Source organism: Cyprinodon tularosa, unplaced genomic scaffold (genome assembly GCF_016077235.1).
Source record: "Cyprinodon tularosa strain WSP-4 unplaced genomic scaffold, ASM1607723v1 ctg233, whole genome shotgun sequence".
NCBI classification, from domain to species: Eukaryota; Metazoa; Chordata; class Actinopteri; order Cyprinodontiformes; family Cyprinodontidae; genus Cyprinodon; species Cyprinodon tularosa.
In genome coordinates this window covers 359,941-478,386 of record NW_024038871.1, presented here as the reverse complement: position 1 = coordinate 478,386, position 118,446 = coordinate 359,941, and the positions used below count along the sequence as shown (strand labels likewise).

General features: G+C 38.6%; 3 protein-coding genes across 9 annotated transcripts; 2 read left to right on the top strand and 1 right to left on the bottom strand.

Annotated features, from left to right (window-relative positions):
• Window positions 1-4,186: 4,186 nt before the first annotated feature.
• On the top strand, window positions 4,187-17,262 carry kmt5aa (lysine methyltransferase 5Aa). The gene is made up of 7 exons (XM_038286989.1): window positions 4,187-4,460; window positions 9,346-9,496; window positions 9,713-9,992; window positions 11,637-11,724; window positions 14,332-14,391; window positions 14,563-14,753; window positions 16,377-17,262. Exons 1-7 carry the CDS (start codon window positions 4,206-4,208, stop codon window positions 16,585-16,587), a joined length of 1,236 nt encoding a protein of 411 aa, XP_038142917.1. The 5' UTR covers window positions 4,187-4,205; the 3' UTR covers window positions 16,588-17,262.
• A 12,992-nt stretch (window positions 17,263-30,254) lies between these two features.
• Window positions 30,255-69,105, bottom strand: rilpl1 (Rab interacting lysosomal protein-like 1). 6 transcript variants are annotated; one of them, XM_038287021.1, is made up of 10 exons: window positions 68,035-69,105; window positions 60,755-60,902; window positions 56,815-56,933; window positions 53,130-53,378; window positions 51,740-51,910; window positions 45,197-45,247; window positions 44,956-45,110; window positions 41,966-42,070; window positions 34,200-34,287; window positions 30,930-31,066 (listed from the first exon to the last, which is right to left on the bottom strand). In XM_038287021.1, the coding sequence occupies exons 1-10, from the start codon at window positions 68,446-68,448 to the stop codon at window positions 31,061-31,063; spliced, it is 1,506 nt and encodes a 501-aa protein (XP_038142949.1). In that variant the 5' UTR covers window positions 68,449-69,105; the 3' UTR covers window positions 30,930-31,060. The 6 variants fall into 6 exon arrangements, with proteins under 6 accessions (XP_038142948.1, XP_038142951.1, XP_038142949.1 ...); XM_038287020.1 differs by lacking the exon at window positions 34,200-34,287 and having other exon boundaries at window positions 30,255-31,066; window positions 68,035-68,645; XM_038287022.1 differs by lacking the exon at window positions 30,930-31,066 and having other exon boundaries at window positions 34,194-34,287; window positions 68,035-69,104.
• A 6,070-nt stretch (window positions 69,106-75,175) lies between these two features.
• On the top strand, window positions 75,176-113,001 carry LOC119784756. 2 transcript variants are annotated; one of them, XM_038286964.1, is made up of 9 exons: window positions 75,176-75,326; window positions 96,382-96,573; window positions 96,759-96,797; window positions 99,895-100,076; window positions 100,266-100,304; window positions 101,848-101,886; window positions 107,704-107,775; window positions 112,596-112,668; window positions 112,762-113,001. In XM_038286964.1, exons 1-8 carry the CDS (start codon window positions 75,245-75,247, stop codon window positions 112,638-112,640), a joined length of 690 nt encoding a protein of 229 aa, XP_038142892.1. In that variant the 5' UTR covers window positions 75,176-75,244; the 3' UTR covers window positions 112,641-112,668; window positions 112,762-113,001. The 2 variants fall into 2 exon arrangements, with proteins under 2 accessions (XP_038142892.1, XP_038142891.1); XM_038286963.1 differs by having other exon boundaries at window positions 99,895-100,086.
• Window positions 113,002-118,446: the final 5,445 nt, after the last annotated feature.

Below are 118,446 nucleotides of genomic sequence, written 5' to 3'. Positions count from 1 at the left end.
TTTGTTTTAAGTATTTTAAGATCATTTTTTTCCAAACTTCATTGTTTCACAAAAAGAACTATGTCTTTCTTATCACAATACTGTGTAAATGAACATAAACCTGTTCTTGTTTACTGATTTTTATTACTTTATTAATTCTTTATTTATTTTTTACTATATTCTGCTTTCAAATAATCTGATTTGTCATCATGTTTGTAGGTTTATTTCAGTATCTTCTTGCCTGACTGTAACTCCAGTTGTTATTTTCAATTAAAAAACGTTTGTTGTCTTTTAGGATATCTTTGCCTTGTACCTTTGTATTTCCCCGAGTAACTAAGATTAGAATTACTGAATGCAAACTATTTGAGAATGGAAAAAAATATATATATATCTATAGATAGATAGATAGATAGATAGATAGATATATATTAAGCCTTCTACTACTTTTGCAACAATAATATTTTATTATCTTCCCATAAAACATATATATTAATAGTAATAATTATTATTACTATTATTTTAACCGTGCATATATTATCCCAGGTGGATATTAACTGAGTCTGACTGCAGACAGAATAGAATAGAATAGAATAGAATAGAAATTGTCTTTACTGTTCATTTTGGAAATGTTTCCCAATAGCAAGTGAAAAGCAAACAAGTCAAGTCAGCTTTTATTGTCATTTTCTACATATGTACAAGACATACAAGGGAAATGAAATTACGTTTACTCTCTGCAATATACAAATATACAAGAAATATACAAGATTAACATTTAAAAACTGACATAAAGTGCGGGACATGACAGGTAAGAGTGGTAAGTTCCAGGCTGAGGTAGTGCAGGTAAGGTGCAGTCTCTGGTACAGTGTGTGTGTGGGTGTGTGTGAGAGAGAGAGAGAGAGAGAGAGAGACAGAGAGAGAGAGAGAGGGGGGAGGCAGTCTTAGTTTCCTGTCTGCCTGGTGGCTGGAGCAGACCGTGTGGGGAGGGGGTGGAGGGAGTTCAGCATTCTGATGGCCTGGTGGATGAAGGTGTTCGCCAGCCGGGTGGTTCTGGACCGTAGTCTTCTGTACCTCTTTCCGGAGGGCAGGAGACGGATCAGGTTGTGTGCTGGGTGGGTGTCATCCTTCAATATTGTGAGGGCTTTGCGGGTGAGGCGGCTGGAGTAGATGTCTTGCAGGGAGGGGAGAGGTGCCTTGATGATCCTCCCAGCTGTGTTCACTATACGTTGCAGGGCTTTCCTGTTGTAGTCAGTGCAGCTCCCGCCCCATACAGTGATACAGCTGGTGATGATGCTTTCAATGGCTCCTCTGTAGAAGGAGGTCATGATGGCTGGTGGGGCACTGGCCTGATTCAGCTTCCGCAGGAAGTAGAGGCGTTGTTGGGCTTTCTTGACCAGTGATGCAGTGTTGGCGGTCCAGGAGAGGTCGTCGCTGATGTGCACTCCTAGGAATTTAGTGCTAATCACCCTCTCCACAGCAGCGCCATCGATGGTCAGTGGCAGGAGTCGGCGGGGACCTTTCTGGAAGTTGACAACAATCTCCTTTGTCTTGCTGACATTCAGTAGGAGGTTGTTGTCACTGCACCACTTGGCTAGGTGGTCCACCTCTGTCCTGTAGTGTGTCTCGTCACCGTTGGAGATGAGTCCCACCAGGGTTGTGTCGTCTGCAAACTTCACCAGGTGGTTAGTGCTGTGGGTTGTTTTGCAGTCGTGTGTGAGTAGGGTGAAGAGCAGAGGGCTTAGCACGCACCCTTGTGGAGCTCCTGTGCTCAGCGTGATAGTGTCCGAGGTGTTGTTACCGACGCGCACAACTTGCGGTCTCTGGCACAGGAAGTCCAGCAGCCAGTTACAGAGGGAGGTGCTGAGGCCCAGTTTGTCCAGTTTGCATATCAGCTGTTGGGGTATAATTGTATTGAATGCTGAGCTGAAGTCGGAGGATATCCAAAGCATATCCTGCAAGGGAAACAAATGTTAAAACAAATATAAATACAGCAGATTTTGGAGCAAATTTGCCATGTAAGAAGAAATACTGACAGTTATTGGATGTTAGAAAACTAAGACACCTGCACTTCAGCAGTGTGACCTCAATATATGTGCAACATGTGGATTTGAATGTATCTATAAAACACAAAGACACTATTGACAAGAATTTAACAGGAGGAAAAACTGCAGACAGATAAACACTGAGTTTGTTAGGAGCAACAATGATGATAAAGTCCAAAAGTTGCTGGGCTAGGACATGAAAACAAAAAGTAGGATAATTGACCGAATTAAAATAAAGAAAATCTAAATAGTATTATTGCAATTCAACTGTTTAATTTTATCATAAATGGAAAAATGAGAGGAAGACGTTTATGCTGAAAATGTTGAATGAGAGGAAGAGTTCAAAGCCTGTCAATTTTTTATATACTTTTCTAAGTTTTCACTTCTGCTATAACCTTTTGCTGCTGTAACACCACAATTTCCCCATTGTTGGACCGTAAAGGGATTTTCTATTCTATTCTATTCTATTCTATTCTATTCTATTCTATTCTATTCTATTCTATTCTATTCTATTCTATTGTGTGGTTAACTTTGAGGTGGAAATCTGACTTAATACAAGATATCAGTGATGTCTTGATTTGTCTATTATTAACCTTACCTCAAACTAAGTCCTTGTTTCGTTGACATTTAATTTATTATCATTTATTATATATATGTTATTATTTATCTGATTAGAGTAGCTATAGATGCTGTAATTCAATTGTCCACTAGATGGTGCTAAAAAGTAGCTACTTGTGAATGACCTTGTACTATATCTAACATTTACTTGCTATTTACTTTCTACGTTCTAACTCCATACCTTTTTCATATTACAGATATAAAAAAACAATACACGTGGTATAAATCTAAGGTTAAATTAATTTAGTTGCTTCTTTAAACATAGTATAAAAACTGAACTTTTTGGGTATACAAAAACGTATTTTGTAAGTTAACTTTCTGAAGTTATCCTAGGTATTAATGCTTTATATAATGTTTTGTATTCCAATTTTAGTTTATTAATACTCTGCTATTTTATTATTACAGTATTAGTTTATTTATGGTCTATGAAAAAGTTTACGAGTTATGTATTTCTATTCTAAGATATAATTTTCTGCTTGTTTATTTTTCTAAATAATGTTTTGCAAAAAAATCTATTGCTTTGTTATATACATATATACGGAAGAGGATTAGGGCCACTGAAAAACTAAAAAAAGTAAACTGATTTTTAAATTTTATTTCAGTATAATAATGGAAAAAAGTCAGAATTCTGACTTTAATCTCAGAATTGTGGATCTTAATGTAGATGGGCACCATGAAGGAAGAGATGTGGAGCACTCAGCTTCACTGACAAAGATGTGAGTTGTTTGGGAGGGCCAGTAACACATTGGTGGAAAAGGATGGAATTAGGTGACTTTTAACGTGCCAGAGGGGATTAAAAGAAGAGAGCTAGTTTAGTTTCTAAAACAGATATCGCTATGGCTTGATGCTAACATGTTTGTTAGCTGTCTGAATTCAGTAGGAATTCTGAGATTAACGTCAGAATTCTGAGTTAAAGTCAAAATTCAAAGAAAAAGGTCAGAATTCTGAGATTTAAACCAGAATTCTGAGTTTGAAGTCAGAATTTTGAGATTTAAGTCAGAATTTTGAGATTGAGTCAGAATTCTGAGATTGAAGACAGAATTTTGAGATTGAATCAGAATTCTGAGATTGAAGACAGAATTTTGAGATTGAGTCAGAATTCTGAGAAAAAGGTCAGAATTCTGAGTTAAAGTCAGAATTCAAAGAAAAAGGTCAGAATTCTGAGATTTAAACCAGAATTCTGAGATTTAAACCAGAATTTTGAGATTGAAGACAGAATTTTGAGATCGAGTCAGAATTCTGAGAAAAAGGTCCGAATTCTGAGATAAGTTCAGAATCGCTATGGCTTGATGCTAACATGTTTGTTAGCTGTCTGAATTCAGTGGGAATTCTGAGATAAGTTCAGAATTCTGAGTGAAAGTCAGAATTCAAAGAAAAAGGTCAGAATTCTGAGAGTGAATTCAGAATTCTGACTTTTTCTCATGCTGAAATTGAATTTAAGAATCAGTTAACCTTTTTGTTTTTCCGGTGGCCCTAATCCCCTTCCGTACACATGGTAGTAGTTATATATGTACACAAGGCGTTTCTAAAAACAGAACCCTTCTCACTGCGGACCGACAGGGGGCGCTGATGTTCCGCCAGCCCTCATTCATTTCCAAGCACAGGCGGACATGGCGGAGTGGGGCTGTGGAGGCTGCATCGGTTGAGCCGCTGGCGATTCCCCGTGCAACTGAAGTGCACCAGGACATCGTGGACCCGTGTGACTGTGTCAGGAGAACACGGCCCGTGGGAGTGGGCCTAGACCAGCTTCTTAGTGGGTATCCGGTGCCCTCAAACCAGCAGCCGAAAGACAAGTCACAGAAAAACAAGTCGGACATGAACGGGGTAAGTTTACCTGTTTGAACATCAAATAAAAGGTTACACTAAGCTAGCCTAAGTGGGCGAAATGTCGATGAAAAAATATACATCCGTTGTCTGAGTTGTACGAATTTGTCCATAGAAGCTTTAGAAAAGCTAATTATTCAGTTTGACGGTATTTTTCTGTAGTTCCAGCAGCTAAGGAGAGCTTTTTGTTAGAGTGCTAACGGCTAGTTAGCTGCTAGAAGCTACATGCTTCCCAGCTACTGATATAACTGCTGCTTGTGGCGCTAAGAAGCACAATTAAAACCCCTAATTTCTCAATTTTAAAGTGATTCCTTAACGAACGATTAAAGACGCTGATAGAAAGGTCGGACGGGGACCTGCAGGCCCGTTAGTTCCTCTGCTGGGGGTTTAAAGGGACTGGTTGGCTGATGGGGAGCATGTGGGGGTGGATCCAGCCTGGGCTCCTCTCTGGGGCCCCTCCCACACACAAATAGGCTGTTTATCGCTTCATATTATTCACTATTTGGGATTAAAAAAAAATATATATATATAGATATTTAGAAATTGTATTTGCTGTTCATGGTTTTGATTAAAGATTTTACACATTTTGATGTCTCAGCTAAGGATGTATGGAGGACCAGCTGTACCATATTTAAAAAGAAATGCAGTAATAAATAAATACTCAACAAATAAAAAAGCATACAATTAATTGCCCCCCCAAAATGCAATAAAAAATAAATGTAGGTAAAAAAAATGTAATTATACAGCGAGACATATATAGTAGCAGCTCAACAACAACAACTGATTGGGTGAAGCCCAGGCAGCAGGCCCCTAATGCTCCAGCATCAGATCCTCTTCCACCAGGGTCAAAATCCCATTTAAGATCAGATCCGTCTGACATCACTGCTGCCAAGCAAACATCAACGATGCGCATTCCATAGCTAGATATAGTGACTTAATATCACTATATATATATCTACTTTTTTTTTTTTATCAAGGCTGTACTTTAAAAATTGAAATTGTCTAGAGAGCTGTTCTTAACGAAATTACTTTTTGTTTACACTTGTGTATACAAAATGACAAAATAAATCTAAGTCTAATATATCTCTTTTAATTAGCGTCTTTATTTATTCACCTTATATAATAATTACCTTATTTATTTATTGTCTGTTATAATCTTGTTTTGACGCCTTAATTCACACTGGAAGCACTGTCTGGTGTATTTAAACAACTGATGGTTTTATGGTGGAATATGAAGCTCACTAGAGTAAAACGTGCTGACTTGGCAATTTTGCAATTTTGTGCTTAAGGCCCTAAAAGAAAATGCGACATGGCTGAGCAAACGTAGCTACTACGGCTTCTGCAGAAAGAACTCCATTTCACTCATTTCACCCCTGCCATGCTTCTGTGTTTTCATCTGAGAGGAATAAGAAGAATCCTTGTTTGCCCACTGAGTGATTTCCCCACGACGGTCGATTGAAAATCAAATGTTTGAATTTCTCCTGACCTCATGATTCCTGATCGGGAGGTGGCCGTGAGTGGCTGATCAACCCTCGTTACCTCCTGTGCACAACGCACGATCAGGCTGAACGTTGGCTCGATCGAAAAATTCCCCCATGACTTGAAAGTCAGCCCAAAATAGAAGAGTGTAAGCCCGACTTAACATGCTCTACATCTCAAGAGGTAGAAGAGTCCTCTATGCTTTGTGTTTACCACGTAGAAGAATTAAATCGCTGATCTTATTGGCTGCCCTGAGTCACTTTGTTTTCCGCTGAGGATGGTGCGTTTCAAGTAAAGAGGTCGTTGATGTGTTTGATGTTTAGCGAAAGAAACTGGGTGTTTCTGATGAGTAACGATTGTGATTCACAAGCTAGATTAAACACTGCCTTTGTTTTTTATTGTTTTTTGGTCATGCAAGTTCAAAGCTACGGTAGGTTGTTTCCTTTGCACCAGCTCACCGTTTGTACTACTTTTTTAGTATTTTTTTCTGATGTATTTGGAAATATCGGTGTCATCAGCAAATATAATGATAGTGAGATAAAAAATGAGCATAACGAAGCCTAGATGATATGTAAACAAACTGCCTCTGGTTCAGGAGTGGCTCGATTTAAATAATACATCCATGTTTACCTCATATGTTGAATTCGTCTCGCTTGGAAACGGCAATTAGCCTAAAAATGCTTTGCTAATGTTTCTAGCTACAAGTAGGAAGAAAACAGTTCTGTATTAAGGAGAAGGGTTTGATGAAATGTAGAAACTTAAAGACATTTTACCCCCCCCCCCCCCCCCCCCTCCTTAGGCCAAGGCCACTCTTTAAAAAAACAAAAACTCCTGAATTGCTGTGATTTACACTTTAAATCAAATGATTAGTGGTCGGCCAGAGACCCCATCAGGAAGATGTACGTCAATAAATCAAAGGGATTAAAGAAGCGTTTATTTATTTAATTTAGTTTGTGTTAGATTTAAGATTACCATTATTGTTAATTAGATTTGTGTGTTTTAGTCTGTAAAAGAAAAGAATAAAAAAAAATAAAAAAGATAATCGAATCCACCCAAAATAAAAGCAACAATTTGCCAGCAAATGTATCTTTGGTGCGTTTTCTTGTTTTTGTTGGTAGTTTATCATCAGAAAAAATGTCCTCGTTCTGGCAAATGTAAAATTTGTTCCTACTACACACCCATTGTAAACAGGGTTTCATTTTCACTTCAGGTCGTCTGTCAAAACAGAAGGAATCAGAATCATCGTCTGACTGTGAAGGGATGATCTAAACTGCTGAGCCTCACACTCTGCAGTAAACAGAGAAGTGGGAATGACCCGTTGCAGACAGCGAGTGACAGGAACCTGGAGCTTTTCCATATATCGCTGGCTTCACGGATGGCGGTCTGATTGGATCTGTCCGTCACCCAGTGCGCCGCAGTCCAACCAGGTTGTGATGCAGAGCAGCCGGGTCATACAGCCGCTTCCTTTCATGTTTGCAGCGGGACGCTGATCCTGCTGCTCTTAACTGCTCGTCGCGGTTACTGCTGCCGCATGTTTATGTTGTTTTTATTTAGCCCCTCAGTTTCTTATCATGATCTGATTATTTGACGTCCAGTTGTTTAATTTTTGGATGGATTAGAGATCATAAATAGGGCTGGGTATTTTCGCCAAAGTCCTGAATCGATTTGATTTTGTTTCATACAGTTAATCGATCAGTTTCTATTCGATCTGTTTTTACAATAATGAAAGTGGTTCGACTGGGTTTCAAAAATACTCATGTATTTTATTTTTTTCCTGTCATATCAAACACAGTGCAAACTTGTAATCAGTTTAAACTTTAGATGTGAACAAAACGGTCTCAAAAGTGCAAACTTGTTTGTGAAAAGTGAAAAAGCCTCACACGAGCAAGCAGACGTCACACAGCGCAGACACAGCAGACATGAGCTGCATTATCTCCACTACACAAACCATATTTGCAGCGTTGTCTGTAACAACTACAGGTTTTTTCTGTTCAGCCCCCATTTGTTAATGTCTTCAGTCAACCTATCGGCTATATTTGCAGCTGTCTGGCTTGAAGTTATCTTGGTGGTCTGTAGCACGAGATGCGAGGCGCCACTCATCATCAATGTAGTGGGAAGTCACCTTAATGTCACATATCCAGCACATTATCTTTAGCTGTTTTAAATCCAAAATGGTTCCATTGCACACGCCTGCTCATTTGAATGTGAACGTCACTATAAAACTAATTGATCTCATTTCTTACACATCCAATTTGCAAAAAATGTAAAGGAATCGATTCAAAATCCATTAAATAAATTGTTTTTTACCCAGCCCTAATAATGAAAAAAAGCCTTTCCTTTTTTTACCCATAGACAGGATATCATTGCTGTTGCCTTCACTGCTCTCAGTTTTTGCCTTTTAATGGATTGATAACTTCTGGATTTATGTGGCATACATTCAATGTTCTTTAGGCCGAGCAGAGGCGTAACTTGCTGGATAATTTCAATAAATAGACTCTGACTATATGTGGGACAAATTTCTAAATTGAATTTTGCTGCTTTTGAAGGAGGATATTCAATAATGTAGCTGAGAAGGAAAACATCCATCAATCATCCACATTTGTCTGGATGGATTGATTGAATGAAACTGAAATTGTGTGAATACTATGGAGGCATGATATATTGCTGTTGGCATCAGAATTGGCTTTTATTCATCCTTTTTTTATACATTGATGTCTAACTACCTATAAATATAAATATCAGTGTATTTTGGATCTTTTAGGTTCTCAACAAAAGGAAAGCATTCAATAAATAAATGTTTGAGCTCATTTTTGGAAAAATCAAACCCTATTGAAAGCGTTTGTGTCGAGTAACTGAAGGTCCATCTGCCCCCCACCGTAAGAGTGTCCTCATCAACATTCATCACAAAGTTACACCTTTTAGGTCGAGATACGTCAATAATCCATAACTAACAGGAAGCCATTTATCTGTTTTGATCAGTTAGGGGCCTTTATTTACAGGAAGCTGACTGGAAAGTGTGTGTGTGTGTGTGCGTGTGTACCTGTCTAGCCCTCAGAGTGAGGGCCATTTTTCCAATTTCACCATCAAAGTGAGGAAATGTTGCCGGCCCTCACATGCTATTTTGCTAATGGTTAGGTTTAGGGCTAAGGTGTCAATTGGTTTAGGGTTAGGTTTGCATTGGTAGTGGTTAGTTTTAGGGTTGGGGCATAGAAATGGTTGAAAACGACTTAAAATCGATGGTCATGGTCCTCACTGTATTTAGCAGAATGAGTTTGTGTGTCTGTTTAGGGGAGACACACCAGATTTCTCCATAAAAGCTGCTCAATAAAGGTCAAAGGAACCTTTAAGTTAATGGGATAATATTCCTGCTTTTGGTGTGAAGCTCTAACTGACTCTGCTTTCACAGGACGTTGTCTGCAGCCCCTCCTCGGTGACGGTGCTGACCTGCAGGTCCAGACCTGCAGCCCACGACGAGAAGACGAGCATCAGGTTGACGCAGGAGGGGAGGGGCTCCCCGGTCTGCTTCCCGCCGCACGACGCTCCGGGTCCGGCAGAGGGTTGGTGTCTTTATCTCTGCAGTCCTGCAGCTGGTGACGATGTTACGTGTTTAAACTTTACAGATACAGATCCCAGAATGTATCTGTAAATGACAGCACTGATGCAATATAAAATATCTAGAGGGGAACTTAGATTAAGCTGATAAACACTGGAATCGGAAAATAAGTCTGAAGCTAAGCAGCAGCAACATGTTTGTTTTCGTTGGCTCCTCCCAGGCAGCACGATGGATCCCACCGGCGCCACGGTCAGAGACCCCAAACCGACGGTCAGCGCTCACAGCCAGCGTCTGCCCTGCCGCTTCAGCGAGCAGCCCACCCTTCCACAGCTACTCAGCGCTCAGACCTGCCTCCGCTCGCCTCATGAGCCCCCCATGCCCCTCGGTAACAGCTTATCTCACGCCTCCCTCCACGGCAACAACAATGGCGGCACGCTCCACGGGAAACAGAGGAGGGGGACCCGGACCAAAGGGATGGGGAGGAAAGCCACCAGGCGAACGTACGCATGTCCCACTAATGATGTCACAGGATGATTAGACTAATGAAACACTGTACTACCAATGAAGCGGGTGGGTCTTTGGGAAGATTATAGGTAAAACATTTTTAGCTTGGAAATGTAAAAATTATTTATTTAAAGAATGTGTTTCCCTAATTTAATAACAGTAAACATTTTTAATAACTAAAAACATGAAGAAATTAATCACTGCTTTATTTCCTTATCAAATACAATCATATATAATATATATGATCATTATTAGATTAGTTAACACGGCAGCTTTGGACCAAAACAGTTAGAATAAAAAATTATTAAAATCAAATTTATTGTTACTATAAATATATCATTTCACATGATAAGAGCCTCACTGAATCAAATACTGGCTGAAAGTTTCAGTTTTCCTCAATTCAAGCAAATAAATTGTTTGAATTATATAAAAGTAGGGCCCACTGCCCAGGGCGTTATTATGTTAGGGGCGGAAAGTTGAAATGGGAGAAATAAAACTTCCAGAAAAAGTTTGTTTTTTGCTATACTTGTAAAATTCATAAGATGTGTTTTATTTATCTAAACTATTTATTTGCCATATAAGTACAGACAGATTTAGCATCCCTGATATTCTGGATGAAATGACAAGTATTAGTTTAAATCCGTCAGACTGAGGTTTTTTTTTTTTAAACTGATCTATTAAGACAGTAAGTGGAGATCATGAATCCTCCTCTTTAATAATAAGTACCGGTAATACATTTTTTTTTTAGCTGTATTTAATTAATAGTCTCTTAATTTACCTAAAAGGCGTGAGGCTCTCAAACAAAATGTAACAGTTTTAAATGTGTGAAATTTGGATCATTGAGCTTTAGATTTCTTTTTAAAAAGAGAAACTGACTGCTCGACACTGTTGGGAAAATATTAGAACTTGTATTCTAATAATAAACCCTGATTTTATGTTAATGAGAAGAAGAAAGTATGTTTTCACCATGACGGCTGACAGAAAGCTTTTAAATCCATATAAATGTCTTTTAAAGGATTTATTAAAGGAACAAACTTAATTTAGCAGATAATGGCAGATTAGCCTTAGCTTATTATTTTCTTAAAAAAACAAAACAAACAAAAAACTGTTTAACAAAGTGAGGGATTCCATTTTAAGTTATCACTATTTTGCTTATTTTGATAATTGAAATAACTAAAGATTTTAAGTAATTCAAAACTATAAAACTTTAACCAAATGTAATAAATACATTTTTTTCTAAATGAAGAAAGTTCTCTTATTTATTTATCTTTGGAAAGCTAAACAAAGCACCAATCATCCATCCATCATGTGTTAAAAGTCAGTGCGTTACCTTAATCCATCCCTAGATTAATTGCTGCAGCTCTGATTAACAAACCCATTAATCAGCCAAAGCTCCTTTATCCAATCAGAGTTCAGTTCTTGACTTCTGCAGTAGATGGAAGATCTAGGAAAACCTTAAATCTACGAACTCTGTGGTTGAGCTTTTATTTTGATACGGAGTTCAGTGTTTAACTGTGTCAGGAGGAATGAGCTCTGAGCAAAGGTAACGTCTTTTCTGGGGATAATTTTATGTCTATAAGATGTAAACAATTTGATGCAAGTCAATGGCAAATTTTTATTTTTTGCATTTCTCTTTAAAGGGAAGGAGGGAAAAACTCCCAGAACCGAAAAGTTACCGACTTCTATCCAATAAGACGAAGTTCAAGAAAAAGTAAAACAGAACTGAAGGTAAGAAGATGATGGTTTGACTCCTCGCTGCTGCTCTACTCTCTTTGTTCGCTGTTCTTCTGCTCTGAAAGGAATTGTTCCAGGTTCTCTAATTGTTTGTATGTTAGAAAAAAAACTTTTTTTTTTGTTTGTTTTGTTTTTTTGTTTCCCAGCAGTGAGGTTTTGTAAGTATTCATCACTCCGATAGTATTTAGCTGATTGGAACACAGGTCTCAGTGGAGTCCCTCAAGGATCCATTCTGGGGCCATAGTTTTTTTTTTTCCTTTCTTTTATTCAAACTTTATTCGTTATTTTTTTTATATATATATATATATATATATATATATATATATATAAAAAACATACATCTAAAATATCGACATTTGTTGCAGTTCTCACGAATTACTCTATTGATTTCATTTTGTGCTAATATAATTTCAATATTTTTATCTAAAAAAAAAAGCTATAAGAATTATTAGCCATAAACCTTATCGTGAACCCACTAATCAATTATGATTGGGGAGGAACTTTTATTATTTCATAAACCAAAGACTAAAAATACAATAAAATGTCACTTAATTTCTGCTAAAGGTTTAAATAGTTGGGTTAGTGAAAATAAAAAGCAGCGTAGAGTTCTATTGATGTTTTAAGACCTTTTATAAAAATAATATAATTTCTCGTTACAATATTGAAAACTGTGCAGTATTGTATAAAGTACTGAAATGTCGGAGTCAAGTAAAAGTATAAGTACCTCTCCTAAATATGACTTTGGTAAAAGTCCAAGTCACTGACTGGAATGTTACTTGAGTAAAAGTCTTAAAGTATCTGAAATGGCTTGTACTTAAGTATAAGAATTACTGTAAAAATAGATGTAGTCAAGTAATGTAGTGAAAAGTAAAAGTAAAAAGTAAGTGCAGTTTGAATGACATTTTTTTACATTTTGGTAAACTTTGAAGGTTAAATTTGCTTAAAATAATATAGACAACCAAGTGTAGGATAAATTTAGACTGGCTTTCCGAAACAGGCATATCCTATTGGTGTTGATGAACAAGCCCAGGCAAGACCCGAATCTGTAGTCAGTAGGTGGGTTAAAAACAGTGACGTGCGGTGAGGTTCATAGCTGGTGAGGCACTGACGTCATCAGAATCAGATTTGCAAATAGATGCATAGATTGACAGCAGTTTACAGGTTATGTTTCACTTCTGCATCCTTACACATACAAACTGTAGCTCACAAAACACACATTTCCTTAAAAAACAAAACAAAATAAACGTTATTACTGTCTTACCTTTACTTATAAATGAATAGAAGTCCTCCTTATCTTCCTTCAGTTTTAAAAGTCTCTCTGTCTCAATGGAGATCACTGCCAGGGAAGAAAGCCTTCCTTGATCCGTCCTGTTCCTGCCTTATGTTTTCAGTCTCTTGAGCACCCCCTGCCATGAGGCAAGAGAACTGCCTGCCTCACCTCGAACTTGTTCTCTGCCGTTTATAATCGCTCATTACACGAAACACGTTACACAAACACAGTTGGTGACAAAAAGCTCTGTACATTATATACATAAGCCAAATTATTAGAAATAAGTTCACATATTACATTTGTTTAAACCATTTTATTGACGCCGTACAGCAACATGCTCTCTCCGCTTTGCAGCCAGCGCAGAGCCAGGGGTTGCGCAATCCAAGGTGAGGCAGAGCTCGCTGCTGCCTCACCGGCATCGCTTCCAAGCATTTGAATGGGAAAATAAGAAAATTCAGCGATTTTGAACAAATAAAAATCGAAATTGGTGAAGCTACATGAAAAATGAATATTTTTTAGTACAAACCACCGGATGAATATAACAATTTAAATTACTTTATGATTATATATTTTCTTTCTTTCCATGATGGCTGGTGAGGCACTGCCTCACCTGCCTCCCCTGACCGCACGTCACTGGTTAAAAACACTTGCGGATTAGTTTGACACGTCTGGTTTAACTTTATATTTTAAGCTTCTGCTTCAGCCTACGTTTAATCGGTTACAGAAGTCAACTGAGAAATCAGTTTGTGATTTTGAACCAAAATAAAACTCTTTTATTCATATTTTTTTTTATGTTTTCCCTCCATACATACATCCATCCCATCCTTATATAATATCCTATACAGAATAAATAAGAGCAGCTCCAGATGAGTTAGCTTCTTCTACATCTTGGGCCATTTCTATTTAATATCACATGATGTAAATACATTTCTTTCATTCTATGCTGACGACTTTCAGCTTTATTTTTCACTCACCTCTTGACTATAATCCACTACAGCCACTGAGCTATTAGGTCCAACAATATCCTAGAAAAGATGGGTCTAATTTAACGGAAAATAGTTGCTCATTTTGTCTCCAAAACGTAAGGTTAGAAGTCAGAACTGAAATAAAAAGGTTAGAAAAGCCTAGATTACTGTGGTTGTTGAGGTTGATAACGTTTTCGTCCTTTAAGGTCTTTTTCAGTTCTAAGCTGTGCTGCTGTTATTGTTAGTTAGGTGTGAATTGGTTTGAAACTGACTGTCAATACTTCCTTCAAACATATCGTCACCATAGAAGGTCCTCTAAAGAAATGTATCTCTTTATCTAATAAACTTGTCTTACCTTGCCTTCAGTGGGAGCAAAAGAAACTCATCGATGATCTGATTACCAATGGAATCGAGGAGGGAATGGAGGTAATGTTGAATATTCTGTTAATGTCTCTAGAAATGCTTCCAGTTACGTTCAAAATGACTGACAACAGAATCTTTGGAGTATTTACTGCTGACGGCATCATTTTTAGGCGTTATTCTGTGATTTAAACGTTTGCATAGCGTTTGTCACCATAGAGAACCTCTTGTTCGTAGGTTCAGCACATAGAAGGAAAGGGCAGGGCGGTGTTTGCCACCCGCTGTTTCCAGAAAGGTGATTTCATCGTGGAGTACCACGGCGACCTGCTGCAGATCACGGACGCCAAGAAAAGGGAGGCTGAATATGCTCAAAATCCCGCCACCGGCTGCTACATGTACTACTTCCAGTACCTCTGCAAAACATACTGGTAGGATTAATGTTTCTACTATCGTCTTGTTAAACCTCACAGCATGAGATGTTAACGGGCCAAACACCATAAATAGGCACACTTGCTTGAAAGAGATTGCTTGCTGTGGTTTAAAAAATAAAAAAAAATCACGCTTTATGATGCTTTTAGTCAGATTACTTTGAGCAGGCATTATTAAAAAAATATTTTATGAGAATTCTTAGTACAGATTTTTAAAAAAAAAAAAGCTTTTTAGAGATTGAGATATGTTCATGGAAACAGAACAAACTAGTCAGATTAATCAGTTTTACCCACATTTGACATTTTAAATGTGCCTGTAGTAAAAAAAAAGACCATTTGATTATAATAAAATGATGTTATATACACCATCATGATTGTACTTTTTGAGCCTAAATAGAATTCCAGCTCTAGGTGTGATGAGCAAATGTGGCGCCATCTGCTGACAAACTTGCAGAACTGTCAGAAAACTTAGTTACTGCCCTATTAAAACATAATATAACGTGACTATTAGGTTTGTTCATCGTTCGAATTTCAATAAATCAGATTCCTTGTTTCGATTCCAGTCCTTATTGATTCTCCGTTCTGATTCTTTTAAGAAGAATCATAACAGTCTGCGTGTTATAAATCAGTTTGTTAACCGTCTGTCTGGATTAGGGCTGAACGATGAATTGCATTTGCAATAATATCACAATATGGTAAAACGAGATTTTCTGACCGCAAAGGGTCACGTGATCAGGGGTGACTTGCTAGCAAAGTAGCACGGAGGGAGAGTCGATACTTGTATGCGAGTAAACTGCTGAACAATGGCCTCAGACTGGACAAAAACTGACACAACTGAAGGTCTGCTACCAAAGAGGAACAGAACGTCACTTATGTGGAATTATTTTGGGTTTAAAAAAGAAGACGCTGCACAGCGTCAGGTGTTGTGCAGGATATGCCTTGCTATTGTTGCTACCTCACAAGGTAACACGACAAACCTTTATCAACACTTAGAATATTATGTTCGTATCTTATTTTATTTATTCATACACTGTCCTGTTAAAAACTGGCAGTGCTTAACTGGAGTCCATATGTTTATGTATCATGTTTCGTGAAAGATAAAAATATGTTAATACGATTTGTTTCCTTTATTTTTATAATCTGTGCTTTAAATAAATGGGATTATTATGAAACAGATTTGTTTGTGTATGTTTAACCCTTTATAGGGCACTCAGTCAAATACTGATATTCCCAATTGGTAAAATTGGTAAAACACTAAAAAAAAAAATCATTAGAAATCTTGAAAAACAACTTAGCCAGACCTGTATCCTCTGGTCTCCATTAGAGAAATCTGAGGCCACAAAGCTCAGGAAAGCAGTATCTAATATAATACATGGAAGCATTGCTATATAGAATAGAAACAAAGTTAACTAATAGAAATAAAATTGAGAAACTAATGAAGATTGTAAATAAAATGTAATTCAGCTTGTTTTTTTTGTTTGTTTTTTAAGCAATTCTTGTTTACTTGCTGTTTGTGAAGCAAATAAAACAATGAATGGCATTAAACTCCAGACTTAAATGTAACCACATCATCCTCCAGAGTGTAGCTTCTAGTAACCGTTTGTCCCGTTTCTCGCCTGGCAGTGTGGACGCCACCAAAGAGACGGGGCGGATGGGCAGGCTGATCAACCACAGCAAGAACGGGAACTGCCAAACCAAACTCCACGACATCAACGGAGTCCCTCACCTCATCCTCGTCGCCTCCCGAGACATCGACAAAGGCGAGGAGTTTCTTTACGACTACGGGGACCGCAGCAAAGCCTCCATCGCTGCTCACCCCTGGCTCAAATACTGACGGCGAGGCGGTCAGCTGTTTGTTACAGCCGGCGGACATGTTGCCTTAGAATGAGCGGGCGGTGGGGTTGACCGGGTACCTATTACATTTCGATTGAGGTCCGTCTGCTTGGTCAGAAAGGCCTGCAAACTTTTATTTATACAGTATGTGTCTCTGGAACATTCTGGTTGTTTTGCAACACGTTTGTTTTGTACATTTTGTACCCTCTGAAGACCAACGCCTCTGCAGCATTCAGCTGGAAGTTAATGCTCTGCATTTTTACTCTGCCTTTTTCTTTTTTAATCATTTCTCTGTAGATACTTAGCAATACTTCCCTGACTGGCTTCTTACGCCCCCTTTGGATCAACAAGCACCGGGAGATCCAGGTTAAAATGTGTTTTTAGGAAATCTATTCTGCTTCAAGTGGACTTCAATTACGGAAGCCGTTTGTCGAACGATAGCGGCCATCTTGGAGGATGGAAATATCCATTCTGAACGTGTAGGGTTTTTCCTGTCTCCTTTTGTTGTTTTTAAGATTATGTATTTTTAATAACAAGGCTTGAATTGAAAATGTAAAGTAATCCAAAGTTCCTGGTCGATTAGTCTGCTGTGACGCACATTTAGCTGGAAGGCAAGTGTTTGATGAAATAACCGCAGGCCTTTAGCCGACACCCAGAGGGTTATTTTCAAATGATGGAAAAAAAATAAAGGTGTTTGCACATTTTCCCATCAAAACAACCTACTTTAATGTATTTGATGGGAATTTATGTGATTAAAAATACAGTTTTTATCAGTAGGAATCTGAAAAGTGTGGTGCACATCTGTCATTTGTCCTTCTGATTCACGTTTCGGCAGCAAGTAAGAGGTCAAGTTCAGCAGAGTGTCTCTAAATAGCAGCTTTCTGAAGTCTTCCCTTAGATTCTCCGTTAAAACGGCTTCTAAACGTTGACCGCCATTTAGTCTAAACTATCCATTAGCTGTAGGTTTTAGCCACTGAAGTTCCAAACCAACATCCTGTCATCTCTAACCAGCTTCTGACTCAGCGGCCCCACAGCATGATGCTACCACCACCATGTTTCACCCTGTATGTTAAGGGTGTTATCTTGTGCCTTTTAGGCAGAAATGTTCTTATTTGGTCTAATGCGATAGTCACAAATGTCATCAGATTCCCATTAGAGAGAGCGTTTAGCCTCGCAGCTCCATAGTTACATGTATGACTATGTGATGGATGGACGGCCATGTTTGGACGTGTTCTCTTCATTTTAATTTAATTGTGAAGAGCTCTGTGAGCTTAGTGGTATCGGAGTTAAGGGGGCTAAAGACTTTTTAAACTTTTATTTATAAACAATTTTTTTATTTTCCTCATTTATTCCCTACCACAAGCCATGGTGTTAGAAGTAACGCCTAATGCGTTTTATCTAAAATGCAGATAAAATACGTTAAAAGTTTGCGGTTGATGAGATGTGGAGGGGAAATGAAAAACCATGAAATGGTCCATATGGGTTCATCCTTTGCTCGGCTAAGTTTGCTATGACATTTAAAGACTGAGACATTAAATGGAAACAAGTTTCTGCAGAAAGTATGAACATCAATTTCCTATCTGGGCTACAGAGTTTTACAGAGACTTTAGGTTTTAATTTCCGAAAGTATTAAAAGGTACTGAAACCGAAGCTTTGAGTCATTTTATGTTTGAAGAGAGAACTGCCATCAGCGGAGCATCTAAACAATTAAATGAACAGTGACCCCATGTTTGTTTTGTCTTTTTCTTTCTCCTAAGTAAGTTAAAAGTTTACAGAGGACTAAAGGAGGCAGCTGGTTAGAAACCTCCAAGTCAAGCAGCAATAGAAAAACCTATTCATAGTTTTGACTTAAGTTGAATTTAATACAAATATAACCATATTTTACTGCATTACAAAAAAAATCAGTATGAGATAAAAGCTCTATAAGTTTATATAACTGGAATTTCTGAGCTGAAGAATTTCATCTGACCTTTTTATTCTGTATGTAGATTAAACTGATATTTAGTTAGAAACTAAGATGAGCTCCAGTTTCAGGCTCAATGTCAAGGCGAGATTTACCAGCAGCTATGAAATTACAGCTGATCATTATTTGATGTGTGGTGTTAAAACTGTTGGCTGCTTTGTTTTTCTAACTTTAGAAATTGAAAATATGGTACATTATTTTCTGTAGGTGTTTCTGTCCTATATACGTTTTCAGAAAACAGAGATTTAACAACAACAGTATTTGTATGAATGACTGAAATCATGAGGAAGATCTTAATTTTTAATTGTAGGACAGGCTATAGTGTAAATTATTGCTACAAACTCAAGAGGCCAAGATTTGACTGATTGTTAAACTAAACCACTTTAATCTTAAGCTAATACAGAGGAAAATGTGACAGTTTTAGGCATTCAGTCTTTTTAACAAATTAACTGATTTGATAGAAAAAAATACAGCAGATTTATATGTTAAATGTGGGTTCTGTTGCATAAGTTATTTGATCAATAAAGCCATTATGATTATGGTTTGAGAAGTTGATTAAACTTATCTCACTGAGGAATTAAAACAATATTTTATTTTTAGCTCTACCTCCTCCTAACCTGTCTGAAAATGTTCTTATGACACTGCTTTTATGTTGTGGAGACTCTTATGGTAAAATATGGTGAAAAAATTAAGTTTTTAATTATTTCTTCCAAAAAAGATCAGTTATTTCTGTCTCAAGCTACAGCTGCAAACGTCTAGCCTAGCTTAGCCTAGCCAAACCTAGCCTAGCCTCTCTAAAAAAGAGGGAAACTGACAGCCTGTTTTTCTTTGCCAAATTATCAAAGAAGTTGAATTTATCATTTAAGAATTAGTGAAATGTAGCAAAAATAATATTTTACAAAAAATAAAACGGTTTAATAAACTATATGGGAATTTAATCTTGTAAGGATTTTACCGTTAGCTTAAAAAGCTATGCCGTCCTTGTATTCCATTTATTTATTTGTACAAATAGAACTAATATAAGGAAATATTTGTTTTAAAGAGTCTCTCTCTGACCTCACCACTTAAAACAAGATTTACTTTACTTATTCAACTTATTAGCAATTCAGGTTTGGTAGCTGTATCTTCAACACAAAGAAATCCGACATTTACTGTTTAATTTTAGCTAAATAGTCCTAAAAGTTTGGCATTTATCTATTTATCCAGGGTAGTTTGATGGCTTATACAGTGAATAAGTCTTAGGTATAACTTTATATAAAGTTTTCACTTGCCAAGACACTGTTAGAAAATGAAATTAGCAATATAAATAATTGCTTTTATTCACCCATGTTTTAAATGTTCTTCAAAAACTCAGTTGTTTTCCATTAATCCAATGTTTCTGTTTCCATTTCATTTGTTTTCATAGAAACAATGTCCATACTAACAGGCCAGGCAATAAAATGCTTGACATTTCATGTCAAACATTATTACAGGTCACAATATTTATGTAAAATGTTTAAAAATGAATATTTCTAAGTTGTGTTTTTGTTATGGAACAGATGCAATAATTATTCAAGGGAGAAAACTGACCTTTTCAGTTTAAAATAAAATGTTGTGGTGCTGAAGAATTCTTAATGTTTGGGTTTAGGTGTCAAGATTAAAGGATTTTGTATGAAAATAAAGGAATTGGTGGATATGGTTTGTCTGGTTTGACAAATGGCAGCAAAGAAAAAACAAAACAGAAAGCCAGGAAATAATTTTGCTGCAGAGGGAAAACTTTATGAACCTGCAGCCACAATTCAGGAAGATCTTTTATTTTCCAGTTTGATGGACAGCTTCTCTGGGACATTTCCTAAATATCAAAAAAGAAAATTTGTGATCTATGAACAAGAAATTCACCAGATCTTCAGCCACAGAGAACCTCAATGTCACTTTTAAAAAAGAGCTGACAGCTCTGCCTTTAAGTGGGCCAAACAAACTAATCCTAATTTTGTAAGGTAAATATTTGTGAAAGTGCAGTCAGAAAATAAAGACCAATAGTTATGATGCAGAAAGAAAAACACAAACGTCTTTAAAATTTGCAGTCTTGTGGACAAAAAAATAAAAAATCAGCTCATACAATAAGTATAGCACATTTTTACATGTTAATGACTTTTATTACTGTAGAAACAGGGTTTGAATCGGAGCCATGGTCACTTCTACAGATTAAATAGAGAAATATTGAGCTGCTTTGTCTGAATTTCCCTTTAATTCTGCTTTAAATATATGCCTGATCTCTGCAGATCCCTTTTCCTGTTCGTACACCTTCCACTCAAAGAGGATAAAACTACTCAATCACACACATCATCCTCACATCCTTGTTCTTCCACTATAATTTAGCCCAGCAGTGTAAAAGAGTGTAAATGAAGATAAAGTGCTCACACTGTTAAAACACACACAGCTTCTCACTGCAACTGATGAAGCAGAGAGAGAAAAAAAAAAAAAAGCTAAGCCAAACTCCACCAAAGCGCCTTAGAAGCCCTTTCCTGAGCAATACCTCTTATTTTAGGAGAAACTGGAGTTTTTGACCTCATAACAACAAACCTGACCTCCTGGATGACTTTGATGCTTTTATAATGGATGTCCTGCAGAAAATGATGCATAAGGAGTACAGTGATGCGTTTAAAATCGCTTCTGTAACAAACTTTGCTTAGGAGATGGAACCATCTAATAAGCAGCCCTTTGCAAGTTGGAAACATATCTGTCATTATTAGAATGAAAAAAATTTTTATGGATTCAGATTGATGGAGGAAAAATAATTTCATGCTTAGTAAAAACATTTTATTATGTACTCCCATTTCTGCAAAGAAAATCTGAAATTATTAATTTGTTTTCAAGTTTATTGATCCCAAATCAGAATTAATCATTGTTATGTCTTAAAGAGCAAGATGCAACAAAGACAACTAGTCTGGTTTTGTTTAGTCTGCAGCTAACCTCACAGCAGGTTAAAGTCTCACTTATTGAATAGCTGCGTTAAGTTCTCCTATCGCTTCATTGATGTAGAACTTGGTTTTTATTTGTTTTTTCCATAAAACCTGCTGAGAAAAGTTCAGACTAGGACTCCCAGTTCTGACTTAACGTAGAAACAAGATGTAGAGCAACGATTAGTAGGTTTCACCAAAAGGAAGCCTCTCTTAATGCCACCAATTTAAGACAGAATAAACTAATCAGAGTTAAACACATGGGCGGTTCTAGACAGGGGCCAACGGGGGCCAGGGCCCCTGTAGATCAGGTCTTTGCTCCTGAACTGAAGACATAATACTCAAAGATATGCGCTGGAACAGACATGTTTAATGACAGGTTGTTTGGATCTATTTCATTTTTTTATTATTTACAAATTCTGTTTTACTAATTATTTAAAAACAATTAGCCAATATATTCAGCAGGGTTGAGATAGGATCTCAGTATTCATCTGCTTAATGTTTTTTTTTTTAAATCAAATAAAAGAAAATGCTCTAATTTTTTACAGCTGAATTTATCAGTTTTTCTTGAGTTCTAATTCAGATTTTATAGAAAATGGTGATTTTAACTTAAATTAAGTCAAAAATATGTAAAATTCCTAAATTATGAATGTATATTGACCTTATAAGATATAGAAGTTTAATTAAACCTAATTGAATAGAAATTTTACTTCATGCAGCAATATTAATATATCTGAATATCTTGCCCTGTTTATTTCCTGCTTATCTGGCCCCCATGAAAACACGCTGGGCCCCTCTTGGCCCCCTGCTACATTTGGTCTAGAACCGCCACTGCATAGACAGACAGGGTAGTCAATCGTAGAGTTTACTAAGTCATCATGGTGAAATCTGCACTGCACTTCAATGGTATTAAATGACAAATAAAACTGGTACCATCAGGGAAGAGGAGGTCAATTACTGAGAGATTAAATGCAGAAAATATCCACTTTTTCATCATATAGATGCAATTATAAGATTTGGCCTACAGTCTAATAACCAGACTTTTTATAATTTTAGGGAAAATAAGTCAAATATTTCTTTCACATTTAAGTCAGTTTTAGTCCTTTGATCTGATTTATTCATTGATTTAAGTCTGCAGGGATCTTGCTTAGACAAAACAAAAAGGACATTTAAATGGCAGCTCTGATTACACTTTATCTCAACAAGGCAACTAAAAGATTTAGGCACAAGTAATCTGGATCATATATCCACAATAAAACAACTGGATTCATATTAACCGAATTTCTGTAAAAAGTTAGAAGAAAAAAAAAAGATGTAGCTCTGCGTAGAAACTAGCGGGCCATGCAGAGTCCAGAGAACAGTTAGGCCATAAATTCAGCTGTTCTGAAGGAGAACAGAGTTCCAGTTCATGCAGATAAGTTTCAAAGGTCAAAAGGTCATTTTGATCCCTGAAGAAACAGGATGATGTGTTATGAAACCAAAATCACGAAAATAAAAAAATAAGCCAGACTTAACCAGCTAAGCCTGACTTAACTAAGCCAGTTTTATCCCTCTGATGTTTTTCACTGTTAATGATGAGGTTGATGTTTTAAGAAAGATCATATTGGCTGCTGCAGCTCCCAATTTGTCTGCATCATGTGACCGACCCCTACAGCTGATGGGGTAAAGGTTACCTAATCCATAAACTACTGAACTTTTTCTTTTAAACCTTTATCTCCACGTGAATATCGTATTTTCCAAAATATAAAGTTAAACTGATTATAACCTGCACCCGCAGATTTTTGTTTAAAAAAAGTTTGAAACATACATATATAACCCCAAGCCGCTAATATCTACAGAAATGTCCAGCACCAAACCTGTAGGGGGAGCTCTACATAATCTCCACTAGACTGAGAAGAATGCTAGCTCCCATTAGCAGCAGTAAGAGCGTCTAATGAAAGACGGGGCTCCATCAGATCTTTATTTCAGCTCTGCTGGAGTCACAAAGAGTCTCTTAATTGGTTCATCAGATTTAATGCAAGAAATAAATATCAAAATTTTTGCATTTGGGACATCTTTTCTCTGTCATGCATTTATTTCATTATCAACTTTGACCTCTGACCCCTTGGGATTAAGGAAAAATCTACAGGCAAAGCCATACCTTCTTATAAGCTGCATGGTTCAAAAAAAGCAGCGACTTATTTTCTAGAGAATATGGTAACTGGAACGATATTTCATCAACTATGGATGGACTGATCCACTTTTCTTTTCACTTCTGATCCGATTACGATATTGAATATGCATTTTCTGAAGATTCTGATAATTTCATCAGATCCTGAACATTTTTTAAAATTTAACATCATTATTACTTTAGATTATAAGACTGCCATAAGCTCCTCTCTACAAGCCTTTATATGTACCAATGTACCAGGGCCAGGATAGAGATTTTTTTTCCTTCTATTTCGAGATTAAAGTCGTAACATTACAGAATACAGTCATAAAGTTACGAGAATAAAATGATTGAAAATTATGAGAATAAAGTCATAAAATTACAAGAATAAAGTTGTAAAATTATGAGAATAAAGTATAATAATAATTTTAAGAATTTATTTTTGTAATTTCACAACTTTATTATCATGTTACTTTTTTCTCTCAATATTATGACTATTCTCGTTGCGACTTTATTCTCGTAATTTTACGACTTTGTTATAATGTTATGACTTTATTCTCATAATTTTATGACTTTGTTATCATAACGTTATGACTTTATTCTCATAATTTTACGACTTTATCATAAGGTTATAACTTTATTCTCGTAAATTGACGACTTTGTTATCATGACGTTATGACTTTATCATAATATTCTGACTTTATTCTTGTAACTTTACAACTTTTTTCTCGTAATTTTATGGCTTTATTCTTGTAATTTTACGACTTTATTCTCGTAATTTTACAACATTATCATAATATTCAGACTTTATTCTCGTAAATCTACGACTTTTTTTATCATGACGTCATAACTTTATTCTCATAATTTTACGACTTTATCATAAGGTTATGACTTTATTCTCGTAAATTGACGACTTTGTTATCATGACGTTATGACTTTATCATAATATTCTGACTTTATTCTTTTAACTTTACGACTTTGTTCTTGCAATTTTAAGACTTTATTCTCCTAATTTCACAACATTATCATAATATTCAGACTTTATTCTCGTAAATTGACGACTTTGTTATCATGACGTTACGACTTTATCATAATATTCTGACTTTATTCTTGTAACTTTACGACTATTTTCTCATAATTTTATGACTATATTCTTGTAAATTTACGACTTTATTCTCGTAATTTTAAGACTTTATTCTCCTAATTTTACAACATTAGCATAATATTCAGACTTTATTCTCGTAAATTTACGACTTTGTTATGACGTTTTGACTTTATCATAATATTCTGACTTTATTCTTGTAACTTTACGACTTTTTCTCATAATTTTATGACTTTATTCTTGTAATTTTAGGACTTTATTCTCGTAATTTTAAGACTTTATTCTCCTAATTTTACAACATTAGCATAATATTCAGACTTTATTCTCGTAAATTTACGACTTTGTTATCATGACGTTTTGACTTTATCATAATATTCTGACTTTATTCTTGTAACTTTACGACTTTTTCTCATAATTTTATGACTTTATTCTTGTAATTTTAGGACTTTATTCTTGTAATTTTAAGACTTTATTCTCCTAATTTTACATTATCATAATATTCAGACTTTATTCTCGTAACTTTACGACTTTTTTCTCGGATTTTTCCAACTTTATTATCATAATGTTACATCTTTATTGTTGTAATATGACTATTCTCGTTGCGACTTTATTCTCGTAGTTTTACGACTTTATTCGCGAAATAGAAAGGAAATATATCTAGCCTGGCCCTAATACTCCGTCTTACAAAGGCAATTTGAGATTAAGGTCAGAAAAAGAAAAAAAAAAACTCAGAAAAAAGAAATTCATCCAAAAATCAAATACTCATCTGTAAGAGTTTAAACTGAGAGTCATCATTTAATCAAAAACAGACGCCCACAAAGGGGGAAGCTTCCTGCTTTTGAAGAGCTTTTTAAACCAACTCGAGTTTAATATAGAAATACATTGAATAGATTTGGCCTTATGAATGGGGCCCATTTTCTCTGATAGCTCATTTAATATTTTGCAATGCAGGAATGAACTAAATAACTAATAACATCAGGTCACTGCATCTCTATCATCAACCAGTCCTATAAAAACTATTTCACATAAAACATTCTATAGAATATTTCTAACCCAAAGAACTCCTATATATTTATATAAACTCTAAATCAAAGTTGAAGAAGAAATATTGGGTCTCCTGAAATGGTAAGGAGAGAACTTAACCATCCAAATGAAGCAGAGATTCAACCTTAAAAAATACAAATTTGTTTGAGACTTTTTCAACATTTGTTATCAGGGTGTCATTTTTATCATGTTAAGTGAGAAAGAAGAAAAATATTGTTTATTTTTATGTCAAAATGATGATATTCGCCCTAAAAATTTATCAGTCCCACTCTACTTGTAAGGGAGGGATAAAATCATGCAAACCCAGAGCTGGGAGAGATTACTCTACACCAGGGGGGAACTCGGTCCGAATAATGAAAATCATCAACCAGTAAAGGTCCGGAGACATTTTTTATTATAATCTGTTACTTTAAAAATAGTTTTTTATGCATCCATGTTATACACCGAATTTAAATATATATATAAATCCATTTTAAAAACTAAAGTGTTTTCTGAAGTAAAGAAAAACAAGCCTTCAGTTTGGTTCAGTCTATAAACACCTGAACTGACCGTTTGTTGCTCTTTTTTTTTCTTTTTTCTGTCTTAATGTTCGCAGTGGGCTTTATGCTGCCCTCTTTGAGCACCATTTCACTTTTCTTTCACCAGTTCACCACAGTTCTTCCAGCAGTCCACACTTTCTCTGCTCTCTTTTTCTCATCATCTTCTCCTTCTCTCCCATCGCCCGGCTTGCCACAGGTTTGCCTGCTGTGTCTAAAAGCAGCAGCAGCAGCAACCCAGACTGACAGCAGCTCATTGGATCATTTGGATCACGTGAAGCCTGGTGCCGGACGCTCTGAATCGCTTTACCGTATTACAGGATAAGTGGTGCAAGTGAAATTAGACACTGTCGTCGGACAAAATGCTGTACGGTAATTTCTAAATGTTTTAAATAATGTTGGGTTGGATTCAGACCTGTAAAACAACTGAATTTAAAGGGATAGTGTGTAAGATTAACCTCCATCTAGTGGTGCAATAAAATAATTACAAGCAGACCTACTGTAGGCCAACTATTGAAGCCATGGGCTGACATTTTCCTCTTTCTAATAGAGATAACACATCAACCTCTACCACTTTTGTCAAATCAGCTTAAATTAATTTAGAAACACTTCTCTAAGAACCGCAGTGAAAGAAGCCTACGCTCTTTAGCGGGTATGACTGCTGCGAAGAATAACAGCAGCTGATATCTGCTGATCCAGTTTAGGCTAACAAACACCATCTCTAGTCAGAGCTGCAATTATCCCCCTTAATATATGAGCTAAAATAAATGATGAACCAGGTGGAAATAGTGGTGAAGATTCTCAGTGTTCCAGGTCATAGTCATTCCAAAAAAGTTAAAAAACAATCCACTGGACTTTGAGGTGTTTGGAAGACATTTTGCTTCCCATCCTGGAAGCTTTTTCAACAAAAAAAAGGTGGAAAATCTCTATGAAAACAGAACTGATAGAAGCTTATGGTCGCCTGTTTGTATCACTTTAATAAAGAATAACAGCAGCTGATTTCTGCTGCATCAGAGCTCATCCAGTCTAGAGGATAATAATCAAACTAGCCGTCTCAGACTAGTTGCTGGACTACACTGCTCTGTTTCTAAACTCCACTTTTATATTGAACTAACCAGAAACCAGTTTGAAGCCCCGCCTCCTCATAAAATGTCTCCACCTGTTAAAAGCTGCACTGATGTGGTTTTCAATGTTATTACTTCTGTTTTTGGTTTTTTTCTCTCGACTCTCACTGGACATAGAGTACAGATGGTCCTCCATTGCATCAAAAAGTTGAAAGTAGAATGATCTATGGTTGTTTTCTGTTCTCTCCCATCCAGAGCATGTGAACAGAGTGCCGTGCAAGGAGGATGTTTGCTTTTTTGCTCAAAGTTTTGACAGGAAGCTGCCTTCAAAATCGCTCCACGCTCGCTCAGATTTCTGACCTTTGTCCTTCATGTAATGATGCCAGAGCCCTGGGACACACTGCGTTTGATTTAACGATGTGACCGATACATGTTTATTGTCTTATCAAACTGGCTGTTAAATGATCGCACTGTTTCCCAGCTGTGAGCGTAAAGCCGGGCATACATTGTGCAATTTTTTTTCAGACGTGGCACACAGCTACAGCTGACTCTGTATGACAAAACCGCAGGGTTTCCTCGTACACTGTGAGTTCACAGCTCAAGATGCATGTTCTAACACTGTGCAGCACGACGCTGATGCTCTCTACCTGCTCACACTGTACGTCTAAAACCCACGTCGGACTCAGCTCCACAGTGAGATGGCGCTACTCGGACTCGTCTACCTAGAAGCCAAATGAGTAGAAGAGGAATGTGAAGCTCACTAGAAAGAAACGCGCTGCCTTGGCAATTTGTGCCATTTTGTGCTTAAAGCCCTAAAAAGAAAAAAACAACATTTTTGGACAAAGACATGGCTGAGCAAACGTGGCTACTACTGTCTGTCAATGTTACAGAAACAACTCTATTTCACTCACTGCACCCCCGCCATGCTGCTGTGTTTACATCTGAGGAAGAAGTAGTATCCTTGATTGAGCACTCAGCGATTTGTCCACGACGGTCGACTGAAAATCAAACATGATTCTCCCTTGACCTCACGATTCCTGATCAGGAGGTGGTCGTGAGAGTCTGATCGCCCCTCATAACCGCTGTACACTATACGACGCACGATCAGGCTGAAAGTCGGCCCGATCGGAAAATTCTCGCACGACTGGAAAGTCGGCCTGAAAAGGGCAGAAATATCTCACAGTGTAAGCCCGGCTTAACACCTCGCTCCATTCATGTTGCAACGCATTTCCTATTTATTAATTGTCGCAAAGAATAAAAAAATTAAACAAAATCACACTTAAATCAAATAAATGTTATTTTAAAAATTTTACAGTCCAACATTTTTTAATCTATGTTGTGAGCGCATCGGAGCTAAATCTTCGCGCCAGCCTTTGAATTGAAAACCGCTCTGCGCTCCACCATATTACTGCCGCTCTCTCAATGCTCCTCCCACATGCTAAAACGCATAAGGCTGACACATTTTTCCCCTTTCAGCTACTCCGATTAAAAATGGTGACACAACATGGCGTCTCCCATTGGGTTCAACGCCCCGATATGCATTTATAAGCTACTATTTCAAAATCGTGAAAATGTTTTTACTTTTTAGCGTTATTAAACTGTTAAAGAATATATATATATAAAAAGAATAGTGGTTGGTAGACAGTGTCCCTTTAAAGCCTGGAATCAAATTTATGATCAGGAGGCCCTTTAACTATGAAGGAGGCTGTATGAAGTCAAGTGTCGATGGATTCAAAAAGACAAACATCACCAAGTTTAGTTTCATGAAACTAATTCAACCTAAAGAAATAAATTCATGCTAAAACACTTGATTAAATCAGGAGCCTTTTAATTCAAGCCCATCAAGTTACTGTGATAAAATAATCCTATAAGCCGATGTTTCTAATCTGGATTTCAAAACACTAAAGGCATGAAAGAGGCAGTTTAGAATAAGGTTTGCTTAAAGACGTAATACTGCTGCTTCTAAACTAAATGATAGCATTTAAAGGTAATTTGTTCACTTTAGGATATGAAACTTATTCAGGCTTTTTAGGCAGATGATGAAAAAAGACGACTATTTGACTCCATGAAATAAATGTTGTTTATTTTCTATTTAAGTTTTAAAATATATGGAAAATACATTTTAAAAATAATTATAAATAATTTTCATTATTTTCCCTTTGGTATTAATTAAGTATTTCTGAATTGGATTTGAAAAGAAAACTATGAAGAAATTTATGATTTCTTTAAGGTAAAAATATGAAAGTATAAAGTAAAACGCTGGTGAAGATTCTCAGTCATCCAAGTCGTAGTCATTCTGAAAAAATAAAATTAAAAACAATCCACTTGATTTTGTTTCCAAGTTTGAAGACGTTTTGCTTCCCAGCCAGGAAGCTTTTTCAGTTCAAAATGTCAGGAATAGCGTTAAATTCAAAGGGGTGGATCCCTTCGTCTGTTTCTATTTACATGTTTTCAAAACAAAAAACAAGGCATTGTTGGGCTAATGTATAAAACCTTGAACTCAACGCTATTCCTGAAATTTTTGATTGAAAAAGCTTCCTGACTTGCAAAAAATCTTAATCTAAAAAAGTCATTTTTTCTTAAAACAAGTGCATTTTTTGTTGAATTGAAGTGAGACACTGCCAATGGAACAAGATAATTTACATTTAAAATAAGAGAAAATAATTGCATTGTGCATATTATCTAATTATTTTGAGAGTAAAAATACTCATTCTATTGGCAAATCATCCCATTTACACACTAAAATTAATGGTAAATACACTTGATTAAAGACATTTTTGCTTATTTCTAGATCATTTTTGCAGTGTGGATGGGAAGCGAAACGTCTTTTTAAACTTGGAAACAAAGTCCAGTGGGTAGTTTTTCATTTTCTTTTTTTTTAAATATAAAGTAAAATATATTCCGTGTGTTAAATCTAATCCCATAATCTGAATGGGAAGGTGGACAGGGTGTAAATAAACCCAAAATGTGCTGTTTTAGTATTTTAGTTTGTCGTTTTGAGGCCGGCTCACCTTAGTCCCCATGTGCTTCTCTTTGCAGAAATGGGCTTCAGTTTATCCTGCTGTGCTAAGGTGCTTTAGCTCATTTATCTGCTGCTGGTTTCAATCAGGATTCAACGGCACGTTTCCTCCTCAGGCTTCGATCTGATTGGTGGAGCTGCTGAGCAGTGATCCCATGTTTGGGGCCAACATGACAGCAAAAAGTTAAATAAAGAATAAAAATAAAAAAAATACTGCCCTAACTGTAAACTACATAAAGAGTCGGGTTTTCATTCATGCTTCAACCTTCTACTACATAGAATAAAAAAATAAAGCCAACAGTCATCTGGAAAACCTTCTTCAGTCTAAAGAAATCCCTTTCTCTCTCTCCATCTATGTGGGCTAACCAGCTCCTGTGCAACCGAAGCATTTTAGAGCCGCTCCGTCTCTACGCCTCTTTAAATAATCTTTTTTCATTCTTTCTTTCAGTCCGTCTCACTTTGAAGCAAAGTTTGCTTTTTTTCCGCTTGCAGGATGAGTCAGTTTAATGTGCAGGGGGAGCGATTTGGGGCGGAGCTTCTCTAGAGGTGCTGCAGGGCCTCCTGGGCTTGTTCCGTGTACACGTCGTCTCTCTGCATCCACGAGCCGAAGCCGCCGGCGTCCCGCTGCGAGCCGCGCTGCTTGTCACGTGAAAAGAAACTAAACCTGAAAGAGATGAGAGGAGACAGACGGAGGATCACATCAACGTTTACCATGTTTGTAAGTCTGGGATGAAATCAAAGCTACATGTAGAGCAGAATTAGAAGCTAAAGCAACATTTATGGTGAGAAGACGTTTAAAACGGTGCTGTTAATGTTCCTGCTGTGGTTTTTGCAGCCCTATGCAGGGTCTTTTAGGTATTTAATGTATAATTTAAACTTTATAATAAATAATCTTTTGATTGGAGCATTCTTATATAATGACTTTGTTCCCATATTGTTGCAAACAGAGAAAAAGTTTCATAAAAGGAAATTTGAGGGGGGAAATAAATGCAATCCAGGTTTTGAGAGTAATTTTGCTGTTTTTTCAGATTTTTGTCATTTCAAATAATATTTTTTAATCAAATGTTTTTCATATTTTAGCTTTTCAAAGTTAAATTATATTTTTGTAGATTTTAGAGACTTTCTATTTCCAATTCTTTTTTACCGTATTTATTTTTTCACCTACTGAAATATTCAGGGATTAAAGCAAAAAAAAAAATCCTTAGTCTGAACTTTTATGACACAGGCAAGAAAACTTACAAGAAATTAGACTTTTGTAAATCCAATACCAAAAACTTACACAGGAAAAGCTTTGTACAAAAGCATAAAAGCTTCCTATACTGAACTATTTCCAATTCTTTAAAACTAAATTCTTTTAAAGAATGTATATTTTCAAATTTTATTTTTCTTATTTATAATAGATTCAATTTCTTTTTTATTTCTCTTTTTCAGATTGAGTTGTATGAATTGCAATCTTTTTAAATTGCTTCTCAAATTCTTTTCCAAGGTCACATCCCCCAATAAAAATGTTGCCAACATCAATGGAGGAAGTCCCGCCCCCAGATGTGAAGAGAACGTGATCTTCACTGGAAAAAAATAGAAATCTAGATAAGTTGTCTTTTCTTAAAATAAGTATATTTGGTCTCAAGGAGGTAAGTGAGATACTTTGCCGGCAGAATAAAACAATTTAAATTTAAAATAAGAAAATATTATTATATTATTTCAAGTGCATATTATCTAATTATCTTATTTTAAGAGTAAAAAATCTAATTCCATAAGAAAATCCTCTCTTACCAACTCAAATTAAGGGTAAATACCCTTAACTTAAATGTTGACAAATTTTTAGATTGTGTTTAAACGCTGCAAAAACAATCTGAAAAATAGAAACTTAAAAAAAAAATAAATAAATCCATTATTAAAAATATGGAGCAAAGTTCCCTCTATACTCCTCTCTTGCGATGCATCCTAATATTTCTAATATAATGACTGTTATATTGTACTCGTCAATTAGACTTGTTTGGGGGCTCGTCTGCCTGGCTGTGTGTTTCCTGGACGGAGCCGCCTTTTATATCTCTGCTTCTGTCTCCTTGAACCCCAGCCGGCCTCAGCAGATGGCCGCTCACACTGAGCCTGGTTCTGCTGGAGGTTTCTTCCTGTTAAAAGGGAGTTTTTCCTCTCCACTGTCGCTGCAAGCATGCTTGATGTGAGGGATTGCCTTTGAGTCAATGAGTCGATGCAATCAACTGGTTTTCTTTAGATAGAAAACTTTGAATCAATCTGACTGGATGATCTGGTTGAACTGTAAAGTGACTTGAGATGACATGTGTTGTGAATTGGTGCTATATAAATAAACTGAATTGAACTGAATTGAATTTGTTTCTGCAACTTGTGAACCTGTATTGTCACAGATGAACCATCTGAGTTCACATGTAATGTTTCAGTTGACAAATAAGAATAAATATTTTTTTTTGTTTTTAAGGCACTAGTGGATTGTTTTTCTGACAGTAGGCTGACAGGAAACTGGGGGTGGGAGAGTGGGGGGGGGGAGACATGTGGCAAAGGACCAAAGGCCAAATTCAAACCCGGGTCGGCCGCGTCGCGGACTAAGGCCTTCATACATGGGTCGTGCCCACTAACCACTGCACCACCTACATGCCCATAAATACAAATTGTAAATGTATTCATGTTTATTGAGTTGCATTTACAAATTAAGTCGTCAACCCCATGTCCGATTTTATTTTGGTAAGTTAGTTGCAGATTATTTCAATAATCGATTAATCACAATTAACTGTTTCATCCCTACTGCAGACCCCACACATCCTGGACAAAAAACTAAACTGCTAAGAGTTTAACCTTCAGGTTGTTGTAACATTACAACAGAGAAAGCTTATCCACACACACACGCCGTCTGTCTGATGAATGCAATGAACACCTGATAGCCTAAAGGCTTCTAAACATTAGGGTTTCGATTCTGCTGCAAGAGAATGATCTAACAGTCCTTCCATGGGATGAATCAAAGCAGCTTTTTAAAAGCTTCCTACAAATCTCTAATGAGTATTCCTTCCTGCATCCTTTGCTAATATTATCTTTTCTATCTTCTATTTAGATTGAAAGAAGCTTCGTCTCTCCACTGCGCTCCTTCACAGCCAGATCCAGCCTTGTGGTTCGATTTGCATGTTTTCTAAGCAAAACAAGGCTTTGTTTGGGCCGCTCTATAAAGCTTGGAACTCAACGCTAATCCAGACATCTTGAATTGAGGAAGCCTCATGGATTGAAGCGAAACGTCTTCAAAGTTGGAAAACAAAGCCCGGTGTTTTTGTTTTTTTTTTTACTTTTTTGGAACGATATACAATTAAATGGTAAAATGCACAACTTAATATGGAAATGTCCCATTAAACATTAAAAATACATTTAAAGTTCTATATTAATGAAAATGTTATTTTAAAAGCCCCTTAATAAAAAAAATTATGTTGAATGTTTGGGAAGTTTTTACAGGTTTTAATGATTTGCATGTTTTAAAAAATTGTTTGAACTGAATGTCACTGAATATCTTAATTCTGTCAATTAAATCATGAATTTCTGTAAACCGATCAGTGCAAATGTTAGAAAAGATTAAATCAACAACATGAAGGTGAAAAGTTTGCAAATTCCACTTGATTATTCAGACTACAGCTATTCTGACTGGCTGATTCCCTATGATCCAAGAGGGCCCCACAATCAGCCAATCAGAATACTACAAAGCACAAGCAGGGGGGTGGGGGGTGGAGGCTGTTAGCACTGACTGTGATGAGCTGAAGCCAATGAAATAAAAGTCATACAAGCGACACGAGGCGTCTGATTGGCTGTAAAGTGGGGTCATCTGGGATCAAACCAGCCGCCACCATCGGCATAATGGCTGTGAAGATCCTGTTACACACAGAGAGGAGGAGGGGCTGATGTGACAACAGTCAGGTCAAAGTTCATTCACAGCAGAAAGACGCAGTGAAAAACTTTTCAAAATTGACGATTCTAGATTAAAGTTGTCTTAACATGCAACGGCTCAAACTGTTCTTTTTGCTCTGAATTTTCTGTTCTGAATTGTTCTTTTATGGAAGATTTCTGAAGTAAAGGCAGAAACTGTAAGTAACCAACAAAAAAGAGGAGAAGAAGAATCGGAGTCTAATTTTTTTACTAGTTATTTGCCTTATCAAAGCCGACAGATTTTTTTTTATACCCAATCTGAAAGCTATCAGGGCAAGTGATGACTAAAGGCCTATTTATGCTTCTGACACATAGCCTCTGCAACCATCAAATCTGTCTATGTGCACGACCACGCCCCCTGCACAGAGGTTCTCCGACCATCGCGCATCTCAAACAAATCCTGACTACACGTTGGATGGTCACGTCAACCATGGAAAACTACGACAAAACGTTAATCGAGGAGGTTCGCTCCATTAACAGAACCTGTTCCTCTTCGAAGTCCATTAACTCAACATCCATCTTCATGACCCTGATATCTTGCAGATGCGAAATAGTTGTTTTGGAAGATAAACACTTCCGCCGGCGCCGCCGAAGTGCTCATGACGATCTGCCCAAGTTCTCGCGAGTTCCCGAATAGGCTCCCCCTTGCGCTTTGGCGAGAAACTGCTGTGCGTCTCTAGAAATTCTAGACTGATGGTGCAGAAGCATACCAGCAAAACTGGTTGGTGACCAGACCCAAGCGACTTTTGATGTGTGCGGTTGCAGAAGTATAATCTGCCTTTAAAGGGCTGGTTATCGTCCTGCAGCAGTGTGCCGCAGTGAGCTTGTCGCAGACATTTTTGGTTTATGCCCAATATTCAAGCGTTGTCTGCGCTGTTATTCCACGCCGCAACGCAAGAGGGACAATCAGGAACTAGCTGTGGGTCTAGATACGGCCGAGGCGGTGAGGAATTCGGGACAAATTTGTATGACAAAGGAGGGACATGATGGTGAAAAATAGCGGGGATTGAGGTGGAGAAAGGGTCCCAGCGTTCTCGCGCACCTCGCTCTTCTAGCTGGTCCATCTTCACGAGTCGTTTTCCACAATGGCGGTCATACAAACAAAACAAGCCGGTAAGGAACCAAACAGGAAATACACATGGTGTACAGCAGATGTAGATTTGACCAATCAGAGCCCTCCTGTCTGCGGTCACCTACAATTTTGGAGAGGTGTATCAGAGTGTCTGCGGAAGGTGCGGGGGCATATCTGCGTTTACGGCGACACACGTAGACGACCTGGTTTCTGAGCATAAATCAGCCTTAACTGTGCATCATTTATTGCTTTTAAATAAATTACCGTACATATAAAAAAGAAGTTCATTTTAATAGGGCTGAATCTTTTAATAAAGATTGATTGATAACTAAAATTAGAGACACTTTTCTGGGCAGGCCAATTTTATATACAATATATATAAAATTTGAACTTTTTTGTGAAGAATCAACAGCAAGGGGGACACAATAATGACCTGTAACAAAAAAAAAATCTGAAGAGTGGGGCGAGCAAAAAAAATTAGCAGCTTTACTTTGAGTACAGTGAAATCTCTCCAGAGGTTCAGTGAGGATCTCTGAATGATCCAATGTTAACCTGAATGACTGAGTGACTGAGGATGGTCAATAGAATCCACCTGTGTGGAATCAATTCTCAATATAAGGGCAACTGCTCCTGATCGACTCAGAGGTCTGTTTAAAGCACAGAGAGCATCATGAACAACACGCCAGGCAGGTCTGAGATACTGTGTGGAGATGTTTTAAGCTGGATTTAGATACAAAAAGCTTTCCAAAGCTTTCTAGACATCCCAAGGAGCGCTGTGCAAGCAATAATATTGAAATGGAAGTAGTATCAGACCAATGCGAATCTACAAAGCCCCAGCAAGAGGCCCAGGATTGCTCTGTATGAACTGCAGAGATCTACAGCGGAGGTGAGAGACTGTCCATAGGACAACAATCAGTCATATACCGCACAAATCTGGCCTTTATAGAAGAGTGGCAAAAAGATAGCCATTGCTTAAAGATATCCATAAAAAGTCTTGCTTAAAGTTTGCCACAAACCACTTGGGGGACACAGCAAACGTGCAGAAAAAGATGCTCTGGTCGGCTTAAACCAAAATAGAACTTTGTGGCTACAATCCCACTGCAGGCTTAAAGGTACACTATGCAACCGGTGTTGATTTTCCAGCGAGGCTCCCCCCAGAGGGCGAAAGTAAAAGTGCACTGTCGTAAATATGCACAGCTGTTCTCCTGGTTTCTCCGTCAAGCCAGGCGCGGTTGTTTTGAGCTTAGCAGACAGGCGAACGCAACGAATGACTAATGCTGCGTTCATACTGGACGCAGCTGGCGCGACAGAAGCAGCGAGTTTACATGCAAAGTCAATGGTTGACGCGCGTCAAGGCGCAGCAAAAGGTCCTGCGGCGCGTTTTGAGCAGCAGGCGCAGCGCGTCTGAGCAGCTGACGCGCGTGACGCGCCGCTGCTCGAGATGGAAAATTTTAATTTTTACTGCTCGACGCACCGCGTCAACCAATCAGAGAAGCTGATCTGGGAGCTGGCAGGGAGAGAGACACAGCGCTGATGATCAGAGCGCTATGATCACTTCTCTTAAACAGTTTATTGACGCCTAAATGAACTTAAAATTCAGAAATCTGCCGGCAGAATATGTTGGCTTTTATTATCCTGCTGCCTGCAGTTTGGATTATTTAGATGAAAAACACCTACCAGCTGCCGCGGTGAACCGCGAGGAGGCGACCCGGCCAGAGGCTGCTGATGAAGGGATTCCTACTGTCGGCGCACCGCTGGTATGTGGGGGTCTGAGCGGCTCCAACAGAAAAAATATTGGAAGGCAGGATGATAACCTGAATGAACTGACTGCACTGATTACGTTTTCAGGTGTATTTTCTCACTTAAAAACATATTAAAACTACTTTATTCCCACTGATCACAGCAAATATAGCTGCAAGGCAGAGAAAGGATAGTGAAGCTCCGCCCAACGCGCGTCAGACACACTTTTGCACCGCGCAGCCAGAGCAGCAAAGCTGCTTCAGCCGCGCGTCAGAACTAACTGGTACAAGCAGCAAAAATGAAGCAGCAGACGCGATTTTGCTGCGTCCGGTGTGAAAGCAGCACTGCACAAAGATCGCCACTGTGCTAGCAACGAGCATGCTTTTAACTGGGGGCGTGTAGCAGTTCTCGCCGTAAAGCAAGACTGACTCTCACGAGACTTCTGAGCCTGTGGGTGCGGGTCGGTGCTCCTGCAATTGCAAGTGCGGTATTTTCCCCACAGACCACCAGGGCGGCCGAGAATACCTTTGTTCAACCTGAAATGACTCATTTAATCATCCAAAACGTTATGGAACACATTAATTACCTGAAAAATGTTGCATAGTGTGCCTTTAAATGCTCAATTCCTATTTTTTTTTTGTGGAATCTGATTTTTTTTTTTTTTTTTTTGCATTGCCGTTAACAGACATCCAAAGTTCCAAAAACTAATTTCAGGGAGATGCTCGTCCGCTGCTAGAACTCTGTGTGGCATTGACCTGCTCTCTAATCTGAGCTGCTGCTAACCTGAGATTTCTGGGGCTGGGGATTCGGATGAACTTCTCCTCCGCAGTAGAGGTGACTCTTGGTATTCGTTTCCTAGGGCGGTCCTCATGTGAGCCTGTTGCTTTGTAGCGCTTGATGGTTTTAGTGACTGCACTTTGGGACACTTTCAAAGTTTTGCCAGTTTTTCGGACTGACTGACCTTTATTTCTTAAAGTAATGATGGCCAATCATTTTTCTTAACTGTTTTTTTCGCCATAATACAAATTCTAACAGTCTATTCAGCAGGACTATCAGCTGTGTATACACCTGACATCTGCAAAACACAACTGATGGTCCCAACCCCATTTATAAAGCAATAAATCCCATTTATTAAATCTGACAGGGGACACCTGGCTGTGAGGTGAAAACCATTTCAGGTGACGGCCTCTGGAAGCTCATCAAGATAATGCCAAGAATGAGTGAAGCAGTAATCAAAGCAAAAGGAGGCTAATTTGAAGAACCTAGAATATAAGACATATACTTTTTTGTTAAGTATATATTTTCACATGTGTTAATTCATAGTTTTGATGCCTTCAGTGTGAATCTACAATTTACATAGTCATGAAAATAAAGAAAACTCTTTGAATGAGAAGGTGTGTCCAAAAGTTTTGGTCTGTACTGTACTTTACTTTGATTCAACCTAAGAGAGTAAACCGAAACTTATCGGCTTATTTTTCTGACTAATCCAATCAACATTCTGACAACCAGTCACCTGTTGAACAGAGCATCGCTTTGGACAGAAACGCAGAGGTTTCACAAGCAACCTGCTCCACACTTTGTTGTGGCTGCTAATTCAAAGTAGATCTAATCTGCACACGGTGCACAAATTATTGTATTGCCTGCTCGCTTTCACTCACATAAAAAAAAAAACACCATCTAAAATCCGGTCTAAAATCCGGGATAATTTATCCGACTCGCGGGCATCTGTGAACAACTATCGATATCCGGGAGACTCCCGGAACCTCCGAGAGACTTGGGATGTCTGTGTTCACATTTCCAAATATATATGCGACTTGTATGTGATCCTATGTGAACTGCATTCCTTCAACTTAAGTGTCCCGCATGCGCAGTAGAGGACGCATTGACGTCACAGGCCAGCGTGCTCTGTGTTTATGGAAGTAAACATGGATGGTTGTGTTGGAGCGCATCTAGCGGTCTTTCCCAACCTTAAAAAAACTCTCTTTTCAATATAATTAAATATAAATACTACTCTCTGCATTATTCTCCGGCATGGTTTGGTGTTTTTGTTCCTGCTTCGCGTAGCAAGACGCAGAATAGTGACCTGACGGGTATTAATGACGTTCAGGTCGGATGAATGCGACCCGGCCGTTCCCACACAGGTCACATTTGAAAAGATCCGATTTGTATCAGAGTCAGAACCACAGAGCCAAGTGGCCTGGGTCGCATTGGAAAAAAATCAGATCTCTGTTGTTCAGACTTCATGAAAATATCAGATCCATGTCGCATAGGGGCAAAAAAAATCGGATTTGGGTCACTTCAGGCTGCTGTGTGAACGTAGCCTTTGTAAACAATGCAAAACGTTATGTTTGGAATAAACCAACACAGTTTATCACCCTAAACACACCATCCCTACTGTCAAAAATGGTGGTGGCCAGAGCATGTGAGCGGAGCGTGGAGCAGAGTGGATGAAATATGGTGGATTGCAGAGCGGTTTTCAACTCAAAGGCCAGAGCGAGGATTTCGCTTCGCTCCAGTTCGCTCCGATGCGCTCACAACAATCAAGGTCAATGGAATAGACTTTATTTAAATTCATTATTGCCTTAAAACCTATGGGTCAATGTCTATGCTGTAGTCTGTGCCTATAATCTGTTATAGTCTATGTCAGGGGTCACCAACCTTTTTAAGGCTGAGGGCCACTTCAAGGGTACTGAGACGTAGGAAGGGCGACCATTACTGACCCATGAGCTGCAAGGGTTAGCGTTAGCCTAAACTTTGTTCATTATCAACATATTTCTATTGTTTCTGTTAATTTTTAAGTTTATTTAGACATTGTCATTTTGAAATCTCTATAAATGATTAAAAAGAAGAGCAACAGAATAAAATAAAATTTCAAACTTAGCCCACTGGTGGGTTGTTCTTTATTTAGAAGACTCTGAGGGCCCCCCATGTGGTCCTTGAAGGCACCTTGGTGTCCACGGGCACCGCGTTGGTGACCCCTGGTCTATGTCATATTATTAGTCATATTATGTGATTTAAAAATGGGATAAAATATCATAAAAAAAACACATCAACTCTACAAATCAATACAGAGCGGGTTTATATATAGTGATCGTTTTGGTAAAAGCTAGAGAATGGATCGGAAACATGCCTTATACGCTATTATCTCATTTGCAATGGGATGCGAAGTGACCTTTTTTAATGTAGTCTAGTAAAATAAATTAATAATTAAATAGGAAACGCGGGGCAACATGAATGGAGCGAGGTGTTACGTTCACAGCTGGGTAACAGAGCGATAATTTAACAGCCAGGTAATTAAAACAATACACATGTATCGGGGACATCATTAAATCAAACGCAGTGTGTCTCAGGGCCCTGGCAGAATTACATGACAAACTGCAGAAAACACGTTCTCCTGAAAATGTGAGCGAGTTTGGAGCGATTTCGCTGGAGCAGCAGGAAACTTAAGGTTAACGCAGAGTGGATTTTGAGCGGAGCGTCCTGGCGTAACTTTGACCTGTGGAGCGAATGAGCAAACTTCTTGAGCTGGAAGCGGGAGTTGGCGCTCCGCTCTGTTTACATGCTCTGCTGGTGACAGCATCAGGGTTTGGGCCTGCTTGTCTTCAGCAGGGAAGATGGTTGAGACTGATGGGAAGGTGGATGGAGTCACATACAGAACCACTCTGAAGGAAAACCCGTTGGAGTCTGCAAAAGACCTGAGACTAGGATGGAGATTTATCTTCCAACAAGACCATGATCCAAAACATGAAGCAAAATCCACAATGATTCACAAATAAACCTATCCAGGTGTTAGAATGGCCTAGTCAAAGTTTATCCCTGAATCTAATGGAGAATCTGTGGAAAGACCTGAAAACTGCTGTTCACGAACACCCTCCAGTAGTTTTGTACACCCAAATGTTCAGTTTTTTATTTGTTAAAGTTTTAAATGTGTAATAAATTTGATTCCACTCCATGATCGTGTCCCACTTGTTGTTGATTCTTCACAATAAAATCTTATATCTTTATGTTTGAAGCCTAAAATGTGGCAAAAGTTCAAAAAAGTTCAAGGTGGCAAATACTTTCGCAAAGCATAGGTGTTTAAAAAACAAACAAACTTCAGAATAACTGAGTCAAAGTCTTGTTGTTTCAGATTTAAGCCTGTTTCGTAGTAACAATGACTCAGGTAATTTGCAGCAGCATAATTCGGAAATGGAACCGTTACCCAGAATAATGGTAGACAAGACTCTACTAAAAAGATAAAAAATTTTCCATCTAGGATTAAAAACCTTCTTTGTTCTAAATTCCAAACATTTACAGTATTTAGGAATGTTAGTTTACCAAAAGCATCTAATCTAAAAAATAAATCAATAGATTAATCGATAACTGCAGCCCTAATCTAATTAATTTAAGGAATTAATCAAACCTGACTTGCGATTTCATTGAACTGGGATGTTTTTCTAGCCGTCCTCATTTTGTACAGTGGATATGACAAACAGGTTCTGTATTAGATCCCATTTATTCCAGGGTGTGAGCAGATGTCATAATTACTAATTAAACTTTTCTATAGATGTTACCTAACTTAAAATAAAAGCTAAACAACAATGTCAGATTTATTCGATAGGAATGGTTAGAGGTTAGAATATTGCTTCTCCTCTCTACTGCAAGGAAAAATTCATTAATTCAAATGAAACTTTGAATTTTAAAAATTTGCATGTAATTTGGTGCAAACCAATCATTTGCTTTAAAGGGAGGGGCACAGTAACAGAAGACTGCCACTATGAGGAGGTGTCACCAGAAGCAATGTTTGTTCAGAGAGAAAGAGAGAAGACTTACAGGCGTTTGATTCCTGATTCAGGCTGGGCTGCTGATCTGGAGCGGGACCCCAGTTCAGGAGACGGGGATGGAGACGGAGTTGTAGCATCATCCTCTATTTCATCACTGTAAAAAGACGCAATTATTACCGTCCAAGAAACACAAAATGTGTAAAATGCAGGAGAACATTTATTATTTTACTTAATGCAACAATAAAGTGTGTAAAACTGGCTCCAGTATTTTTTTTTTCTTTTCCCAAGGGGACACAGAACAAAATCATAAAAAAAACTGGAAACTTAGTTTAGTGTTTATATCAAAACACCCAAAAAGTCTGATCCAACAGATAAAACTGCAATCCTATCAGAATTAGGGCTGAAACAATTAATCGGATTAATCATGATTAATAGATTATTGGAATCACTGTCAACTAATTTAATAATCGATTGATCGTTAAATGGGAGAATAGAGACTCTTAAACATCCCTTTAGCTGGCAGAGCGACACATTTAGACCAGATTGCAGAAAAATATATACAAATTAAGCATTTAAGATAAAAAAAAATGTTTTTCATCTGTCAATATGCTCTATCCTGAATTCCTCAAATGGAAAGGTTTTAGTTACACCTTGTTTAAATTAAAATTGTTTTAAAGAAACCTTTTTCTATCTAATTATTAATCGAAAAAACAATCTACAGATTAATTGATTTGCAAAATAATCGTTAATTGCAGCCCTGATCTTAATACTATGGAACCCAAAAACTGACGTGGGGGAAGAAAAAAATAATACTAGAACGTGTTCAGGAAATACTTATCTGTGTGCAAACTTGTTCTCACGATGTACTCAAGTATATGGTGCACAAAATACTAAAGCCTAATCCTCCTAAAGCGCACCTTCTATAACAGAGGAACAAACCAACATGACAAGGATGTCTGATGGAGTTTTATTTTAGCCATCGGACAAACTCTAGAGATTCTGATCAGCCTGGCTTTGCAAGGATTTCTCATTAGTGAGGAATTTAAATAGAATATTGATGGCCAGGCATGAATGATGACCAAATGTACTGATGTTTGAAGGACTGTGCTGCTGCTGTCCGGTTAGTGTTTGTCTCGAACTCTTCAAGTTTCAGCACTGCAAAAACGATCTGGAAATAAGTAAAGATTTCTTAAATTAAGTTTATTTCCCCTCAATTTGAGCAGGTAAATAAGATTATTAGCCAACAGAATGAGTAGTTTTGCTCTTAAAATAAGATAATTAGATAATATTCACTTGAAATAAGACAATGTGATTGTTTTTTTTTTCTTATTTTAAATGTAAACTGTCTTATTCTACAGCAAAGTGTCTCACTTACCACATAAATTCAAGAAAAAATGCACTTATTTTAACTAAAAGAAAAAACGACTTATTTAGATTTAGATTTTTTGCAGTGAGCTCAAGGTCCGATTGAAGGAGGAAATAATGCAAACATGTGGATGTGATCAGTGAAGAGTGATCCAATTAAGCAGTAAATAAGTGTTTTAATTACTTGTCTCATAGTACTATGCGCATCTGAAAGGCAGCTGTAAATTATAACAGTGTGGCAGATATGATCTATATGTGGAGAAGATGGCGCTGCAGGTACCAGATCTGCTCGGTGCTCCGCCCCTTCTTCATGACGTCATCGTATGGCAACTCCACTCAGACAAACTGTATTGCACCCGTTTCTTAAGGATCAAATTTTTTGGAGTTTCAACATAGTATGACCTATATTTGCTATTATTTTATATTTCATTGGCGATCTAAAGAAGCCAAAAGTAGAAAACAATCAGTCAGTCTTGAAAGAAAGTTCTGCGTTCTAAGACTAAGCTCAGCCATTTAACAAGGTGACACAAAAAGTCTCAGTTTATTTTTATTAAGATCTGAGGGGAGAGGAGGACAAATGGACCCTCAAAAAAACCCCAGTTATATTAAAATGAATGGTTGTTGTTGCTACAAATTAAAAAGTAGTGTAGCTTAATATGGCTAACTGACCGAGCTAAAGAAAGCTAACCTGTTTGCTACCAAACCAAAGCGCTACCCATCTCTCCCCCTTTATATCATGGTCTAACAGCTACTTTGTTCACCATAAAGATTTTTTTAGTTTTGTTATCGATCAGGTAGAAACTGCATCGGTCATTAGACGCGCTAACGGACGCTGCGTGATGTTTTTATCATTGTCTGAGCAACCGCTGTGTTTTATATGATGTGGCAACGTTCAGCCAATCATGTAGCATAACGCCCCTGGCATATGCAGGACCCGAGCAGATCAGTACCTACACCGGAAGAGGAGAAGAAAAGAGAAAGGACTCTTTAATGTAAAGGTTTAAAATGACAGAGGAAAAGAAGGAATCTGTGCACACAAGTATTTCCTGTACCATCTTATTCCATTTGCATATTGTCCTACCTGTTAAAATCAAGGGAAAACACACTTAAGATTAAACTAGATTTCTAATTTTGCTGTGTATGTTTTCAGTAAAGGGGCTAGGGGCCCCCTGTTGGCCCCTGTATAGAAGCACTCACGTTGAAGACCTTCATGAATTGAGGATTCATTTGTTTTTGTTACATTTTCAACACTTTATGGAGAAAATAATCTTGTAAACTCTTAATGCGTGACTCCCTCTCATATCGTCCTTTTTTTTTGGATCATAGCATTATTTTACCCTCTTTCAAGTATTTGGAGTTTAAAATCCTGGACGAGCCCCCAAATGTTTCAACCATGAGTGTTTATGTCCAAACAGAAGCAATGAGGGTGAGTTAAAGGTCGGCTGTAAAACAAATTTAAAAAACTCACAAAATGATATGAACTAAACCGAAGTCTTGAAGAAAGGTGCCTGTTCAAACCAATCTATGCAACGCAAGATGGCCGTGATTCTCAAGTAGCTGCTTAAAATTAACCAGTATGAAGGCCAGAGGAGCTGTTAAAAGGGAGCGGCTGCTTTAAATCTAAGGGGTTAACCAGGAAAGACGGTCTGAAATTCTCTAGAACTCACTATCTACCTCTTGTAGTATGCCAGCTCCTCCTGTAGCAGGAACACTTTGGCCTTCAGCTCATTCCTCTCATGCAGGACGTCCCTTAGCTCCTGCAGTGTGAAGCGGGGCCTGTTGGGATCCTTCGGGTCCAGAACGCCCGGCTCCTCCTCGCACATCGCCTCCTGCCGAGACAACAGCGCATCAAACCAGAGTGAACTGAACCGGGACAGGACGAAAGAAAAAGAGAGCGGGTAAGAGGCGAGGATACCTTGGTGAAATATTGGAACACACCAGGCATGTCCTCATCACACATCGCCTCCTGGTGGCATATGTTGAACTTCAAGTCAGAAATGAACCCTTTTTTTTTTTCTTCCCTAAACATGTAATTAGTTTACCTGGTTCTCCTTTATCTAAAACTTATTATGAGTTTTACTTTTCAGTCAGCAAACCAGAAACAACCCGGGTTAAAGAACAACAATCCAAACTCATGCAGCTCACAAAAGGCTATGTTATGCTCGCCATGTTTCAGCTGGAACACAGCGTTTGAGGTATTTATGCAGCTTTTCCCCCAGTATTCTGATAAAATCTAGGGGGATGTAAGCGACATATCACAAGCTTATGGTTGGAAAACGCAGCCGTTTCCAACATTTCAAAGCCTCTTTGCTTTAGTCATTTATTTCCAAGCGCTGTTTCACCTGCTGTCGATCGTAGTTTATATTTATGGTCCAAACCCTTTCTATAGAGGTTTACCTTGCAAACACTAGACCAGTAGGAGGCGTCACTCATCCAAAATGTTTTCTTCAAGGAACTATTCACGTAGGTACAATCTTTACTTGGAAAAATCAGGCCTAGCGGACGCATTGAGGATAAACCAGGCTTTAGCTGCTCCTTCAAATAAGTTTGAAAACAAAAGCATCCGAGACGAATAGGCCTGAAACAATTCATCAGATTAATCATGATTAATCGATTATTGACATAATCGTCAAATAATTTAGTAATCGATTCATCGTTAACTGGAGTATAGAGACTCTAAATCGTATCTTTAACTGACAGAGCAACCCACTTAGAGCAGTAATTATACCAAAACTGTTACAAAATATACAAACAGTTTGCATTTAAAATAAAAAACTTTTTCATCCGTCACTATGCTCTATCCAGAACTCCTCAAGTGGAAAAGTTTTATTTTCACCAGGATTGATTTTGAAATAAGTCTTCTTTAAGGAACCTTTAGCTATCTGAATATTAACCGATTAATCACAAGAATAATCAACAGATTAAATCGATTTGCAAAATTATGGTTAGTTGCAGGTCTAGAAACCAACAAAATCACACTTTTTAAATGATCGATATTTAAACTATTTTCAGTGATAAGTTTTTGATTTTAAAATAATATCTTCTGTTGACCAATGTATGATCAAATAAACAGGTCAATACTCAAACCATAAAACAAAAGACTTCTGAATTTGGTCTAGATTGATTGGTCTAAATTACTATTTTAAATATAATAAGTCAATTTGATCGTTTTTTAAGGTTCTTTTTAAGCAAATGTTTTTCAGTGTTCCTGATAAATGGTCATTAAGGGAAAACAGAGCCAATGTCACTTTGATTTTAAAGCTGTTAAGGTACAGCACCCTGTACCAAACTGGTGGATGCAGGTTTTGTTCATTTAGCTGTTTGTTTCATTGAGTTTTTGCCAAAATGAAATGATGCATGAGTGAATCCTCTCCTCTACTTGGTGCAGCACGCTTACTATCCTGTTTCTTACAACTTGTAACAACAACGGCACATTCGTTAGCCGAGCTAGACAGAGGAAGCGCCGCCATGGTCCAGTTTGACTAACCGAACCCGCCCTAATCCGTTAGGAGGTCCACCGACTCAGTGATATTTAACCCACGACCAGAGCCGTTAACACATGGAGGTCAGCTGCACCCTGACCCTTCATCCGTTTGAGCTTCTTTCTCCTTTTTCTCTATATTCACGTTTAGTCATAGTTTTAGTTTACAAAAAAGACTAACATCAAAGATTACTTATTATCATTTCATCTTAATTATTAAATATGGCCTAATATTATTTATGAATTAAGAAGTTCATCACATATGTCCGCCCATACCTGTTAATTTTCATCTAATTAATTTTCTCTCACAAAAGAGCATTTTCCGTGTTTACTCATCGTATAAATTTGATTCATTTATTTATGAATTTATTATCCAGGCGATCTGACCAAAAGAGGTTTAGTTTCTGTGATGAGCAGGAGTGAAATGAAAGGGGAGCCATTTCTGTTAAACGCTGCTATTAAAACTCAGAAGGTGTCACTTTAGATGTAAACTTTTGTTTTTTTTCTCCATTAGTTTTTGACACTTCTCAATGAAAATACAAAAAAAAATAAAAAATACAGCAGCAGGATTTAATTAAGATGCATTTTCTTTATCTAGGAGTTCTCTTTCTCATTCAAACAATATGCCAAAAAACAAACAAAAAAACTTTAGTAAAGTTGTCAATAAAACACAAGATGTTTAATATTTGAGGGTTTTTTCCCCACATACACTAGTGTCCGGGAGGAAAACTGAACCATAAATTGAGTACACACCACATCTAACCCTATTTTTCAATAATGCCATATTATTAAAACGAAGAGTCGGGTAAATCAGGCCTCCTGGTGCAGGAGAAACTTCACTCTCCACCTCTGGTGGTGTTGTGCAGCCAGATGCTCCGTTTGGGCGGTTGCTCTTAGATTTGCCATGCAAACACACCGATGGCAGAGTTGAGCTCTTTCAGAGTAATTAAAGAGGTGTGTAATGTCGGCAGACGTCCAAAACGTCTGAGCTCATTACTTAACCAAAGGTGTTGTCTCACATTGCATAATCGTGTTATGACTGGGAGCCAGCTACGCTGCTTCCCACTGTAGCGCCGTTTAATGCAGATCTTTTTTTAGAGTTTCTTAGTGATGTTTGTTGTTACTGAAATCCCAGTTTGTATATGATTTTTGGCTCCTTTAAGGACTGTTTTAAACAGGCATTTCACTTATTCACATGCAGAATTAGACATGAGTCGGGTGTAAACTTCAGTGCAGTGTTTTCCAGCTGGAACAACAGTTAAGGAGCTTTTAACCGCTAAACGTTTGCTCACCGATAGATTTATGCTTTTTAACTGGTAATTGGTGCTTTCTTGCTATGTTTGAACTGTATTCTTGGTGTTTCCTTTGCTTCTTTAAAAAGAACAAGTCAATAATACCAACTGGATATAAATGAGGAGATCAAAGATCAAACTTTAGATATAATTTAACACTAAAGATCTATTTTTTTTATCTGTTGCCACCTTTGAAAAAGCTTTGATATCTTGAACTACTGTCAACCAAACTTTTTTGTTTTATTTCCATTTTAGACAGAAGTGTTTATCAGCATTGGGAAAGAACAGTGATCATGAAGAAATCCCTAATTGTTTATTATAACTTCACCATCTAATGCTTTCTCTGCTATTATATCAACCTTATAATGCAGGATTAATGATTAATCTCTTGAAATAGATTTTACAATCTGTTTGGGGGGTGGGACTGTACATAAAGAATAAGAACAGATCATTTTTAGTCTTATTAGGGAAGCACAGATGTGAAAATCTGAGCAGGTAATGATTACAGATTGAGCTGATGCTGATACCAATTATATGGACATCATTCTAACCGATCATTGATAAATGCTGTCCATATTTTTGGGCAGGTTCCTAAGGCTGATATTGCTTCTCTTCCTCCATTTACAAAACGGCAGAATGATTACCATGTGTTGGCATCAGACGATACCAACACAATAAAAAAAAGAAAAAAAAGAAGCTAATATCGTCCAAAAATATTGGCCCAATTTTACTAATCTGCTCATAAGTGACCAACACTGGCTGATACTGATACTAATGCAGAATTTTAGGACTGGGCTGTTATTCTATTGTTTATTAACATTTTCCTGTCAGGAGAAGATTTTTTATTTATCGTCACAACAATTTAAACAGCCCAAAAAAATGGCTAATTCGTCCAAACAGTTTTTACTTTCTTGTCCACTATTTTTCCAGACAGTATAATTATAAAATGTCAAAAAATATGAGCGAATGCATTTACTGTGTAGAGTTTAATGATAAAAATCACAGTTCCATATCTATTTCCATTATGTTAGATAGCTATGTATTTAAAGAGCAGCTGTTTTTTACTGTGGGGCTGATATTGCTCAACCTGACTCCGCCAGATGGATTTGCTCCGTATATCCATCTGGAAACCTTCCGTTGAAGTAATTTTGGGAAGGGGCGAAAATACTGGTTAGCTGATTGACCTATGTTGGTGATAGACGGGCCGAATAAACCAATCAGATCAACGAAAGCATATGACGTACTAACAGAGCGACGACGAAGAGGAGCCAATTGATAGATCAAACTCTTGCCGAAACCAGTCGTGAGAAGAGCAAAAACATCTTTTCCTCTGAGAAAAGCCTCCAGAGCAGTGTTTTGCTCTTCTTTCAGTGAAGAAATACTCTGTAATCCCGATAAAACTTGCTCGATAGCCACGCTAACGCTAGTTTCATCGGCTGAAGCCGCAATGTTCTTTAGACTGAACTGTCGCGCTTCTCGTTGCGTCACACCTCAACCCGCCTCAAAGCCAACGCTGATTGGACGTTCGTTTGGTGAACGGCTCCAAATTTTCTTTAACGGAGAGTCTCCAGACTGATTAGTGAGTGAAACCTTGAAAGCTCGCGAGATCAGGATGGTCTCACGAGGCTATATATTGCTGTGTTTCACAGTCACAGCCAAGATTTACTTAAAAAGAAACAACAACAAAAAAACAAAGAAGGTTCTTCTATTATCATCACAGTATTATTACGAAATTATATTTTTATATAAATTTTTTAAACACTATTCCACATCCAAACTTTCCTGATATAAATGAGTTTTCTTTACAAATCAAGTCATAGTTTAGATGTCCCACTGTATCTATATAACTGATGTCATTTCTATCCAGACACAGATTTACTGCCTGCTGGGAGTTTCTCAGGTTGCTGCATAAACAACTATGATATTTTACTGCACTGGACGTTCATACAAAAAAATAAATACTTGTTTTCTTAAGTTAATTAGTGCCTTTTAATTACTTTTAAGAATATAAATTTATCAATTTTGGCTATTTTGTCTTGTTCTTTAAAAATTATTTAAAAAAAAGAACAACCTAAAAGCAATTTCAGATAAAAAAGTTGTCCAAATGTTTAAGTTTGTAAGAAAGAAAAACAAACAGAGGCTATACTATCAAATATTTCTTGTTTGTTCGGGTTTTTTAAGAGTCTTAAGTCTGTTTGAGTATAATTTCAAATAAACTATTTCATATATGGAGGGAATTCTGCTCCATTACTGGAAGCAGAGAATGTTTTGAAAATGGAAATTTAATGGAAATGGACATTTTATTTAAAAGAATTAATTCAGAAATGACATGCCTTTTTCTTAATTAAAGAAAAGGTTTGGAGAGTCATTGTCATTTTCACTGATTTTACATTTTCTACACCCTAAGGGGGTATAAATAAATTTCTGCCTGACAAAAACACACAAAAGTAAATAACTTATAGCCTCAAAGCTATTAGATTTAAGAAGAAACTTTTGGTACGTCTGTAAAGGTAAGATGTCATAGAATGGTTTTCTGGTGTCAGCACCATTGTAGCTTTGACCCTGCCTGAAATATAAGGGACAAAATACAAAATATTTTGCATTTTTTGAACCTCGCCAAAATTTTCTTTGAAATAAACATTGCAAAACACTACCAAAATATTATTTATAGCACAAAAAAGTAGAACAGACTTTTAAATCTAAATGTTGTGTAAAAAACATACCAAATTTGGACTCAATCAGATGAATCATATTTATTTTAGAATGGTATTAGTGAGAAATTTCTTAGGCGGAGAGGCCATTTTGGCACATTTATCCATAAATGTCACCAAACTGTGCCAAATATGTTTTTTACATCAATACTGGGGGTTTGGTAAAATTACGAGGTCATGTAGCAGCTGGACCCGCCGGTGGGTCCGTAGGGTTCAAGGGGTTAACTAATTTTTCTTTTTTTCTTCGATTTACATATTTAATATTTCCCCATGTTATTCTTCCAAATTTCTTTTTTTCAGATTGAGTTTTATGAATCGCGTTCTTTTTAAACGGTGTCTCAAACTTCACATTCTCTTCCCTTCATGTCCGATACAAACGTCCACTCATGACCAATAAAAATGTTGTTGCTAATATCCAGCAGACCAATAGAAATACGTCTTTGCTCGATCACAGGAGAGCCCGCCCACAGAAGTTAAGATAATGCGATCTATAAAAAAACTATTTGAAAGAATGAAGATCTTTTCAACTTAATCTAAAAGAGAGAAATAAAGAAATCAGTTTGAATATATACAATCTGTAAAATAAAGTTTGAACAAAAATTTAATGATCATAATTAGAAAAAAGGATATTTCTAAAATCCCATCCCTTCCTAAACTCCTGCCTTTATGAACTTGTTCCTGTTGGGCCTACGAAGCAGTTTTCTGGGGTTTGATGATCACGATGCTCTGAGAGAACAACTTAAAGAGGCTAAGCTCTGACGCTGATCTATATTTAGAGGTATCATCAGTGCTGTCATCTAAAAAAGTCTCACCCAGTTGGCAGGAGAGGAGGGAAAAACAACTTCCCTCTGATGCTTGTTAGTTTTCCAAACTGCCATGCAGAGACACTCAGTGCCACACCGTTAGTCCAGCTGCTGTTCAGCTTCGGGCCAAAAAGCCGAACAGACAGATTTGTTCAAACCACCCCGCATTACCCAAAGCAACGCAGCTTCGTCCTCAGCCTCCTCATCTTCACGTCCTTCTGAAGCGAGGGAGCTAGCGAGATGCTGCTGAGGTGGATCAAACCCACCCAGCACCAGCTGGTAGGCGTCCCGTCCGTCTGACCCACCCTCAGCACTCAAATCCACTCTGGCTCTTTTATCAGGCTGGTGGAGTAAAGGACACTTTATTATTTCCTTACTGAGTTCTCTCAATCAGCCTCTGGGCTGATTTCTGTGCTTCGCTCCCAGTGTAGTGTGGAACGCTTCAGCAGAACATTTCCGCCTTTTATTAAATGTTATCCTTTATAACGATTACTGCTGTTTCACAAATGTATTGGGTCAACATGAAGAGAGATTAAAAACGATATATTTCTCAGAGGCTCCACTGGAAAAATGATCTAGAAATAAGTAAAAAAAAATTCTTAAATTAAGGGTATTTTCCTTTGCAAATGGAATGAGTAGTTTTACTTTTAAAATAAGATAATTAGATATCATCTGTTGAAATAAGACAATGCAATTATGTTTTCTTATCTTAAATGTAAATTGTCTCATTCCATGGGAAAAATTGTCTTTTACCTCCTCAATCCAAGCATAAATCCACCTATTTTAAGAAAAAAATGACTTATCCCAGATTTAGATTTTTTCAAGAGTATAAAAGGTTTTAATTTCAAGCTTTTGCAGGTAAAATATGTGATAGAGAATATGTTTAAGGAAAAAAATTAGATTTCTTAGGTTATATTCGTCTAGCCTGGGTGCCAGTCCGAACTTAGTCCCGCCCACAAGGTTTGAGGTCGGGGAAGTTCGGTCTGGCTCTGCTCCATAGTAGCGCGAGTATTAAAGCCCACTGTCAGGCGATCCAATCAAATTGTCAGGGCGGGCTTTATACGATGATGGACAGATGATCAAGAGTAACGTTATCAACCACGTGACCAATGCGCGCTTGGGTGACAACAATAATGGCTGCCGCTGGAGAGTTTGGGTGAGTAGATTCTGCTATTAGGTCTGTTCTAGAAGATATCGACAGCAAATTAATTTTAAAAGAGGAACAGAGAAACGCCATCAAGTCTCATCTTCTTATTCTAGGCGTGAAACTGCACGCTTGGATTTTTGTGGACAACAACTATGCCTCGCTTAAGATACGTCACGCACTCCGTTGCTCTTATTGGTTGTAGGTCTATCCAATTGAGTGCAGAGGCATTTTTTTCCTGGTTCGTTCAAAACACGCCCCATAATCACAGCTCTATGGAGCAGTATCAGACTCATATTCTGACTAGAATTGAGTCGGACTACGTCAGGCTAATATTCGTCCATATTAAAATGGTAAATTTAAAGGAGATCATTTCCTAAAAAATTATTCTGTGCATCGTTCACTGAGCTGCCTCACCTCTGCTGGTGACGGGGGGTGAGGCACCAGGAGTTCCTCTGGGTTCTGCGCGGTCCGCTCTCCTTGAAGCCGCTCCCGCAGGCGGGACACCTCCTGCCGCAGGGCTCCCACCTCCTGCGCCTGCGTCTGGGCGCCGGCCTCCAGCTCCACCTTCTGCCCGATCAGAGCCTTCCCCTGAGCCTCCACCACCGAGATCTTATGGCGCAGGTCATGGTTGATTTTCATGAGGCGGGACTGCTGCTGCTGGAGCTGCACAACGAGAAAAAAAAAAGGGAAAAAGTGAGTGGCAGGTCCTTCACAGAGTCCTTCTGCTAGAAGTTGGACAAAAAAATTTCAAGCCAAAGCGACAATGAGACACTTTCCTGATGTCATCTTGAACCCATTTGTCCTACAACCCATAAAAAAGAGATCTATCTATCCATCTATTCTGTCGCTTGAATTTCCCCATCGTTCATACACCAGAACTATGATCCAGGACTTTAAAAGCCACACCATCTTCCTTAGTCCCGTCTTTACGTATATTAAATACAATAAAATCATAGCATGAAGGCAGCATATGTTGCTCTACAACCAATTAAGAATCCGCGGGGTCCAAATAAAGAAAATCAACAACCAGTAAAGGTCCGGAGACATTTCTTTAATATAATCTTTAGAAAGAAGTTACTTTAAACAGAATTTAACACTGAAATAAAAGGTTTTTATGCATTGAATTTTTAAATACAAATATAAAAAATAGAATGTTTTTCCATTTTAAAATCTAAATTCTTCTTGAAGTAGAGAACTACGATTGTTCAGTTTGGTATACAGACAATTTCCTGATTCACATATTTTCTAAAACACCTGAACTGAACGGTTTTTTTATGGCTTAATGAGAGCAATGGGCTTTAGGCTGCCCTGCAAACTGGAAAAATGATCTAGAAATAAGTAAACATTTCTTAAATGAGGTGTATTAACTCTTACTTTGAGTAGGTAAATAAGGTAGTTTGCCAATGGAATGAGTATTTTTACTCTTAAAATAAGATAAATAAATAACATGCACTTGAAATGAGACAATGTAATCGTGTTTTCTTATTTTAAATGTAAATTGTCTTGTTCCATTAGCAATGTGTCCCTTTTACCTCCTCAATCCAAGAACAAATTTGCTTATTGTAAGAAAAAATGACTTATCTAGATTTCAATTTTTTTCCTGTGTTTAACCTGGGTGAGACTAAGCCATTCTAAAGCACATATCAAGGAGCTCATTTTGAGCCTTGATCAATATCTATTTCTGATTATGTTCATGGTGGAGAATCCTGCTTCACAGCAGATTAAAAGCATCTGGGGAACTTCGTTGGTGCAGACTGAGCATTTGCATAATCTAACAAAAGCTAAGGCAGATTTATACTCAGGAATTAGGTCGTCTGCGTGTGCGTCGCAGTTAACGCAGATATGGCCCCACCCCTTCCGCAGACACTCTGCTGCACCTCTCTGAAACTGTAGGTGATTGGTACTTGGTACTTTTTCTGCAATGAATATGCAATATGGGGCGTTTACACGCAAAAGTGCGTCTTGTGGGAGGAGAACATGTAAATATATTAATTTAGCACTCGCAAAGTGATTTTTTCAAACCTGAAAGCAATTTTGCTAACGGTATCTGACTCTATATTTAACACGTTTCAAAAGAAGGTGCAAATGGTCTGTATGCGTAATTGCGCACACATGGCAGCGGTTATTGTTGCAAGAAGGAGACATCGAAATGAAGCAAGGAGACGAAGAGAACACATTTTTTCACTCCGTGTGAATATTTTTGGAATGAACGAGGAAACGATCATCAAAACATATCGTTTATCCAGCATTGCCATTTTGGAGCTGTTGGGGGAACTCCGAATGGATTTGGAGCCAGCCACAAGGAGGACCCACGCAATACCAGATATCACAAAACTCCTTGCAACATTGCACTTTTTTGCATCTGGGATCTCCCAATCTCGTTTTTCAGAAGTGCTGTCGGACGTTCTAAATGCCATGTCGCCCTGACGCCCTACCGGAGAACCCCGACCTCCTCCTTGCGCCTGTGGAGCAACATGCCAATGCTGCAGGGATGCGTAGGCACAGTCATCTTATCCACAGTCACTTCTTGTGAGCCATTTGGTATGTGCATTTTTCTACAGGCCAAAACAAAAAACCTGTTTTTTTGTTTTGTTTTGTTTTTTACTGCAGTGAAGTAGAAATTCAGCCACATACCACCATAGGGAATAAAGGTTGCCAAAGTTTATATATATATATATATATATATATATATTTTTTTTTTTTTTTTTTTTTTTTTTTTTTTTTTTTTTTGGAGGGGGTGTCACTGTAAGATTTAAATTTCTTAATGCACTAGTTTGCACAAACTACAAACTACTTTGCTGCAAACCACAAAACGCGCAAAACCATCATTTAAATAGGGCGTCAGTTTTGCACCTGCCACCAGTTACGCAATCACTCTTGTTAAATCACCCGCAAACCATGGTTCAGCCCCTCGCGCAAAATTCCAGTTTGCGAGCGCAAATTACTGCACGCAAAATTGGATCTTGATAAATCCGGCCCTAAGTGTATTTCCTGTTTGGTACCTTACCAACTTGTTTGGTTTGTGTGACCGCCATTGTGGAAAATGACTCGTGAAGATGGGCCCGCTAGAAGAGCGAGGTGCGTGAGAACGGTGGGACCCTTTTCCCACCTAGATTCCCGCTCTATTTCGCCCTCATGTCCCTCCGTTGTCGCACAAAGTTGTCCCCACTTCCTCCCCGCCTCGGCGCCATATCTAGACCCACAACTACTTTCTGATTGTCCGTCTTGCGTTTTGGCGTGGAGTAATATAACGCAGACCACACTTCAAAATTGGGCATAAATCAAAAATGTCTGCGACAAGCTCACTGCGACACACTGCTGCGGGACGATAACCAGCCCTTTAGTCATGCCATGGTACATATGTGTTGTTAGAAGGTGCATGAAAGCTGCAACAGACAATCTACAGCATTTTTTGTTTTTTATTTCAGAACAAACCAGCTGGAGCCAGTTATGAATGACAAAGTTAAATGTGTACTTGGTTGATGTCAGAAAGCTATTGCACATGTAAGTGTCGCTAAAAGCATGCTTGGTGTGAGGGATTACCCTCAAGTCAATGAGTTGATGCAATCAACTGGTTTTTATTTGATAGAACACTTTGAACCAATCTGACTGGATGATCTGATTGAATTATCTCTTTAAAGTGCTTTGAGATAATATGTGTTGTGAATTGGTGCTATATAAATAAACTGAATTGAATATTAACCAATCAAATGCAAGGTAGAATTAGAACAAGCAACTTTTTTCTATTATTTTTTCTTTCAATGTCCAAAAAATTTCTTTTTACTAAAATCAGTGCTAGCAACATTAGCATTTCCTCATTACAAACAAAGATTACAGTGTGCGAGTTCAGGTTCATCGTTTTCTTAGTAAATTAGTTTTTTATGCGATGCTTATATTTCTAATACAGTTCCTGCATTTTTGTATTTATAAAGCATCTTTTCTGTGCATTTGATGTTTGCTGCACAAACTTGCACTGCTTGGAGATCAGATCTGTTGGCTTTACATTAGAATCTTGATTATTGAATGAAATGATTCACTTTCACCCACTTTTATGCAGCAAACTGCTCCTCCTGCTGAACAAGACAGGATGAGGCCTTACTGCTTCTATGTCCTCGTTTTTCAGCGTCAGCTCCCGATCCTTGGCTCGGATCTCGTCCCTCTGTTTGTCCACCACTTCCTTCAACTTCATCATCACCTGCTTCTCTCTCTCCGTCATACCTGGACACCACAATCAGAGCAGCAGTGTTGGATTGCATGCACAAAAATGATCTCATTTATTTTTACACTTTGTTTTAATGCTGAGTGTCTGCTGGCAGAGAGAGGCTGTGATGTGGAGGCTGAATGTGTGTGAGAGCCCAGCAGGTGTTCCTTTGGACTGAGGCTGGTCTGTCCAGCCGTGCGCTGGGATCACTGCGGCCTCTGTGTGGAACAGCGAAGAGGCGAGAGAAGACGGCCTCGCTGTCGGAGACAGAGAAGGCCTTCTTTGTGTGTCTGTGCGTTGTGAAACAAGCTGATGAGTAAAAACTGAGGGATGTGAAAACTAGGAAACGCTTTTTGACTTTTTCGTAAATCAAACATATGGTGTAAAATTTTACATCAAACTCCTACTAACAGGCAAAGGTTTATGGAATTTTTTTTTATTTTTTTTAAATTATGGTCGGTTTTCCTGCTGAGATGTAAATTTAACTGACACCCTGTAAATTTTCTAACAGGTTTAAGGTCGGCCATTTAGCAAAAGTCCTTCTGTTAAACTTCCAGGAGCAGTTTTGACTTTTATTTGGGAACTTCGTATAGTAGAAACACCAGAATACGTCCAAATTTGAACCTTCTGAGCCAAACTACCACCCAGAAAGAACCACAGCTCAACCCCATCATTAACTGGAATTGCATTCCGAAATAGGGATGTACGATATTGGGATTTTGGCCGATATCCGATATGCCGATATTTTAAAACTCATGTAGCCGATACCCGATACCGATATTAAAGCTGGACAAAATTAATTAGTCATTGAAAATAGCAGTTTTGTTATCCATTTCTGAAACTTTGAAAAATAATATACTCAAATATATTTTCATATGCTGATATCAAATAGATTTTTAAAAACGCGGTATCGACCTATTTTACTTTAATAATCTTGTGAAATTTCATCTTTCTGTTACAAACTCTCGTGATATTTTGCAAATTCTGGTGAGATTTTGTTAGTAAAATAGATCGATACCACGTCAATATATCAACACATCAAAATCTGGCTAAATTTTGTGAATTTTCGGGGGATTTCGTAGCATAACGATGACATATAGCAATATTTCATTAGTAAAAGAGATTGATATGGTGTTTTTAAATGGCAATATATCAGCATATGAAGATATTGTGATATTTTAATGTATCAATATTTTTTCCCTCGTCTTTAGAAGTTTTTAAGTCTGTAAAAAAGAAGTTTTTGAGGAAGAAGAAGAAGTAGTATTTTTTATTTTTTAGACTTTAGAAACTCAGAAGCTGATCAAATATCGGGTTAAATATCGGTGGGGTGGCCGATGTCCGATATTCAGTTTTAAGGCCGATACCGATAGGGGGCCGATTATATCGTGCATCCCTATTCTGAAACAAAATAACAGTGAAAATGAGGAGACGACCGATTGATTGGCTGACTAATCGATCTACCCTGCTTTCCTTAATGCTGGAAGATCAGAGATCGGCCGATGCTTGGACGTGAAAACGGTCTTATCTACTAATCATATCTAACTCTGCAAAGGTTTCTTTATCCGCTACTGTCTAAACGTTTTATTTCTATTTAAGAGCATCGTCTCTCACAATTAAAACAAGTTTTTTTTTATGGTTTTAAGGGTATTCTTTAAGGTTTTTCATTAAAATATACATATGAATAATAATGAATTTTATTTATCATGCACTTTACATTTGATTTCAAATCTCAAAGTGCTACAAAACAAGTTTAAAAGACCATAACATTAAAAACAGAGTAAAAAGACAGTCATTAAAATCAATACATTAAAAGGCATACGTAGCCTATTAAAAAAAAAAAAAATCTAAAATCAACAATTGTAGGAATTTCTAAAAAGGAAAGTTTTTAGTCCTTTCTTAAAACAATCCACCGTCTGTGGGGCCCTAAGGTGGTCTGGGAGGGCATTCCACAGACGGGGAGCTGCGGCTTCGAAGGCCCTGTCGCCCATTGTTTTTAGCCGTGTCCTGGGTGGGGCCAGACGGTGCTGTTGGCCTGACCGGGTCCGGGAAGAGGTGTGTGGTGTGAGCAGCTCAGTGAGATACATGGGGGCCGCACCGTGCACACAGTGATGGGTGTGCAGAAGAATCTTGTACTCTATACGGGCGTGAATGGGCAGCCAGTGTAAAGTGTGAAGGATGGGAGTGATGTGCTGGTGTTTCCTCACCCTCATCAGGACCCTGGCAGTGCTGTTCTGTACATACTGGAGCTTCTGAAGGCTCCTGCCAGAGATCCCGACGAGGAGAGCGTTGCAGTAATCCAGCCTGGAGGAGACGAAGGCGTGGACGAGCTTCTCTGCAGCAGGGAGGGATAGGGAGGGACGGAGTTTAGAGATATTACGGAGGTGAAAGAAGGACGTTTTGCAGATGGAGGTGACATGATTGTCAAAGGAGAGGTGGGGGTCAAGCTTGACCCCAAGGCTTGTAACAGAGGGAGAGAGGGGAATGATATGACCACAGAATGAAACAGAGGTGAGAGGAGAGGAACGGAGTTGATGAGGAGTACCAGTTTGGATGGCCTCTGTTTTTGAGGCATTAAGCTGCAGGAAGTTTTGACTCATCCACGCCTTTATATCCTCCAGGCAGGAGCTGAGGCGGGTGACAGAGTTGGCGGGGGAGCTGGGAGGAGTCATTTTAATGTAAAGTTGTGTGTCGTCAGCATAGCAATGGAAGTTGACCCCATGCCTGCCGACGACACAACTAAGGGGGAGCATGTAGATGGTGAACAGGGTAGGGCCGAGCATATGAATGTGTTTAATGATCTGCAACTGAAAATGTCAAATAATAAAAATGGTGGAAACCAAGTTAGAATCACCTGCTTTAAAGTTGCCCTCGTTGACAGGGCAAAAGATTTCTGAAGAATATATATTCAGACCAAAATAGAGTGAACTTTGCTCCAGTATTATTTCAACAAAAAACATGTTTTGTAAATGGAAATTTTAAAAGAAAAAAAATGTATTTCTGGAAATGTACGTTAAAAAAAACGATTCAATCAAAAGAACTTAGATTAACTTTGCTGATTTCTCAGATTTAGTTTCTTTAAATATTTTTTATTATTTTTTTTATATTTTTTATTTTATATTCTTTTGTAACACTTTTAATCGATTTGATTTTCTTTCTCAAAAATAAATTAAACAAATGTTAGATTTTCAATGTTTTTTCAAACCTCTTTTATATTGAGTTTCAGGAATTACAATTTCTTTCAAATTGCATTTTACAGATTACTATGGAAGCCCGTTTCCACCTCTCTGTAAAAAAAGAACAAAATTATCTAATTTTAATGAGATAGTAACTCAATATAATGAGTTATAATTGTATATACAATTATAACAAAATATGAACAATATATTTTTAAAGTTTTTTTTTAATAAAAAATGTTTTTCAAAGAGTTATGGTTTCTTTGCCTGTAGTAATAATGGAGTAAAATAACTCCATAAAAGATGTAGACTCGACTGCTGAGTCAAAATGATAAGGATGTTTTCAGTAGTTAAGGCGAGTCTTTCAAGTGATGAAGCGTCATGCTGCGGGCTGGTTTTCTGCCAGTGACATCGGATGCATGTCAGCAAATCAAATAATGAAGAACCTAGACATTCCTCAGCTCCACGCATCAACCAATAGAGGGATGAAACCTGGACGCAGTGGACATCCATCCAGGAATTTTTTTTTCTTTAATTTATAGAGTAACCCACTCAATTAATTGGTTTGTAGGAAAAACATCAGTACATTAAAACTAACCATGGGTTCTGATCGGATCCAGAAAAACACAGTGTGAGAAGTTGTGCTTTCAGAGCCACAGCCTCACCCTCGTGTCTCTGCAGGTCCTCCTCGTTCACCGAGTCTTTCAGGGGCCTGTTGGAGAGGAGGTTCTTGTTCTCCTCCTGCAGCTGAGCGATCTGGGACAGAAGATCCTGGGCCTCTCCCCGCCACACATCCTCCACCCGCTCCAACTCCTGTTCACAGATTTATAACAACTATCAAACCTTTTGTTTGTTCCCAATAAACCAACCAGGACTCTTTCTCTTTAAGGGAACAACATGAACTCATAAGGAATGAATTTTTATTGCCTGATAGTGTGAACAAGCTGCCTTGTTCCCTTCCACTGGGCTAAAAATACTAATGATGCAGCTTGAAGAAACAGGAACTCCATAGAGTCACTGGCAAACTCCCGCCTCTGAGTCAGAACTTTGAAATTATACGTTTAAAAGGTCTGATTCAGAGCCACGGTCTGCACTACACCTGATTCAGCTATCAGACCCAAGTCATATAAAGCTTTCCATTAAAACCTTTCAATACTTCAAAGGCATTACTGAGCATAGAGGACAATGCGCTGCACCTCCCCATCTTGTTCCTAAACACTGCTTATAAGCTGGCTTTGCAATCATGAGCAAAAAACAAAAGATTTTCAGGTTAGGAACTAAAGGAGCATAAGAATCCACCCTGTAAAACAGCATCCATCTATGAGCAGCCTGTCTGCTCAGATTAGGGCTGAAACAATCAGATTAATCGATTACTGAAATAATCGTCAACTAATTTAGTTATAGATTCATTGAAAAAGTGAGGGTAGAGACACTAAACTTGTCTTTAACTGAAAGAGTAAACCATCTTGAGCAACAAGATACCAAAGTTGTAAAAAAATATTCAAACATTCCCGTTTAAGCAGAAATATATATAAAATATGAGTGGAAATAAGCATGTATTTGAGCACCAGCAACAAAGTGTTTAGATCAAACACTTTGTTGCTTTGTCTTTTTTACAGACCCTAAATAGGACAGAAGAGTCTCTGAGCTTTGCAAGTCCACCGACTCCCTTTAAAGCCGGACGTACACTGTATGAGTTTTTGCCCTTTTGAGCCGATTCTCTAGTTGTGGGAGATTTTTTTTGATCGGACGAGTTTCAGCCTCATCCTGCGTGGTGTAGTATACAGGGGGTAACAAGGGCCGATCAGCCTCTCACGACCACCTCCCGATCAGGAAAGGTCGGGAAAAAATCAGACATGATTGAAATGTAGCCGACCATAGTGAGGTGTTTGTGAGCGAATCCTGCTGCTGAAGCAGAGCTATGAGCTGATTTTCCTGAACGTTGCACACCGCTCATTGCAAACAAGGGAATTCTTAGACTTACGGTACATTCAGCCCGCAGGCAGCAAAAGCAGCAAAAACGTGTGTGTTGCTTCATTTATGCTGCTTCTACGAGTTTAGTTCTGACGCACGACTGAAGCAGCTTTGCTGTAGAAAAGTGGGTCTGATGCGTGTTGGGAGGAGCTACCCCATCCTTTCTTTGTCTGTAACAATGGCAGCTATATTTGCTGTGATCAGTGGCTAAAAAGTAGTTTTAATGTTTTTCAGTGAGAAAATCCACCTGAAAACTTCATCTGTGCAGTCAGTTCATCCAGATTATCATCCTGCCTTCAAATATTATCTTGTAGTTGGAGCCGCTCAGACCCCCACATACCGGCGGTGCTATGTCAGTAGGAATCCCATTCAACAGCAGCCTATGGCCTGTTCGCCTCCTCGCGGTTTGCCGCGGCGGCTGGAAGGCGTTTTTCATGTACGTAATCCAAACTTCAAGCACCAGGATAATAAAAACGAAAAAATTTTTATGGCACGTTTCACTGCATGACCTTTTGCTGCACCTTGATGCACGTCAACCATTGACTTTGCAGGTAAACTAGCCGCTTCTGCTGCCTCTGCTGCTTCAGGTGTGAACATAGCATAAAGGCCAATTTATGCTTCCGACGCATAGCCTCTGCAACCGTCAAATCTGTCTCTGCAGAGGTCCTGCCTCTGTCGTTGCACACCTCAAACAAATCCTGACTACAAGTTTGTCGGTTGCAAATCCGCGCAGACCTCAACCAGAGGTGCGCAGACAAAAAGCAGCTGTGATTGGTCCTTGGTATGCTTTTCCAGCTGTCTGTGTGGTCGTCCTTCTCGATTCGGTGCAGGGGTGCGTCATTTTTAAAAACAGAGGAACAACTACGACAAAAAGATAATAAAGGAGGTTTGGAAGTACAATCCCTTGAAGTTCTTGCGATACTAGAATTAAGACTTAGACAAACTATATTGTAATTTTGTACACACAGGGTGTATACAAAACGAAATTTTGTTCAGTAAAGCTCTCAAGACATTTCCATTTCTTTAAGTGCAGCAGTGATAAAATGTAAAGATGGTGATCTAATGCAAACTTTACACTGAGTTATGATTTACAGTTTTACCAACATTTAGCTTTTTTTTTCTTTTTCCGTTATTCAACATTCAGCAGTCTGATGGCGGTGGGGAAGAAGCTGATGTGGAATCTGCTGGACCTGCATCTGATGCTGCGAAGCCTCTTCCCAGAGGGCAGCAGGGAGAACAGTCCATGGTGGGGGGGTGAGGGGTCATTGATGTTGTTACGGCTCAGGACATGCAGCGCTGGGGTGAAATTTATTTTATGGAGGGAATTCTTCTTCTTCTTCTGTATTTTGAAAAGAATTATTATTCTTTTATTAAAAAATCATAGCTGTGATATTTAATTGCGGATATTACATTTTCAAATATGATTTTTTAAACAAATTTGCTTCGCTGAAGCAGAATGCCAGTAAAGGTGTCTGTGGTTGCTCAGCTTTAAAGCCGCCTCTTTGTTCACATGATCCGTTCTCACATTTTTAACCTTTTCTGATCGTTTCTGAATATTTTATGACATTAAAAGAGGGGAAAAACCTACTAATAAAATCCCTCCTTCCATACCTTTCCCAGATTCATCCAATGAGGGCATGTGGAAAATCTGCCGGCTCAGTCTCTCACACACGCCTCAGATGGAGCGTCTACTTCTTCATAGTCATGGGACTCGGTTAATCAGTCAACCACCGTCATGGGAAACTGACCCCTGAGCTAATTTAAAACAGACAGACTGCTACCTCCAAATAAAACCAATTATTACAATAAGCTGCAGCAGCAGGAGAAGTAGAACGTTTATAATATTCACATACGGACATTTTTTTTGTATGCAGTTTTCAACTTAATGGGTGTTTAAGAAAACTACCTCAGTTTCGTATTTTGTCCGACATCTCTTTCCGTACATTAAAAGCACAAACATGTATTTCAGTAGCATTTAATGCAGCAGGAAAAGAACATAGTTGTTTACAAATGGCAAGACCTTTTTTTTTTTTTCCTGGTAAAAAATCAGAAAAGTGTGGCTTGCGTTTGTTTTTCTTTGTAAAGATTTCAAATTGCAATAGATGATTTTCCAACTAGTTCACAATTAGAGGTGTTGTTCTGTCATATAAAAACACCCTAATGAGTACCGGTAGGTTTAACGACCATTTGTACTTAAAGAAGAAAAAAGGAATGGATGATGAATACTTTGCTGAAGCACCATTGATTAATTCTTAAAACTCTTTGATATTTGATCCAGAAAATCTGGTAAGGCAACCTGGAATTTAAATATAATCTACTCAGGATATTTTGTGGTGCTATCCTAAAAAAGACAAAAATAACAATAAAAAACGAAAACATCTTACATCTTTGAGGTCTTCTTTTTTGTTCAATCGACAGCAATCATGGAACCTTTATCACAATTACTACTCTTGGAAAACAAATCTAAAACAGGCCTCTTCAGGACTCCAGTTACATAAAGAAATAGGTTTTATGTCACTAAAGATCCCAAAGTAACCATATTTAATTATGTAATGTATACAAAGCCCCCAATAAAAGAAAAAAAGGAAAATTCACCCTTTTTTCAGATTTTAAACATAATGAATTCTGATTTACTTTTCAGACAATAAATCATGATTCTTTTAATGGCTAAATACACATCAGCTTCTATGTATTTTTGGATATGCAACTTTAGCTACCGTATTTTCACGACTATAAGGCGCACTTAAACGTCTTTTTTTTCCCTCAAAATGTGCGGTGCGCCCTATGGTGCGGTGCGCCGTATGTGTGTTGTAACTGCGACTTTTGAGACCACCTCATTGAGGAGATGATAAAAGAGTGGCTGAATGTAAGGAGACCAGGTGTTTTTTTTCCACTCATCACCATCGCTGTTAATCTGTAACTCCATGCGTGCCCATCTCACAGCTGATGTGAAAAACACGGGGAAACAAATTAACGCTGTGCTCGCTGTTCAACCGCTCGACATCGGTGTGAACGGGACGCAGCAGGTGCAGCAGAAGCAGCGAGTTTACATGCAAAGTCAATGGTTACGCGCGTATAGGTGCAGCAAAAGGTCCCGCAGCGCGTTTTGAGCCGCAGGTGCAGCACGTCGCGCTGCTGCTGCTCAAGATGGAAAAATTGAAGTTTTGCTGCTGGACGCGCCGCATCAACCAATCAGAGAAGCTGATCTGGGAGCTGACAGCGAGACAGACACAGCGCTCTGATGACATTAACGCAAATGAAAAAGGCTGGATGGAGGAGATGATGCAGGCAGGTGTATGTGAGGAGACCAGGTGCTTTTTTTCCACGCATCACCATCGCTGCGTGCCCATCTCACAGCCGATGTGAAAAACATGGGGAAACAAATGAACGCTGTGCTCGCCGTTATCCCGGGGGTCTGACAAAGGAACTTCAACCGCTCGACATCGGTGTGAAGCGGCCGTTCAAAGTAAGGCTGCGAGCGGCTTGGGAGCGATGGATGACCGACGGAGACCACAGTTTCACGATAAGTGGAAGGCAGCGCCGGGCAAGTTACGCCACCGTTTGCGGATGGATTGTAGATGGACTGTGTCTGCTGGCTCTGTTGTTCAAGCTTTCGCAAAAGCCGGCATCATTTCTGAGGAGCCGCGCTGCACGGAAAGTGACTCTGATAGCGAAGAAGGGGAAACTGGCATGTCTGATTTAGTGCAGCTGTTTAATTCAGAAACAGTGGATGATGACTTTGATGGGTTTGATTAATACTTTGTAATAAATACATGAATAAAGCACAATCATACTCAGTTTTGCTCCCGCTCTATTTTTCTACCTGAAAACTTAATTCAACAGCAGCCTCTGGGCGGGTCTCCTCCTCTTCACCGCGGTGGCTGGCAGGTGTTTTTTCATCTAAATAATCTAAATCTTGCAGCTATATTTGCTGTGATCAGTGGGAATAAAGTAGTTTTAATGTGTTTTTAAGTGAGAAAGTCCACCTGAAAACTTCATAATTGCAGTCAGTTCATCCAGATTATCTATTTCTGTCGGAGCCGCTCAGACCCCCACATACCAGCGGTGCACCGACAGTAAATCCCTTCAACAGCAGCCTCACCGCGGTGGCTGGCAGGTGTTTTTCATCTAAATAATTTAAACTGCAGGCACCAGGATACCGGTAATAAAAGGCAGGTTTCAGAATTTTAAGTTAATTTAGGAGTAATCACAGCGCACTGTCATCTGCGATGTGTCTGTCTCACGGCCAGCACCCAGGTTTGATTAATACTTTGTAATAAATACATGAATAAAGCACAGTCATACTCAGTTTTGCCCCCGCTGTATTTTTAAATACGCAGTGGAGGTATTTAAAGGTAGTAGAGGACATGTACCTGTATATAAAAAACGCGCCCTATAGTCCGGTGCGCCTTATGTGTGTGTTAAATACAGAAATGGCACACATAACTGAGAGTGCGCCTTTTAGTACGGTGCGCCTTATGGTCGTGAAAATACGGTACATGTTTGCTTTTTTTCCTGTAGCACAGATGGTTCCTGTTAAAAGGGAGTTTTTCCTCTCCACTGTCGCTACAAGCATCCTTAGTGTGAGGGATTGCATTTGAGTCAATGAGTCGATGCAATCAACTGGTTTTCCTTTGCAATCAACTGCCAATACTGCACAGCCAGGTTTTAAGTATCGGGGCCAAAAAATGGCATTGGCGCAACACTAGTTTAAATGGAGATTCTTATCGGCCAAAAGAACCATCCAAATACATAAAAAAAATTGACAGCACAGACTCCAAGACACTTATATCGGTCAATATCTGGTCTGTAAAACAAACTTAATATCTTAAAATTGGTAGCACACATTCTGGAGCAAAACATCTATTAAAACAAAACTGTTCAACTTAAATTAATAAAGAAAAATAAAAAGTTATCAGTAAGTTTCCTCTTTAGTTCTGCTGACAGTCTGGCTGGATATCAGAGTATTAACTAAAAATATCCAATTTAAATCATTGCATGTTTACGGAAGAGGATAAGGGCCAATGAAAAAACTTTCAAAAAGTTAACTGATTTTTTAAATATTATTTCAGTTTAATATGGGGGAAAAGTCAGAATTCTGACTTTAATCTCAGAATTCTGACTTTAATCTCAGAATTGTGGATCTTAATGTAGATGGGCACCATGAAGGGAAGAGATGTGGGAGCACTCAGCTTCACTGACAAAGATGCAAGTTGTTTGGGAGGGCCAGTAACACATTGGTTGGAAATGATGGAATTAGGAGACTTTTAACATTCCCGAGGGGTCCCCGGTGATACCATTTCATTAATGGAAGAGCAGAACGTGATTAAAGCAAGAGAGCTAGTCTCTAAAACAGGCATGGCTACAGCTTGAATTCTTATATAATAGCATGTTTGCTAGCTGTAAGAATTCAGACAGAATTCTGAGAAAAAAAGTCAGAATTCTGAGAAAAAAGCCAGAATTCTGAGATTATAGTGAGAATTCTGAGATTAAAGTGATAAATCTGAGATTGAATTCAGAATTTTGAGGAAAAGAGTCAGAATTGTGAGACAAAAGTCAGAATTGTGAGAAAAGAGTCAGAATTCTGAGATTAAATTGAGAATGCTGAGATAAAAGTGATAAATCTGAGATAAAAGTGATAAATCTGAGATTAAAGTGAGAATTGTGAGAAAAAAAAATTGAGAATGCTGATTTTAAAGTCAGAAACGTGAGGAAAAAAGTCAGAATTCTAAGATTTAGGTCATTATTCTTACTTGTTTTGTCATATTATATTGCAATAAAATTCTAAGTCAGTTTTTTTATTTTTTCTGTGGCCCTAATCCTTTTCCGTAAATGTTTGATATAACTTTGAAATCTATTTTTTAAAGATATTTTCGAACTTTATAATAGTTTTACTAATAGAGATTAGGTTAATTATGTTTCCCCATGTTTCCTCAGCCCCTCCTATAGAACCAGGAGCTCATGATCAGACCTGTCTGTGCTTCTTCTCCTTCTCCAGCCGGTCTATCCGCTCCAGCCGCAGCCTGTCCAGCTCCAGCCGCAGCTCGTCGATGTCCGGGCTCATGCTGCTGCGGCTCACCATCACCTCCAGGATCTCCAGCACCCGCACCACTTTGGGCATCAGCCTGGACAGAGCCTCGCAGCCATACTGGTCTATGATCCGCTCGAACTCCTGCCCCACCACCGCGGCGATGTCGTAGACGTCCATCACGGTGAGGTCTGCGACGTTCTTCTCCAGAGCCGAGCCGAAGTCCTCCATCATGACGGGATGTTTTCTGGCCCTCCCGCTTCCTTCGCCACAACAAACTTCCTTCCCCGGCACTAACAAGTCAGGCAACTTCCACTCCACCGATTTAACTTCACAACCGGTACCGAAATAAACCATACAGAAACTTAAAGCGCTAAAACTACCGATTATTCAACGCTTGATGCTGAGTCAGCGCTTTAAATCGATTCGTTTGGGATAAAATTCGGAAACGTCCCATTTCTATCCCGGGCCGGAGCGGATGTCCTCTGGAAGCTAGCGGGTACCGCTGTCCAATTGGGACCGGAAGAGACCGGCACAACTTCCGGTCACGGGATTAACAAAATAAAACAGGAAAATTGAAGTTTTTTGGTTTTATTTGATCTTTTTATTTATGTTATTGCTCTTAACTGCATATACTATAAATGTGGAAATACTAACAATTTAGAGACACCAGTTAACCCAATAGTCATATTCTTTGAGTGTGGGAAGAAGCTTGTGTTCCCATGGAGAACTCACACATGCACTGGCAAAACATGCAAACTCCTTGCAGAAAGATCATAGGCGGGGAATCGAACCCAAGTCCTTGAGGGCATGTTCTTACAGACAGGTTGATGACCTCAGCCCTCTGGGAGAGGCTCGAAGTGGAGCCCATTTCCTCCACATTCAGATGATTCAGTTACGGTGGCTTGGACATCTATTCCAGATGCCCCCTGAACGACCCACCAGCAGAAATAACGTGAACTACTGTAGGAACTAGGGGCCACAGTTGGATTTATTTGGCTTTAGCTTAAAACTGAAGAGTGTCATGACCTAGGCACTGATGACTAGGCACTGGTCTCAGACCTAGAGTTAAGCAGTCATCCAGACAATTATGTTCTTATAGAACCTAAAAAAAACTGCTAAACAATAAAGAGACCTCAGTGATGGAAACAGGGACTAAAACCTGTATGCCTGTAAGAAGTGGAGCCTGTATGCCTCCTAAGCATTAGGGATCTCAAGAGGTCCTTTACTGAAGCTACAAGGACTGCTACAATCCTTTGTATGATATGACGTATAACCATAAAACAATTCACAGAAATGGGCAAAAATACAATATTTTTCATGTGTAGTGTGTTGAAACATACAAACATATGCTTCTTCATTTGTTTGGGTTGTATATTGGAGAGCTTCTGCCTCTCCCATTTGTGTAACTTGAGTTTTTTTGTATTTCTTTTAAAAGAAGGCTTTAAACTTGCGTTTTAACCAGCATCATGCATGTGCATTTCTGTTGTGTATTAACACCCAGGAAGCTAAAGGTTCATAGGCTCTTTTCTTATCCACCATAATGTCCTTACTGTTGACTTCATGTAATGTGAGGGAACAGGAACTGGGGGCCACAGTTGGATGTATTCGGATTTAACTTAAAACTGAAGAGTGTCATGACCTTGGCACTGATGACTGGATTTGGCTCATTTCTTCCACCTGCTTAGCTCCATCCTGCGCTCATTGTTACTCATTTGAACCACCTGTTCCTGTAGCCCATCTAAGCTTCCTGTTTCCAGCCATCAGCGCCAGTTTATTTGAGCCGTGTGTGAGAGTAGTTTAGTGTACCTGTGTGTTTGTGATTACCTGATCCTGACAAGTTTCTGCCTATGGACTTGTTTGCCCCTGTTCTGCTCTGTTTGCCTGATCTGTCTTTCCACTGTTTCCTGGATTCTGCCTGCTTATGACCTTGGATATGTCTCCTGACCCCGGCATGGATATTCCTTCAGTACCTGTCTTGCTCTCTGATTCGCTGGCCTGGAAACCTGCTCCTGCATCGACTCTTGCCCCATTTAAACTACCCTCTGAAAACCGATCTGTGCTGAGCTCAGTTCCTTAAGACCATTTACACACCACACTAGCATGTGATGATCTACGGTACTACTGCTCTCTAGAAGTTAACAAGCAAACAGACATGGCAGCACCTGTAACATTTAGGAAGTTTGCGGAGTCAGTCAAAAAAAGCAGCCTTTGGTGAATTTGCTTGACAGAGTTGGCTTTTGGGAAGTGGATACGACAAACGATAGTCTAACCAGGGCTTACAGACACAGGAAACAATGAGAGGAGTTGAGGTTCATCACACTGCTAAGCAGATTCATCACTGAAAATTGTGTGGCAAGGTAGGGAAACTAGTATTTTTATGAATGTCTGAAATTTCATGATTACGGAGGCTGACTGTAAGGAGATGACGCAGTCTGCTCATGCGCTCTTTGTTATTGGAGAACCGAGCCACAACTGAACCGCGCCAAGCCCTACTGATGAACTAGTACCATGTTAGCACGGTTTGGTTGTGTCTGGCGAGGTCTGATTCAGTTTTACGTTCCATTTACACTCAACAGTTATTTTGGTTACCGTGCTCGGACCAATCTCGGCATGGTTTCAAAAGGGTTGTGTAAATGGGGCTTCTGTCTTTGGCTTCTCCTGCCAGATGCTTCTGCTCTTCAGTCTGCTCTGTTTCTCGCCTGGAGCTCTAGGGGCGACTCCCGCCTCATGCTGAGGAGAAGCAATCCTTCAGGATCCCACTCCTTCCTCTTGGCTCAGACTGAACTCATAACCAGGGTAGTGACTCAAATGCTAATTATCGTTTCCCGTCTGAGTTTGGTAGTCATTAACCTGAGTATCCATCTCCACAGAGTATCCAGTGATCCTGCCCCAGCTGACGAGCCACTGTACGAAAGGAAGTCAATAAAGGTTTGTTGTGAAAACACTCTGATCTGTCTGCTTGAATTCTGGATCCTATGTTCTGAGTTTCTGACAAAGAGTCGATTAACTAATGAGGAAGGGGCACCACATAGGAGAATACTTACATCATTCCTTTTTAATAATTACATTTATAGCAGAATTGGAAATATTGTGACAAGATTTGATAAGCTTTTTAAATGTATGACTTTCCATGCTTTCATGAAATGTGTATCTTATGCCGTTTCTCAGTTCATAAGAACGAGAGTACGGACTCATGTCCTGGCCAAATATGTTCTTGAGAAGGCCTGATGTGTTTGTGTATATGTTCGTTTACATGTATGTATGGAGACGTATATATTTACATATATATGTGTGTGTGTCAGTGACGTGCGGTCAGGGGAGGCAGGTGAGGCAGTGCCTCACCAGCCATCATGGAAAGAAAGAAAATATATAATCATAAAGTAATTTAAATTGTTATATTCATCCGGTGGTTTGTACTAAAAAATATTCATTTTTCATGTAGCTTCACCAATTTCGATTTTTATTTGTTCAAAATCGCTGAATTTTCTTATTTTCCCATTCAAATGCTTGGAAGCGATGCCGGTGAGGCAGCAGCGAGCTCTGCCTCACCTTGGATTGCGCAACCCCTGGCTCTGCGCTGGCTGCAAAGCGGAGAGAGCATGTTGCTGTACGGCGTCAATAAAATGGTTTAAACAAATGTAATATGTGAACTTATTTCTAATAATTTGGCTTATGTATATAATGTACAGAGCTTTTTGTCACCAACTGTGTTTGTGTAACGTGTTTCGTGTAATGAGCGATTATAAACGGCAGAGAACAAGTTCGAGGTGAGGCAGGCAGTTCTCTTGCCTCATGGCAGGGGGTGCTCAAGAGACTGAAAACATAAGGCAGGAACAGGACGGATCAAGGAAGGCTTTCTTCCCTGGCAGTGATCTCCATTGAGACAGAGAGACTTTTAAAACTGAAGGAAGATAAGGAGGACTTCTATTCATTTATAAGTAAAGGTAAGACAGTAATAACATTTATTTTGTTTTGTTTTTTAAGGAAATGTGTGTTTTGTGAGCTACAGTTTGTATGTGTAAGGATGCAGAAGTGAAACATAACCTGTAAACTGCTGTCAATCTATGCATCTATTTGCAAATCTGATTCTGATGACGTCAGTGCCTCACCAGCTATGAACCTCACCGCACGTCACTGGTGTGTGTATATATATATATATATACATATATATATATATATACATATATATACATATATATAAGGTTACTCTACTTTGAGTTAATTTAAGTGCAATTAGAGGGAGAGGGGGTATGAAAAATAAGTTTTACTTCTTCTTAACCCTTTTCAGACAATTTCCATTAATCAATGCCATTTCTCTGGCTGTATATACCAACAGGTTTATGTGCTAAAGGGTTTTGTTTCTATTTATGTTCAGGTGAATTATAGTTAGATTGGAAAATGGTGTTTGGTTGATGTTATCTTTTCTCTTTTGTGTGTATTTGGATGATTTATTTATTGTCGTTTGTCAAAATTGTCTGAAATAAATACCATTCATTTATTCAACATAAAGTGTCTTCATTCAGAGGTGTAAGACAGACTGATACAGAAGATCCTTCCTGCCTACAGCTATCAACACCTACAAGAAGTTACTATAACATTTAATTTCCCTTTGGGATTAATGAAGTATTTTTGAAATGAATTGCAGCTCCTCATCACAAGAGGGAGATGTTGCATCACTAACCATCTTCTTCACTGGCATTTAATCATCAATACAGCTCAAGTGGGAATAGGAAAGGACAGATGTAAAACCTGAAATCAACCTATAATCTGATAATATAGAACTTGATGCACACATTTAAGACTATCATGGAGTTTGGAAAATTAAAGAATATAATACTATTTTGGGGTAATGTACTGGGGATGCTAATGTTTGAATCAAAACTATCCCTTTGGAATATAGAGGAATTAATTAATTATGGTTTAATGATCATAAAGAATAAAAATACAAAGATTTGGCAATACTTTGCAGTTTTTGATGCTGGACTCCTGGTTCCTCTTGCACTGTTGTTGGTCTTTATCATGCTTTAGTACTTTCTTATAATGGTCTCCTTGTCCTTAGCACACCTACCCAACAACTGGGTCGTTTGTTTTTTGTAATTAATTTTATGTTAATTATTTATTTTTTGTCATTGTCCAGACTTTTTTGTCATTTCATAATAAATGGTAAATTTATGTTGTGTCTAACTAAAGGCTTTATAGCCTTATAAATTTGTCTTAAACCTCTTCCTAAACTCTTTCTCAAACTATGTTTTTTTATCGTTATTTATGCATATGTAAACATTTGTTCTTTTGTCAGGTAATGTGTGACACATACATAAACACACACACACATATATATATATATATATATATATATATATATATATATATATACACACATATATATATATATATATATATATATATATATATATATATATATATATATATATATATATATATATATATATCTGCTCAGGGACACAGTGGGTAGCACTGTTGCCAGGTTCCGGGATCAGTTCCCAGTCCGGGGTCTTTCTGCATGGAGTCTGCATGTTCTCCCTGAGCATGCGTGGGTTCTCTCCGGGTTCTCCAGCTTCCTCCTACAGTCCAAAAGCATGACTTTTAGGTTAAATGGCCTCTCCAAATTCCCCTTAGGTGTGTGTGTGTGAATGGTTGTTTGTCCTGTTTGTCTCTGTGTTGCCCTGTGATGGACTTGCGACCTGTCCAGGGTGGACCCCACCTCTTACCCATTGACTGCTGGAGATGGGCAACAGCACCCCTCGTGACCCCAGCAGGGATAAGCATGACGGAAAATGGATCGATGATGAATGAACATAAATCTGCTTGGATCCCGCAAGATATCTTCATTATTCATGTGATTGTGTGTTAACATATACCTGGCTGAAGTGGAGAGGGCGGGTCTTTTCAAAAAAAATTCTCCACAATACCTGCAGCCCACCTATACGACAGAGTATTAGAACCAGGCTAGAGATTTGTTTTTCTTCTATTTCGAGAATAAAGTCATAAAATTATGAGAATAAAGTCAAAAAATTACGAGAACTAAGTCGTAAAATTACGAGAAACAAGTTGTATTTTATGCTAACTCTTGCAAGAAGCACTTTCTTCCCTAAAATGAGAAAAGTCGAGCAATATGTGAAGTTATACTTTGGTTTGACAAATAAGGAAATCTTTTAGCACACCAGTACGGAAGAGGATTAGGGCCACTGAAAAAACAAAAAAAAATACTAGTTTTTTAAATGTATTTCAGTATAAACTGTAAGAATTCAGTATAAAAAGTCAGAATTCTGACTTTGTTATCAGAATTCTGAATTTTTTTCTCAGAATTCTGACTTTAATCTCAGAATTGAAGGAAGAGATGTGGGAGCACTCGGCTTTACTGACAAAGATTTTTTTGGGAGGGCCAGTAACACATTGGTGGAAAATTATGGAATTATGTGACTTTTTACACACCAGGGGGGTCCGCTGTGATGGCATTTCATTAATCGAACAGCAGGAGGTGATTAAAACAACAGAGCTAGTTTAGTCTTTAAAACAGACATGGCTACGGCTTGATGCTAACATGTTTGTCAGAAGTCTGAGACTGAAGTGAGAATTCTGAGATTAAATTGAGAATTCTGAGATTAAAGTCAGAATTTTGAGATTGAATTGAGAATTCTGAGATTAAAGTCAGAATTTTCAGATTAAATTGAGAATTCTGAGATTAAAGTCAGAATTCTGAGATTAAATTGAGAATTCTGACTTTTTTTTCTGATATTATACTGAAATAAAATTACAAAAACAAAATAAAAAAATCTGTTAACCTGTTTGTTTTTTTCAGTGGCCCTAATCCTCTTCCATACACCTGGCCCTAAAAAAATATATATATATTTAATTAAGAAGTTTTGCTTTTCCTTTTCTCTTTAAATCTCCAAAGGAAATTAAATATTCTGAGATTGGTTTTTGTACTGAGAAGGAATTCGAACAGCTTCTCTCCCCACAAACAAACAAAACAAAACAAACAAAAACAAACCATAAATATGGCGCATGTGACAGGAGGCGGCGCGTGCGGCGCGGCGCTCAAAGGGATCCTTTAAAGGCGGATCTTCAGTGAACAGCCGCGCGTGAGGCCACATCATCGCTGCAGCATGAGACCCGTCTGACTTTGGCCATGATGGATCCATATCGAGTTTCCACCCCCTTCTGTTTCATCATCGTTTATCTGCTCGGAGCGACGCGTCTCTCCAGCTGTGGTAAATATTATCACCCTAATTTATCCATTTACATTATTAAAAACAAACTTCACACATCTTTAATTCTATCACATTTCTCATGTAAAACTAGATGTCAGATATCAGACAGTGATCAAGGGGTTTGGACTAAATTATCAGTTTGCAGGGAAACAGATTTAGTCAAACACTGTCTGACTTCAGTGTAATGCTGGGAAAGTTGAAAGGTTTTTGTGTCAGGTAGTGCTGTGGTCTGTCACCTTCACTTCCTACTTCTGAGTCATAACATGTATACTGTTTGCCTTTACATCAAACGGTATTTAACTTTGAATGCGATGTTGCCTTTTTACTTAAGAAATTTAAAGTCATAGGGTAGTCCTATTTAAATGTCAAATTATTCAGGCTTAAACTCTTTATCAGACCATATTGTCCCAAAAGTTAGAAAATTTCTATTTAAAAAAAAAAAAATCATGTCTTAGAATCTGTGTTTTCTTTGTTATCTTCTGCAGGCCAGTTAGTTATACGTCAGCTTGTACACCTAAATTCGGCCAATCATAGATCAACGGTCATTGGTCAATCAAATTTTTTGGATCATAGCGTCTTGATTAATATGTTGCAGCTAATATATACAACTGTTGAAATAAGAAATCAGAATCATTTCCATTCCCATTGAGTTCCGTCCCAGTGTTCACGGGGATGGACGTCTGTGTCTTCAGCAGGCGTAGAGCTAACAGAACTGGCAGCGTTGCGAGGCAAGGGCTCAAACATGTACGGCTGGAAGCCTTCTACACCAAACCAAGCTTCTGCCGCCATGGCGTCCTCTTCCACAACATCTTCCTCCCCGCTTTCCTCCTCTAAATGAAAATGGATGATGGAGGAGACTCATCCACGACCTCCGACACTAAACTCTCCTCCTCTTGCATGTTTCCTCTGTCCATACCGTTCCTTGACAGTGTCATTTCTAAGTCACCAATTTAGTGCTACTTGGTTCCAATCTAATTTCCCATTGGGAACCTACTAGCACTGAGTTGCTAACTGGCTGATAATCGACCATTCACTTTATTCACTTGTGTAAATTCGTGCAGCACTCGGGAGAATTCGGAAATGCAACGGTTGGAACAACCGTTTCCCTACGACTTTAAAGGATATAAAGGATAACATATTCCCTAAATATAAAAAAATAAATCTGTTTTTAAAGCAACTAAAACATGTAGATTTAACATTAAAAAAAAGATAAATATTAGTCGAAATTGCCAAATGTTTAATGTTATATATTATGAGTAGAGCTGCAACTAACAATTCTTTTGCAAATCAATTATTCTGTAGATCATATTTTTGATTAATAATTAGAATAGCCAAAGGTTCCTTTAAAGAGGAAACTGAAACTTTTCCCCTTGAGGAGTTCTGGATAGAGCATATTGTCAGATAAAAAAATAAATATTTTTTATCTTAGATGAAAAATATTTCTATTTTTTTTTTGTTGCAATTTTGATATAATTACTGCCCTTAAAGCATGTTTTAGAGTCTCTATACCCCAGTTAACAAACGATTTCTACACTATTTACCGATTATCTCAATAACTGATTCATCACTGTCTAGTGGGGGAGGTTTGACAGGACCAATATGCAGACACTGAAGCAGAAGTGGTTTCTTGAAGATTTAAAAATAAAAAGGGTAACAGAAGCAAAAATCCAAAAACATAAATCCACAAAAATCCCAAACTACTGAAAACCAGAAATACTCACAACAAGACGACAAACCAGCAAAGATTGACTGAACAGGAGGAGATTACAGGTGCTGGTCATAAAATTAGAATATCATGAAAAAGTAGATTGATTTCAGTAATTCCATTTAAAAAGTGAAACTTGTATATTATATTCATACATTACATACAAACTCATATATTTCAGATGTTTATTTTGTTTAATTTTGATGATTACAAATGACAACAAATGAAAATCTCAAATTCATCATATCAGAAAATTAGAATATTACTGAAGACCAATAAAAACAAAGGATTTATAGAAATGTTGGCCAACTGAAAAGTATGAACATGAAAAGTATGAGCATGTACAGCACTCAGTATTTAGTTGGGCCTCCTTTGGCCTGTATTACTGCAGCAATGCGGCGTGGCATGGAGTCGATCAGTCTGTGGCACTGCTCAGGTGTTATGATAGCCCAGGTTGCTCTAATAGTGGCTTTTAGCTCTTCTGAATTGTTGGGTCTGGTGTATTGCATCTTCTTCTTCACAATACCCCATAGATTTTCTATGGGGTTAAGGTCAGGAGAGTTTGCTGGCCAATTAAGAACAGGGATACCATGGTCCTTCAACCAGGTACTGGTAGCTTTGGCACTGTGTGCAGGTGCCAAGTCCTGTTGGAAAATGAAATCTGCATCTCCAAAAAGTTGGTCAGCTGCAGGAAGCATGAAGTGCTCTAAAACTTCCTGGTATGTGGCTGCGTTGACCCTGGACCTCAGAAAACACAATGGACCAACACCAGCAGATGACATGGCACCCCAAACCATCACTGACTGTGGAAACTTTACACTGGACTTCAAGCAACGTGGATGAAGTGCCTCTCTTCTTTTCCTCCAGACTCTGGGACCTTGATTTCCAAAGGAAATGCAAAATTTACTTTCATCAGAGAACATGACTTTGGACCACTCACCAGCAGTCCAGTCCTGTTTCTCTTTAGCCCAGGCAAGACGCTTCTGACGCTGTCTGTGGTTCAAGAGTGGCTTGACACAAGGAATGCGACAGCAGAAACCCATGTCTTTCATACGTCTGTGTGTGGTGGTTCTTGAAGCACTCACTCCAGCTGCAGTCCACTCTTTGTGAATCTCCCCCACATTTTTGAATGGGTTTTGTTTCACAATCCTCTCCAGGGTGCGGTTATCTCTCTTGCTTGTACACTTTTTTCGACCACATCTTTTCCTTCCCTTCGCCTCTCTATTAATGTGCTTGGACACTGAGCTCTGTGAACAGCCAGCCTCTTTAGCGATGACCTTTTGTGTCTTGCCCTCCTTGTGCAAGGTGTCGATGGTCGTCTTTTGGACAACTGTCAAGTCAGCAGTCTTCCCCATGATTGTGTAGCCTATAGAACTAGACTGAAAGACCATTTAAAGGCTTTTGCAGGTGGTTTGAGTTAATTAGCTGATTAGAGTGTGGCACCAGGGGCCATCAATTTTGAACCTTTTCACAATATTCTAATTTTCTGATATGATGAATTTGAGATTTTCATTTGTTGTCATTTGTAATCATCAAAATTAAACAAAATAAACATCTGAAATATATGAGTTTGTATGTAATGTATGAATATAATATACAAGTTTCACTTTTTAAATGGAATTACTGAAATCAATCTACTTTTTCATGATATTCTAATTTTATGACCAGCACCTGTATATGGGAGAGAGAAACAAAGACCAGGCTAATTAGCAGATTGGGAGCAGGTGTGAACAGAGGAGGCTAGAAGGCAGCTAGGGAAAAGGAGACTGACACAAGAGGACAAACAAGAAATATCTAAGAACTCAAATACAATCAAAAATACCTAGAATACAAAATGGAAAAAAGACCAATGAAAACTCAGAGATAAAACTTGAACAGAACCAAAACCATGTCAATCATGATCAATCCGATTCATTGTTTCAGTCCTAATTATGAGTTATTATTACTTTAAACAAATAATTAGTGAATATCAATGACAAAAATACATAAATAACAACAATCCAGAAAAAAATGATAAACTTAGATTAGGGACCTATTGGGTTAAAACCACCTTTAAATATTGACTTAGTGGGTTTTAATTTGACAAAAGAAGTTGTAAGTAAATATATATAGTGGTAATCTATTAAGGGTATACCCTGGGTTTCTCGCAATGTCGGATTATAAGCTTATTAGGGCATTCAAATATTTACTGTATAATAAAAATACTTTTGTTTGTTATAGTATTGTGTGGAAAAGTCTAAATCAGACCTTCAATTCTATTTTATTTATATAGACATTTAAAAACATAATAAAAGCTAACCAAAGTATTGTACTAAACACATATATGCAGGGGCGGCTCTATGTTAAATCCCTTCCGGGGTGACTTCTTTATCCTACTGTACTCCCTCTTCCATTTTCTTTACTAATGTCCTTTTCTACTCAGAGGAGAGAGGTGAAGGAGTGAAAGGGGCGCATTGTTGATAGTTTCACATGCCCACACAGCCTCTGTAGCCACATCTGGTGCATTCTGTAAAGCCGCCCACAGCCTGTCAGCATCTGTGCGGTGTGCATGACTGCGACCTCTTTTTCATGCAAGCAGTGTCTGGTCATCTGCAGCTGCAAAGGGTGCCAATTCCCCAGACAGTGATATGATAGATTTTTTTAAAACTGCTTCTGCAGTGCTGATGATTTTCTAGTTTATTTTTTTTTTAATACTTGTATAACCCCTCTATGTGTGATGGAGAAAATGCTGACCTGCTTGGCTGGCCTGGTTCGCCCGTGGACAAAAGCTGCCACTGCGTATCGCTAGAAAATATACAATGCAATGTAGATTTAAAAAAAATAACAACTATAGAAGCACAAATGAAATGCAGATAACATTCCTTCCGAGTTAAAAGCCAAGGAGGAAAAAAGTGCGATTTAAAGTCGGTTTTATTGAGAGATTTTATTCTAAAGCCTGATTCAGTCAGGATAATGCCAACACTTTCAGTGGACTTTCAAGGTAAAAAAAGTTTTTATGTTTTTTTCAATCGTTTATTTATTGGATTTTCATTTTGTTACACAAACACAACATTCTGAACACATAGGTAAGCTGAGAGAGAAAAAATAAATGATTGCAAATATTAAGGGTGTATATGTAGTTTGGGAGGAAACAAAACTTAATCTAACTATGAAAGATCTAGATAAACAAAATATTAAAAATAATAAACATAAATACAATAAAATAAGTCAAGTGCATTATTGTTATCAATGTTTTTATTAAAAAAAGCCAGGTAAACATAATTATAAGTCATGTGTTCGGTCAAGATGAGATATCACATAGAGGGAAGTCAGGTGATGATCAAGGGTCCCAATGTTTGAGCAAAAAGATCTCCTTTACCTTTCCAGTGGTAAGTTTAGTGCTCCAGTTGCATTGCGTCATTCATTACTGTTTAAAACAGATTAATTATAGGTGCTCTAGCTTGATTCCAGTTGAGCAGTACAAATGTTTTGGCTACATAAGCAATTATACCAATCCTTTTATTGGAGATCGGGTCTAGGGTAATATCTGAAGCTGTACTAAAGAGATACAATAGAGGTAAAGGTTTGAATTGAATTTGCGTGAGTTTGATTGTAGACTATGCACTGCATTCCAGAAATGTTTGAGTTTTTTGCATTTCCAAAATACATGGATAAGAGAGCCAGTACACGTTTTACAGCGATGACATTTAGAAGACGCAGTAGGATACATTTTGCTAAGACGGGCTGGTGTTAGGGACATTCTGTGCAGGAATTTGTAATTTTGCTTGATGACAAGTTAAAGTTAGATTAAATAAAAAAAAAAAAACATAAAGCAATTTTTTTTTTATTTGAAGCTTCTTAGATTTACTTTGGGGACAATTCAAGCTGCTCCGAACTGGCAGCAGGAGGCCAACTGCCAGAGGCTAAACATATCCCCATCACTCCTTTGCATAATGAAAACCTGAGCGGCCGAACTGATTTATGAGACTTTTCTTTGATAATATTTACTAAAATGGCGATCTAAGGGGAAGAGCGTGACTGCATCCTCTATATCCTGTTTGCTCTGTAAACAAACTGATGAAGGTCAAAGGTGGGAACATATGGACGCAATTTAGTTCCATCATTGTCGCAAAGAACATGTTTTATAAATGGAAAAAAAATGCAAGCTCAAAACATTTAGAGTAAATTAGCTTTTTTCTCAGAATGTATGTTATTGTTTATATTTTAACATTTGATTTCTTCCTCAATATATATTTTTACAGATACTTTATTTTCGAAGTTTTTTCAAAACATTTTTTCTTTATGGTTTTTTTTTTTTTCAAATTGCATTTTAATGAATACACTTTTAACAGATTGAGTTTTATGAATTGCATTTCTTTTTAATTGCATTTTATCAATCAATCCATTTCTGGGCAATGTATTGCATTTGCACAGTAAGCGCAGTATAATAAAACATAATTTTCAAATCCCAGAACTCTAAACCTTGTTCATATTACAATAAACTAGTGTTACACTGATACCAGTATCGGGCGGGGCCCCGATCAGCACTAAAATGGTGGTATCAGTATCGGCCAGTACCAACCAATAAGGCACCGATACCATTCTGAGAGCCAGAAGTTTATTCAACTATTGTCACCCATTCCAAGTAGGCAATAAAAACTTTTACTGCGTTCCCTTACGTGTTAATCTTTATCCTGCTTCACAAAGGTACAGTAGGCAGCAGCTTGACAAAGCCATGATGGCAATTATTTTACATCCAAGTAGTATGCAGTTCTTCATACACACATGTCAATTTCAAACAGATGGTATTGGTATCGGCCAATACTGCACAGCCATGTATCGGTATCAGGGCCGAAAAATGGCATTGGTGCAACACTATAATAAACTACAGTGGGACACAAAATTTCTTACTCCAGCCTTTTAGTTGGCAATAAAATGCTTAAAGTGGGTTTGTTGCCACACAGAAAATAATTGCAATGTAGATTTTAAGTAAAATCTTTCTGCCATTTTAGAGGTCACATTATCTTCACTTCTGGTTTCTGTTGGTTTGCGTGGACATTAGTGAAAATATTGAAGTACGGGAAATGTGGTCAGTAAAGCACTATAAAAAAACTTAGACTTAGATATTGTCATTTTCTATGCACAAAGTGTATGCTAAACCAAATTTTGTTGCATAAAGCTTACAACAGTGTAATGATATTGCCGTTGGAGTAAGCCGTTGCATAAAGCTTACAACAGTGTAATGATATTGCCGTTGGAGTAAGATAAACATGAACAATATAAATTGCAGCAGTGATCAGAATGTAAACAATGTACGAGAAAAATAAACCATTTTGCAGAGAGGAATGCTCTGATCTTTATATTGGCGAAACAAAACAACCTCTCCACAGACGCATGGCCCAACACAGAAGAGCGGCCGCCTCTGGACAAGACTCCGCAGTACACCTACACCTTGTGGACAAAGGACATTCTTTTGAGGACCAGAATGTCCATATTCTGGATAAAGAAAATAGGTGGTTTGAGAGGGGCGTGAAGGAAGCCATCTATGTTAAGAGAGAAAAACCAACTTTAAACAGAGGTGGTGGACTCAGATTCCAGCTTCCAAAAACATAAAATTCAATTATAGACATGATCCCTTCCAGATATCACCAAACCCCCCACCCCATCACAGAGGAACGAGGGACCTACCCGCCCCAGCCGGTGAACAATACCTCCTTAACGAACAACCCTTAAAAATCATAGACAGGTTTCAGGTATTATAGGAGACAATCCCCCCCCCCTTAATGGCAATCCCCCCTTTAACGACCGACCCCTAGAATCATAGACAGGTTCAGATATTACAGGCTAACGATGGAACTAACGACCCATTCATCGGTTACCATTGCATGTTTCCAAGCGATACAAGGCGTTGTCTATATAAGACTCAAACTCACTGCGGATCCAGACATTTGAATTGAGAAAGCTTCCTGGAGAGGTGGCGAAACGTCTTCAAATCTTGAAAACCAAGTCCAGTGGATATTTTTTGAATTTTTTTGAATTTTTACGGGATGACTATGACCTGGATGACTGAGAACCTTCATCAGCAATAAACCATTTTAAAATAATGGTTCAAAAAGTTTGGTGCAGTGCAAAATAAATATGCTGCAAAATGCTGTAGAAGCATTGAGTCCAATTTAGAGTTCAACAGTTCAAGAAAATGCAATTCATAGAAATCGGTTTCAAAAAGGGAAATTTGAAAAAATAATGTTTTACACCTTTCAGAAGGTGTTATTTGCTTGCAACAAGGAGAGGGAGGCCTGCATTGACCTTCTGGAGACGAATGTTTCTGATCTGTCATGCATATCAGAAACATCACTAATAACAGTCACAGCAGGCTTTTTAGGGTACAGGAAGCTGGATGGAGATGACTTGGACGGAATAATGATGATGTGCTGCAAACACTTGGTCAGCACCTCAGCTAGCTTGCTAGCGCAGACTCAGAATCCAACAGATTAGTTCATGTGAGATGCAGCTTTTCTTCTCACTTACCTCCTTTAGAGTTGGGGATCTGCATTAATACCAGGCTACATCTGCCTCGAGTTGTTAAAAGCAAAATCATCCTCAGTCCCTGCTCCTATAAACCAACTTAAAGATATTGTGAAAGATTTTCGCGAACCTTTGAAAAGACCCGCCCTCTCTATAAAAAAAAAAAAAAAAATGCATGTGCAAGAGTTTGCACAGGCCCATTTCTCCTCGTGCAGCTCTGTTTAAAAGTTGCTGTTCTCATAGCTCATACAAGCTTACTGTGCCCGAACGTCTGCCCTAAATCCCTCTATCACTATATAGAGCGGGGACTATATAGTGGACTTTATAGTAAACTCAGTTAACTGACCGTTCAGACAGATGATCACTGCTTTTTACTCCGTTGGTCACATAAAGGCTGGTTTATGCTCAGAAACCAGGTCGTCTGCATGTGTGTCGCAGTGAACGCAGATATGCCCCGCCCCTGCCGCAGACACTCTGCTGCACCTCTCCAAAATTGTAGGTGATCGCAGACAGTAGGCCAGTGAGCGAGAAGCTCACTGCGACAAACTAAAGCCCCATTTACACTACCCTTGAAAAACCGATCCAGGCCGAGACCGGTCCGAGCTTGGATCGGTAACCAGGCCAAGCTCAGTTTTGACGACCGTTCACACGTCACACTTATCTCGGTTATCTCGACTCCTTGACTCCTCGCCTCCTAGTGACGATGTGCGGTATTACTGCTAGGATTGAAGGAGGGACTCAAGCAGCTGGTGGAGGTAATGCACCAAACGCTGTTTGTCAACCGCCGTAAAACCCAAGAAGAAGAAGACGAAGGAGGAGGGAATCAAGCAAATCAAAATGGCGGCGCCCGTCACATTCAGAAAGTTATGCTTGATTATTATTGCTGTACTTCCGTGTTTGCGGTGGGTCAGGCGAAGACGGCAACCTTGCGCGGATGTACTTGAGAAAGTCGGCTTTTGGGAAGCCGACTGGAATGGAGTGTGAATCGGCATGTTCAGCCAGTCGGCGATGACGCGTTCTGCTCATGCGCTCTTGTTATCAGAGAACCGAGCCAGGAAAAAACCGAGCCGAACCCACCTCGGGAACTGGTCTGCAGTTAGCGCGGTCCGGTTATGTCTATCTCGGTTCAGTTCAGGTTGTTTCCGTTCACACACGACAAGTTATCTCAGTTACTGAGCTCGGACCGGTCTCTGCTCAGTTTTTTAAGGGTAGTGTAAACGGGGTATAAGTCTGTGTCTAACCAGCCCTTAACTCCTCCTCCACTGCGCGGTGTCTGCACCATCTTTGTTGACAGCGGGCCGCTGTGACAGCAAATCCCATAAGTCTTTGTGAGGAGAGCTCTCAGCGCAAAGCATTCTAGGATATATCTGCCTCTTCTGGGGCCTTTCTTTTCTTCTCATGCACTTTGTAGCAACCTTTTTTTTCTTTGTCAAAGATTCATGGTGACAAAGGTGAGCTTCAAGGACTGTCTGAAACCGTAGCTCACCACAGTTATACACCTGAATGCGCAGAATAATAATTGGCATTTGGGACGGCCTTACGTGAACATATCAACAAGGATGATTGACAATTAGGAGGACCACTTATTTAGATGATCCACCCGCAAATAAAAGATTGTCCTCTATATCTTTAATAACCTTGATGAGATGGTAGGTTTTGCTGAGAAGAGACTTTGTCTCATTGGTCTTCCAGGGTTTTCGACTGCTATAGACACAAAATGTGTTTACTTGTGATTCCATGTCAGTGCATATCTTGATATACCGTAACTGAATAATGCATCTGAGAACCTTTAGAACACAATTAGTCACTATAAGTTCAGCAGATATATTTCCTCATGTGGTTTTGTTTCAGCCAGAATTTTCTCAAAAAAATAAAAATAAATAAATAAATAATAGGGAACCAAGATGAGAGCAACAGAAGAATCCAGCAGTAAGAGACAGAAATTAGGGAGCTAAAATTTAGAGATGTGATCATGACATGGAAACCAGATGAAAATGAGCTGCAGCCGAGTGAGGAGCTAATCAGATTAGAGCAATGATTAGATCTATCAGCACTAAGTAAACACAGCTTAATTTAGCAAATGGAGAGATTAACTTTAAATAAAAGACCCCGAACTACAGAAGAAAAGAAAGGTATAAACAGCGGTGCCAAATGACACAAAAACCACAGGAGTATTTATAAACCGGGTCACAAATAGACTGCCAGTCAAACAGGCATCAATGTTTACTCAATGCTAATGAACTGTATTAAAAGTAGTGAATTGGTATCAAATTGAGGGCCGTTTGCACCAAAGTGAGGAGCTGTTTTCACTTCCCTTTCTGCTAATGGTTAGGTTTGGGACTAAGTTGTTAATTATGTTAGGTTAGGGATAGGTTTGCACCGGTAATAAATGGTTTGCAGGGGTGTCAAACTGGTTCCAGAATTAGAATCAGAAATACTTTAATAATCCCAGAGGGAAATTACTTTTCTTACATGCTCCAGTTACAGTTTATATATATATATAATATATGAATCACTTGAGGGAGGCGTTATAGAGGTTGATGAACACAGGTAGGAATGATTTTCTGTGGCGCTCTGTGGTGCATCTGGGTAGGAGGAGTCTTCTGCTGAAGGAGCACGTCTGTTGGACCACTGTGTCATAGAGAGGATGTGAGTCATTGTCTAAGATGGACTGAAACCTGGACAACATCCTCCTCTCTGCCACGCTCGTCAGAGTGTCTAGTTGCTCCCCCACAACATCACCGGCCTTCCTGATCAGTTTGTTCAGTCTGTTGTTTTCAGCGACCCTCAGCCCACTGCCCCAGCATGTGACAGCAAAGAGGAACGTGCTAGCAACAACAGACTCATAAAACATCCTCAGCATTGCCCCACAGATGTTAAATGACTTCAGCCTCCTCAGGAAAGAGCCGTGTGGCTGCAGGTTTTCTTTCCAACCGAGCAATAGCACACCAGACTTCATTCAGCTCATCAAGTCATCATGTTCAGATTGGACTCAGTTGATGAGATGAATGGAGCCTAGTGTGCTATTGCTTGGTTGGAAAGAAAATCTGCAGCCACACGGCCCTTTCTGGAACCAGTTTGACACCCGTGGTTTAGAGGATAGAAAAGGTTGAAAATGACCGAAAATCAATAGAGATCAACACGTGGTTGTTAATATAACAAGGCAATAAGGTGTGCCTTTGAAGCCGTTTTTTGTTTTTTTACACCCATACATCAGGATGCTTTATATATAAATATTGAAACATAAATTTGCCAACTCTAAGAGGATTATGGTAGTTTGGATTAAAGAAAGCATTTTAGTTTTATTATATTTAGTTTTGTTGCAAGGATTTTACAGTTTGAAGAAATAGAAAATTTCACCATATGCCATCTGTCACTAGGATGTGCAGGACAAGGAAGGACTATATATACGGCATGCATCATTTAGGTAGTTAACGTTGTATTACTTCTTCAGCTCCTTGATTTATTTACTGTCACAGGTAGGAGCTTCAGTGTTGGGGCCGGTAAGATTTAAGGAGGGTCGGCCCTCGCATGCTAAAATTAGGACCGGCCCTGCAGGCAAATGCCCGGTATTACAGATTACCAGTCCAAGCCTGCTTCCACCTGACTATGTGTTAGAACCACAAGAGAAATGTGCTAAAACAGATAACGATGCAGACATATGGAATAAATTCACAACAGCATCCTTCAACTCCAACTGCAGATCAAACATATTGCAGTTTAAAAAGTCAGATTTTTTTTAACCTCTTAGTTTAGCTTAAAGAGTTGAAAAAGATGTACTTCCACTGTTCTTAGTGTATGCTTTACACAGGAAGATCGGCGATGGCCCAATTCCTCTACTTCTTTTTTCTTAGTAAATGGGAGAAAGTTCTGTGTGAACACGCAGAAAAAAAATCTAATGAAGAAATGCTTACAATTCTAAATCTGACCATGTTCTATGATGTAAAGTACTGCTATGTCTTCCCTGGGATTCACTGCTGAACAACCAGCCAAGCTGCATCTGGTCAAACTTCAATCAATTGAAGGATATAAAAAAAAAAAACACTTCACCACATTTAGGTTAGCATGGTGCTAGCTTTAGTGCTAACTACATCTACGGTATACCCTCTTTCCCACTGAAAATACCGGGTTGAGTGTGTGTAATTGGCGAAAAAAGGCATGTCTAACCCCTGGCTGGCAAGCTGTGTGGCATCTGTCCCCCATAATGCTGGATTTGAGTTGATGTTACCAGTGCAAAAGAAATCAGAAAAGTAAACAATGGAGAGCAACATGTAAGGACGCAATAGCATAGTAAGTCAGCTTTATTGTTTTGCTCATCTGTCAGAATCCTTCTCACCAGTGCTGTGACATGTTTATGGAATATAAATGGTTGTTTTGCCTTGTTAGATCCGAAACCACTGGCGCTGAGTGTTGACGTTTGTGCATTGCGCTAAATGGTGTCACGTAAATTAGTGGGTCAACCCGCGCCTGGTGTTCCCACAGCATGCCGATCAGATTTTATTGTGGGGTAGACATGCGCCAGTGAGCTGTTCCCACTGCCACTAAAAGCCGATTGTTCCTGGGTTTAAATTAGTTTTTCGGCCAGTGGGAATGGGGTATATGTCAGCCTATAGACATATAGTTATCAAGCTACTGTAAAAGAGGACGGAGGGAATGGAAGAAGATTTACTTTACATTGTTTGCAATGCAAGTGATTTTGTTTGTTTTTGTTTTTTGGGTCAGTCCAGCGATTTGGTTCTTTTCATCAAATCCCTTTTTGTACTGTCCTTTTGTAAAAAATCTTTCTGGGTTTAAAATCATCACTCCTTCATTAATGACCGGGTCACAGAGGTAGCAGTCTCTGCAGAGGCTCTCAGACTTCCCTCTTCCCAGACCCCTCCTCCAGCTGGGGGAAGCCCTAGCTGCCTGAGGGAGGCATCCTTTGCGGCATCCAAAAAAGATGTTTTAACCACCTCCACCTTGATGTAGAGGAGAAACGGCTTCACTTTGAGCCAAACCTGGATGACCAAGCTCTTTACCCTAGCTCTTTTCTTGTGCCCTTTTGACCAGTGAGGTGGTGTCTGCATTCCAGGTGAGGGTGTCTGTGATGTGCACCCTCAGGAACTTGGTGCAGCTGACCACCTCTACAGCTGAGCTGTTAATGACCAGTGGAGTGTGGTTAGGTGACGGTAGCCTGGACACAGGCGTCCCTGTGTCCAGGCTACCGTGACAAAAGTACAGGCCAGAACCAAATAAGGCAACATCCCCAGAAGAGAATTTATGTTACATTGTTAATAAAGATGGGCACACACTGTAGGATTTTTTTTTCCTTTTCGGGACAATTTTCCGGTTGTGTGAGAATTTTTTTGATTGACCCGATTTCCAGCCTCATCATGCGTCCTGGATCGTATAATACAGAGAGTAATGAGGGGCAATAAGCATCTCAAGACCACCTCCCGATCAGGAATCATAAGATCAGGAGAAAATCCAACATGTTTGAAATTCAGTCAGCCCTCATGAGGTGTTTGTGGACAAATCCGGCAGAGTTAGGAGTCTCTACAAGCCAATTTACCAGAACCTCATACACTGCGCATGTGCAAACAGGGGGATTCTTCTTATTATTATATCTTCCAGGTTGACCAGTCAGACGTGTGGTTTTTGGACATGCATACATATTTAAGTACATGTATGTACTGTACATACATACTGTACATACATGTATGTATGACAACTATAGACCAATATCAAACCTGTCAGTACTTGCTAAAATTCTTAAATCTCAAGTCAACTCCCAACTAAAACAGTTTCTTACAGTCAACAACCTCCTGTGTGAAACTCAGTCAGGCTTCAGAGCAGGTCACAGTACCATAACAGCTGCTGTGTCTGTTTTAAATGATATAAGAAATGCCTTAGACAAAAAACATCATTGTGCTGCCCTTTTTGTGGATTTGTCTAAGGCATTTGACTCTGTCAACCACCAACTACTTTTAGCCAGACTCTGCAAGCTTGGAATAAGTGACTCTGCCATAGAGTGGTTTAAAAACTCTCTCTCAGACAGAACACAATGTATCTACGTGGACGGACTTAAATCTGACTTTTTGGAAGTGACTAAGGGAGTTCCTCAAGGTTCAATTTTGGCACCTGCCCTGTTCACTATATTTATAAATGACATTGGAAATAACTTGAAATCTGTTAAATTTCACCTCTATGCTGATGACACCATAATATATTCAATTGCCTCTTCAGTTAATGACTTGAATGATCTTCAGTCTGCTTTCCATCAACTTCAGGTCTCCCTAAATCAGCTGAAGTTGGTCCTAAATGTAAAAAAGACAAAATTCATGACATTCTCTAAAGCTCGCTCCCAAAACTCACAGCATCATGGCATTAAGACCTTAAGTGGAGAAGCAATTGAGATTGTGTCCTGTTATAAGTACCTGGGTATCTGAATAGACGACAAATTGTCTTTCACAACACACTTAAATAATATGTTAAAAAAGCTGAAAGCCCTGCTCGGCTTTTACTACAGACAAAAATCCTCTTTGATTCCCTCAGTGAGGAAAAGACTTGTTCAGACCACCTTCCTTCCTGTTCTGGAATATGGAGACATATATATGAATGCTGCCTCCTCAGCTCTCCACTCCCTGGACATAGTTTATCACAGTGCTTTACGTTTCATCACCAACTCTGCCTTCAGGACTCATCATTGTGAACTGTATGCTCTGGTTTCATGGCCCTCCCTAAGCCTCAGAAGACAACATCATTGGCTTACTTTTATTTACAAGGCCATCCTGGGTAAACTCCCTCCATACCGGTGTCACCTCATGTCTGTAGCTAACAGTGGTTACAACTCACGCTCTTCAAGTCGTATTCTTTTCACTATTCCCAGGTTCAACACAGACTTTGGCAAAACATCATTTTCCTATGCAGCACCATGGTCGTGGCACAATATTCAAAACTCCCTGCAATTACGGACTCTTATTCCGCTACAGCATTTTAACATTTAACTTTTTATTGAAATTTTTACATTTATTTACATATACAGTGAACTTGAACACAACACATCCACCTCTACCCAAAATAAAAAGGAACCAAAACTGTTGCTCGGGGGCTTGTACTCATTATTACCTTATTGTCTCTCATTTTCAAAGGCCTTTATCCACTTTTGTCGCTCTCTGTTGTCCTGAATACAGTCCATTTTGTCCATTTTTTTTCCATTTGTGCTTGTTGCAGTCTCAATCTGTGTGTCAGTTTTTCCATAATATAAATTTCTTCCACAATTTCAGTCCAATGTTCTTGGCATGGGGGGTCCTCTTTCCCCCACTTCCTCGTGATCGCTTTCTTACCCGCTATTAACAGGATCTTAGTCAGGTATCTATCTTTTACCGTAATCTTGGTGTTATTAAAATTATATAGATAGAATACCATGCTACTCATAGGGATATCATACCCCAGTATCCTCTTCACAGATACATAAACATTTTTCCAGAATGCAACAATTTTTGGACAGTTCCAAAATATGTGCGAGTGATCAGCATTCATCAATCCGCATTTTCTCCAACACTCTGCGCTTGTATTACTATATTTATTCTTGATTTTAGGCGTGATGAAAAAACGTATAAGGTTCTTCCATGCAAACTCCCTCCATATCCGCGAATTAGTAGATGTCTGTTGTGTTTTCCACATATCTATCCAGTCTTTATCCGTAATTGTCATATTAAACTCTGATTCCCATTTCTCTTTAATATACTTTGTAGAATGCCTATTCATTAGTTTTTGATATAGTGTAGAGATGGTTTTCATTTTAGTTCCATTAATAGATTTAAGTACCACTCCAATCACACTATTCCTTTCCATCTTAGTGTCCCATTTGATGTCTGTCCTGTAGTAGTCTCTCATTTGCAAATACCTATAGAACTCATGTTTATCTAGATTATACTTGTCCTTCATTTGTTGAAAGCTCAACAGCTCATTATTTTCCTGGAGGGCATACCATCCCGTAATCCCTTTCCCTATCCATTGCTTGAATCCTTTATCATATTTTAATGGTTTAAAATCCGTGTCGTATGCTATCCACCTAAGTATTTTCATTTCTTTCTTTATTTTGTGTTTTTTCAATGTTTTGAACCATGTTTCCAATGTAAAATTAGCGATCGGATCTTTATAATTCTTGATCTTTTCATATCTATCTTCATCTCCAATAACACTCTGAATTGGACATCCTCCAAACTCTTTCTCCATGTCTTTCCACCTTGCTGAGTAGTCCGGCGAGCACCAACACACCACATGCCTGAGCTGTGCTGCCCAGAAGTACTCTCTCAGTCTTGGTAGGCCCAAACCCCCTTCGTCTTTCGGTAGCTGTAACGTTTTATATTTAACTCTTGGTTTTTTGCCCCCCCAGATGAATCTTGATATTATCTTGTCCCAGATATCAAATTGAGTTTGACTCACCTCTATCGGTAATGCCTGGAACAGATATAGAAGTTTCGCTTGCACTTTCATTTTGATAATTTCGACTCTCGAGTTCAAATCCAATGGTAAAGTATTCCATCTATCTATATCTTTTTGTATTTCTTGGGTTATTTTACTATAATTCGCTTTAGACAATGTAGATATTTCTTTAGTAATATTGACTCCTAGATATTTTATTTCTTTCGTGTTCCATTTAATGGGAAATGCTTCCTGTATTTCTTTTGATGGGTTATAGTTGAGTGTTAGTGTCTGTGTTTTGCTTACATTAATTTTGTATCTTGAAAGATATTCATACTTTCCAAACAAGTCCATCAAAACTGGCAACGATCTATTTGGCTGTTCAAGGAAGGTTATTATATCGTCTGCAAAAAGTCCTATTTTGTGTTCTTCACCATTTACTGTAACGCCTTTGATTCTTTCATCTTGACGTACTGCCTGTGCCAAAGGTTCCACAAAGAGTGCAAATAAGGTAGGTGATAGGCAGCACCCTTGTCTGGTTGATCTTTGTATGTTAAATTTTTCTGTCAGACTTCCATTTATTTTTATTCTCGCTGTAGGTTGATGGTATAATGCTTTTATACTCAATATTGATTTATTGTTGAATCCAAATCGTTCTAGCACCCTATATAGAAATGTCCAATTCACCAAATCGAATGCTTTTTCTGCATCGACACTTACTAATATGGTGCTTTGTTTTTCCTGTTGCGCTTGATCCACTATATGCAATACTCTTCTAATATTATCGTGAGTTTGTCGTCCTTTCACAAATCCTGTTTGATCCTCCTCTATCAATTCTGTTACCCATTTATTTAATCTAGCAGAAATAATGGATGTATAAATCTTATAGTCCACATTCAGTAGTGAGATTGGTCTATAACTACTACATTGTTCATTGTCTTTCCCTTGTTTTGGTATGACCGTAATTATAGCTTCTCTCCATGAAGGAGGTATTTTATTATTATTAAGTGTCCAATTGAATGATGCTGTGAGTATTGAGACCAATTCTTCTTTAAAAATCTTATACCACTCTGCCGGGTATCCATCACTGCCTGGTGATTTATTGTTTTTAAGTGAGTTTATCGCCTCCTTTACCTCTTCTATTGTAATTGTTGCTGTCAGTGACTCATTTTGTATTTTGCCAATTGTTGGTAAATCTAATGTGTTTAAAAAGGTTCTCATTTCCCCCTCTTGAGCACCTGCAGGTTGTGTGTATAACTTCTCATAATATCCTCGGAAAATGCCTTCTATTTCTTCTGGATTATTAGTTAATTCTCCTGTGTTGGGATTCCTGATTTTGTTTATTGTATTAATTGTTTGCTGTTTTCGAATACGTTTTGCTAGCAGTTTAGTTGCCCTTGACCCTGCCTCATAATAGTTCTGTTTCAGGTATATATTCTTTTTTTCTATTTCTCCCAATAGTATATCATTTATTTCGGCCCTGACCATCTTGATTTCTTGGTATATCTTTGGGTCTTCTGTTATCTGATATTTCTTTTCTAGTTCTCTAAGTCTCTCATTGTTTGACCTGTATTTTTGTAATTTGGTTCTTTTTTCATGCGCCGGTATAGCTATTAACTTTCCTCTAATGACTGCCTTCATGGCATCCCACACTATTGTTGGGTCAACTGTTCCATTATTATTTTCCTCAATATATTGTTTTATCTCTGCTTTGATCTTTTCTTTTTGTTGTTCATTGTTTAATATTCCCACATTTAATCTCCATACAGTATTTCTTTTCCTACTACCTAGGCACATCTTTACATAAACCGGATTGTGATCCGACACATCTGCCGCTCCTATCTTGCACTCCTTTACCCTGTGATTATCTTCTTCCTTGACTAAAAAATTATCTATTCTGGAGTGTACCCCATAGACAGCCGAGTAATGTGTGAAATCTCTCCCTGATGGGTGCATTTTTCTCCATACATCTATCATTCCCATCTCCTCTAGTGATACGTTTATAAATTTTGTTAAGTGAATTTTATTTTTTTTGTGGCTCGTTGTGTCCAAGTGATTATTCAAAACTACATTTAAATCACCTCCGCAAATTAGAATCCCTTCTGTTTCCACAGCTATTAAATTAAATAGACTTTTAAAGAATTCTTTGTTACTCCCGGGGGGTGCATATATATTTATCATAGTTATTAATTCATTTTCAATCTTTCCTTTTAATATTATGTATCTTCCTTCTTTGTCTTTTACTTGCTTTTTGCTGTCGAATTGTATGTTTTTCGAAATTAATATAGCCACTCCCCTTCTACGTCCTTCTGCATATGAACTGTAATAAATATTCCAGCAACCATATTTTTTAAGTTTTTCATGCTCCGATTTGGATAAATGTGTTTCTTGTAAGTATATAATTTGTGCGTTTTCCTTTTTCAATTTAGTCATCACCTTTTCTGTTTTACTCCGTACATTCAACCCGTTCACATTTAGCGACATTATCTTGATATCAGTCATGGAAATAATTTCTCGACCCCTGTTGAAAAGCTCCCCGGCAACTCACACCTTAACCAACATGAACTAATACTAACCAAACAAAAACTTAAAATCAAACTGACTTCCCGTACTTGGGGTATCCCTCTTCCCCAGTCCCCGTTGGTGGGTGGAGGGGAAATCCTCACCTTTGTTGAGGGCCCCTCCCTAGATCCTGTACCACTCCCATCCCGTGGGGTACTACTCCCTCTAGACATGTCCAACTTAAAAGTTTATATCTCCTCTCCGTCGGTTCGTAATGAATTCTGCGAAATTAAGAAGTCTTGCACTTTGACCCAGTCTTTATTCTCTTTTGTGACCATACCTCATTTCTTCTTGATCGATTTCATCTGTGGGCGAAACATTCTAGGGTTTCCATTGGAAGTTGTGCAGCTTTTCTCTCGCTCGATGAGCCGCCTCTCGGTCCCGGTCTGTTCCCTTCGTTCTCTGCCATCCTGCCGCTCCTCGTCTCCTTTCCTCCGTTGCCGCGTCGCCTCCTCCCGGCACAGCTACGTTGTATCCCCTTTCCTTCATGTCCTGCGCTGCTGACTTAGCGTTTTCATATGTCTTCACTCCATTCTCCCAGTGTATCCGCATTTTGGTGAGTGGTGTCTGGAAACGTATTCCTTTCTCCTTCAATATTTTTTTAATGCCGCTATATGCCTTTCTCTTCTGTACAATCTCAGTCGGGTAGTCGTGATCAAAATAGATACGCTTATCCTTTACCTGAATCTTTGTCTGCCAGGCTTTCTTCAATATCATTTCTTTGGTCTCATACTGCAGAAAATTAACCACGACTGACCTCGGTGCTGCGTTTGCATTCGGCTTGGATGCGGGTGTTCGGCGAGCTCGTTGAATCTGGAGATTAGTCCCCTCCGGTAGTTCGAGTTCCTTTTGGAATAGTTGCTCCAAAAATGTGGCAGTAGATTTCCCCTCTACCTCTTCTGGCAGGCCGAAGATTCGCATGTTGTTTCTCCTCGATCTCCCCTCGAGGTCGGTTAAATTTTCCTGCATTCTTTGTGTTTGTTCCACCATTTTCATTAGCACCTCGTTAGCATCCGTCTTCCACTCTTCCACCTCCTCTATCCGTGCCTGAGCCTCGTTGAGGTCCGCTCGCTGTGCCTGGATATCCCGGTCATTCTCAGACCACCTGCGTTCTATTTCTTGTCGGAATCTCACCATTTCTTCCTTCATCTCTTTCTTCAGTTCATCCTTGAACTCAGCCAGCTCCCGACACAGCTCTTGTTTCAAGTTTTTGATATCAGTTCTGATGGTGGCGAACCCGTTTTGCAGCGTCACCGTGCTATCGCTTTCCTCCATTATCTCCTCTTTGTCTTCCTCGTGTTCGTTAGCTTCGCGTGTGGGTCTTTTACCCGTTGCAGGCAACTCTTCGCTTTCGTCTTGTTTTTTATTGCTTTTCCGACTTCTTTTCTTGCTCGTCCCACTCATACCTTAGTTTTACCTATCGAGTAATATTCTTATTGTGGGTTTTTTAACCGACCTCGGAGAGCTATCCAACTATGCGACCTCTCCCTCCGCCATCTTCCCGGAAGTCCCGCTACAGCATTTTAAAGTTTTTTACTATTGAAAACCGCTTGCACAGAGAATTGTAACTGTTATTCTAGAGTCTAGTTTAAGATTGATTTTATTATGTTGTTTTTATGTGTTTTTATATGTCTTATTGTACTGCTGCCTCTTGGCCAGGTCTCCCTCGAAAAAGAGATTTTATCTCAAGGGACTTCCTGGTAAAATAAAGGTTAAATAAAATACATAAATACATCTTCCTTTGCCGTGATCTGTAAAGATGACTATTTGTTCTTTTTTTATTTTTTAACTTCTATAAAGAGCCAAAATTAAAGATTATCACACCATCAGATGAGATTAAGTGATGCGGTGATATGTTCTGTGTTTTTGTTTCAGCTAATTGCTCATGTCCAAAAATTCCTCCAAAGAATTTTACTTTACCAAAAGATGGCTGCTTCAACAGTGGAGATACTTATCGTTACCAGTGTATTCAAGGCTATACAAATAAAGCAGGAACATCAACTCGCATTAAGTGTGAGGAGCAGGATGGTGTTTTGAACTGGTCGAAACCTTCACTTGTGTGTATACGTAATCTTCAGATTACAATCTTCTATTGTAATCTGTGTAAGATAATAACCCATTTTTGACAATAGAATCTGAGATTTACCTGCTGCCAGAAAGTTGCTAATTGCTTGTAAATTTGGAAAATTTCCCAACTACACCTTTCATGTATTCAGTTAACTAACAAATGACACTTGCTCCTTCTGTTTCAGCCAAGCCAGGATATAAACCACAGCCAACAACCAGCCAAGGTAAGAAACTGCTTTTCTCTTTTGAAAATATTAAAGCTTCAATTTCTGACAGGTAATTGTCTAAAAAGAGAAGAAGGCTTAAATGTGAATTTCTGACTATTTTCAATTATTTAACCAGACCATTACTTTTCCCTTCCTTACCTATTCAGTAAATTCACTTTAATCCCAGAAGCTAAAGTCGCCTGAAGTCAGTGATCTAGTGTATGTGAAGGCCGCTTATCTAACCTTTAAACAAATGTCATCTTTATTATATACTTGTAAAAGCACAGAATTTGATGGTTTGTTAATTTATTACAACCGAGTTTGAGTTATTCTTAGATTATATTTTTGATTAATAATTAGAATAGCCAAAGGTTCCTTTAAAGAGGAAACTGAAACTTTTCCCCTTGAGGAGTTCTGGATAGAGCATATTGTCAGATGAAAAATATTTTTTTTTAACTTAGATGAAAAATATTTCTATATTTTTTTGCCATTTTGATATAATTACTGCCGTAAAAGCATGTTTTAGAGTCTCTATACCCCAGTTAACAATCGATTACTACACTAGTTATCGATTATCTCAATAATTGTTTCATCACTGTCTAGTGGGGGAGGTTTAACAGGACCAATATGCAGACACTGAAGCAGAAGTGGTTTCTTAAAGATTTGAAAACAAAAAGGGTAACGGAAGCAAAATTCCAAAAACATAAATCCACAAAAATCCAAAACTACTGAAAACCATAAATACTCACAACAAGGCGGCAAAGAAATGACGACAAACCAGCAAAGATTGACTGAACAGGATGAGATTATATGGGAGAGAGAAACAAAGACCAGGCTAATTAGCAGATTGGGAGCAGGTGTGAACAGAGGAGGCTAGAAGGGAGCTAGGGAAAAGGAGACTGACACAAGAGGACAAGCAAGAAATATCTAAGAAGTCAAATACAATCAAAAAAACCTAGAATACAAAATGGAAATAAGACCAATGAAAACTCAGAGATGAAACTTGAACAGAACCAAAACCATGTCAATCACGATCAATCCGATTCATTGTTTCAGTCCTAAAAACACTGCTATGCCTTCCCTGGGATTCACTGCTGAACAACCAGCCAAGCTGCATCTGGTCAAACTGAATCAATGGAAGGAGATTAAAAAAAAACTTCACTACATTTAGGTTAGCATGGTACTAGCTTTAGTGCTAACTAGATCTACGGTATACCCTCTTTCCAACTGAAAATACCGGGTTAAGGGCGTGCAATTGGCAAAAAAAAGGCATGTCTAACCCCTGGCTGGCAAGCTGTGTGGCATCTGTCCCCCATAATGCTGGATTTGAGTTGATGTTACCAGTGCAAAAGAAATCAGGAAAGTAAACAATGGAGAGCAACATGTAAGGAAGCCAGAGCATAGTAAGTCAGCTTTATTGTTTTGCTCATCTGTCAGAATCCTTCTCACCAGTGCTGTGACATGTTTATTAAATCCAAACAGTTGTTTTGCCTTGTTAAAACGAAACCACTGGCGCTGAGTGTTGACGTTTGTACATTTCGCTCGATGATGTCACGTAAATTAGTCCGCGTCTGGTGTTCCCACAGCATGCTGATCAGATTTTAACGTGGGGTAGACATGCGCCAGTGAGCTGTTCCCACTGCCACTAAAAGCCGATTGTTCCTGGGTTTAAATTAGTTTTTCGGCCAGTGGGAATGGGGTATATGTCAGCCTATAGACATATAGACATATAGACATCAAGCTACTGTAAAAGAGGACGGAAGGAATGGAAGAGGATTTACTTTACATTGTTGGCAATGCAATTGATTTTGTTTGTTTTTTAGGTCAGTCCAGCGATTTGGTTCTTTTCATCAAATCCCTTTTTGTACTTTCCTTTTGTAAAAAATCTTTCTGGGTTTAAAATCATCACTCCTTCATTAATGACCGGGTCACAGAGGTAGCAGTCTCTGCAGAGGCTCTCAGACTTCCCTCTTCCCAGACCCCTCCTCTAGCTGGGGGAAGCCCTAGCTGCCTGAGGGAGGCATCCTGGGCGGCATCCAAAAAAGATGTTTTAACCACCTCCACCTTGATGTAGAGGAGAAACGGCTTCACTTTGAGCCAAACCTGGATGACCAAGCTCTTTACCCTAGCTCTTTTCTTGTGCCCTTTTGACCAGTGAGGTGGTGTTTACAATCCAGGTGAGGGTGTCTGTGATGTGCACCCTCAGGAATTTGGTGCAGCTGACCACCTCTACAGCTGAGCTGTTGATGACCAGTGGAGCGTGGTTAGGTGACGGTAGCCTGGACACAGGCGTCCCTGTGCTTCCCCCCGCCTGCCGCCCCTCTTGTGGCTGAGGACGGGCGGTTCATGGCTTTCTGCTGAGGTCTGGTCCAGTCAGCGGCTCAGCAGTCAACACTTCATACACCACCACTCCTCCCTTGGCTAGTAAACCAGTGGGCTGGTCTGTATGTCAATTTTGGGGCATGACAAAAGTACAGGCCAGAGCCAAAAAAGACAACATCCCCGGAAGAGGATTTATGTTACATTGTTAATAAAGATGGGCACACACTGTAGGATTTTTTGCCCTTTTCAGGCCGTTTTTCTGGTTGTTTGAGAATTTTTTTGATTGGCCCGATCTCCAGCCTCATCATGCGTCCTGGATTGTATAATATACAGAGAGTAATGAGGGGCAATAAGCCTCTAAAGACCACCTCCCGATCAGGAATGGTAAGATCAGGAGAAAATCCAACATGTTTGAAATTCAGTCGGCCCTCATGAGGTGTTTGTGGACAAATCCTGCTGTTGAGGCAGAGTTAGGAGTGTTTACAAGCCAATTTACCAGAACCTCCTGCACTGCGCATGTGCAAACAAGGGAATTCTTCTTATTATTTCTTCCAGGTTGACCAGTCAGACGTATGGTTTTTGGACATGCATACATATTTAAGTACATGTATGTACTGTACATACATACTGTACATGCATGTATGTACATAAATACATCTTCCTTTGTCATGATCTGTAAAGCTTTTTGTTCTTTTTTTATTTTTTAACTTCTATAAAGAGCCAAAAATAAAGATAATCACTCCATCAGATGAGATTAAGTGATGCGGTGATATGTTCTGTGTTTTTGTTTCAGCTAATTGCTCATGTCCAGAAATTCCTCCAAAGAATTTTACTTTACCAAAAGATGGCTGCTTCAACAGTGGAGATGCTTATCGTTACCAGTGTATTCCAGGCTATACAAATAAAGCAGGAACATCAACTCGCATTAAGTGTGAGGAGCAGGACGGTGTTTTGAACTGGTCGAAACCTTCACTTGTGTGTATACGTAAGATCTTTTTCTTCTATTGTAATCTGTGTAAGATAATAACCCATTTTTGACAATAGAATCTGAGATTTACCTGCTGCCAGAAAGTTGCTAATTGCTTGTAAATTTGGAAAATTTCCCAACTACACCTTTCATGTATTCAGTTAACTAACAAATGACACTTGTTCCTTCTGTTTCAGCCAAGCCAGGATATAAACCACAGCCAACAACCAGCCAAGGTAAGAAACTGCTTTTCTCTTTTGAAAATATTAAAGCTTCAATTTCTGACAGGTAATTGTCTAAAAAGAGAAGAAGACTTAAATGTGAATTTCTGACTATTTTCAATGATGTAACCAGACCATTACTTTTCCCTTCCTTACCTATTCAGTAAATTCACTTTAATCCCAGAAGCTAAAGTCGCCTAAAGTCAGTGATCTAGTGTATGTGAAGGCCGCTTATTGAACCTTTAAACAAATGTCATCTATATTATATACATGTAAAAGCACAGAATTTGATGGTTTGTTAATTTGTTACAACCGAGTTTGGGTTTGTGCATCACAGGTGGTCTTACTGTGTGAAAAACACCAAGAAAGCTGCACAGTTTATCACAAATTCATTATTGCACAGTTGTCATAACTGATTAATACATTTTAAATATATAAATAAATATATATAGCCAAGAATCCTCTAGACCCTTATATATATATATATATATATATATATATGCAAACACCATGTATTATGAGCAGCTTCCTACCATACTTTGATCAGTGGTACTTGTTTATTAAAGCAGGTTTAATGTTTCTGGTCGAGTATCGATCTAATATAAATTTAGATTGTTGCTTTTTTTACCCTTTTGCTGCTTTGATCCAACAGTTTCACTGACTTGTTCACTGCATATGTTTCACACATGGAAAGTATTGTTTGCCCCAACCCTTCATACCTGTTTTCTCTGTTTAGATAATAGCAGATTTCTGTGTTAGTATTCAAACACAATAATTGTAGCCTTAAGCCGGTCATACACTGTGCGATTTTTGTTCAGTCGTGGCACGCAGCTACAGCTCACATTGAACGACGACACCGCAGGGTTTCGTCGTACAGTGTGAGTTTACAGCTCACGATGCATGTTCTCACAATGTGCGAACCAACTCTCTGATGTGATCTACCCGCTCACACTGTACGTCTTAAAACCACGTCGGACTCCGTTCTGCAGGGACATGGCGCTACTTGGACTCGTCTATCTCGAAGCCAAAGCAGTAGAAGAGGAACATGAAGCGCACTAGAGTTTTGAACAAAGACATAGCTGAGCAAATGTGGCTACTACGGTCTGTCAATTTTACAGAAAGAACTCCATTTCAATCGCACCCCCGCCATCCTTCTGTATTTTCATCTGAGTGGAAGAAGAAGAAGAAGAATCCTTGTTTGCCCACTGAGCGATTTTGGCCATGACGGTCAACAGAAATTCAAACATGTTTAATTTTCTCCCAACCTCACAATTCCTGATTGGTAGGTGTTCATGAGAGGCTGATCTGCCTTGTTACCCCTGTACATTACATGATGATGATCAGGCTGAAAGTTGGCCTGATTAAACAATTTTTGCACGGCTGGAAAGTCTGTCCCAAAAGGGCAAAAAAATCGTACAGTGTATGGCCGGCATTAAAGGTTGTTTAATTAACACATTCCCCCACCTCCCCTCTCTACTGCTATTTTGTGAACGGAAAATTTAAAACTGTTCCTTTCAAGCTTTAATGAACACACTGGTCTCTTTTCCTGCTGTTGCAGAGGAACCAAACTTTAAACCAACTCCAACAAGTGCTTCAGGTAAGAAACACTTTTTTTCTTTTAAATATCTGAAAATGGAAGATGATTCACTTAAATTAGAAAGAATTTCTGCTGGACCGCTGTTTCATTGCAGCAAGGATGTCCTGTGTTTGTGCGCGTGGCCTTTTTTGGTTATCTGGATTCCTCCCACAGTCCAAAACACATGACTGTTAGGCAATTTGGTGTCTTTAAATGCTCTTAGGTGTGAATATGCATGGTTATAGGGATGCCCTGTGAAGGAGAAGCAAACCTTTCAGGGTGGACCCCCAATTTCGCCAATAGACTGCAGAAAAAAAGACACCGGGATCCTAACGGATAAGTGGCAGAAGATGGAAGTTTAAATCTTTTTGATTATTTTAGGCACTAGTGGCCTTTATTTGGTTGTTTTCGAAAGCATGAAGACAGGAACGTGGGTTACAGGAGAGACATTCAGCAAAGGTCAGCAGGGCCGAGACACCAACCTGTGACAGCTGGTATATGGGTCATGTGCTCTACCTCCACACCATAACACCACCCTAATTTAATCATTTTTAAATGTGCACTCAACCCCCCCCAAAAAAAGTTATTAAAACTTTTTAGGCCTCTAGAATCTATTAGGACCCTAAACATTGTTTGGTCTAAATATCAAAAGTTTTTAGCATATTTTAATTTGAAATCAAACGCAAAACCCAAAAGTCTTGTAAAACATTTAAAAATAATTCATATAGGTGAAAGAGCCCTTCGCCAAATTGTAAAATCTAGAGCCAGTCTATCTAGATTTGGTACTTTTAAGATGAAACAATAGGAAACTTCTAAGTAGATGTTCTAACAAAATGAGAACAAAACCTTGTAATTTAACAGACCTATAAAGCTAAAGAGCTTTTAGAAAAAAAACAAAACAAAAAAAATCGTTTAGGCGGAATTAAGGCTTTTATCTTAAAGGGATTTTTATTCCCTAATATACTGACTAAATAACACTTTGGATTACAGTTGTACATTTTGTTTTTGTTATTTTTCTTTTTAAGTGTGCAGGAACAGTAAAGTTAAAATGTCTTGTAAATATCAGAAGCATGCATAAAAGAAAAATAGTTTTATCTTCGTCTCCCTTTGCGTTTGGGATTGGAGAGAACGCTGAATACACACAGGCATGTCCAAAGTCAGTCCTTGAGGGCCGCTGTCCTACAGGTTTCCAATGTTTCTCAGCTTCAGCACAGATTATTTTGATGTTTTCAGATAAGTAAAAGCCAGTTTATCAGCCATCAATGAAAAATCAGCTGGGCTGAAGCAGGGAAAGCTCTATAACCTTCAGGAAAGCAGCCCTCCAGGTCCGACTTGGACATTATTCCCTGTGTCCAAACCCCTGAGCTCACTTGATGGTGGGTTAACAGGCTTTTCCGGAGTTACTATTATTTGAATCAGATGTGTTAAAGCAGGAATACCTCCTAAATCTGCAAGATACCAGCCCTTAAGGACTAACGTAGACATCCCAGCAGTAAGGATTCAATTTGTTGACCGTGAAGAGCCCACTGGTGGGGCCTTGAGGCTTAAGGAACCTGTAGCTTTTAACTGAGACCGGTTCAATTTGCTTAGATAACGATTTTCAATGTTTGTCTTTTTAATATATTTTTTAATATTCTTCTTTTCTCCATATATGCAGCTTTCATATTTTTGTCTGGTGTTATAAGTTCAGGCAAGGCCATCTGTATTTTTCTTTATATAGCTTAAATGTTATGAGCAAGATTCACATCTTGTCTTTTTTTCCCCATTTAAACATGCACAAAAAACGTACACTACCGTTCAAAAGTTTGGGGTCACATTGAAATGTCCTTATTTTTGAAGGAAAAGCACTGTACTTTTCAATGAAGATAACTTTAAACTATTCTTAACTTTACAGAAATACACTCTATACATTGCTAATGTGGTAAATGACTATTCTAGCTGCAAATGTCTGGTTTTTGGTGTAATATCTACATAGGTGTATAGAGGCCCATTTCCAGCAACTATCACTCCAGTGTTCTAATGGTACAATGTGTTTGCTCATTAGCTCAGAAGGCTAATTGATGATTAGAAAATCCTTGTGCAATCATGTTCACACATCTGAAAACAGTTTAGCTCGTTACAGAAACTGCAAAACTGAGCTTCCTTTGAGCAGATTGAGTTTCTGGAGAATCACATTTGTGGGGTCAATTAAATGCTAAAAATGGCCAGAAAAAGAGAACTTTCATCTGAAACTCGACAGGCTATTCTTGTTCTTAGAAATGAAGGCTATTCCATGTGAGAAATTGCTAAGAAATTGAAGATTTCCTACAACGGTGTGTACTACTCCCTTCAGAGGACAGCACAAACAGGCTCTAACCAGAGTAGAAAAAGAAGTGGGAGGCTACGTTGCACAACTGAGCAAGAAGATAAGTACATTAGAGTCTCTAGTTTGAGAAACAGACGCGTCACAGGTCCCCAACTGGCATCTTCATTAAATAGTACCCGCAAAACACCAGTGTCAACATCTACAGTGAAGAGGCGGCTGCGGGATTCTCGGCTTCAGGGCAGAAAGGCAAAGAAAAAGCCATATACACTATATTGCCAAAAGTATTTGCTCACCTGCCTTGACTCACATATGAGCTTAAGTGACATCCCGTTCCTAATCCATAGGGTTCAATATGACGTCGGTCCACCCTTTGCAGCTAGAACAGCTTCAACTCTTCTGGGAAGGCTGTCCACAAGGTTTAGGAGTGTGTTTATGGGAATTTTTGACCATTCTTCCAGAAGCGCATTTGTGAGGTCGCACACTGATGTTGGACGAGAAGGCCTGGCTCTCAGTCTCCGCTCTAATTCATCCCAAAGGTGTTCTATCGGGTTGAGGTCAGGACTCTGTGCAGGCCAGTCAAGTTCATCCACACCAGACTCTGTCATCCATGTCTTTATGGACCTTGCTTTGTGCACTGGTGCACAGTCATGTTGGAAGAGGAAGGGGCCAGCTCCAAACTGTTCCCACAAAGTTGGGAGCATGGAATTGTCCAAAATGTCTTGGTATGCTGAAGCATTCAGAGTTCCTTTCACTGGAACTAAGGGGCCAAGCCCAGCTCCTGAAAAACAACCCCACACCATAATCCCCCCTCCACCAAACTTTACACTTGGCACAATGCAGTCAGACAAGTACCGTTCTCCTGGCAACCGCCAAACCCAGACCCGTCCATCAGATTGCCAGATGGAGAAGCGCGATTCGTCACTCCAGAGAACGCGTCTCCACTGCTCTAGAGTCCAGTGGCGGCGTGCTTTACACCACCGCATCCGACGCTTTGCATTGCACTTGGTGATGTATGGCTTGGATGCAGCTGCTCGACCATGGAAACCCATTCCATGAAGCTCTCTGCGCACTGTTCTTGAGCTAATCTGAAGGCCACATGAAGTTTGGAGGTCTGTAGTGATTGACTCTGCAGAAAGTTGGCGACCTCTTCGCACTATGCGCTTCAGCATCCGCTGACCCCACTCCGTCAGTTTACGTGGCCTACCACTTCGTGGCTGAGTTGCTGTCGTTCCCAAACACTTCCATTTTCTTATAATACAGCTGACAGTTGACTGTGGAATATTTAGGAGCGAGGAAATTTCACGACTGGATTTGTTGCACAGGTGGCATCCTATCACAGTTCCACGCTGGAATTCACTGAGCTCCTGAGAGCGACCCATTCTTTCACAAATGTTTGTAAAAACAGTCTGCATGCCTAGGTGCTTGAATTTATACACCTGTGGCCATGGAAGTGATTGGAACACCTGATTCCAATAATTTGGATGGGTGAGCAAATACTTTTGGCAATATAGTGTATGAAACTGGCCAATAAAAGAAAAAGATTAAGATGGGCAAAGAACACATACATTGGACAAAGGAAGACTGGAAAAAAATGTTGTGGATGGATGAATCCAAGTTTGTGGTGTTTGGATAAAAAAGAAGAACGTTTGTGAGATGCAGAACAAATGAAAAGATGCTGAAGAATGCCTGACGCCATCTGTTAAGCATGGTGGAGGTAATGTGATGGTCTGGGGTTGTTTTAGTGCTGGTAAGGTCGGATATTTGTACAGGGTAAAAGGGATTCTGAATAAGGAAGGCTATTACTCCATTTTGCAACGCCATGCCATACCCAGTGGACAGCGCGTGATTGGAACCAATTTCATCCTACAACAGGACAATGACCCTAAACACACCTCCAAATTGTGCAAGAACTATTTAGAGCAGAAGCAGGCAGCTGGTATTCTATCGGTAATGGGGTGGCCAGCAAAGCTGTAATTGCTGCAAATGGAGGATTCTTTGACGAAAGCAAAGTTTGATGTAAAAAAAATCTTATTTCAAATACAAATCATTATTTCTAACCTTGTCAGTGTCTTGACTCTATTTTCTATTCATTTCACAACGTATGGTGGTGAATAGGTGTGACTTTTCAGAAAAACACAAAATTGTTTGGGTGAACCCAAACTTTTAAATGGTAGTGTATACTGACCGGTTATCTCTGACGGACATTTCATGGTAGTTTACTTTAAATAAAGTCTGGTTTGTGAATAGGGCACTTTGGTGAATCCCCTGTCATTTTCCTTCAAGAAAAAAATCCCCCTCCACATCATAAAAAAAAAAAAATGTATATATATATATATATATATATATATATATATATATATACCCTGTCATAATCAGAATTCTGACATCCATTATAAATAGCAATGTATCATCAGCATACAGTATGCATAGTTAGCAGATTGTGTTGATCTTGCAGGTAATTCTGCATAGCAATTAAAACTGTTCTATAAAATGTTTATATTTTATATCTTAGATGTTTATTATTTATATATTATGTTTGTTATATTCTGCTACCCAGTGAGAAAAAAATGGTTTCTATGGATGGATTAGCATATTTAATAATGATTTGATCAAACCTGTAGGAGAGAGGAATATCAACATTGTCGTGTTGGAAAGTGATTAAAAATACTAAACACCTTTAAAAGTAAAAATCACTCTATAAAATAATTAAAATAATTATCAATCATTGAGGCTGTGTTTGAAGAGATGGCATGGAGGGATCTATTAGTGCAACAGTTTCAGAGAATAAAACAACACATTATAAATTAGATTTACTTCCTGTTCTGTAATCCAGTTTGGAAATCAGTGGAAGCTTTCTGCATGCTTGATGGATTTTAACTGAGCAACAGAAGAGTATTGCTCTGACTGCAGGCTTGGATTGGTGCCTAACGATGAGCTGCTGAGACTGACCACCTGTCAATGCTTTGGTGATGGGAGGGGCTTACAGCAGCACTTGCTGCTCAGTGAAGAACACTTAGACTGATTTGTGCTTTGATGTATTGTTGCCAATGTCTCCAACAGTAGATGAAAAATCCCTAGTTTTTTCACTAGTTGCTTTTTACAGAAATAGTAATATTAGTTAAACTTTATTGATCTTTATTGATCTAAAGCCACTTTTTCAATCTGCAGACTACAGTCTCTAATTTTTCTTTACCCTTATAGAGCAGTGAACCTTAGTAGCTACTTTCACAGCTACCATTTTTTTTTTTTTTTTTGCAGTTAAAGTATATTTTAATGTATTTGATCATGAAATTACTTTTAAACTCCAACCCTCATATCTCATATAAACTACCATTCCCATCGGATTTTAAATTACACGCATGTTTGAAAATGTGCAAAATTATGCATTATATGCTCTAGGTCTGATTTAAAGATTATTTTAAAATTAGCTGCAAGAAAGAAGGAAAACTTAAGGGTGGTACCAGAAGTAGTTTTATCAGATAATGAGATAACTAGAAATAAAAGCTGATGCAAACGTCTTTTCCTGTTCACAGAAACTTCCACCAACCAGAGTGTTAGAGGCTCTACTGAAGCTTCGAACTGCATCTCCAGGCCGGAAACATTGCGTAAGAATGATAAAATCTAAACAGTACATGTCGATGTTTGAGCAAATATTCCCTAAAGGTCTAAGAAAATAACATAAGCATAAATATTTAGAAATATCTTCATTCTGACAGTGCTAAAGCCTGTTGAACATTCCACTGATGGCAAGATCAAATGCCAAGATTTTTAAAAATCATCTCCTTTCCATTAATCATGAAACCTGATGTATTTGATGCAAGTTAATTTCTGAACTGCTTTACTCTGCTGCTGAGCCAACCTGAAAAGTCAGATGATTATATTAGTTGTGTTGGCCTGTCATGTATTTGATAATCTCTATCTAAACTAGCGTTTTCACAGTTAATGTCGTCGCTAAGATTTAATGCAGATTTCCCAAATGATTTCTTGTCAGAACATCAGCTCATTTCTGAGAAAACTTGAAGAAGCTGTTCTGAGTAAAAACAAAGTGTTAGAGATCAATGAGCAGCGGTGAATTTAAAAGATCCAGGGCCCAAGGTGAAGGCCCAAGGTGTGGGCCCCCTGAAATGAGAAGAGAACGCAAAACAGGTCGATTGCACAAATACATTTCACACAGCACACATGTATATTTTGATTTGGCTTTTGTCACTTTCTTCTGTCCCCCTCTCATCTAGTCTATGAAGGTTATTTGTTTCAAAACTAGTTGTGCATTGTAAGTGTGAATTTGAAGTTGTAGAGAGATTTACATTCCATATTTTGTATTTCAAGTACAAATTTTTTTACACCTGTGCAGAATTTGTATACTTGTATTTAAAATTAGAACATCAAAAACCTCAATTTGTGTACTTTTACTTGTAGAATTTGAAGAGGTTTAACTTTTTTTGGTAACTGTGACAGATAAAAAAAATCTACAGTTACGAAACACCAAAGTTACAATGCGCACATAGTTTTGCAACGATATTGTTCTGAAGTATTTGAAGCAAAACTGAGAATGATAGATGTTTTTGAAGTGCAACTTGTAGAACAGAATTTGTCTACTTGTACTTAAAATTTAAACAGGTGTAAAAAAAAAAGTTTGTGCTTGTGAATTTCTTTTTTATTTCTACTCATACAAAACTTAGAATGTAACTCTCTCTACAACTTTAAATTCACTCTTACAATGCACAGATAGTTTTGAAACAAAATTACCTTTTTCTTGACATTTCTCTCCTTTTTTCTTCTTCTGTCCCTTTCTTTCCTTTTTCTTGCTCTCTCTCTTTTCTTGGTCTATTTGTCTTGTAGCTTTTATATTTTCTCCCTTTTTTCACTTAAAATCATATTTTGCTAGCCCTATTAAATAATCAATGACCAGATCCATATCCACTGGCTAAGGAACCCCCAAGAAAAATCCCCCAAAGCCTGAAGTTTTCCTGGAAGAACAGTTAAAAAAAACACCTAAATGATTTCCGGTGTAGATACCAAATGTGTTCAGATGGTCAGATCTGCTCAGGGCCCTGCGCATCCCAGTGACGTTACGCTGCATGATTGGCTGAACGTTTCCTCAATGACTTCAAACATTGAGGTTGCCCAGACAACAATAATAACATAATGCAGCGTCCATGTGTCGAGTCAGGAGGATCTGTAGTGTTAGGATGTCTAAAATTATTTCAATTGTCAACAAAATAACTGCAAGACCATTTGAATAAAGGGGAAGAGCTGGGTAGGTCTGAGGTTAGCTGAGTAGTTAACAGGTTAGCCTCTTTTAGCCTGCTCATTTAGCCATATTAAGCTACATTTCTTTAACTTTTTCTCAACAACTACCATCTAATTTCTACAAGATGAATAAATGTTGTTTTCTTTGTCAAAAATCTTCTGGAAAGTCATTTTTTAAGATGATTGTTTTCTACTTTCTGCTACTTTAGATCGAAATAATATCTTGAAACTCCAGAAGAGATTTGATTTTTATAAAAAAGTGCAATACAGTTTGTCCGAGTGGTGTTGCCATATTGTGATGTCATCAGCAGGAGCAGGGCCCCGAGCAGATCTCGTACCTACACCGTCTCATCCTCTGAACGAAAAAAAAAACAAAATACAAAACCAACATCATAATGACCCATACATAAACTATTCTGTTCTCAATCTGATGAATAAAAACTTCTAAGTATAGGAAGGCAAAAATCTCTCCTTCGACAGTTTTGATATTCACTAGAATAGATCGTCCCCAACAGGTGTTGACGTCATGAACATCATTTTTGGTAACTTTGAACAGTTTCTGCTCTAATCCTTTCTTCTTTTCAGCAACCCTGGGGCAGCTTCTTTTCTCTCCTCAATAAGCAATAAGCATCCTGAGGTCAATTTAGTGAGAGATTATAAAAAAATATATAATAAATGTGAATAAAAAAGTAATAACTGTATCAGCTATACATGTATGAGGATATTTACGGCGCCCTCAGATACTTCAGCCTCTTGACACTTGTCTAGTTCTGGCTAATGTTAACTCTATCCAATGACTTATTTCTCCTTATTATGCTGCGATAGAGGTTTTATTTGCATTTGGAAATGTTACTAGTTTTAACATTTAATGTAAACAAAAAACAGATGGGATCTGTTTCGCTTTGCTAAAGATGAGTGCAGAAGGGTAAAATAAATGCAAATTTTTTTTTGTTTTTTTGTTTTTATGGCACTAGTGGCTGTTTTTTATGGACAGTAGGCTGACTGGAGAGGGGGTGAGACATGCAGTAAAGGACCACAGGTCCTTTACTGCATGTCACGCGCACGTCGAGGACTAAGGTTTCCATACATGGGTCCTGTGCGCTAACCACTGCAACACCAAAACACACCACTAAATGCAACTTTTGAAAAGAAACCGGGAAAAAAAAAACAGCAGTAAATGTGGCCAGAGTGAGAAAGATGAAATCTTAACAGGTTGATTAAAAACATAACTTGTAAAGTTCCGTCTGCAGGGTTAACAAGGGTTCATCCAGATGGATGTTTCAAAACTGACTGGTAACCTTTAGTTTGTATTTTCAGAACCAGTTTTGATATTAAAGGTCATAAAAAAAATAAAGGAGTCAGTTACAGAGAAACTGTGAAAGAGCCATGAACCCATTATCTGAGAAAGGTGAGGCTGGAGAGATAATCACCGGTTAAATTAGCATTTTATCTCTTATATGAGTTTCTGGTTTGTGTCATTTAGTAATCGGAAGAAATTGGTTAGAAATTTATTAATCTATAAATGATAAGCCTGTACTAGGATGAGTCAAGTTTCTCACCTAGAAATAACCACATTCTAGATAGTATCTCAAAAAAATACTTCTTATACTCTTTAACTGGAAATTTTCTGTATGGTATAGGCCTGCATTCTAATATATTTTTAAGGAGATTGTTATTATGTTATGTTATGTGTCTGTTTAAGAATAGTGGTAAACTGACAGAGGAGAAGAGATGAGGAAAACAGAGACTGATATAAAGGTTAATAAAAATATAGGAAAGAGCACAAGTTATTAATTAAAGTAGATCATCTCAGCAGAGTGAGTAACTGAAGGCTTTTAAAAAATATTTACCCATCACTAAAAACAATAAAAGAAAAGATAAGGTAGGATAATATATATCAAGATGGAAATTAATTTGTTACGTTAGCTCTAATAAATAACAGGATGTGCAAAAGAAGGAAAAAAGGCACATCAAAGAAGTGAGTCAGGCTGAAATAAAAAAAAGATGTTTAATACAATAAAGTGATCGTATATACGTTCAAGTACATTAAAGTACAATCTGTTCGACAGCAAATACTGTATATTGATATAAATTTTTATTATTTCTATTATAGTACAAATACTGTAATGTGTTGGCAGTATAATAGCATATATTTTGCTCAAAAATACATATTTTGGGGGATTTTCATTATTTTTCCAAAACCATCTCACATTAAATATTATATTTTTGTCGATGATAGAGCAGAGGTCACAAATTAGCAGGCTGCCATCCGGATCCGGACCCACCTGCTGACTATTCCGGACCCAAACAGATTTAAAATATTTATAAATGACCGCATGTTGTCTGATGACAGTGTCTAAATTCACTTGCACTGCTTCTCCTGTTAATACGGTAAAGCCCTCCGGATCGTCCAGCACCAGGCTGCACGTGATCCAAATGATCCAATGAGCTGCTGTCAGTCTGGGTTGCTGCTGCTGCTACTTTTAGACACAGCAGGCAAACCTGTGGCAAGCCGGGCGATGGGAAAGAAGGAGAAGAAGATGAGAAAAAGAGAGCAGAGAAAGTGTGGACTGCTGGAAGAACTGCAGTGAACTGGTGAAAGAAAAGTGAAATGGTGCTCAAAGATGACCCTGCACATTTAGAGGATGTTTGGCTCAACCTGCTGCTGTGAAGCGGGATTCTCCACCATGAACAGAATCAAAAATAAATATGGATCCAGACTCAGAATAAGCACCTTGATATGTGCTTTAGAATGGCTTAGTCTCCATTCAAACCCAGGTTTAAAGCCTTCCAGGGCAGCATAAAGCCCACTGCGAACATTAAGACAGAAAAAGAAAGAAAAAGTGTTTTATAAAACAAATGAGTCAGGAAATGGTCTATATAACAAACTGAATGATTGTTGTTCTCTACTTCAAAAACAATTTAGATTTTAAAATAGAAAAACTTTCTATTTTTTATATTTCTTATTTAAAAATGCAGTGTTTGACATAAAAAAACTCATTTTATTTCAGTGTTAAATTCTGTTTAAAGTAACAGATTATAACTGAAAATGTCTCCAGACCTTTACTGGTTGATGAGTTTCTTTATTCGGACTGCACTGATTTTAAATTGGTTACCCCTGTGATAGAGGAATAGTTTTAGCTGATTGTGTGTTTTTGTTTTTTTCACTGCAAAGGAGTCGCCATCTGTTTACCTCTGGCGGTCCTATTTGCTGTCATGACTGGCATCATCATCTTAATGTATAAAAGGTGAGCAGATCTACAGAGCACTCTCACCCCTTTGACCTTAAACTTCTTATGTCTCTGCTGACAAAAAGGTGCATTTCTATTCTTACATCTAAGGAGAAACAAGCCGATTCTCTCCAAAGACGCTGAGGAACTGGAGCCAATGAAGTGCTGAGTCATGACAGACACCACATGGCATTAACAGGAAGGAAGATCTGCCAGGATGTACTTCAATATAAATATAACGTCTTTAAAGCCGTCCCCACTGCTTTTGGAAATGCTTTTGCAATCTTGTGTTTTATAGCTAACCGACATTATTTGAACTAAAGGCATGATTAAAGAAAGAGACTATAAAAGCTTTGGCATATATATTAGCTTAATTTTATTTTTATTTTATTTAATGTTTTTTGCAGGTCAGTATTCAGCACTTTGCGTGTATCCTATAATGGCTGCAAAACAGCCGATGTAACTTTATCTGTTTCTGAGACCCAGAGCGCTGCTTTATGGCAGTCTGAGCTAACTAATCTAACAGTTGTTGTCAGACAACAAAACAGGGGTAACTACACTCCCCGGCCACTTTATTAGGTACTCCATGCTAGTAACGGGTTGGACCCACTTTTGCCTTCAGAACTGCCTCAATTCTTCGTGGCATAGATTCAACAAGGTGCTGGAAGCATTCCTCAGGGAGTTTGGTCCATATTGACATGATGGCATCACACAGTTGCCGCAGATTTGTCGGCTGCACATCCATGATGCGAATCTCCCGTTCCACCACATCCCAAAGATGCTCTATTGGATTGAGATCTGGTGACTGTGGAGGCCATTTGAGTACAGTGAACTCATTGTCATGTTCAAGAAACCAGTCTGAGATGATTCCAGCTTTATGACATGGCGCATTATCCTGCTGAAAGTAGCCATCAGAAGTTGGGTACATTGTGGTCATAAAGGGATGGACATGGTCAGCAACAATACTCAGGTAGGCTGTGGCGTTGCAACGATGCTCAATTGGTACCAAGGGGCCCAAAGAGTGCCAAGAAAATATTCCCCACACTATGACACCACCACCACCAGCCTGAACCGTTGATACAAGGCAGGATGGATCCATGCTTTCATGTTGTAGACGCCAAATTCTGACCCTACCATCCGAATGTCGCAGCAGAAATCGAGACTCATCAGACCAGGCAACGTTTTTCCAATCTTCTATTGTCCAATTTTGATGAGCTTGTGCAAATTGTAGCCTCAGTTTCCTGTTCTTAGCTGAAAGGAGTGGCACCCGGTGTGGTCTTCTGCTGCTGTAGCCCATCTGCCTCAAAGTTCGACGTACTGTGCGTTCAGAGATGCTCTTCTGCCCACCTTGGTTGTAACGGGTGGTTATTTGAGTCACTGTTGCCCTTCTATCAGCTCGAACCAGTCTGGCCATTCTCCTCTGACCTCTGGCATCAACAAGGCATTTCCGCCCACAGAACTGCCGCTCACTGGATGTTTTTTCTTTTTCGGACCATTCTCTGTAAACCCTAGAGATGGTTGTGCGTGAAAATCCCAGTAGATCAGCAGTTTCTGAAATACTCAGACCAGCCCTTCTGGCACCAACAATCGTGCCACGTTCAAAGTCACTCAAATCACCTTTTTTCCCCATACTGATGCTCGGTTTGAACTGCAGGAGATTGTCTTGACCATGTCTACATGCCTAAATGCACTGAGTTGCCGCCATGTGATTGGCTGCTTAGAAATTAAGTGTTAACGAGCAGTTGGACAGGTGTACCTAATAAAGTGGCCGGTGAGTGTATATTTTCTGCTCTCTGATGTAGGTTTTAATATTAAAGGTCAAACGTGTCCTTATTTTTACACGTAATCGTGACTTCTCGATCTACTGGTCCAAGGTGGTTAAAAACATGGAGGGAGAATGTTTTAATTTAGCGATAGTGCAGTGTCACCAATGGCCTGCAGGGGCACTAAACCTGGAAGTTATATGTTAAGTGTTGCTTCAATTATTTGTATCTGTTGTTAGTAGATTAACTTTATGTGAGATTTATTATTGTATACTAATGGATTGTAAGACTTTTAAAAGGATATAGCTTTGGAATGACAAGCAATAAAAATATAAACCAAAACTGTTGCGAATATTGTTTCATTTTACAGGGAAAATGTTAAAGTTAAATACCTGCATCTTAAATTGATAATGTATGACACACAAACAGAAATGCATAAAGAAACTCTGACCCGTGTTCAGCCAGGACCAGTCATAGATTGGATGTGGCCCCAAGCAGAGGTGATTTGGGGCCCGCAGTGTCAACAAGGGTTTTTACAAATTGAAATGTTTTAGAATTAATTGCTGACCTTTAGTTTATATTTTCAGAGTTTGTTATGAGTTGACGATACAAGGGCGAGGGGGCATTTTTTGGAGTGTTGAAGGTGGAGTCATAAATCCACTATGTCTTAACTCAAAAGAGGAGCTAGGATCTGAGCTAAGGGGAGCGTGTAGATGTTGCATAGGAGGGACCCCAGAATGGAGCCTTGAGGAACCCCGCATGTGATTTTTCCAGTTTGATTTAAAATTACCTACTGACACATATAATAGTCCATATCTTTCTTTCTCTCTATAGATTTCATAGTTAAGTTGCTTATGATGGGTAAAGTTAAAAGAAATTATACGCAAAACTAGTCTTCAAAGATATGTATTTTCTCTAAAAGTTACTTAAGTAAATGTAACTATTGTACATTTACTTGTGTTGGTAGATAATAAGGTTACATTTACTAATGTAACTACACCAAAAAAGGAATAAATGAGCTCCTTCTGACATCTAAATGAACCTAACTAACAACTGTAGATGGTTGAGAGGCATGTACAGTTAACCAACACTAGATAAGCACAATTTCATTTGCAGTATTTAACAAAATAGTTTTTAAAAAATCTATTTTTATTGGACCCTTCTATCTAGAACAAATCCTGTGCACAAATAGATGCTGCAGAAATGTTAGTTTCAAAAGTTAAAGATAAAGTTATCCTTCCGTGTCAAAACCACAGCTGATAAGGAGGCACATCAAGGAAATGAGCTTCCTTTCTCAGAACCTTTGATACCGTACGCCTTGGTTATATATGTGCCTCTGTGGTTGGTGCAAGTTCTGCAGTGGCTAGCAGGTTGATCTTGCATAAGGTAAGACAAAGTAGTGCATGATGCCTCCAAGCAGGTGTTATATGCACACGTTCTGCATTCCTTATATGTGCACAAGAGCTGTTGATTGATTTGTGAAAGGCTCCACGTGGCCTGGTTTTAGGCCCAGCAGCTGTATCCTGATGCTGTCCAATTTGCAAACATTGACTCGTTTGTGAATTTAAGCTTGAAAGGTTCTTCAAGCTGGACCATATTAAATGCCCTTCAGTATGCCACATTCTACCCTTATTTTTTTGTGTCTGTTTTCTATTTCTGACCTAAACATGGCAAGGAGAAAGCATCAGGTTTATTCCTAAAATCCAAGCAGTGGCGGCTGGTGGAGTTTTCTCCAGGAGGGGCTGTATATGCAAAATAGATGTATACTAAATACCAATCAAAAGTATACTAAGTTATTACACTAGTATATTTATATGAATACCAGCAAGAAAAAACATTATAAAAACACTTTATATAAACAAAACATAATTTTATGTACAGGTTTTCTTTTTGTTCATATATTTTTATAGTTTATATAGTTAATCTGTGTTTTGCATGGTCCAATATGGTGTCACAAACCTAAAAAAAAAAAGTTTAATAATGGAGAAGCTTATAAGCAGCTTTATACTTTTTTAATATATGAAAACTATTTTCTGAGAACATGTTTATTTTAGAGCAACTGTGCAAATAAACAGACACCTAGAAAAAGTACACAATATTAGTTATTTTTTCAGGCAGACGAGCTCCGAGCCAGCTCCCATGCCAGAGGACGAAGAGAGCACATTCACTCAGTCCCGGTCAGAGAAACAGGACCACACTGGAAAACAGGCCGTTCTCCAACATCTATAAACAAGGGTGTTGGATGTTGTCATCCAAAGTTGTACTGACATCTTTAAGGGCGAAGAGGCACCTTACCCTTCATTGACAGCATCTTCACAGAAGGGGATGGGGGGGCAGAGTGGGCATCGACATTAGGCTTAAGCCCTGGTTATCCTCCCACACCAGTGTGGTTAGCAGTGAGCTTGTCGGAGATATTTTTGATTTATGCCCAATATTGAAGCATGGTACATGGTGCTATGTTATTCCACGCCACAACCAAGAGGGACAACCAGGAACTAGCTGTGGGTGTAGATACGGCCGAGGCGGTGAGGAAGTGGGGCAAGTTTGTGCGACAATGGAGGGACATGAGTGTTAAAAAGAGCGGGTATCCAGTTGGAAAAAGGGTCCCAGCGTTCTTGCGTACCTCGCTGTTCTAGCTGGTCCATCTTCACGAGTCGTTTTCCACAATGGCGGTCATACAAACAAAACAAGCCGGTAAGGTACCAAACAGGAAATAAGCATAGTGTAGAGTGGATGTAGATTTGACCAATCAGAGGCCTCCTGTCTGCAGTCATCTACAGTTTAGGAGAGGTGCAGCAGAGTGACTGCAGAAGGGGGCGGGGCACATCTGTGTTAACTGCGACACACACGCAGACGACCTGGTTTTTGAGCATAAACCTGCCTTAACGGGGTAGAATCGCTAGCATTAGCCAAAATGCTGTCTAATGTTAATTCATGAGGGCATTTGTAATTAGGAAATGAAAGTGTTATTTGACTAGCTCGGTTTATATTACCGATTCTTTTCCAATTCTAAAGGCAAATCATTTAAAGTAAACTTTTAAATGTTATTTAATATGTGAGTAATATTAATCTCAGCAAGAACCACCTTTCTCTGCCTCCGATTGACTCCCTGGTGGTCATGTCTACCATTAACCAATGCAATCAGTAAAGCCTTCTTCTTCTTCTTCTTCTTCTTCTTGTAGTGTTTTATGGCGGGTGGCAAACTAATTAAAGTGCATTACGGCCACCAATTGATAAGAAGTTAAACTAGAAAACAGGAACAAGACTCACAACCATAAAACAAATAAATAAAAAAATTTTTTTTTGATCATTTTAAATAATAATTTTAATATTTAATTTAACCCTGTCAGGGTTTTGCCCTGTGTTTAATTTTATTTTTAGTTTCTTCGTTATTCTGTGTCTTTGTAGTTGTTTTCTGTCAGTTTGGTAGTTCTTTAGTTACTCTCTGTTGCCCCCTTGTGGTTGTTTCCTTTCCCCTTGGCTCCCTTCTAGTTAGTTCAATCCACACCTGCTCCATATCAGCTCGTTTGCCCATCCTTTGTTCTGTTCCCATATATACACCAGCTCTGCAGTTCCTGTTGGCTGGTTTGTTTTTGTTTTGTTACTTCGTGGTCTCCTTGCTTCCCATATGTGTTTACGCTAATGTTAGTGGATTTTTTTGGTTCTCTGCATTTTGTATTTTCTTGGATTATTGCCTCACTTGCTTGTGAGTCCTTTTTTACATCAGCTAAATTAATCTCTGCTTTTAGGTCCTCTAATCCTCCACTCAAACTTTACAAACCCAACATAAAAAATAACAAATATTTAATCAAATTCGTCCTCATAATTTCTAATTTATTTTAATGTTAGCAGCACTGTGGCAGTTTCTTATTGTTCTTCTCATTTTCCCATCATAATTTCCACCGTTTCACAGTTTAAATCTCTCGCTTCAAGGTACTTTTCTGCAGCTTCACTGTTATTTTGATTTTTTTTTTCTCTGTCTTCTTGATCGTCTGAACACTACATTTGGTCACTGCTACCATGACAAGCACAA

What these genes read in the sequence shown, in the direction of transcription:
- kmt5aa (XM_038286989.1), top strand. Translation starts at nt 4,206, where the DNA reads ATGTTCCGCCAGCCCTCATTCATTTCCAAGCACAGGCGGACATGGCGG. An exon ending in ACAAGTCGGACATGAACGGG is followed by an intron (nt 4,461 to 9,345) that starts GTAAGTTTACCT and finishes CTGCTTTCACAG; the next exon opens with GACGTTGTCTGCAGCCCCTC. An exon ending in AAAGTAAAACAGAACTGAAG is followed by an intron (nt 11,725 to 14,331) that starts GTAAGAAGATGA and finishes CCTTGCCTTCAG; the next exon opens with TGGGAGCAAAAGAAACTCAT.
- rilpl1 (XM_038287020.1), bottom strand. Translation starts at nt 68,448, where the DNA reads ATGGTTTATTTCGGTACCGGTTGTGAAGTTAAATCGGTGGAGTGGAAG. An exon ending in AGGAGAAGAAGCACAGACAG is followed by an intron (nt 60,903 to 68,034) that starts GTCTGATCATGA and finishes ATCTGTGAACAG; the next exon opens with GAGTTGGAGCGGGTGGAGGA. An exon ending in GGACCTGCAGAGACACGAGG is followed by an intron (nt 56,934 to 60,754) that starts GTGAGGCTGTGG and finishes TGTGGTGTCCAG; the next exon opens with GTATGACGGAGAGAGAGAAG.
- LOC119784756 (XM_038286963.1), top strand. Translation starts at nt 75,245, where the DNA reads ATGATGGATCCATATCGAGTTTCCACCCCCTTCTGTTTCATCATCGTT. An exon ending in ACCTTCACTTGTGTGTATAC is followed by an intron (nt 100,087 to 100,265) that starts GTAAGATCTTTT and finishes CTTCTGTTTCAG; the next exon opens with CCAAGCCAGGATATAAACCA. An exon ending in CTCCAGGCCGGAAACATTGC is followed by an intron (nt 107,776 to 112,595) that starts GTAAGAATGATA and finishes TTCACTGCAAAG; the next exon opens with GAGTCGCCATCTGTTTACCT.